This window comes from Blennius ocellaris (assembly GCF_963422515.1).
Source record: "Blennius ocellaris genome assembly, chromosome: 5".
NCBI lineage: Eukaryota > Metazoa > Chordata > Actinopteri > Blenniiformes > Blenniidae > Blennius > Blennius ocellaris.
Window position 1 is genome coordinate 14,979,890 of NC_137654.1, and position 110,087 is coordinate 15,089,976.

The window sequence follows — 110,087 nt, forward strand, 5'->3', positions numbered from 1 at the left end:
AGGCTCAACAAACAACAACTTTATGTAGATGTGTCAAAATCCAACATGGCTAATCAAAAAGAGCAGAATGCCATTTTTAACATAATGAAAGCAAAACTTGCCGATCTTGTTCTGTACATCTTATCCTGGTAGTGGGACACTACAGTCCATAAAGGATCGATGGGTCTGCACTCTTTACAGCCTCACAGCATCTTTTACTATCCGCTGTTTGTCTCACGAGCTTCAAACAAGAGCTCAGAGTTTCCATTTCAACTGGTTTCGAGTGCATCTCAGTACTTGTTTGAACTACTACACCAATAATATTTTCGAATGCTTGAGGGTAAAACCAATAAGATTTCTGGCGTAACGCGCTACCATTGAAATCTTATATTACACATTGCAATGTCTCTCAAACTAGGAGATGTAGCTAAATATATAGATTCAAGCCTAATTTGAGCCTAAGCTCAGCCTAAGCCTAAGCTTATGATTTATATATTTATATATTTGAGCAACAGCCCATATTTTGTTTTCCTTTTGTGAGTTAAACAGGCAGATATTATCTTTGGCAAACACCACACTTAATGCATTAAAACGTTTTTTTTTTTTATGTTGTTTTTCTTGACAGTGATTTGAAATCACCAGTAGCAAACTTAAAATGACTGTTAGACAGGGCCGTATGTTATACTGACACTTCAAAAGCACAGTTTGGTTTCGCCTGGAGCGCTTTTAACAGTTATTTATTTTTAACAGGAGTTTAAAATGTATCACTTTATCATTGTGCAGCACAGACACAGAGACTCAGATTCTCCAAAACTCACAGTCTCAACTGCGTTTCCATGATTTTACAAGGATCTTTCAACTAATTGGATTATATATGGAAATATGTATGTGCATATACTGTTCGATTTTATTCTAATTCAAACACAGAGGACAAACATGTATGTTTAAGTAGCCAATTAGCTTTTTTGCTAATTGGTTGAGCCATGGCTATACTAAAGGTGTAACATTTGTTTTTCCAACAAATTATCGGATATAATATATTATATCACATCCAGATGTGTTGGTGAATATCCCACTCGAGCTAAGGTCAAGTATCCTGAAGGGCCAGGGGGTCCAGAGTCTTCGTTTTAAAGATACATCCTGACATCTTTTTAATGAATCAGACCAATGCAAGTTGAATACAATTTTTTTTTTTAAATGGTAGAAAGCTAGAGAATGAGTGACATGTAAACCACCAAACATTTTATTTGGTCGACCTTGTCTATGGTGCTATTTCACTCTATTGCAAGTGCAACGAGAGCAACAGCACTGACACAAATAGATGGAAGACATACAAATGATTCTCTATGAGATGCAACATGCACCGCAAATAGATGCCGAAGAAACACAAAGGGAATGTAGCAAACTACAAATAAATGTGAAACTTCAGTGAAGGTACACAGAATAAAAAGACATTTTTACAGAGACAAAGACTGAAAGAAGATGATGTAAAATCAATGCAAACAGAAAAGAATGACACAAAAAGATGTGACGCAGCCACAAAGCACAGAAATGTCATCTGCAGTCGTTTCATGTTGGAGTGTCTTCTGGGATCAGTGGGGGGCCTTTTTTACAAGTCTGTGCCCGGGAGTCCGTTGTCTCGTAATCCGTCCTTGATTACAAACCGTGCAGACAGCTGCTTTGGTTCATTGGACCCTTTCTGCTTTTATTTTTTCCCACTCTTGGGCCTCGTACTGAATAGTTTCCATGAGCATCAGAGCAGCTCAGTGGTTACAATACTTCCCTCCGAGATAGAAAATCCTCGAGTTCAGTGTCTTTATCAGAATGGTTGTGAAGGAGTGACAGGATGAGGCCCATCCTCATAGTGCTTGAACCACTGAACCTCATTTTAAGTGAATTTTGTCCTAAATATTTGTATTTTAGTCCCACATTATGTTTTATTTGGGAAAAGCTAATCCCTTGAGTTCCTGCTGCATCCCCCAACTTGAACTTTTAGCACAAGTAAACTTTGTCCCCACACTTCCCTGCTCAGCTAATTTCCCTGATTAGATTCTCCCCCTCGACTAGCGCAGATTAGTTCTGTGGTGTGCAATGCAGGATAGGTGCGCCTGCTGCTTCTTCTTTTTTTCTTCCTTCTTTTTCGCCTTGAGTCACATGTATACTTCCTTCTGCTAAATTGAATCCTCACATAGAACATTTTTGCCATGTCTTGTTGTTCCCACTCACGACTTGACTCATCACATTTTATGCAAATGTATCAACTTAGCTCCTGGAGTACGATTACGAAACAATGTTTAATGCTACACGGGGGGCTCAAAGTGGCTCATTTGTTGCTGCGAACTGAATTATAGCTGAAGTTGCTGAGCTAAAAAAGGTCACAGAATGTAATCTAGAAACATGAAGGGTGAAAAGATTTTTTTTTTTTTTAAAGCTATTAGCACTGTTATCTAGGACTTGTTTAAACTGCTGAGAGACCAAAATACTACTTTATGAATTAGAGGCACTTGGAGACATTTTTAAATATAACAAATGCCTTTACAACTCCCATAAGGGTAGAGAGATTGGAGCTGCTCCACAAATGCGGTGGGTTTTTATTTCTGCCAAAGCATAAATTCAATTATATTTAACAGCTTGGTCACAATAGGTCAGAAGGACTTATACTCTTGAACCTTTTCTGAGTTCTGCCTAATCTGATGAAACAGAAATGAAGGATACAAATGCCATATTTCACTGTGTCTGCCTTCCCGCCGGAAAGCTTTCCAAAAATAACAGGCTGTCGTCTATTGAACAGTAGTTACAGTACAGGGCAGGGGGGGTCAACCTCATTTCAGCTGAGAGGGCTCAGCCCAGCTTAGACTCAGTTGAGGAAAACCAATAAGACATTAGTAATATAACATTTAAATACAGACAAATCCAAATAATTCATTTTTTGTATTAGTGCAATCAAGTGCTACTTCTTTTATGGACAAACTAAAATCCTCTTTGCCACAATGATTGTCTTCAAGTAAACCACTGCAGTCTTCAGTGTTTCTTCTTGTTTGGATTGAATGTGAATCAGGAAAAAGTGGACAATTTTCACTGCAGCATGTTGTTGCCATCAGATGTTAACTTCCAGGTCTCATTGCTGTGTCATGCCTGCTCATCTTACGAAAAAGGTGCACAAAATCAATTAGTTGTATTTGAAATTTTGGGACTTTAGTGAGCCTTAGCATATATGCTTCCATTTAAGAAGTTAATATTAACCTGTCCAGAATGTACATTTGTGTAAAATATATTGCACATAATTCCAATGCACAATATATTTAAAATATTGTTGTGAACATAAAAAAAACCTCTTTACTTTTAATTGTCTTTGTGCTCTGGTTGTTTTCCATTTCATGCACTCCACTTGTTGACACTGAATAAACATAAAGAATGCTTAAACAGCTACTCTACATAATTATTCATCTCTTTACCCGAAAGCAGGTCACAGGCTGGTGGCTGCAGATATGCTCACGTATAGAGATTTTCTGGCCCCTGAGATACTGTATGTTTTAACGGGCAATAGTGGAGATTTATTTATGTTTTAAAGCAGCATGAAAACACACGTCACTGTAAATGGATACTTCAAACAGAATGTAGGAGTGTGGACGAGATGTGAGCCTCTATGTTTTCCACCTCTGTAAAGGATGCTGCAGAGGCTACAATGAGGGAAGTGTGCCACCATGTGGCCGCTACACCATGAAGGCCTCACACACGTTTACATTCGCCATTTATTTAACACTCGCTTGAAAAAACTTTAGTGCAAATCATACAGAGAGGGGGGGGGGGGTCGATCAAAGACTGATAACATAATTTTTAAATTATTAATAAATATACATGACTAAATGTACACTTCAGAATGCTACAAGCACTTTTCACAGTTAAATAACAGTCTCGTAAATCATCCTGTACATCCAACGTGTTGTAGTCTGTCTGAGAGAAAGAGTTCCTACCAGCAAGAGTCTCAAAGGCAAATGTAAAATACAAGTGCTGAAGGACTTCTCTTTCTCTGAAACAGACCGTTGTCAAGTTTTCATTTAATCAAATTAACAAAACTCAATTCAAGCACTGTGTCAAATCTACCCTGTATAGCAGTGAATCTTTAAATTAGTAGCTTATAAAAATTTAAATCAAACAGTAGCAAATCATTACACTGTTTGAGGATCGTGACTTTTTTTTTTTTGCCACAAAACATTTTCAAACACCTCTACAAGTTTACAGCAAAACAAACAAACAAACAAAACTCTTAAATGTGCACATTTCCATTTTGTGATCTGTACATGTTGATTTTCATTAAACAAACATTGAACTGTTGACACACAGAGTATAGAGATGAAGTGCTTGTATGTTACAAATGGAAAAAAAAAAAAAAAAGACTTCCACTGTACTTCTACAGAGTAAATGGGGAAACACCACAAAACAACATTTTCCTTCAGAAGAGGTGCAAATAAAGAGCGAAACAGAACTGGACTATTGAAAATATATTAGGATTTTTAAAAAGAAATGCAGTGACAACCAAACACTGGAGCTGGCTCAGTCAACGCTGTTGAAACGTGAACCTACTATTGTTGAAGCAGCAAGAGATTAATTAAGTACTGTACTGTAAAAACGGTAAGGTTTCCCAGAAGCACAGAATTTATTTGACTTTACTCTCTCCTCTCTGGTTTTGTTTGAGTTATGTGCGGGTTTTATCTGGGTAATTCTGGTGTCCTCTGACCGTCCAAATCCTGTTTCCCATTAATGTGTGTGTGACCGTCTCCGTGTTTGCACTGCGACGGATTGGAAAAGTGTCCACAGTGAACCTGCCTGGGATCGCCTCTCATTTGAAAAGAGATGGAGGGATGGTGGTCTCAAAATTAAACACATCATTTAGCTGCAAATGATTCTGAGCATTTACAAGCAAAGGCGAAAAAGTTTATCGCAACCATTCATAAATAAATTCTTCATCTGGGAAACGAGCTGCATTTTACATTTCACCACTGTTATGCCACATTTAGCATCCGAATAAATGTGATGGCACACGAAAAGCATTATTTCTATAACTGTTATACTAACACATAAATTAGCAGCACATAAATTTGAAAACAGCCGTAGCAATAAATCAAATCGTTACATTCACTATGAGAAACCGCGTTTGCTCATAACGGCTAATGTTGCTGAGATCACTCATAGAAACTTTGACAGAAGTCTTGAGGCAAAACTTACATTGCACTACAGAGCAGGTTATTCTTGTTGGTAAGAAACTATCATCCACATTCACATTTACTTATATTTACCATGTCTTCATTTGTACTCAAATTTGTTAACGCCGGCAAAACTCCAGGATCATCATCAGGTTCAGTGTTTAAGGCCGAACTGCATCAACATAATTAAATGAATGTAGCTGTAATAGAAGTTCACAGACAGCATGCACTAAGAGTTTAAAACAAAAAGGCCACAGACAACAGGTAAGAAAAAGTGCAAATGCATGCTGACAATGATTGCCACCTGCCACCCTGGCTAAAATAACCCACCGAGTAGAAACTGAGGATAGCCTTCCCCCTCGGTTCCTCCTTCCCAATTTGTGACATGTAGCGGTACAGATTAACTTTCGAGTGCCAATCCAAGCCGCTGTTTGCAAAACAAAGGAGAAAACCGACAAAACTTCGAGCCACTACGAAAGCATTCAAACACTCTGTTATGCACGTCCACACTGCAGCATCCTGGACGATGTTCGTCTGTTCAGTCATTTCCAGTTACAGTGTGATGCAGCCTACAAGTCCGTTGGGTTTACAGTGTGGTTACGACTCTCCCACCTTTGGATCGCTGATGGAGATTCATAGAGCAGGGGCCTGAAAAACAGATTGGGGAAGACGATGCTTAGAATTTGTGTGACATTTTACCCTTGGTTAACGCTTTACTCTTCATACGTACCTGCTGCTCCCCGTTATGCAGTGGTGCTCTGCCCGGTGCTGCTGATAACCGTTCCGATTGCGTCATCTCGGCTGCGGGATGGATGGAAATCATCCTTCGGCCGTGCGTGTTGAGGTTTCACCACGGTGAATTTCATAGCCGCTCCTTTGCCACTGTGCTGCACTCTGCTATACTGTCGCATGGCGGGGTTGAAGGTGCGAACGACGGGAAGTTCATTCAGAGTGGCAGCTTCTTGCTTTGGCTGTGTGCTCTCTTTTATGATAATTTTACTTCTTTTGCTTGAGAAGAGGGTTTGCACGGGAAGGACAGCGGGTCTCTTTGCGGAGCCGGACGTCTGGAGTCTCGTCTTGTGAGGAGGAGACGATGACTGCCGCTTCTCCTCGACTCGGGAGACGCCTCTGTGCAGGTGTCTATGGTTTTCCTTCGTCACGGAGATCCCTCCGTCTTTCCTCTTCTTCACCTCTGATGGTTTCCGGGGACAGACGGCCATGTGTTTGGTTCTACTGCGACGCATGGTGAATTCTCTTTTGCAGTGGGGGCAGATGAATATTTCATTCTGCTCATCCAAATGTGCCGGTGACACTTTATTCGACGAAGAGATGGTTTTGTTCCTCTGCGGCATGACCCTTTGAACCAACTTTTTTTTCCTTTTGTTCAGCACCTTGAACTTCACCGTGGTTTCTTGGTTGGACTTGATTCTGTTCGACTGGCTGACTCTGTTTGAAGCGTTTATGCTGTTGGTAGAATTGGTTGTTGACAGCACTCCATTCTGAGTTTTGGCAAAGTGCCGTAAAGGGATCGGATTCTTTCTGGGTGTGTATCGCCTTTTATCACTGGCATTTGCACAAGCCAAGATGTGTTTATGCAGCTCTGGCATGTTATCAAAGCTTTTTCCACACTTGGTGCACCGGATAGCAGTACTAAAGGTTTGTGGGATGTTGTGGGTGGTGAAGTTGGTCGCTGAAGCCACCGAGCCCGCAGGTGACCGGTTGTGATAAGGAAAAGGAGGCGGCTTGAAGCTGGGATAATGTTGGTTAATGCCAAGGCGAACATCAGGCCCTTTGATTTTGCTTCCGTCGGAGGCCAGAATTTTAATTGTTGTAAACAGTTCTTCAGCAGCCACGTCGACGTCGCCCTCTTCCTTCTTCACCGCTTTTTTGGGTTCCTCTTGAGCGTCCGAACCAGAAGGCTCCGACTCTACCTTTGTGGGGTTGTTGTAGTTCTGAGGTCTTAGTTTTCCCTTTTCTTCCTCTGTGTGCGTACAATGCTGGCCAGGATGCAGCTCTTCCTGATGCTGTTTCAGATTGCACAGGTAGACAAATTCTTTTGTGCACGCACTGCAAACGTAAGTCTTTCCAACACCATGAAGGTTTGACCGATGGTCCAGCAGAGCGGCGGGTTTGCCAAAGAGCAGCAGGCAGAACTCACATTTGTAGGGCCATTCATCAGCATGGTCGCCCACATGATGGCTTAGTTCTTTCATTGAATGGAAAAGCTTATCACACACGTTGCAGATGAAATTCTTGGTGAAAGTCTGCTGTTCTACATCATCTGCTGTGTTATTTGGAGATTCCTCCTCTTCTGCCTCCTCGGGAGGGGGAGAGGTTTGTGATGAGATTTCAGATGTGGAACCCAAAGTGCCGGCCGCTTCATCGACTTTTATGGCTGGTGGCTCTGCATCAACAACAGTTTTAGGGTCGGGACTTGACTCAGCAACAGCGGGGCTATCAGATATCACAGCACTGGTAGTAGACAGAGATACTGACTCTTCGATAGATGACACAAGAATAGTGGGATCTGCAGTTTGCTGCTTGGGCACCGATACAATCTGCTGCTGTTCCACATGATTAACAAGCATTTGTCCTGGAGCTGGAGGCTCAGCTGTGTTTTCCTGTAAGGTAATCGCAGCAGGGATGACACTCCCCGGGGCCTCAAGAGCTATTGTACACTCGATCAACACCGTGTTGCTGGCAATGTTGTAAGAGTTGAGTAGGGAATCATTTAAAGTTACAGTGGGTGTGAATGGCACTTCTGACACAGAAGTGGATTCAATCATGGGTGGATTGAGAGCGATTGGATCAGCGAGGAACACGTGGCCGGGCAAATTGAGAGTCGGATTGAGGGGCTGGGAAAGAGTGACAAGACTGGCGGAATTTGTAGCAGCAAATGCCTTGGTTAAATCACACTCTGAAGAATTTAATGCATTATCTGCACAAATGACCAAGGGCTCAGATGATATGTTTGGGGCCAACACCTGGATAGGTTGGCCTAAAGAGTTGGAAATGGGTGGTTGAGGTGCCAGAAGCGTGATTAATGAAGGTGCAGAGGGAAGTACGGAATGCGAGGCCGGCGAAGCGAAAGCTATAGTGCACGGTGAAGCTGGCTGCAGGGCAACGGGGGTGAGGGAAGTGGACGATGGAGTCAGAGAATTAGGAGGCAGGGTCAGACTATAAACGAGCCCTTCTGCAAGCGACTCCACTGGAGTCACAATGTCTGAGCTTGTGACTATAGTGAAATCAGTGACCAAAGGAGCCTTGGGATTCACAAGACTTAAGTTTTGTTCCCCAATTTTTACTAATGCTTGCTCCAACATGCACAAAGAGTCCACATTTAAATCTCCCCGTGAAACCAATTTTAATGCTTCAAAGTCATCTTGGCTCTTTCTTTGCAAACTTAAATCCAGTGCTGCATCACCTGAAGCCACGTCGTCATTTCTTTTGACTGTATTAGAAAGATCCAGAGGTTGCTGGTTGCAGGAATTACCGCTGGTCACAGGGGTCCAGCTCTCTGTCAAAACAGGTTTCACTGTTGACTCTGATACAGAGGCCATCTCACTCACTATTTGGTGCACAGGTGAACTATGGCGAGTTTCCACCTGTCCTGGACTCGTTTCAAAGTCTCCCGTGTCTGCCATTGACGCATCTTCATTTGAGGTATTTTGCTGTGGAGATCCAGTTCTCCTTTTAAACCTTCCCGTTCCAGAGGGTAAGACGGAGAGGGAGACAGGGGAGCATGGCTTCTGGCTATCTGCGATGAGGGCGAGTGTGGGTTTAAGGCCGTCCTGTTTCTCGAGGAGTTGCTTTAGCTTTGGTGACAAAAACACTGTCCTTTCATTTTGCACAACTGTAGACTCTGTATTCTGGGGCAGTAAATTTTCTATCAAAGAAGATACAAGTGATGACGACGATGAAGACACAACCACCTCAGACTCCAGTTCTGTTTTAATCTGTGGCAGGAGAGGTGGCGTGGCTGTTCTCCTCTTGGCGAGTGGCTGGCCGGGCATTTCCTTGCCTGCGGCCGAATCTGTTGTCAGAACGTGGCTGATGTGGGCGGGGTCGAGAATCAGGGCGTCGAGTCCTACTAAGGCTGAAGACCCAGAGAGAAGTTCCACTGCGTCACAGTTACTGACTGTACTCGTTGACACTATCTTCCCATCAATGTAAAAGCTGAGATTCTCGGAAATATCGCTGGACACATCTAACATGTACTGTTCTGTACGTTCCAGCACATTCTCCAGGACAGTGACAGGTGTCGTGTAGTCACTGAGCTGCATTTGCAGTTGAGATGATTCACTGACTACTTTCTGAAGGTCCTCCTCATTAGACTTTGGGTTTTCGTCCACATGTGTGGGCTGCGGGTGGTTCTCGTGGGCCCTGCGTTCATGGCGCCGCTTGTTGGTATGCGTTGTGAATATCTTTTCGCAGTACTTGCAGGCATGATGCCCCTCGAAGAATCCTGGCTTCTGTGGGTGTGCAGCAAGATCTGTTGCTGACATAATAGAAGCATTAGGACTGCAGGGAGATAAAGAATGAAGTTGCATCACTGAGCCCTTGGAATCCGTGTTGTTTGTTTTTTCATGTTGTTGATGACCAAAAGAGGTGATGACCGTATTGCTTTTGTGTGTTTGCGTGCCATCATTTACTGAAGCGTGAGTGTGCATGTGTCGTTCCAAGCATTGTTTGCTGGTGAAACGCTGCCCACAGTGCTTGCAGAGGAAACAGTCCCAGTCTTCCTCAGTTTCTTGAGATGGTTGTGTGTGAGGGTGTGAGTTGTCGCTTTCCTCCTCATAAATGTCCTCCTCCTCCTCCTCCTCGTCAACGTCCTCACTGTCTCCACATTCAGAGATGTACAGCGGAGGAGAGTCCTCCATCCTCTGTCGTGATAATGTCCAGCTGGACGTCGGTCAGACAGCCGGTTTTCAGTCCTATTGAACAGATGATGATCTTGTTGTTAATGAAAGTTGAACACAACGTAAGAATTTCTTGATATGGCAATGGTAAGAAATAAAGTACAAACGTTTCATAATAGTATTTAAGTTTTGAGGTATCTAAAATTCACACATTTTTACACAAATAACTGAACATATTACTTTAGTTATAGTAACAGAGATTCTAACATTAAAGAGCAACTTCAATCTAAATGCTGGAGTCATGCGTTCACAAAAAAAGACAATCCTTTTATCTGAAAAATCACATCTCACGTACAACAAATAATCTACGGGAGCAGACATTAGAATTAGATCTGAAAGAAAAAAGGCACTTATTCAACACAAGAGAACCAAAAGACATCAACATAGTGGATTCACAGCATCAACAGATGATGCAGCATTCAACTAAACAATTGTACTGTAACAATATAGAAGACATTGTAAACATGGATGTATTATTACCTACTTCCTCTGTATAATATCAAAATGTAATTACAGGTCATGTATTATCCATAAGTGACCATTATAAATAAAGACAACATGAAGACATCTTACCATTTTACGAGTCAGTAAGGGGCATAAGCTTAATTTGCCAGGTCACTTTTCTTCCTGTTGGAAAAACAAATAATGAGGGAAAATTATTCATAATCAGTCCTGTACCATAAGCGATAAATTACTAAAACGCTACTGCACCCAACAGCAGTAAAGCCAGTGTGGGTCAGAGGAGCCCTCACCTGGCCGTGCAGGGGTCACAGTCATGCATAAATTCAACATCTCCGTGCTTCAACACATCTGACCCAATTTGGCATGAAAACACATTTACTTGAATGAGGTGTGCCTGGGCAGGTCGACAATTAAACTATACAGGAGTGCAGTTCTACGGGAGCCAGATCAGACACCTCTAAAGAAGATAAATGTTCTTTAAAAAATATCTCCTGGATGGATCATTATAGTAATATACCTCAAGGACATCAAGTTTACATAAAAAAACAACACTTACAATAGTGTTAATTCAATCACTACCAGTGACTAAAGTCTTAAAATATAGCTCAAGATAACCTTATTTACACTTGGTAATAGGTAAACCTGTTGAATTGATAAAAGACCCTCAGGGCTGGTGACAGCCACACATCCTGTGATTAATAATAAAGTTGTGCACAAACTGATTCATTTTGACATTCATCTTCTGCCTGATGGGACAAAATGGCAGGCCCACCATGGGCCAGATCAGGCGTGCACAGACAACAAAATGCACACCTAATAAGCAAACTAACAAGTCTAACTCAAATGTGACTTTAGTTATCATTTACCAAGTGACGACTGCTGTGTTTTATTTAACATGTAGAAGAAATGTAAATAAAGACTTTTGCTCAAGTGCGTCGTCGTGATATTTAAACATAATCCGACTGTGTAGTGCTGTTACAAGCATTTTAAAGATAAATTAAAAATATTAGCATTTTTATTTTGTGGTGTTTTTGTTTTTATGTTTCAGTATCATTCAAAGGCCTACAGACTATTTATATATTATTTATATTCAAGTTCTACTTCCACTTGTATGCTCCGTACATAGGCATATTTGCACGAATCAGCCTGCGACCTAATAAAAATTTCCCAACAGATTATTTTTCTTTCCGTTTACTTCGATGATAAATCGTGTCTGTTTTGGAGAGCTCGAGTCACACGCCTCTTCCCCCGGAGCGTGACGCTCCCCCGTCCGCTCGCGCACCATTGCTAACTGGCCAGTCAACACGTCGTCACACGGCGCTGCTAGCTCCTCCGCTGGAAGGTCAACGGAGCCGCCACTCGTCCATACTTTAAAACAGAGTCGTTTCGAAAACGAACACGCATCGACGCGTCAAGGCAAAGACGTCGTTCACAGGAGGGAGGAAAAAAAGGGAATCAGCTGTTATCGGCTATGAAAGTATTGACAAGTAGCATGCTAGCCGCAGTGCTATCGCGCGAGCCCCGGCTGCAGCTACCGCAGTGTTGACACCCCACCGCGACAAACATCGCCCCCGTTACATGCGACCGGTCCGGCATGTGTACGTACTGGTGTCTGCAGCAGCTTAAATCAACGCTGTGGAGGAGAAACGCAGGAAAGGTTTCCTGTGGTGCAGCTTGAAGACAGCTGTTTGTTTCTTACTCCATGGACCAGGGGCAGTGGAGCGCTCTGATTGGTCACAGGAGGTGGATGTCAGAAATGGACCAATCAGCGGCCGGCTTGTTAAAACGAAGGCAGTCAGTGTGAAGGAAGGGGTGCTTTCAGTTTATTGTGCTTTTCAGCAGTTTACCTACTTTAGATAATAAGTTTAATTATTAATGATGATTCTAGGCAGTGACGCCAAACATTAGAAATGACTGAGACGTGAACTCATTTTTATTTAAATGATTAATCGAAGCTGTACATTCTAGTCATTAAGCATTTTTGTGTAGGTGTTACAGTGAAGTACGTTAAACTGTAAGGTTTCCCAGAAGTAACTGCTTTTGCATCACATATAATACCCTTGGTTAAAGTCCAAGCCTGTGTGGAGTTTGCCTGTTTTCCATGTGTTTTCTTCACTAACCCAGTTTCATTTCAAAGACATGCATTTGAGGTTTACATCAGAGCTGGCACTCTCGCCACACAGCAAGAAGGCCATGGGTTCAAATACTTTTTGGAATGAGTTTGCATGTTTCCTCCCACAGTCACAAAACCATGCATGTGAGGTCAATTGTTGAACTCGAATAACCCCTAGGTGTGATTGTGAGTGTGTGGTTGTCTCTCTCTCTCTGTTTGTCCTGTGATAGAGTGGCAATCTGCCCACGTTGTACCTGCTTATGTCGAAGCAATGTTATCTCATTTTGTTATTGTTATACTAACCCAAGTTAGTTATTAAAAATATCTAAGAGTCTTGAAAGGAGATAGTCAGTCATCCAAGGATAAAGAATGTTACCAATAATCGCTGATATAAAATGACACTGAAATGGAACCATAAGGTGAAAATGTGTACTGTAATTACAAAAACAAAGACCACAACTTTCTACATCGGATGAGGAGGAGCGACTCTTTCATGTGGAGCCTTTTTCAAACAGCAAACCACCAAAGAGAGACTGAAATTGATTGCTGAACCTTTTCTCTCAGTTAGTCTAATCTTCATTTGTATTGGGTGGTAATTAAATTCATTGTTAAATAAATGATTGATGCTCACATCATTTAAAAGTCCGCACTTACACAGAATATGAATGATGAACATAATAATAATAATATATTTCATTTGCGGTGCATATACATTTAGAATAACAAAGTGTGAAAATGTGCCACGAAATAACCATAAAAGTAATAACAAAAGTTAATAAACAATAAAAATAAAATTCATGCTTTAGACTTTATTCTTTAAATTGATATGTAGTTTTGAACAATATCATGTACTTGTCACAAGATATATGAAGAGTGTGACAACATGCCCCATTCTTCTCTGCTCAAACAAAGCGTTCTTATCCACACTGCCCATCACTGGGCCAGATTGTTGAATAACTGCAACATTTTATTTGTTGCAGCTGCTTCTTTGCGTAATAAAAGGAGTCTCTTTCAAAAGAGATCAAATCAGTGGTGTTTTCATCTTTATTATTGTTTTTATTTTACAAATAAAGATAGTTAGGGATTGTGTGATAGAGCTTAAATATGATTTTACAAAACAAGCCTGCATTTTTCCCCACTTTTGTAGAATAGATTAATATAATGCTATTTGTTTCTATTGAACTGACCAATTGTCTTAATTTCAATCTGTCTTAGTTTGCAATTTCAAGAACAGGTCATGAATTTATCCACTTGCTTAAGAAGCCCTGGTGCCGGATGTAGCACATCACAAAAATCCATTTTTATTTAAACTGTATATACGGTATATTGCATATTCAAATAAACACAGATGACTTTATACATGTATCACCTGGGCTTGGAATAGCCTTGAAGGCTGCATAACAATTAAAAAAATTAATACATTGGATTTTATAAACATAAAGCTTTTGGTCTGATGTTAAAGCAATGTCAGATGAGAAGCTTTCCTCTTCCTATAAAGAACCACAGTCCCATAAAGATTTAATACAAACACCAACTCTGTTCTTTATTTCTGTTTTAATCTTTCTGCTTTTATTGTTGAAAGGTGCTATATCAATCAATTTTATTTACTTACTTACTTACTCACTAATGTCCTAATGAACAATACGTCACTTCAAAGAAAAGTGTTTTTTAAAGTGGCAATAAAACTGAGTAAACAGGTCAAATACCCTCGCAGTGTACTCATTAGCCCTCTAGAGGGCGCAACATAATAAATTCTCAATGTTAAGAGGTTCAGTGTACTTTTATGATTTGTACTGTAACGTCAGTTATGTATATAGTTTACGCAACGTGTAGCTTCTAGAATTAAAGTATATTAACAGTGATTATCAACATGTGGCAGAAAGAGACACAGCTCAGAAATACTTTCAACTTTATTTTTATCCACAGAACCAGCATAAGAATATAATCATCTCTTGAATTCTGGATTCCCCCACACACACAAAAAATGTAGATTAGGTAGCAACTACTTGGCAACTATTGCAAATATGATGTTACAGGTAGACAGAGGTCATATTCAAATCCGTTTAATTGCCAGTGTCCCCCTGATTCCCAGCTGTTTGGAAAACAGATGCCACATTGTGGCGACAAGCTGAGGATTGATGATGTGCGCCCGTCTGGGCTTTCCTCCCCATGACCACTTCTCTGTGTTTCCCAACAATCTGCAATTGAATCACGGGGCACGGGCCCATTTGAAGCTCACACCTACACTGGCCATCTGATGCCATCTGATTTCACATGACATTATTTGCACTACATCATAGGCGGTCTTTGAGACCATCCGTAGGAGTTCGCCATAACCCACGAGCACATAGTGCAGCACATGGGTGGTGTTCTCATGGCACATTCATGGTATGTCTCTTGTTGTGATGTTGTCTGTGTGGGCAGAGCAGTGTTTCACTATCAGACTACATGCCAGGCCTCTGCGAGCTATAATGAAAGATCATAAATAACAGTGACAATATCCTCCCTCTATGCAGGCCTCTCTCCCTCTCAACCTCTGAAACTTTGCACTGAGGTTACTGATACACTTTGGTGTGTTGACCTGACCAATCTGTTGAGGTGCAGCCTGCTTTCGCTGGTGCAGAGCTAATATTGTGGCAGGCTGACTGTGATCGTGTTTATTTATAGCGCCTCATAGTGAGTCACCGTGGATATGCTCTGGGCTCCAGCATGTCTTTCGCAGCTGAAGGCAATTGCAGCTGTGGAATTATAACGAGCAGCTCGAAGTTAGGTCCGCCGGACGGACGCATACGTCAAATCATCCTATGAAGCAGGTGCTGGGTGTCTGGAAGGCTTGTCCAACAACATGGTCAAACATGTAAGAATGAGGACTGCCAGAAATCGATAAAGCCCGTACAGTTTGTACCATCATTAAAGAGCAGTTCTGTTACCTCATCATGTCAGAATGGCAAACGTAGGTTTACAGATAGTGATTTCTGCACAAAGCATTAAGATTCATGTCTTTGCCTCATGAGGTTACGTGTGTTTGAATTCGCGAGGTGTCGCGTTCTCTCCTGAGACTTTTGAAAAGGGGGATCAGGGGACGAATAGCATCTGCCAGGGATCAAATGGGCAAGTTGCTCCACTGCCAAGTTGAAGTTCAACACGTGTACGATGAGATACTATATGTTTACGTAAACTTGAAAACAAAATTCCTCAGCACTGAATGAAAGAGAGAGAGAGAGAGAGAGAGAGAGAGAGAGAGAGAGAGAGAGAGCCAATAAAACGGTTACCTGTGGGACAGCTGAGGGACAAACACATGTACTTTCCTTCATTTCAGATTGTTTCAGGGCTTTTTGTGATTTTATTTTCACTACTATCAACTCCAATGCGTGCTTTAGATGCATATTATGTGACATTTCAATGAGAGCGTTTAATAGTCATCTCTGCAGGTAAGCTCTACATGCATGTACACCACGCTGTTATAACTCCCCCTCCTGAGCTCATAGACATTTAGTTAAAGATAAATGCACAATCACAGGGTCAAAGACATTTAGAGTTTGGTTATCTTGGCAAACATGAAAGCATGCACCCCAGAAGTTGGCAATTCATTCTTTTGAGTGGTAAATATGAAACAATGGGACAACTGTAGAGGGCTGAGCCATGGGTTTTACTCATCTCTGCCCAATGTGAAAACATCGCTTGGCAGCGTGTGACACAGTTTGGATGAAATCCTGCTCTACATCAGCCACGTCTTTGTATTTCTGTGCATGTTTTGACTGATGAGGGTGATTCAAATTTTAATCTTCCAACACAGCGAGAAGTGCGCCCATAATCATGACCGATTTACAGCGAAAAATTAATTTGCAGGTTTTTAATGTAACAGTTGCATTGCAGTGCATTGCTTTATGTTGAGTCATTTCAATTTGCTCTGTTGAAATCGCCAGTTTCTCTTCATGTTTGATCCATCCAATAGAGCTCAGCCGTGGAGTTCAGGTTCCTAAATGTGTGGATATCTTTCTGATTGTATTGGTATTTGTTCATGTTTTTGTGATTGCATTCTGACATCTGACATTTCCAGTCTTACTCCCTCTAAGTGTAAAACGTAAGTAAACTTCATGCTTCCATTAAAAACAACTTTGTGACAGATTTTTTTACATTTGTGTCAGAAACCGTTTTTTTTAAGAGCAAAAACAAAATAAAGTTCTTGAAATAATGAAAATAACTGTCGAAGTGTGTTTCCATTTGCGCTGCTTCATAGTTGGAGCTATTCTACAAATATCATTGAATATGTAAATTTTCTGTCCTTATAATTGTCTTGACTTGTGACCCTGAATTGGATGAAGTGGTTCGTGGGATGGCAGCTCCAAAATGTATTTGTATTTAAATGTTAAAAAAAAAAAAGTACTTGTATTTAAATGAGGGACCTGAATATGTTTTCTTCCACTAATTAAGAGCAAAGAGGAAGCAGAGTGATTAAGAAAGTCAACTGAAACAAAGTGTGTCCCAGATACTTGATGGCGTATCCTGTTGCAGTGGGCACCGCTTCGTGCCGATGACTCTGCGCACAATGAAACATTCACCGTCCACATGGACATATAGGACAAGAGAGACAAAGAAGGAAAGAGGGCGAGGTGGTCCACAACGTGTCTGTGTTACAGGCAGATCACAGAGCCAGACTTTGGTGTAAAACAATAAGGGCCTCTTATAGAAAATGTGTGCCACAGCACAGCACAAAGACTCGCCTGTGATGACACGACATGTCATTGCACTCAGCAGAAATAAAATTCTATTGCTTCTCGTTGTGGGACGCCAGATGTGCAAGGCCGAATATGTAAATGGGGACATGTAGGAACACAGGGACAAGCTGTACAGTGCAAAAACACGACGCTGAACATGCGTGAATGCAACTGTAGCTCACTGTGCGGCGAATTTATGGGCCGCGTGTCCACATGCACACACAAATCACATGCTAAGGATCCCTCAAAATCCAACGTAGCACACGTGCCCTCCAGGATCCCTGACTCCTCTCACTTTTGTGCACACATGTATCTGGCGATTAGGTTGACCCCCATAAAGCTGTACACCATACATACTTACACACTTACATAACACACACACACACACACACACACACACCCACCCACACACACACACACACACACACACACACACACACACACACACACACACACACACACACACACACACACACACACACACACATCAAGAATCCTTCTCCGCTTTCACTATCTCCCTGCTGCGACACACCAACACATTCATTTACCCCCCCAACGCATCCTCCATACTGTATCTGACCACACACAAACATGCCACCGATGCCTGTCACCCAACATGAAGCATGCCCCCCCCCCCCCCCCCTTCCTCTCACCCCTCTTCTGCCTCTCCCACCCACCCACCCTTGGGCCCAGCTGTCCGTGACACTCAAAGGGCCGATGGGCTGACATTTTCGCCGTGACATCACAAACCTCTGCACCTCACAGGCCTGACATGTGGCATTCGTCGCACGCAGGTGGACCGTCACTGCTGCACAGCTCCAGTCACAGTGGGGTGGTATTCATGTCAGCTCCGTGAGATCAATTCTGCAGGGTGAGACTGTAAATTAGCAGCACAGACGTGAACTCCCGCATGTCTCCAATCGCGACTACAACAATATTTAGACTTTTAGGTCAGTTTGGAACACCAGGACAGTTTGAATCGTCATGTTGGAACTGTTTCAGATATGTTAGATGTCGCAGCAAATCTGCAGTTTACAGGACAAATAGTATGTTGTTTTTTTTTGTAAGAAACTTCAAGTTGAATGATAATGAAAATGTTTGGCTGAAAGCTGGACGTAAATATGTTAGTGAGAATAAAAACGAGAATGGAATGTTTGAAACCAAGTTCAAGGCTTTTATTGTGAAAAGTGACATCTTTACATAAAGACCTGTTGCAATTGTGCTGAGTTGGCAAACAGGATTTTTCTTCATTACACTTTCACTATCCTCAGTTACATAGTCAAACGTCATCCTTTTTTCCCCTCCATATTTAACATGATTCAACTTTAAAATGGCAAAAAAAAAAAAATAGGACATCCTGGGAAAACCCCCACCCACATAGCTACCCCTCTGTTGAAATCGTCCCTCTCGGCTGTCCGATGGACTGGAAACTGCTAATAGGTGTGAATGTGTCAGTCCAACACAGAAGCCTCTCCGTAAGTGTGAGTGGAAATCCTAATTAAGATAAGTGAGTCTGAAAACAGATGGACGATTTTGAGGTGTCTTCTGAATTGAAGAAAGATCATGTTGATCAAATCCCAACGAAACTGTCGTCACTGTAAAATGAATTATAAAATATAGAGTGAGGTTCATTTGATCTAATTTGTAAAGTGCTTGGTCACAGCTTCATCTTAATGTAATCAGGTTGCAATTTTGATTTATGTATCTGTTGAGGATATATTTTTTTAAAGACTAGCCCAGAAAGGAAATGTATACAATTAATTAAATAGCATTTTTTGATGGCAAAACTATTCAATGGGGACCACATTATAACAGAAACAGCCACTAAACTAACCCAAAACATTTGTTCTCAGTTGAAAGAAAAAAAATGCAATTAACAATTTTCCAGTGATTTAAAGTTTACGTGCTTAAAAAATAAAAAGTTTCCAAAACTCTGTTGATGGTTGGAAAAACAAACAAGGAATAATTAAAGTAGCCTGGAATTTGGTTTCTTAAACACTTTTTTTTCTGGGTGGAGTATCTTTTTCTTTGGACTGAAACATTTACTTATTATGTTCATACCATGATTTATTTGATAGGTCTTTGTTATATTGTGGAGCTTGACTGTGGAAGCTTTTCTTTTTTCTGCTTGAAAACAATAACAAAAAAGAAAACATTAAAAATGTGTATTTATCTTAAACAGGCCCTTTCAGATTTATCCTCAACAGAAAAAAAAGCTATTTCTATCTGACTGAAGAACTTTGTTTCAACAGTACGTTGCATTACTCGTTGTCTGCGTGTAATTTGACCCCAGCATCACTGTCTTACCATCTGCTGCTGCTGCAGATGACCAAGTGGAATTTTCTTTCCCTCCATTTATGAAAGAAGAATACTTGCACCTCCTCTTTAGAGAAAGTCCCTGAAACCCATGATTAAACTGATCATTTTACACATTAGCCATGTATGATATCAACCACAAACTAGTCACATGTGAAAGCATGTGAGACCCCCTATGATTACTTAAAAAGTCTCCATAAACCCAGCGTGAGTACAACAAAACTCCCTCTCTGGGGTATGTACACACTAAAAGCTGAAAACAATGCTTATTTGTTCCATGCAGTTCCATCTTTTCTGCTTCTCATCATCAGTTCATCTGTTCAGTACGCACTGTAGTTTTTCAACCCCCGAGCCCACTTCTGTCTAAACCCACTTCCAGAAAAGCTTTGGTACAACAGCGCAGAGGATAGTGTGCTTTGTTTCTCACGGATGCATCACAGTGTGCTCGTAATTTGACACCAGCCTCAGCCCATAACCATCTGCTGCTACAAATGATCACGGGCAAAAAGTGAGCTGGAAAATTAACATTTATAGTAGATGGAGCTTTGCACTTTCTCCTCAAAGGATGCATGGGCCCACCTGTCATAAAATAAAGTATTTATTCAAAACATGATTGTTATCAGTCCGCGTGTGTTTTCAGAGTTCAATGCATCTCCAAGTTCATAAGAGATTAAGGGCTCTTGGCTCGGAGCCAAGTTGTCATATTAAAGAGAATTAGCCTGATGCCTGTTTGTTTATTCATAACTGTGCATTTAGAAATGGTCACTTCTTCATTGTTGAACAATCTGTTCTTTCTTTACACCGTTGGGATTAGTTGTGTTTTTTTTTGCTTTGCTACAAATAAAAAAGATGACCAATTTAGTCTGTCCAGGGTGTGCAAAACATCTCTCACAGACTGTGAGGGACAGTATTTCTGGTTGCCACTATACAGACACTCTTCTGTTAAACCCCCATACACCAGTCTGGTTTATGTTAGAGGAAAAATATTACTGTATCCATCTGTCTGTTCAGGCTGAGCGGTTTCTTCCTTCCTCTCAAACTGTTTTCAGTCTCACTGCAGAGTGCAGGAAAACGTTGTCTACTGTCTTTCACCAACACAACTAAGACTCATACAGGTTAGTGCGGAAATAGTGAAGATTTGAATTGAGATTGTGAAGGATGAAATGTGACCTATGTGTCTACCGTTGAAAGCATGTGTCATGGATGTGACTGAGACTCGCACTTTTATCGTGTATCTTTAATGGACGCCTTTGCCGAGACATTTTACTGCCCCGTGACAGTTATAATAGGTTTAACACGTGTTCATCTTCACAGAGTTATGATTCATGTCACTGCTGGAATACTACTTAGTGTGTGTGTGTGTGTGTGTGTGTGTGTGTGTGTGTGTGTGTGTGTGTGTGTGTGTGTGTGTGTGTGTGTGTGTGTGTGTGTGTGTGTGTGTGTGTGTGTGTGTGAAAGCACATGATCGATCCTGGGCCCACCCAGGAAATGACCCCGCCCTGCAGCGATGTACAGAATTCCCCCCCTTGGTGGAGCAGCCACGGCCCATAGCCTCTCCATTTGCTTCTCTCAAAAGACTCCATTGTTCCCAGAAGTCTGAGGCGAGAGAGAGAGTGAGCTAAAGAGAGTTATGAAGCTGGCCGTTGGGGCAGAGGCTGGGGTGGTGGGTGTTGGGTCGCTGCCTAAAACCACACGGAGGAGAGGGAGCCAGACAGAGCATCTCTGTGCAACTCGCAGCCCACTGTTGGAGCCTTGCCTCAGCTTAACAGCACAGTACGAAAAACTCCACAACACGACACAAAAAACACACCTAACTGTCAGCGGGCTCAACCGACCCAACGACTTGAGGCCATATGGTCCTCCATATTTGGTCCTGTTTGTCAGCGTGCTGAAAAAAAGTGGGTTGTCTTTTTGAAAATGTTAAGCCTTTCGTGAATGGGCCAATCAGAGCAGGCTGCTGGATGCTGCCCCTGTGGAAACTTGTTAAACTTGCTATGTGCATTTCATCCTCGTCATAAAGTGCAGATTGTACAGTTGGATATTCTTTAAAATTGCATGTTCCCATATTGGATGAGTTAAAAAAAACGCAAAAAACATATATAGATTGATGTCATGTCACAATTTTGTGAATACATGCGTTTTGTAATGAATATTAACTAATAATGTGTAAAGGTTTCAATTTCAAGCAGACAGAAAAGTTATCAGCCCTGATTTAGGATAAAATAAGAAGGCTTGCACACTAACCACTTTTATCGACACAACCAAGTTTGTTTGTTTTTTTTCCCAAAATGAAAAGGACAATTTAGTCAAAAGTCTGACAGAGTGTTTTCAGTTTTTTATTGAAACAGTATGGACAAAAACACTGCAATTAAATAAAAGGTTTGAATGAATCAGATGGCACAATTTAAAGACTTAGAAGTGATAATATGTGGCAAAGCAGAAGGGAGGAAACCAACAAGTATCGTTGCAAACATTTGCAGTGTCTAAAACCTATTCATTAAAACATTACACCACTCATTCAGTGCACATATTAAACAGGTCTGCAAAGCAAGCAGGGGTAAGCTGAGACTTCATTATTTGTACACCCATTTAGCACACTTACAATTGCGAAAATAACAAAAAGGGGCATAACTGCCTAACGCTGTGCACTAAAACTAAGTGCAACTATTAAATGTCATCATGTGCATGCGATCCGGGGTTAGCGCCATATAAAGACTGCGTGGCTGTTCTGGTAATCTAACTATTAACAGAAGTGTTGCGAATGCACCGTCGAGACAATGCGATCACTATGTGTGACAACTCGCTGGCGAGAGTGTAATCATTTTAAAAGAACAAGCCAGAAGTCGTCCCGAGTCAAACTTTGTTTTGGAATGGGTGGCAGTCAAAAAGTACAGTCAATTCACATTTAATAATGCGCTTCAAACGTTAAAATCCTCCGAGCTAGCGAGAGAATACCAGAGACAGTGGCACAAACCCTTCTGCTAAATTTCACAGATATGTATTAGGTTTTTATATGTCAGTGTTAAAGTGGGCAGAATGTCACGTTACTCTTGCAAATGAGGGTGCCTTTTTCTTTTTTCCATGCTCGCCCTCAGAGCTTACGAGTGTTATGTCAGAACAACCTCTGCACGCGGTGCTTCATACAGTTGGACGACGTGTCGGAGACCCTGGCTGCATGAGAACGTGCTTTAACTGGTGCTCGGGGGGGGTGTTTCTAGCCACAAAAATAGCCTAAGGCTGCCTGTACATACTGCGTATTCCATAATAGCAAATGCTAGCCTATGCAACTGCAACATATGAGAAAGTCATTAGCTGTATAATATGTAGTCCCCTTGCATTGTATATACATCCTGTGGAATTTCTAACAGTACTTCCTGCTTTCTTTACAGATCCCAGCCTCCTTGTGTGTTTGAGACATTTTCTTTTTTGTTTTGTCAGTATTTCCTATTTTCATGTTCTGCCGTGTTCTCTAACCTCAATCTAAGTCAGGCACTACATCACTTTAATGGAGGGGATGGTCCCTCCCCGATGCCAGATAATCTCCCTTCGCCGCTCTTTTTCTCTACAAAATGCACTTGAAAAGCCCTGAAAATCGTTGTGACATCCTGCCGTCACCTTGTTTTGTTCTCTCCGAGGGAGTAGGGGTAGACGGAGCCCTTTGTGTCAGCGGCTCCCGGGGATCAGGGAGGTAAGCAGGGGAGGTGAGGATGTTAAGCTCATGTACCCCACTCTCGCCTCACATACACGCAGTATATACATTAACACACTCAAACCTCCCTCCCCATCTTTGTTTGCTTTTTGTTTTTGTTTCTTTTTTTGGCTACAGTCCAGAGTCCTGGTTAGACGAGTTTAGTTCTGGTGTCGTGCTTGTTTTAATGATCAGTAATGACATCACAGTTCAGTAGTTCAGAATTTCCAGAACTTTGGGCGCTCCGGCTGCTTGGCTGCCTTTTTCCTCAGGGGCTGCGGGGAGAAAGAGGAAAATCAAGTCAGAGACGGAACAACGATTTATATCACTGAGATAATGTTAATCACGGTAGTCTTTAAGGTTAATTTAATTTCAAAGATAATTAACTGGTGTACTTGTTATGTGTTATTCATGATATTGCTGGACCATGAAGACAGAAAGATAGAGAAACAAACATGTAGTAGAAAAAAAAAAAGAGGCGAGTTTGTATATTGAGGTAAAGTTTCAGGACATGTTATGAAAAGGGGAAAAAAAATAAGTTGACATTGCCATATTTAGGAGAGGACAAGATTAACTTTTAGGGCACATTTGTCTGTTTTTGACTGTCGCTTGAATTAGCAAGTCTATATACTGTGAAAAACATTTATTACGTCAATAATCCCAGGAAATCTGATGATTAGTTATTGGGAGATTATTTGTGAACTCTGGCTTGCCACCACACTTCTTACAAACACAAGTCCTTTGTTTGTGGGAATGAAATTGAGCTGTGAATGAAATAATCACCGGTCCACCTGATCACCGGTGGTCATGTAGATAATCTCTGAGTCAATAAACAGCCTAATTTTAAGGCCTAAGAGGGCCACTCATTCCCATAAATGCCAGATTTTCTTCCACCCAAAGCAAAGAAAGGACTATGTGTCAGCAACAGGAGCAACAACTGTCAGACTTTGTCAGTATTTTTCTTTTTCTTTTTCTTTTGGTGGGTGGGGAAAAACACATCTGTAACATTAATAAATTAATACAATTTAAGAGGTTAGCTGAAAGAATCAAATAGAGACATTTACAGAAACCAAAATGCTGTCTTTTTTGGCAGGTTTTTTGTTCTTGGCAGACCTGTGACACAAAAAAACATGCATCATCATTACTGTTGTTATTAATTATTCACATCCTGTTCTCATGGGGAGGGTACAGTCCGTGGGAATTCTGCAACTTGGAAGAGAAGTCGTGTACGAGGAAACATTTGAGGTCAAAATAAATGCGCCACCTGGAGACCAATTACGGTTGAAGCGCTCCGCAGCTCGCGTTGGGCATTTGACGCCATCTTATCTCACAGAAACATTACATCACTGCCCGATGCTTTTTCATCCTCAGATGCGTCAGCGCTCAATCATTTTCACTCCATGTTTAGAGGAAGCCACAAGCAATGAATCAGTGCATAACATGCATTCAATCTCTCGGTGTGCGTATACAGGTGTCTCAGTGCAGTTGGATACTTACGAGTATTTGCCCATCCTCCTCACCACAGCGATTACCACAGCCATCACAATGATCACCGCCAGCAAGGCGCCGATCACAATGCCGACTACCTGCCCAGAGCTCAGGCCCTCTGTGGGACAAGAGGAAATACACGTTTTAGACTCTTTGAACAGCTTGCTTTTGATATGAACATTTTTGAACTCCTTGTTGTCGTGAGTCATTTCCTCGGTTTGATTGAGATATTTATATCTCTTACCGCCCACTGAAGTGACTTTTCCTTACGCCAGTCCAGCCTCTGTCGCTCAAAATTTCTCACCTTCTGTGCCATCCTCCACGAGGACGTCTTCTTCTACTCCAGCAGCCGCCGTCGGCTCGGCTGGGACCTCGGCCGCCTCAGTGGGTGCTTCACTCTCCACAGCGGGAGCTTCGGTGATGAGGGGCGCGGGTACTCCAGTAGTGGCAAGGACAGCCGTTTCAGTCTCCACAACAGCCTCTTCTGTGACCACGTCTTCAACGGGAGCAGGAGTTACGGTGAAAACCTCTGTAGCTACTTCTTCGGGCGCCGCCGCTGGTTCGGTCGCAGGGGGCCCGGTGACCAGGGTGTTGACCTCCTCTTTTGGAACCTCAGTAACCTCGAGAGCTTCTGTTACCGCTCCTTCCGTTGCTGCCACATCGGTCACAGCGTCCAGTTCCACAGGGATCTCTGTCGGGCCTGAAAGAGCGATCAGTTGAAAGATGACAAATTTCTCCAGGGCTCAGTTTCTTTCTTCTTCCATTTTTGTTTTTATTTCTCTCTCGCCCAAACTGGGTGATCTGATTCCCAACCAACTTATATTTTACATGCTATGCAGGAACAGAGAAATTTGCTCAGTGAGTTGGTTCAATTGTTTGTTTGTTTGTTTTTATCAACACAGACCTTTTTGATGTCCGACAGCTTTTGTGTGTTCCCAGTAGTATCACATTTAAATATCTAATGACACATGAAATGTGCAAGTCACAACGAACAAACACATTTCTCTAACACATAAAATGTTACTTTTCTTCAATTTCATTTTAAATGACTAGTTTCACTTTTGTTAAAGGTGGCAAATTCATAATCATGATTAGTTTGGGTCATATCTTGAGGTTCTAGCTCCTGACTTCTCAATGGTTCCTGCAGTGCTGCTGCTTACAGATGCTACAAGTTCATGCTTTCATACTTTTATATCAGGATCCATTGATCTAAAGGGGCAGAGAAAGCTATTATTGAGACTTTCGATATTGTTGTCAATTCACTATTGATAGGACAAACTATGTACTAGATATATTAAATCAAAGCAAAGCTGTGATGTACATTTTGCACAATTTATCTACTTTCATTTAATGTCAATTTGGATGTATCGAGATTCTTAAATTGACTTAAAATCCTGAAAGAAAATCACTTGAGTACACAGCAGTGTAACCAGCTGTTGGAGGGGATTTTTGAGTACTTCTGGTGCCGGTCCCAGAGCAAAGATGAATGGTGAGGCTGCATCAGGAAGAGCATCCGGCGCAAAATGACTTGTGCCAAATCAAACATGTGTATCACATGATCTGCTGAGGCAACCCCCAGAAGGGAGCAGCTGAAAGACTACAACTATAAAAGTAGAATCACTGACTATAGCAGCTGTTAGCAGCATGCTTAAACATCGTCCTGCCTCTCGGAGAGGCAGACACATTCACTAAAATGTTCAAAGTAAATGTTTGTGCTTCTCTGACAAAATGATGCATCCATGCAGACCTTTCCTCTTCCTCATGCTCCGCCTTGAGCGATTCTCCCAACATCGGCATATGGTTATGGCGCACGTACACCACACCCAGTGACCTCACAACACGTACATCCTCCTTCCATTCCTCCACCACTCCGCCTTCTCCTCCATCCTGTCTTTAAGGCTGCGTGTTTGCGCACTGGCATGCCACATCCTATGCCTCATTTCCTGTGGAGGGAGCTGCCGCTGCTGCGGCAGCCAATGTGTGAGGAGAGCGCGAGAAGGCTTCTTAACCCTGTGCCGTTGAATGCGTGCAGTCGGAGGAAGGTGGGACAGCAGGAGCACGGCCTACAAAGTGTCAGAATTAACAACTGAACAATCAGCGACCTTTTGGATGATTCCAGAAGAATTAAATCTGCTTCATCTTTGATGAGATGCTCGACTGACAGCATGAAGAAATGTCAGATGTACTGAAAGCACGACTTCTTAAAAGGTTTGGGTATCAATCAAATTTTGCTTGCAAAGGAATCAAAAGAGATGCTTTTATCCCTTTGTCTTTCATCGAGGACTGGACGATGAACTGGTCCGAGTTCATTTCTCTCCAATAACTTCTGCTTCATCTCCTCCCCGTTCATCATCCTAAGCCACAACTGAAAACTTAGCCTGGACAGCACTGCTACAAAATTAAGGAGGTAGATTTCAGTGTGGCATCGAAATTACAGTCTGGAGTTAACTTTCCACCAACAAGCTGTTGGCCTGAAAGGGCTTCTTTTCTTTGGAAAACTAAAAAGCCCTTTTAAATCTGCTTCTCCCTCAAAAATGCTCCTTCTGAGGAGAGCAGAAAAGAAACTGTGTGTCTGAGTGTGTGTGTTATCTAAACTTAGCATGTGACATCATGTTCTCTCCGTCCCCTTTTTGTCCGGTTCTTCTAAATACTTGAAATAATAGAGAATACTTTACAGGGGTAAAAATAACTCTGAATGGCTGGACTTGTCTCACAACTGGTGCAGACCCGCGTGTTCATTAGCAACAGGCGGGGTAAATATAACAAAACATTTGTTCCCACTGTGGCAGACTATTGAAGGGGGTTTTCAGATGGCGACTGTTTGTTTGGGACGTCTGTGAGCAATGATAAAATGGTCTGTGCTTCACAGAGTATGCCTGCACACTATGTGTAATCACCGCCTCAACCTCCACCAACAATTGTTTCATTATGTGTACAGTTCCCACAATTAGCTCAGAGTAGTATTTCCTCCCCACTGTGCTAAGCCCTCCAGGGTTAATACAGCTGCATTGGTCGCTCAGCGAGACTCTTGTGGCCTCGGTACACTTCTCTTTCTTTTCATCTACCTCTTGCCTATCTTCCTCGGCATGACCCTGCCACTCCCTGAGGAGAAGCTTGTTGGCGCTGAAACCTCTGAGCAGACCTAATCCCTGGAGAGAAAGAGCAAGAGAAAGCAAGAGGGTGGAGGAGAGCTCGGAGGGAATGGTTGGTTTCAAAGCTGAGGAGTCAGGAAGCAGCATCGTTTCTGCTAATTGATTTCACCAATGTATGGCGTTTGGTTTACAACAAGATGTGCGACTGTGTGTAGTGGCTGGTATGTAAAGTGACCGTGTTAATCCTCAGAAGGGCCTCTGAGCAGAGGGTCAGGCGCAGAACATTACCCCTGAAGCTGGAAAGGATTTCTACCAACACACCGGTCTCAGCCTGGGTCAAGAAGCCGAGGGACGCTGCCTCTGTATACAGTATACAGTATGTGACATTTGCATGGTTGTATAACTTGACATTGATGCTTCTCATGTATCGATATGATGACTGGACACTTTTGGAAAAATCCAGAAAAAGGCACTCTTATCCAAAACACGCTGCTCCAGTCCTACCATCTTCAGCGAAGGCCTTTACATATCTGTCTCTTGAATTTCAGTTGCGCAGTCAGGTCACTTTACCCACAAGTCTGACCACACACTCGCTCCTCTCGCATACATTTCCATGTCCAGCAAGCTTGAATCATCATCTAACAGCCAGAAATCATCCTGTCACTCCACGGAGGTCAGCAACTGCTGCCGAGTTCATAGTGCACGTGTGTGTGTGCATGTAAACCTGTGGGGTCATCGCTGGACTCCAACAAGCTTTTTCAAATAAGCTCCACAGAAAGCAGTTAAATTTATCGGGTTACAGAAAACACGTTGAAGGACAAATTCGACAAACAGAAATATGTCCCAGATGTATTTAAATATTAATGGACTATAATAACTCCTCACCGCAAAAGCTGGAGTGATACACCAGAACAGAAGGGAACCGTGAATATCACAGTGTAAAAGGCAAGTCGGCGGGCAAAGGGCTGAGGGGAAGTGGGAGAGCAACACAGCAAAAAGCTGTGAGAAAGAGGTAGAGGCACCCGTGTGGGGCTTCACTCTTGTCTCCCATAAATAAAAGCTCCACACTGAGGGAAAGAGTGAGAGAGGGACACAATATACAGTGTGAGACAGGAAAGGAGGGAGTAGCAGCTTCCATCCATTACAAGCACAATCAGCTGCCACTGAGGCCCCCTGCTTCGGTGTGTGTGTGTGTGTGTGCTACTAATTCACAGTACTGTGTGGGAGGGAGTGCGTCTGTGTAGACGATGTGAGGGAGTGCGAGTGTGTCCACCTTTGGCGTCCAGGAATGTTTTTGTGGCGCTGAGGGAGGAAAGTGAGAGAAGATATAGGCACCCAGCCCGTCTCGCAGTGCCAATATGAGATGCTGCACGGCGCACACTCCCCCGCTAAACCAGTGAGGAGTCATCGCTAATGATACCGGGGTGTGCCATGTAATGCACGCAGGGGATTTCAAGCAGGCGACGGGCCAGAGTGGAATATTCTCAGCCTGTCTTATCGCAGATGCAACACAAAGAGCGACTGCGCTGAGATGGGAGCTGCTGTTTTCCTCCTCCTCCTCAAACTTAGATGTGAGGACATGCAGCAGGTCCCATCTGGACTCCATCACCAGGGGCAGAAGCTGGCACCGGATCAAGTGGGCCTTTAATCTCCGGCCTTAAAGGTTTGATTACATTTCTAGGTCGTGATGAATCAGAGCAGAGATGACAGGAAATGCAGCTACTGCGGAAATGTCTAAATAAACAGGTTATGCTCTTCAAACACTCTTTTTTCCCCCCAGCTCATCTAACAACCAGAGACAAGATGAATACCTGTAAGCCTCAAGATTTCACCAAACTGGCCTCTTAATGTGTTTCTGATCCTTCTAACTTTCAAATCTGACTCCCACATCATTAAGCACCCGGTTGGGTAGGCCTCTCTCAGCACCTCTACAGTTTTCCTTCCCTTCTTGAACCATGTCTTACGTCACAGCACACGCAGGTGCTACTGATATGAGGCATTCGTGTCAGAGAAGATGCACAAGGAGAAAAAAAACAAAACTTTTCAGAGGAAGGTCTGAGCGACACATGGCTTTAGATGCTTCAGGAGCTGCCACTCTCATATGACGGGAGCTGCTTCAGTCTCTGTTTGTCAGGGTATGGGCTCAGCCTCCTTTCCATAAACAGATGTTTCTGTCTGCTTGCGGAAATTTTTAAAAGTATGACTGAGCGTTTTTGTGTGTGTGTGTGTGTGTGTGTGTGTGTGTGTGTGTGAGGTTTTTCCCCCCCAAAATAAGACTTGGTTGACGTGCGAAGCGCTCCTTCCTCAAGGTTTCTTTTTACTGGCCTGTGTCTCATATTTGGAGTATGAGCGCAACATTTGAGTCATTTCTAAGAGCTGGCATGGACAAAGGGCTCTGACCTCTCCCTTCAGCGGCCAGATGTGACGGGGATGTTATTGGCTTGGCGAGTCAGACAAAACTCATTAGGAAGGAGACTGAGGGTGGGTGGCTGAGGGGGGGGCGACAGGAGAGAGCGGGAGGAGATGGAAGGTTTTACAGGATTCATGGGGTTTCATAGCTGAATAAGATGGTGATAAAGGAGCCCATTCCTCATGCATGAGGCACATCTGAGAAATACAGTTTTTCCCTCACGTTTCCTTCTTTGTAAAACAGAGACGAGGGTATTAAGGGTTATTCCCAAAACTTTAAAGATTATAACCTCCATGGAAGTGAGCCAGCAGTGTCTGCTAGTAAAGGTTGTTGTTTAAAAATAGACCCATCCCCTCTCTGTTGCCCCCCTCGGTGTCCACACTAACTCTGTCCCCCAGGGTTAGACCCATCAAGCTGGAACAGAGGAAGGGGGCAGAGAGTTGGAGAAAGGTGGAGGGCCGTTAAGAGACCGGGTAGGGTGGGGGTGGGGGTTGAGGGTTAAAGTGGTAAAGCCTGATACCCCACCAAAGATGGGTAAATGCCAAGAGGTGGCGCGCCTGCCGGGACTAACAACATATGGGCACGGGAGGGTGGAGCAGCTCTTAAAGCTCATCACATCTCCTCTCTCATCCATATGACCCTCTTAAATATAGAGCTTCTATCTATTAATACACACACGCAAAACCAGCCCTGCCCGATAGTTCCCTCAGGCCTCGACCACACCCCCCTCTTGGTGCCTGCTTATTCCCCTGGGCAAACAGCGCTGGTCAAGGCAAAGGAAGGAAGCGGAGGCAAAGAAAGAATGGGGAAAAACGCATAAAGTAGGGAAGAAAGGCGGGAATGTGAAGAAGAGAGTCGGAGGAAAAAGAGTGAGGAAAGTCATTGCAGCCAGAGAGAAATGAGAGAATCAGGAGTAAAATGAGAGGAAGCAGCGGGTAGGCTTTCAAATAAATGTGTATGGTGTACGTTACAGTTTACAATCCTCTTCCCCCCACCTTCTCTCCCTCCCAGGGAATGAGCACTGTTTTGGGAGGTTTCCAAAGGATATTCCTTTCTTCTGTTTGGCAGTGCCAAGAATTTACAGACACGAGGCAGCAGAGCTCCCGCTATTACATCATTTTTTTCCCTCATGTCTGCAAATCAAACTTTTCCTTCCCCTCAGAGCTCAGAAGTGGGTAACGGTGCAAAAATGAGACCAAAACCTAACGGGCTGGAATGAGGTAATCTGTTAAAATAAGCACAGGATCTCTATTTGAGTCACTCCCCTATTTATTGAATCAACACAGTTATCTAAAAATTTGTTTTCACTTTAGGGATTTTTTTTTTTGATGAGCTTTCAAGTAAAGCCTTTATCAATCAGAATTTTTCTTTTTAGATTTAATTTTGAATTGTCAAAATTATTGAAGTCGGTTAAACATAAAAATTATCGTTTAATTTTTATTTTAAAAAAAATTTAAAGTTTGAACACCACTTTCTTCCTGTTTGAATCCGAAATCCAGAGTGACATCGTTTAATGAACGGGGATTAAAGCAGACAAAGACTGGTGTGGCGTGGGCACATGGAGGCAGAGGGAGTGAGGGGACACAGTGTGCTAACAGTAGGACACTGATGGTGGAGAGTTGACTTACTTGCACGTGTGAAGGCGCAGAAAGGGCCAACCAGGGCCAACAGCAGCAGCAGCTGAACCTTCATCATGTTGAAAACTCTTGTGCGATCTTCTCACCAGCCAAAACCTTTTAGGGGCTCCCTCAGGGCAAAGAGCACGACACCAGAGACCTCGCACACGCCAGACACACAACTGAACCGGCCTCTCCAGGGGGACCAAAAAAGGTCAAGAATGAAAATAAAGTCGTTTGGAGGAAGTTATGGAGAGCAGCAGCCCGAGATCCGGTTTTAAGGTGCGGAGGTGAAGATGGACGGGCCGAGGGTCGGCCTGGTCACTCTTGAGAGGGCGAGGGAAAAACAAAGAGTGGCAGAGGGATGTGGAGAGAGGACAGGAGAAAAAGAGTGGAGCTCTGGCCACTTTGAGGAAGTGCAAGGAGAGAGAGAGGGAATGGCACACAGCAGGAGAGAGAAAAGAGGGTGCGTGTGAGTGACTGAGTGGAGGAGGGGTGCTGGTACTGCCGGTGGTGGTGGGCTGGGCGGGCTGAGGAGCAAGGGGCAGGTTGGGTTTGGGAGGAGGGCGTCTGGATAAGGGGGTAAGGTGGTTTCAGCTCTTGTGGTCCGGCCCCGCGTAAGACGCGCTCTCCTCTTGGTACGCTGCCAGGACAGCCCTCCTGTCTGCACACAGCCTGCAATATCAGCAGCGTGCACACACACACTCTCTCCCACAAGCAAACGCACACTTCGAAATACAGATAAACAGACAGTTGGCTTATTTATCAAGACGCGACTGGAACCTCAAGCTGGTTTATGCAATTAAAAAGCTGAAGTAACAAGTTTTTTTTTAAATGCTTCCTGAATGAATGGAGGCAGATGTAAACAGAACTTTGAGCTGTCTCAAATAAACTTTAATCACAGAGTTTAGAGCCAAGTAAGTGTCTGCAGTAAAACAGAGCCTCACTGCATGTCGGCTGTCAAAATGTGTAACAGTTCTTCACTGATGAAAACGGCAAATACTGAATGAAACCAGATCTGCAATGAATCTGCACCTTTGCTCTGAGACAACAGTGAATGTCTTTTAGGAATATTAATGGATGACGTATGGCAGCGGGAGAGAGAGACGCATTTTACAAACAATTTGCCAATGAAAAGGAGCAGTAAATACAGTTAGAACACTGTGTGACTTTCACACCGGCAAGCATGGGTGGTCTGTCCAGTTTATATATGATAGAGGACAAACAAACGCTTGCTTGGCACTAGGCTGACACCTGTTGGACAGCAAGCCAAGAAGGGAGAAGACAGTAAAATCCCAACGTACGAAAAGGTATTTTAACAACCAAAACAGGACTGTTCGATACTTTGCAGAATTTTTTTTTTTCAATTAAAAAAAACAACAAACAATCAGTGGTAATACACAACCCAATTTGAGCCCATGTTAGTCAGACTAGATAAAATAAGAGCATGATAACTTATTCAGACAACGATGAAGTAGGAGTACATAGTTGAATTGTCTCCATTTAATTAAACATCACTTCATAAAGCTGTAGAGGTCAGTTTTGAAAGGGACATAAGTGCAATTTAAACATTCTGCTTTTTTATTTCTGAAAAGTACAGTGAAATATCAAAAAAATCACGTTTTCTATATGGAGCTCCTGTTTTGTCTTTTTGCTCCTATTTCCAACTTATGGATTTTACTGCACCCAAAAACAGCCCCCAAAAACTCTTTGATGTTTTATTTGACAAATTTGATGAGAGATCACATCAGAAATCATATCTAATGTGATACGTTTAGAACTTTTCGCAAAGTCATCTCAAGGGCCATGATTTAAAGGCTTTTTTTTTTAAAGGACTAATAAGTCAAACATGCAAACAGCGGAAGAAATAACGACAGCAGCTGCAGGGTTAGCGCAGTAAAAATGGTCAATGACATTTTAATAAACACTGAAACAGATTGTAACTGTTGAACTGTCATACACAGATTATCTATGACACACAAAATGCCAAGGCCAGTTTTTCCTCTCTCTGATTCTCTTTTTTTAAATCACTTATTTACAATATACTGAAGGTATGTACATTATGTGTCTCCTGAAGGACAAATAACAAAATACAGTCTCCATTTGCAGTTTAATTTTTTTTTTTTTTTATCAGTCCGTGTTTTTCATGGGCAAACAGAGGAGTAACATACTGATATTTACAAGGACAACAACACACAAAACATAGAAGATATATATGCTGGTCACTGTTATACAGCATTTAATGGTAATATTAAAGAGTATTTTTCTTTTTTCTTTTTTTTTTTTTGTTTCTACAATGAGACCTTGTTTTGACCACCTGAACAATTACTGAGACCTTTCGAACCAAATAGCACTTCAAGGTCCAACATTTCAATACGGGAAATATGAGACCTTCAAGTAATAATACAAAGAAATTCACTAGATTCTTATGCTATTTTTTCAAGCTGTATGAAGCTGTATGTTAAAGAAAATCAGAGAGGACTATACACACTTGTACACATAGACAAAAATAACATCACAGTGAAAAAACAAAGGTTAGAGCATTTTGTTGAAGTCTCTGTTCACCTTGCCATTCTTGTGGGGGGTTTTTTTGTGTTGTTTTATTGGAATACATAATTGAAAAAAAAAAAAGTGTCACGTTTTCTGTCATTCTTCCTATATTCACTAGATGCTATTGAGCTTGGCGCTGTGCAAAAACTGCTCCACCTCTTGAAGAAGAGGCGTCTTGAAAATTACGCCCAACCTTTTTTCTGCCTGGCTGTAAATGATATGCACTTTCCCCCAAATTACAGGACTTAGAGAAACAGTATTGTATATCGCAGAAAAGAACGTCTGAGTCTCGCCAGCGTCTTGTTTTCATTTTAATTAGTGGCTGCTCTATGAGCTACTGAAAGCTTATTCCACAGTATTTTGTATTAGCTTAGCTTATACAGCTGACAAATGAAGATTTGAAACCTTTTGACTACAGTCAGAGGGGAAGCTTGCCATTTAGCCAACGGGATTTGAATACTGACAGCACCATACAACACACAGTTATTCTCACATCTAGATATGTCTATGGCAGAAATGTATGGATGTATGTAAATATTACACCCTGAGAAATGGCGCAATGGACTAAAAAGAAAAAGAAGATCAGCCTTGGTTTCAGAGTGAAAGCAACAAGATCGGGAAGGAGCAGACTTTGATGCATAGATGTTTGTGACGTGACAGGAGCAGAAATATTGCCAGTTTTAAGCAGCAGGTGGTGCTGTGCTTCACTGGTGTTGATGCACCAACTCTTTCTTTCACCAAATGGTGCTTTAAACCGGTGAGACTCACAGAAAGAGTGAAAACAAATGTTTGAAGCAGCAAACGATAATAAATAAGAACATATTTCACGTGTGGTGTGTGAGAGAAAAACATGATTTACTGCATCAAGGTTGAAAATGTGTTGGTTTTTTTTTTTCTTCCCTATTTTAGTCACAAGTGTTAAAACCTGGGGACACAAGATGTAACGGGAAACAGGTTTAGAAAAAGAAAGGAAGCAAATCACAGACAATTTGACAACACTTTGGCGACTTGTAACCCTGTTGGCATTGAGTCGATGAGGATACAACATGAGAAAATTCGGAAAACCTTGGATGTCCTTTTGCTCTGCAAAGCATGGGTTCACATCTTGGCTTTGTCCAACTCAGTTCAATGATTGTCTTTAGACTCAACCACTGGGATCAGGAGAAAAAAAAAAAAAAAAAAAAAAGGCCTGCATGATTGGAGGAAAAAAAAAATGACTGTGTTTGTGTCGGATTGTCGTCTGTCCGCTCACACAGGTGAGAGGAGCAGGTTGTCCCATACCTCAGGTCACCGTCCTCCCACATTGTTTCTGTGTCTCCACCGCGGTTCCAGCCCTACCCTTCATCGTCTGCTTGGCCGACGACTCACTTCAGACTATGGAGTCCCAGTCAAAGTCATCCTGGATGTCGTCTGCAGTGAGCATGCGTCTCACCTGAAAGTGACCCGGTGGCAGTGCGTGTTGTTGCTGCTGCTGGCTCAGCTGGCTGTGATGACCTGAATGTGAAGAAAAGGACAGATACTCTATGCTTTAGCAGCAATCATCTGTTCCTGGAACTGAGTGATTTTTTTTTTCCTGCATCCTTTTCAAATACAACAGGAAACTCAACTTTGAGTAAAACATTTTGTGGTTGGCGGTTTTGTCAATTTTGATCACAAGTCAAATGTGTCATGACTCTTTTTGTGACATTATCATCGTAACAATAATACAACCTAAGGCTGTAACAACCACATCTTTACAAAAACTACCACATTCAGCTTATTACAGGGGAATTGAAGTTACATTTCAGTTTCGTGATTATACTGCAATCTCTGAAGCATTTCGCCAAAGTGTTATTCGATCAATTTTCTCAAGAAATGCTGAATCTACAATAATTCCACAATGTTATTACTCTAATTTTGCTGGAATTGGTGGCAAAAAAAAAATGAAAATCAAGAAAGAAATGGATGAAAGTGCAAGGACTGGAAGCTTTACTGTCATAATTAAACTGCTTATAATGACATTTAGGCCATTAAAAGCACATTTTCCAACAAAACCAGTCATTTCTAGCTGTTTTCTGAGGTAAGACTTCGGCTTGATGAGATGCAGAAGAGCCTTACAAACAAACTGAACTGTGTTTTTGTATTTTGTTGATGAAGCAAATTATGTTTAGAAAGGCTGTGATGCCTTCAGGAAAACTTCTGTGAATCTCATCTAGTTGCACACAACATTAACATACTGAATGGGCATCGAATTGTATTTGAAGATCATTAAAACATTTATGTATTGTCTTATGTGAGGTGGTCCTTTTGCAGGTTTAAGAAATGCATTTAAAAGAAATAACTTCATGTTTGAAACATGCAATTTGCTGTTTTTTGTTTTTTTAATTCTGAGAAACTAAAACGATGATTTGTTTCTTGTGAGTCTGTCAACTTAACGGAAGTGGAAAAACTAACTGTTGAAGAACATTTTTAACTGTCTTGATTCTCTTTAAAAAAGTTGAGGTGTTGTTTTTCTCAACCCAGAGAGTCAGATTAAACAAATTAAAATATGTGTTATCACCCAAACATATCTGCACATGAACTCTACACATCAGGAAGGCTGCTGACCTGTTAGCAGGGCGATGGAGGAGTCTCCCGTCATGGCGGGAGCCGTGTTGCTCATGAGAGGCAGGTGTGGATACCCTGGTGGTCCCATCAGAGAAGACATGTTCTGTCTCGAGTCCATGTACATGTTCCCTGCGGGAGGACGGACAAAAGGCCAGTGACTAACTGTCAGATTACTTTCCCGACTTTCACACACGCACACTTGTCTTTGCAGAACACGAGCTGTTATCATGCGCGCCACACAATTTCACTGCCATCTTATGCTAAGCCCAAGAAATCCCTCAGAATCTGCTGTCACTCAGTGGATTTCCCACTGGAGAAATATCCCCCCGTCTTCGTATCTCTACTTCAGTTGCCATGAAACTGACAACATCCATAATTCCCTTGTAAATATATAATGGGCCAACAATGGCACAGCGAGCAGGGAGACTGTAACTCAGCTTCAAGGCCTGAGCCGCAGCGTCCGTCACTGCGAGCGAGTGCAGAAATGTCCCTGAGCAAGTTTCAGAAGGCCGATTGTCAAAGGATGAAATTAGGCAAATAAGTAATGAGTTTCTTAAGTGTTTTATTTATCTTGTACATAGTTTTCTTTCCCAGAGCGTCAGGAGAAAATGAATGTCTGATGCATTCAAGTTACAGCTCAGTTTCATCGCCATACGCTCGTCCAGCTATCCATATTCTGTTTCCACTTTAAGGAAGAAACAGTCCAGAGCTCATCCCAGTTAACACACATCAAGACCTTTAATATGAAACTGATCTACGGATGGAGATACAACCGAGTTTCATGACAAGTAAAGCGCTTAACAGTGTATGACTTTTTCTTAATTTAAGTCAGCGAGTGTCTGTGAAGCAATTCAGAGTTTTGCTGTGAGACCTTCGTGTTAACATGCTATACAAGCCTGCTAGGAAAACCTATATAATGAAAAACATATATATATATATATATATATATATATATATATATATGGCTATTTTTGTCTTGATTTAAAATCAGAAATACCCTCACATGGATCTTAGTTTCTCGCAAAAAAAATACAGGCTGCGTTTCAATGGCACATAGTTATAATGTAAGTAGGAAGTGTGTGTGCGTGGACTGACCCGTGTTGATGTGTTGGTTGTGTTGCCCCTGCTGGTTGTGATGGCTGGGCTTCGGGTGCATGGCCCCGTGTGGCTGAGCCGGATGCTGCTGCGGCGCTTGCGGCGGTGTCGGGTGTTGGACCTGAGGTTGTGGGTGGTTGGCGCTCTGCGGGGGGATGACCCCCGTGGCAGTGAAGAACTGGTTGATGGAGGAACACAGGTCGGCCATCTGGGCGGGGTCCAGCGACCAGTTGTTGCGTTCGGCCTGCCGCATGCTCTCCTTCAGACCTGACAGACGGAGGGAGCAGACACAGACTGAGACGCGGAATAAATATATTATAGTTTAACTTTGAGGCTTGAAACACAAAATATGAAATCGGACTTTAGCGAGCAATATCAATGATAATTGTATTCTTACATTGTGACATTTTAAATGAGCATTTGATAATATCATGTTAATTATCTCGTTGAACATGTGTTCAGTTCTTTATTGGCCGGTATCTCTTCTTTTGTCTCCTTATGGGGGTCCACGGTGCCACACATACGTTTGCACATACACAAACACACGCACACAGCGTGAGTTAATGAGTGCGAGTCGCTGGCTGGCACGTCAGCTTGGCTCCCAGGTCACTGCTGCAGCCGCGTGTGGCAGAAGTGTTTGCACCAAACAGGTGGGCAATGACGGCGGCGCAGCACTGTAACCCTAAAAGAGTTTCCTCTCCTGTAATCTGAGTTTTCCAGGTTTTGTTAAATGGGCCAGAAGTTGACGACACACGAGTTTGCCAAGCAAAAGCATCCACCAAACCGGAAAAACAACAAACCTGTTTATACACCCCTTTTTCTCTATCTCTCTCTGAGGACTTATCTAACGTTAAAGGAATACTTGGTGAGTCACACCATCATACGTCGGTGAACAGATGGCTCCTCCAGCAACAACTAACCACTTAGCCTTCATTGATATCGAGCCTTGGTAGCTGAAGGGAGCCAACAGTGGCTGCAGACAGACAGACAGCGGCTGGGGAAAGTCTAGCGAGGTGGGGAGTGGTTATATTCCTGCCATATGACTCCCCACAATCGTTTCTTACTATCTGAAACAGCTCTGAGACGAGTGTGTGAATAATACAGTTTTGGGTCATTTAAAATTTCGTTTTTTTTGCACTGAGGTACAGTTTACATATATTGAATTAGGATTCAGTAATTATCAAGACTCATAATACTAGTCCCATAATACTTTGTGAGAGCCCTAATGTGAAATGTAGTGAATTACTACTCTCCAACTACATATAATGAAATGCATAATTTGAGACTGAAAGTCTGTATCATTTTAAGAATTGTAAGGACATACACTAGTCTGGCACAACTGTTTTACTTTGAAAACAGACGAAGATCATATAGTACGCATAAAATCAGAATATTTTTTTTGTGTATTAAGTGCTTTAATATCTGCAGATACCTTATTCGGCTTTTGTTGCATTAAAACAACACTTTTTTCCCCATTTAAGCAAATTTATTCAATACATAAATTAATTACAGCACAATAAAGTAGTTATCTTTGTAACCAGACAGCATTCTACAACCAAATAATGCAAACTGGAGTATATGACCTTTTTACACCCTTATTGTGGTAGATTATGTTATTCCCATGACATGCTTTGTTTCTCAGGACGTTAACTACTGTAATATAAACCAATGATCTGTGAAGAACAATGATGCCTGTCCTGAGGTTCAAGGTTATTGTTAAAGTGGTGGCAGTGTGAGGATATGAGCCAATTAAACACTCAGCTTGACTCACCTATTTGCACAAAAAAAGCATGCATGTAAAAACATGCCAATTTGCGTTTGGATCGGTGACAATTTTTATGAAAACTTAAACTTAAATTTATACGTAAAGTCTGAGATGTATTTCTTAACAACTTAAAAAAATACATTGTATTATACATCACTGTGAAGTGACGCTCAATTGCACAGTGGTTTACAGTCAACCTCAACCATAGCCACTCAGTATTGCTCTCCAGACAACATGCCCGCTCGCATTTAGTACGACCAGACGCTGAATCTAAAACAGCTATTTGTATTGACTTTATCCAAAAAGGACACACCCAAGCTTCTATTCATCAAACTGTCATCTGATATTTTCCCAAAATGAAATTCACAAGGCGCGCGCGTGTGTGTGTGTGTGTGTGTACGGCGGCGACAGAGACAAGAGGTTCGGCCCCGTCTCTTTGGAGGCGAGCCAGAGACAGTGGAGGATGGCATTACCAGCGGTGTGAGGGAGGTCAAGCGTTGCAGGCATAGAGAGGGAGAGAGAGAGAGACAGCAGCAGCCTGTGTGTTATAAGACCAGCCGTCGTCATCAATCGTGTGTGGATGTTGCCGGCTTTGTGCACTGACCGTGATAAGAGCCTGTTACTGAGCCGGGACCTAATTGGATTATTCACATCATACAATTGGGAGGGAGCGAGACAGCCTCTGTGTGTGTGTGTGCGTGTGTGTGTGTGTGTGTGTGTGTGTGTGTGTGTGTGTGTGTGTGTGTGTGTGTGTGTGTGTGTGTGTGTGTGTGTGTGTGTGTGTGACACTGAACATGGAGCTGCAACCTCTCAATGCAGGATAATGACTTTTATTAGGCCTGCACTATTATAATGCTGGATATTACAATATTGTGCCTCAAGGGCAAGTGGTATTTTGAAGCACAGAGAGAAATCACAATGGTTTAATCAAAGTAACTGATTGGCATCATAAGCATTTTGTCAATTTTTCCCCCCGATGTTTTGGTGGAGACACATGCTGTACACACAAGCTCTATCAATGTTCATTTCAGACGTCCACACTGATGGCGTCCCTGCTCTTAGTGTGTGTACTTAAGTGCATGTGCGTGTGCGTGTGTGCATGTGCGCGCGCTACCTTGAAATGGGGAGAGGTCCACGTCAGCCCAGTTGTAGCTCGTAGCAATGCGGCAGCTCTCTTTTAGCCAGTCCAGGTTGGGGTACCAGTCTGATGACATTCCTGGGATGTACACACACATGCACAGTCCTTAAAACAAACACTCAAATTTATTTCTAAAGGCTTTAATGGAACTCTGTAGATGAGCATCAGAGAATTTCCCCCCAAATTACACCTTTTCTCCAAAATCACAGAACCAGACACTGTTTCAAATCAATCAAAAATAATGACTGTGATGACATTGACATAAGGCACTATTTTCTTTGTTTCTTATAATTCAAAATATCAATTATGTATTAATAATAATATAAGTATTGCTGAGAATGCTCACTCAAGAGATGAGATGAGATTGTTGTTTTTTTTGTGCTGACAGTTGACTAAGTTGTAACCGGCTCTTTATAATTACAGTCAAAAATATTTCACGTTTGTTTGTAATGTTTAAGCAACTTCATTAAACGATATGACTGAGGGAGAAAATAAACATAGGTAAAATAAATTGTCGAAGATGATTTTGAGCAATACTGAACATTATTACATTTTCAAAGGCAGAATTTATAGCAGGAGTGTGTTACATGATCATATTACATTGGACGAGTGTATCTAATAAAGCTGCCAATGAGGGAATACGTTTTCATTTCATCAGTTTTGGGGGCTTTTTGGTTTTCCTCGTCATGCTTCTTTTTGCATTTCTTCTCCATCACACTGCTTAAATGACGCCTCTCATCTTGTTCTCCTTTCAATAAAAGGTTGAAAGTGCTTATCACTATGTTACCATGATTTGCTAGAAATTCAATATCTGCCGTCACCTTTGTATCTCCTTTAATGTTTACGTTGATAGAAAACACAGAAAAAGCATATACATCCTCTCATATAAATAACATTGTTTAACATATTTAAATGTTGATAGTAGATTAAACTGAAGTATTTTAAATGATTTCCAAGCAGTGAACTGATCGACGAAATGATGTGAAACTGTCTGTCTGTTCTGTAAACAACCACAAGGTGGTATGAGTTTACACAGAGAAAAATCAAGCCACGCTTTTGCTTCTGAGGGAGATGAAAAAAGGAGAAGATGCTTTTCACCACCTTCCCCATCACAAACTAAACACCAATACCTTCGCAGCCCGTGGATCAAAGACAGAGGAGCTGCTTTCATTCATCCTCGGCTCTGTGGAGGGGAATACTAACCTAGATAAATAATGTCTGAATAGTCTTTTTCACTGGCCTGAGAGACACAGAGGAGGGAGGGAAAAAAAAAAGAAGACGCAAAGACTGGGAATAAGAGCTGGAGAAAAAAAAATCTCAGAGAAGACTGTTTGTATCAGTGCAGCCTCATCATATCATCTGCTCTGGGACCTTATAGAGGGAAGAACATAATATAAATGCAACGAGTTCGTACACAGACAAGCCTATTTTGATGCACAGGGTGAATTCCATTTAGACCAATGTGGCTTTTGGAACCAAGAGGTGTAGTTGTGCTGCAGTGCTATGGGGATCTATACCAAGTACATTGAGAGTTCCTCTCACCAGAATAAGGGAAGAAAATATATATATGGCAGAGGGCAAAAATTATTATACTGGACATGGAGGTTTTGAAATAAGAATTTCCGAGTCACATAAGGTGAGTTTTGTTGTAATTGGTGAGTTATATCATATTACAATTTGTCAAAATGACATGAATATGAATAACTTTGAAGCTTGATGCCATGATATAGAGACAAGTATACCCTCTGATAGCTCAGTGGTGGGAACTATATAAATCTAAAGGCATTCTCATTGTGGTGTTCTAAATATTGGGCATATCTGCAGTATCTTATTCACTATAATAAATAGTTTAGAACAAATAAACCATTCATTCATTCATAATCAAAATAGTTTTATAATCTCAGGCAGAAACTACTTCAAAACCTGGGTGAAGGAGGACATGCATAGATGCTGAGAGTGATGACGTGAATCAAAATTCAACTTTAATGCTGCTTTGTCCAACTTGGAGGCGAGAGCCAACACGATCCGACAGTGGAGGTGAAAGGCAGAGTACACATTGGAGATGTGAACAGTCCATCACAGAACACACGCAGACAGATAACCACGCCTCAATTCAGAGAGCCCAATTGGCCTAATATACATGTCTTTGGACTGTGGAAGAAAACTGGAGCACCTCAAACAGGAGCAGGTTCAGAGGTAGTCAGCCTCCTTCCTCGGCCAGTTTGTGTGAGAGCAGAGCGGTGAGAGAGACGAACAGCACAGAGCAACAATAAACACCGGCCAGGTTTTTCGGTGGTGGTAGTGCCAGTAACCACAGCAGAAGTTCCTCACGTTTACTACTTGTGATAAACGAAGCAGACTGAGATGAGCGAGTTTCTGCTGTGTTTTTGCTGCTCGTATTTACACTCTGCACAACAGCAATAGTGAACAAGCATGCAAATGGGCAGTGTATAACAGCCACTCACGAACACCCAACTCTCAGAAACGGTATGATCTCTCATTAATGAGGCTGAATTACTGCAAACTGATGGCCATAATAATATCCTAGAGCAAGGTTTTCAAAGCCGAACACTGTGGGTCCCTCTGCCGACAACTCGCTCCGAGCTGCAAACATAAGATATGCTTTCTTGTGCCTGCATTTGTTTACATTTTTGGCAGACTGAAAATATCAAGTAAGTCAGTATTAGCTCTCAGCATTGGCTATTTACTGTGTACATATGTGTTTAGAACTTTAACTGGATATGGTAGAAAACTGGAATATCAGGAAATTGGTGTGCGTTTATGCTCATATGTATTAACATGTGTGTAGCAGTGAATTCTGAAACAAGTACACAAAGGATTTGCTGTTTGTTTAGCTGTTACCTTGAATACGTTAAAATAACTCAGGAGATTCACATTTTCCTGTGAATCTAACATTTAAATGGTAACGTCTTTGGTTTGTCTCAAATCTGACCCATAGCAACAAGAAAACTGCCATTCTCTGATCCAACAATATACTGTCCTCATACTTGATTTACTCGCACTCATGTCAGCACCGGTGTGTGTGTGTGTGTGTGTGTGTGTGTGTGTGTGTGTGTGTGTGTGTGTGTGTTGGTCCTAAAATGAGGTGTGGTCCTGAATATCATTGGCACATTGTTATCTTGAAGCAGCGGGGAGGCTGTGCAGCTGATTATCTACAACAAAGTCTTGAAAGCCCAAAGTTGTACTGTCAATTCAAGGACACATTATCAAGATAGCAGTGTTCAGTCAGTATAGTTTACTGTGTCGGGCATGTGCACAGCACTTGCTAAAAAAAACAAAATAAAAAAAAAAAGAGAGAAAGACTCAACAGAGCAAAAGTCAATCAACATAACAATTTGCCAAAGTGCGAGCACACTTTACCCTCAAAGGGAACGGAATGTGACACGACATATTATTTTCCTTCATCTCCGGCATTAAAAACAGTGTTGGAACAAGATGCTCTATTTGATCTTCCTCATCCCTCTCTAAACTAAAGATATGGCTCTTTCATGAACACCTTTGCACCAGATGAAGTTGGTTGAATGAAGGGCATGCTTTGCATTGCCTCTGTGCTCCGTCTAATTCCCACTGAACTCACACTCTGCCTCACGGCAGTGACACTTATCGTTATCTTCTGACTAGATCAAGGCGTGTGTTATATAATTTTTGATCACAGCATCTCCAGAAGGAAATTGTGGTACAAAACCCCCCCCAAAAAACAGTACAACCTCTCGAAACCAAATGTCTTAATTACTCAGGATCTCTAGAAAAAGCTTTGAACGTGTGTTGAGGTGTAAGTCCTGTTATACATGGGCAGGCTGTGAGTCCAACAAAGTGACTTATTCTTTAATAGAGTAGTTCCCGCTGAAACCCAACACCCACTGCAGAGACCCTGGGAATGGAAACCTGCGCAGACAGGCGTCATGCTCTTTCAGCCGCGTGCTGCTCACCTGTTGTGGGGCAGGTCTGTACGCTGTGGTGGGACAGAGACTGGTGCTGCTGGGAGTGTCCAGAGTGCTGACCGTGCGCTTGGTGCTGACTGTGAGTGGAGTGAGGCGAAAGGTGAGGGTGGTGAGGGTGGTGCGACGTCTGGCCGTGGTTGTGTTGGTGATGGTGGCCACCGCCTCCCCCGCTCCCTGCACCGGGGGAGTGCTGGTAGGAGCAGGCGGTCCGGGCCTGCTGACTGGAGTCGCCGGGCATGCTCATCAAACCTACCCAATAAAAAAAAACAAAAAAAAACAACAACTTTAAAATGGTTCATAACTGGCAGGACACAAATGGTAAATAATTAAGAAATACATGCACCAGACAAACATGAACTTTTGATAACTACATGAAGGAGGTGGAGGCTTGCTGAGAAGCAGCATGGTTCAGTTGGTCGTTTCTTCCCATCATGAAGTTGGTGGTTGGATCTCCGTTAATAGATGGAAAGTGTCAGCTCTGCTTAATTTAGATTTGAACCCAATTATTTGATATGCTTTGTCTGGTCTGGTGGTGAAGATACTTTAATCACAATGCAGAGGATATACATGTGCAGTAAAACTAATCAAGCAGTAGATGGAACACACACACCGAAGGAGGGGTGCGTTTCCTCCACAGTCATCAAAATCAAATTGCATGTCATACTGTATAAGTCCTTTTATCATTTACCTCTTGAGGAAGATGTGTTATGTGTAATTTAAGTTTCCCTGAAAAAATATATTAAAAACAAACGTGCGTGCACCAATAAATAAAGGAACAAGAAAACAAGAAAGGTTGAAGTTATTAACAACCTTATTATTTAATTTATGCACACAACGATGCTCCTATTTGTATCCAATTACAATGTAAAACGCAGTGGAGGCTTGTGGCGGTAGAAGAGCTCGGGTGTGCTTATCACCAAGTTCACACAGGAGTTCATGGGTGATATTACACATCCAAAGATTTCTGACAAACCAGCAAACGTGCTTTTATTGATGAAATAGGAGGTTTTAATCATATTTCAATAATACACCAAGCTTCTGTTCGCATAGAGCAAAGCAGCCACTTCACTTTCAGCTAATATCACAGCAGTCAGCATTTAGTTATCATTTCTTTCTAAATGGTATTCGTCACATTCTTTTATTTCCCCAGCCAGCACATATTTATTTCTAGGGGTGGTGCCAGGAGAAAAAATATGTCCCTGCGGAGCCCTGAGTGCCGTTCTTTATCATCACAACATTTTCTTCAACCACTTCTTTCTCTCCTTGCTCAGCTACCGTGCTAACTACCCTCCCAGTTGACACCAATTATCTGAGGGTTTCTGCAGATTGGAGCTGCGGCTAAATAGGTCAAATGTTTCCATGTAGCGTGTGCAAGTAACCATGGTGCAAGTAAAGCATTTTTAAATTCACTCTAATCTTTCAAGATTTGTTTACTGTGAATATCTATATCGCACTGACAATGATAGTCACATTAGCAAGGCAGTTTGTGTTTTATCCATTTGATAGTTTCTTATATTTTGTATGGAGGTGGTATTTTTTTTTGTAATTAACCCCCAAAAATGATAAAAAATAGTAATACATCAAGTAGCACAAATTTTCTCAAAGTTTTCAGTCATTCTTACTATTATTTTCGGCTTTTTACTTTTCCTAGATAAAATCGAAACATTGGGTGTAAACTGTAAAAGGGAAAAAAAAAAAAACAAGCTGCCCTAAACAAAATAATGAGTTCAGGCTGGTGGTTTTTCCTGCTGCTAGTTATGAAAATCTTCTTCTGATGCACAGACGCTCACACACCGTCTCCCTCATCAACTTATGGATTTTATAGCTTTTTTTTTCTCCCCCAGCGTAGCAGAGGATTCTTGTGAAATGCAGTTTCTTGCATGTATAGGTTACTCCACAAGGGTATCTTCTTCACTTTTCATCACTGATGCCGACAGCTGCAGAAACTTTCAGTTGCAGGCTACCTTGTTAAATTTTCAGACAATGTTGCATTGTCTTTCCTGCTGTATTGAGCCGGACCTCGGTGGTATAAGTATTATTCTCAAACTCTTTAGTACAAGTCGAGTTAAATGTGAATGTCTCTTACATAGGAGTTATAGTAGAGGCGAGACATTGCTCGAGTTTATCATTAAGTGGACCATCAGAGTGCAACTCCCTCAAACTTTTCACATTTCACTGTTAAATATCTCTCACATCAGGGTTTTATTAAAGTCTTCTGACCTTTTATTTCATCTACCGTGTCACTGCTTATCACTGAAAAGCTGAAACAACTTCGACGGTGATGTTAAGATCTCTCCAAAAAGATAATAATATGGAAGTGGATGAGTGTATCAAGTCTATTCAAGCCCACTGAGTGAATTCTTCTGCTGCCACCAGGGAGTCGTTACACTTTATCTGCTTGTAAAAGTGATTTAAAAAAAAAAAAGAGAGAGAGAGAAGGAAATTCTGTTCCTTTTTTCTCCCCCGGCTCCCTATCTAGTCACAGCTTTCTCAAAAGGCTTCTTAGTCATTGTTTTATCTGAATTTACACCTGACTGAAAGCCACAAATGCTTTTTGATTTAACACTGTAGCACATGTTTGTTCCCCTCTCAAATTATTGTGTGGGTATGATCAACTCTCCCTAGAATCAACAAAGTTACTCAGGATTGCATTGACATGGCACCATCTTCTTCAAGCACAGGGATTTTTATTAATGTGACACAGGGGAAGTTGGATTTCATAGCTTTTTTTCACGTGCCACTATGGAGAATTGGCTGCGTGACCTTGCCAGACGATGACAGACAATCAAGAAGGGCCTGTCCATTCTGGTGTACCGATGGTAAATTTTCTGAAGAGTGAGACCCTCACTGAGAGAACCGGAGTGATGGAAATAACTTGACATTCTCAAAGCCAGACAGTAAAATTAGAGAATCGTCTGCCCAGATCTGTAAGCTAACAAAGGATTGATTCAATATCTTTCAGCAAGTTTATTCTTTTGTATCAGGCTGCACTGTGGGATTGTCAGGAATTTGCATGTTCTCCTTATGCACGCGTGGGTTTTTGTACTCTGGTCTCCTCCTATAGTTCACAGATATGGCCGGTAAAGGGTGGCAACCTGTTCAGGGCGTGTTCTCCCTACGATTCTCAACAGGATGAAGTGGTACAAAATTAAATAGGATGGGTTTGTTCATTTGTCTGTTGCTAACCTGCAAATTGGGACACCACCTGAGTCCGTTACACTCCGACATGTGACCTGATAATCGCTGTGGTTTTTCAAAAGGAGACGACAAGCTGCCTATGTGACTCAAGTATGACTCAAACTCTCAAATACAATGACTAACGTCCTCAGCTAAGTCTCACACTTAAAGGACCCTTACCAGAATCCGCTAAACCCATTTTCTTCATTATTTTTCTTCGAGATCTTCATGTTGTGTGTGGAGATCAACAAAAACCCCCACCCACCCAACCCCCAATTTTTTATTCTCATTGTCTTATCTGTTTTTTTCTGTTCGCACTCCTGACCACAAATTGAAAGGGACCTTGTCAGAAGGTGAATCCAGACAGCAGTTGCAGAACTCAACAGAGCGCATCAGTCTCCACCGTTACAGAACATCCGAGCGTGTGTGTGTGTGTGTGTGTGTGTGTGTGTGTGTGTGTGTGTGTGTGTGTGTGTGTGTGTGTGTGTGTGTGTGTGTGTGTGTGTGTGCGTGTGTGTGTGTGTGTGATATGGCAAGAGAGAGAAGGCGATAGGAGGGTGGAACGATGGTGGGGGGTCCAAGAGGGAGGAGGCCTGGTGACCTGAAAGCTTCAGGAAGCAATTAGCGGGATGCTTCACAAACTTTAGAACCGATCTAATTAGCTGCTATCAAAGCTTCAGAAGCCTTTGCTCTGCTCGACTACAGATGTGTTTGTGAGCTTCTTTTTTTTCTCCTTCTGTTATATTCTTACACTTAATTGCCTTTACTCATTTGACTGAGCGAGCCATAAAATTCAGATATGCAGAACAACAGATTGTTTGTTTATTAAAATACAATAGAGTAGGAGTAATGTGTGGTGGAGGTTAATGCTGAAATGTCTGCTATGAAAGCAATGTTAAATTGTTTGAATTTGATGAGGCGCTTAAGCTCGCCAGTTAATTATTAGCACGCGGCCTGACAGAGAGTTTAGGAGACTTTCTTTTTCTCCTGCACTCGCACACATACACGCAGAACAATGCTCTACGTACAGACACGGATAAGACTGAGGGCTGAGACTCACCTTGCTGTGAGAAGGACTGCTCAAACACGCACTTGTAAAGGCTGCGGAAAGAAGCGCTGAGGTCTTCAAAGTCCGAGAAACAGAGCGACTTGTCCCGCGACTCGGGGACGGGTAAACCGTACTGGGGCTGCGGCGGAGGAGGCGGTGGTGGTGGCGGCTGGGTGGGCTGCTGGAGGCTCAGGGACTGGGACGAAGGCTCGGAGTGGCTGCTCACCTTCAAGACAGACAGGGAAGAAGTACAAAATCGGCTGAGGCCTGAATTTTACACGGCAGCTGAAACCCTGAGATCAACTGTGGTGACGTTACAAGAGAGTGAATGCCTTCATGACGGGATGGTTACAAGTACATAGTCTCCATGGATAATTGACTGTAAAAATATAATTAAAAGTACGTACTATATGTTCTGCTATAATTCAGTCATTTCAGCGCTGTGATAAAGCCGCGTCAATGTAATACTCAGGTTTCCACAAGCTTGACACAGAACCGTCCCTGAGCTCACAAATCCCACATCAGAGCCTCTGACACAATGTATCCTCCGTTTAAAACGCTCAAGAGGCGTCTGAACTCTAACGCCGGAGGAGACAAAGGAAGAAGGAGCATGTAGGTTAGTGTTTGTTCCATCTTTACGAACGGTCGTGAGGCAGACAAAGATGACAAGGACGCAGAAAACAAATTAAACAGGCAACGAGCCTTTTCTGTGTCTGGTTGAATGACAGCGAGCCTCAATTACTGAGCAAACAGTGTAATTTTACCTGTGCACAAACTGATGTTAATTGGCTTTTCAAAGCACCGTCCAGTGACTTTTGCCTGCAAAAATCATTCACTCTACATAAAGCTTCGATATCGACACATATAAAACCAACATTTTTTTTTTTTTTTTAAATTGGCTTTGTGTTAATGGTCTGATAGTTTGGGATTTGGCTTTGAGTCTAAGGAATAATATCGCCTATGGATAACAAGTTAGAAAAAGCCTATTTTGACAGCCTGGATTATACATTCAAGGAGATTGTAGAAGATGTAGCAATAAAATTCTACACCTGTCTTTAAGTTAGAGGAATTGTTTGTGTCATTTGTCAGAGAGACGGAAGAGTACAAATTATTTCTCTACTTTCTCCATTAATATACAAATATTATTATTAACATTTAACTAGCGTAATGGTGTACTGCAGAAACTGCCTTAAGAAAACAAAAGGGAAAAGTATAATTTTCTGGGAAAATACTGCATCCATGTTCTTTACCACATGAATGAGACCAAAATACACAGAGAAAAGCCATGCCCATACACTTTTCATTTTACAGTCAAGACAAATGCACCATGCCGTAATAAGTTCACATAATATTGAGAAACATGATATATTTTACTATGAAACTTCATCACAATGTAAACTGATAAGGCACTGCTTGAAAATACTGCATAATAGAGTTATCATAGTATAATATAAAACTGAGGCAGCTTACATAGTATTTACAGTTATTTTTAAACTTCACATTTTCTTGATGTCGATGATGATGCAACACTAAAAGTATCTCCACTCAGTATTTTACTAATTTTAATCTGTTAAAATGGAAGCCACCCCGCCACTTTTCGTTTCAGTGTCAATAAAAAGGGTAAATGAGGGGAAATATTTGGTTAACATGACCTTTGAATTAAGTTTCTATCATTTATCAGGTCAGGCAGGTCAGGGTGGGTAAAATTAGCAACCCTGTTGAGGCGGTGTTATCATGAAGCGCCAAATAATTCATGAATGTGAAGGCAAACCCCCTGTGTGAGGGGAAAATACAAGCCTTGTTGCCTGATTCGCTACAGGAGCTGCAGTCGAAAACAGATTTTTTTGAAAAGCAAAATTTAATAATAATCACTTTCTCTTTTAGAGAATCAAATTAATTTTCTGCTGTCTCCATTCAATTGGATTTTCACATTGACGATTGAAACAAATCACTTTTAAAATCCAATCACTCAATAAAATCACGATGATCGCACATTTAATGCCACATAAAATTAAAAGCAAAAGGTTTGCTGCCACTCATTTCTCCTCACATAATCACACAAAGGACAAAATATAGTGCTTGGAAATCTCTGCCTCGTATTGTGAATGCGGCCTGTCCTCCACCACCCTCAATCATCTCATCCCAGCTGTCATCTTCCTCACATCCACCCAGTGAACACAAGCAATTTGCGGCGATCAGTGTGCCTCCGCCAATGTAAGCCAACTTACCATGACACATCTCCCACACATCTACCTCCACCCAATAATGGCAGCCTTTCCGCAAACTTGGAGATGTCTGCCAGCGATGCCACCGGTAATCACCGTCAGTCAGCAGGGTATCACCTGCACCAGGTAATGAGTCAGAACTAACCCCGATCCCACCGGACCCCGCCAGAGACGAGCTCTGAGAGGACGGACGGGGAGGAGGAGGCAATGCAAGGAGGACGAAAACAAAAGATGGCCTCTGGAAATGAGAGGTTAACGAGATGAGATTGCGCTGACCTTTGCTAATGCAGGTGGGAGGTGAGCGGGGGAAAGTGATTGATGGTAAAAAGGTGAGCAGCTGTTACAAGGGAGAAATAATGAAGAGTTGGGATTTTCCAGCACTCCTGTAATTTCAGACCAAATGTTTCTGAACACAGGCTGGCCTTTAGAATTGCATTATATTTGGCTTAAAAGGAAAAACACTGCCGCATGCACTGTATTTGATGTATTTGTCACTCTCAAGTCATTCATTTAGATTTGACTGAGAGGAGTTTAAACAGGGCTGCACAACACTGGATGTTTTCCCAATATGCTGATATTTCCCACCTCCTTTAGCCGATACCGTTACACATACATATGTTTTACACCTAACCACGAGTTTGTTTTTACAGTAAATTAACATATTTCTATGCCTACTCATATTGCGATGGCCCACTGACAGTTGCAGACATAAATAACAGTGTTTTCAGACATTTACTGGGGAAAAAAGTAAAGTGCTGCAGCCTGATTCATGTAAAACCTGTCGTGTTTATTCAATCATTTGAAGCAACATTTTAATCTCATATAGAAATAGTGTTTATTAGTCAACACCAACATGATTTATTTAAACATTAAAACCTGCATCCCAACATTAAATGACTTCAATGGTCAGATAGTGAAGTGACAAGCAGAACAAAATAACGCTGATCACGTAGGAACATGAATAAGTAAATGATGATGTGAACCTATGAATGAATACATGAAGCTACATTTTTCACATACAAATCTTAGTTGCAGAAATGTAAGTTTGACCTCTGTGATGAAATGTCACAGTGTTTGTTTGCTGTCATTTCGCACATTGTGACTGAGACAAAGTCTCATAAGAGGTCAGGTGACTGCAGCTTCCGTCGCATCTTGTGTGTTGATGATCTTTTGATAACCTGTTTAATATTCATAACCAAGTCAACTGCTTCACAGGGGACCGTTTATCGTCTGACAGATGGGGCTGTCCAATCTAGTAGCTCCTTCGTAAAAAGGCAACTTATTATCACCTCACACTCACGCCACTTAAGTCTGATCAATTCAAATTGCCAGAAGACCTTGTGGTTGTTTTCCTTTTTTTCTTTTTTTAAATAAGGATGAGGAATCATTTAAAGATTGAGTGCAAACTCTGTCCACATACATACGAGATGTGTGTCAGGGGGCCTGCCAAGTTCGATATGTATGTGTACTTCACATGAGCCAAGACTGCAGGCCCTCGAACAGCAGACAACACGAGATGGCCTTGATTAAAATCAAGCCTCACAGTGGCGCCTGGGTGTGCATATGTGCATGTATCTGCAACTGTGGCCAACTGTCTTTGCAGGCGACTGGTTACCTCCTCTAAACTCGGGCCTCAGACATAAACAATAACATAGTTGCCAGGCTAGTTTATAGCCTGTCAAAAGCAGCCAATAAAATGTTGTTCGGCCGAGCACTGGAAATCAAAAACCCGAATCCTAATGACCACTCACAAAGCGGCAGTAACAAAATCTGGGGAGTAGTGTTGGTTACATATGGGGATAAGAGCAGGATTTTTATCCAAAATCTACTCCCAGGAAGGTGTTCAGATTGATGCGATTAGTAATAAAAAAAATAAAAGGGACTTTGAGGGAGGGGTATAGAGAGAGAGAGAGAGAGAGAGAGAGAGAGAGAGAGAGAGAGAGAGAGAGAGAGAGAGAGAGAGAGAGAGAGAGAGAGAGAGAGAGAGAGAGAGAGAGAGTCCTTGGCTCCTTCATCCTCACCTCCGCACAGCTGGCCAATCACAGCGTTAAGTGGGTGTGAATGTCGGACTGTTGTGTTGGAAAGTTACTGAAACAGTCAGACACAGACATCCCTCGTCTGAAGTAGGAACGGTAACGGAGGGGAGAGTTGAGGGGGGCTGCAGGTATCCAAAGCTATTCAACCATCCGACAACCGCTACAGACAGAATATTAAATCTTCTCCAGGAGCAGCTTTTCCCTTATAGGCTGCAAGGATGGCACAGTATCCCCTTCTAATTGTTGGCAAATGTAATCATCAGCCTTAATTCTATATAATTTTCCCCATTGTTTGAAATGTGTAAATACTGGAGCGTTCAGGCATCGCTTGAGTGCACCGGAGATGATAGCGATGAATTTGTTTCCTGGTGTTTTTATCTCTCACGTGACAGAAGAAAGCGTCTATCAAAGCACATCAGCTTTTCCCACAGGCTCAGAAATTATTTTGTGGCGTTTGACCCTGAGGGGTTTGAATGCTGCGAACAGTGTTGATAGTCTGCAAAACAAAATTCAATCCGCAAGCTAAATAATCAGTGCATATGAATGCAACGCTCAACAACAAGCGACTGAGCTTCTTCAATCAATCTGCACTTTCAATGGCATTTCTACACCTCTGAAAGGAAGAGATGATGAATCCAAGTCTCGCTAGATGGGGTCAATCTGACTTGCTTGTGGAGCCAAAATAAATTCTTCCTATAGGAAGCACTGACTGAATTGCTCTATTTGGCTGTTTATGCACAAAAAGCTAAACACCTTTTAATCGATGATTCATGTGTTGTTGGTTTTTTTTAAATGCGCAGGAAATGTGCACAATCAGAATTAATTACATAAAAGGTGCTTGTCCAACTCGTATACCATTAAAACACAATACATGTGCTCTTCTAAGGAACACTGAGAACATATTTAGCTGCAAAACTCAGAATATCTGGCAGGAAATGCGAGCGTGAGCAGTGTACTGCAGATCCAGTGTACATGTCGTTAGCTGGTTCCCACCTCCTCAGTCTGTTAAGGGTGCAGCAAACACCTTCTGTACCAAATGAGAGTCTGGACCGGTGACTGAATCATCCAGATTATGTCAGAATAGAGCGAGCACAGGACATGTAAAAATAATTTGAATGGTCGTTTCAATTTGTCGCTTGAAGATGAGAAAAAAAAAAGGGAAGCAGGAAGGAAGAGGAGGAGGAGGAGGAGGAGGAGAAAGTGTCGGTGGTCAGGTGTTGTCCCATCCTTGTGCACAAAGATTAAAAAAACAAACCCAAAAAAAAACCAACCACCCGCAAAAACAGTTTTGAAGAAGAAGAAGAGGTCTTACTGGTGTGTAGCCGTGTACGCTGCCGCTGACAGCCGTGTTCAGGTTGTTCAGGTTGACGGACGCCAAGCTCTGCTCCGAGAGGCTGTTGCTCAGGCTGCCACCCAAACTCCCAGGACTTTCACTGCCTTCTGCTTCGGGGTTGTATAGCGCTACCTGCACGCACACACATACACGCTCGGTGTTCACATGACAGTACAGACGGTTTCATCCGCGGTCAGCATTCGAAGCAATGCGGCGTGTGAACTTGTCCAAAGGCAGATGTACTTTATCTTCCCTCCTGCTTATGCTGTTGCTCTCTAATCCGTCCATTCATAGTGAGGAAGGTGCCTGTGCAGCATCTACCCATAAGCCAACTCGTGATGAATTATGTCTATGGGAATCAGAGAGTCTCAATAATTTGGGATGTTTATTCCTTGACTTGTTGATTCTGATTAAACGTCTCTACCGACAGAGCGCCCGCTAACTCAAAGAAAAAAAGGGGCTCAAGCGCCGGCGAAGTCTGGAGTCTCGCTCCGGAGGAGCGGCACTATTTATTGTCTTGTGGAAGGAAGATCACAAAGCATTTAAAAGCAATGCCTCAGGATTATGTTGAATCGTGTTTCGCTTGTTTTATTTGACTGTCAGGACTTGTGAAGTAGCGTGCCAGCGTTACCTCCAGGCAACATTTAATTGTATAGACAAATGTGAAAATATCGCCTTCGGGTGAGACAACAGCACAGGCTCTCTGGGGCAGTGCTCTGCCCCGTAGACATTTGTAGTAGGAACATTTTTTTTTAAGTATTTTTGAGTAGCAGGATGGAGTTAATCCTTTTGGTGGATCTGGTAACATCAACGGAACGGAACATTTTCATACTTCATGGTGGAACAGTGTAAGAACACAGTGCAAAAGAAAAGCCGCACCGATAATAATACATCATCCTATTTCTGATATATTACAATGCCCGAGTTTATTGTTGAGCGTAACGATCTTCCACAAGCTACTTAAGATCGTAAAGATGTGCTACTTTAATTTCCTGGAGAGAAATTATAGGGATATCTCTTTCAAAAGCAGCAACGTGTTCGGGTGCAAACAGAATATTAGTGAGCAAATGTGTTATAGAAGAGGCTGTGACGCACTGCTGTGCCTGCAGGACGCCACCTGTCTGGATGTGGGCGGATATCATTGACGTTGGCATGAGCATCCTTATCATCAAGGTCTTCCTCTTCCTGCTCTGAATCATTGTTTCAAAATGTGTGTGTGGACGTCTGAGCCGCGTCGAGCTTTAGTCTTTCCCGGAGTAGCGCGGGAAAAGTGAGCGCGAGCCGGTGTGTTTTCAGGTCGAATAGATCACCCCGTTTCCCGCGTTTCCACCGGCCAGGTGTGTTTTCCTTCCACTTACTTCATCTGATAGATTCAATGAATTCATTCCAGGAACGCGCGTCCGCCTGAACCCCGGATTGTTTCCAGCTGCTGCACCACCCCGACGCACACTTTAAAACCCACTGTTTTACACGGCCGTCCAATCATGTCAACGAAAGCAGGGTCGTACCCGTGATATCATCCCTTTTTGTATTATGGTACAAAATAGGATGATACCATGTCTGATTAATAGGAAATCAATGCAAGGTAAGTATATTGTTTAAATTGTGATTTCTTTAGAACCGATTGTGATTAAATTAGCCATAGTGCACAGCATAAACCTCAATGTCAGAGATCACTCCCGTGACTGACAGCATGATTAAAATGCAATTCATATGAATTAATTCTGGACAAATGAAAAAAAATTAATAAATACATTTCTCTGACCAGAATAAATCCTGAAATGTTTGGTCACTGGCACCTTCAGGCCAATATTTGGTTTGTGAACGTCCGGCAGTGAATGAATGTCTATAAACGTCTTTTATATCCATCGAGATGCCTCATGCAGGAGTCTTTTATGCAGGGGCAGATTTCAGCTCTCTCTAAAGATTGGATTGGGGTCAGGACTCATTGCTCGCCAGTATAAGAGCTGATCTCTTCCTTTTCAATCATTCCGGTTCTTTTGCATTAATTTGTGAACATTAAAAAAAAATACAAATATTGGGAGACAGCAATACTAACCAGCTCTAGTTTTAGATGCAAGTGAAAACACAGTCTGGTCTTTCTTTTTTTTTTTTTTTACAAATTTTTACTAAGCAAATTTGTCGTATTTTAGAAGACAAATCAGTTACTAAAACTTTGCGAGGAAATATAAACCTCCTTTTCTAATGTTTTGAAAAAAATAACTGAAAGCAGGATCCTAGACAGGGACACTCAAAATAAAACAGACTCACACTGACACCGACAGGCAATTTAGAGAAAACAATTAACTTCTGATGCACCGTGGGAGAAAACCATAGTAGCCAGAGAAATCCGTCGTACACGCAGGGAGAACATGCAAACTTCAAAACGCTGCCAAAGTTGCTGAATGTAAAACTATATTATGCTAACTTTTCTGTGCATTAACTGATTCGTACATCACTGGGAGCTACTAAGGTCCTATACAAATATGCTATATATTTATACATCACATAAAAGCTGGTGTAAAACCTACAGAAAATTGTCAGAACATGCAATGAAAAAAGTATTTTTTTCCGTTTTTTATTTTTTTTTATTTAACACACATTCAAGGGGTATCGTCTGGGACGATGTCAGAGGGTGAACATCCCCCCCCCCCCCGACAACTGTACTATGTTTTTAAACATGGACGACACTCACACCCAGTTCAGCCTTTTAAGAATGTGTGTTGTTGTGTTTATGTGGGGCAAAGGGACTTCTGTTCAGGCAGCTTTTAGTCAGAAACATCCCGCATCCAGTCAGCATTATTTATTGCTGTGACAAAGTTGAGCACATTTCTCTCCGCAGTGAGGACAAATGACTACATCTTTATGACTAATTTACTTGTCAAACACATCATCGCACTTCATTGAGAAATTAAAATTCATTCGGAATAAGAGTCCAAGCAGCATCAATTTGAAGTTTTCGTCATATTTAAAAGCAGTTTGTGCAATATTTCTGATCCCTGAAGGGTGATAAGACGAGCACGTGGGGAATAAACAGAAATCAACCACTCACTGCTCAAAAATCCCGCAAATTTACACATTAACAGTTATCGTGAAAAGTCCCTGATTGATTTAGTCTGGTCATTAGTCAGTTAGATAATATTACTGTAACAACCGTACCAGAGGCTCATGATCCCCCATGTCAGAGTGATCAACAGTGACAACAGGCTTTAACCACAATGATTTAACATGTCTACATGGCTGTATGTCATTTCTGGTTTATGCTGCAGTGTGTATGGCCTGTCCCCCACAGCCAGCCAGCTCCCTGTTTTGAATTTCTTTGATTTGCCAGTTGGGAGGAAAGCACAAAATTAAATCTGACCAGGAATTGGTGAACCAATTCTGCTTGTTCTCAACTCGCCTGAATTAAAAAACCTCCTCCGACTTCACTTGAACAACATTTATTTCACATTTCACTGCAGTGTTTATTTCTTTTCTCTTTTTCTTTTCCAAGCACAATGTTACTACATAAAAGGTCAGGTTCATCTGCTGCAAAGCCATTTTGGTTTTTCTCACCTCAGTAACTTAAATGCAAGCAGGTCTGGAATTACTTTCCCACCTCTGACCATTACTAAAATGAGTATTTAAAGAAAAAAAAAAAGATGAAGCTTAAAATATATGCCTGGAAAACGTTTGGGGACTCACTGGGTCCTGAACATAATATCACTACATATATGGACTTCTGATTAAAAAACAAAAAACACAACAATATAATTGAAATATATGAAATATATTCATTATATTTAGTGAGTCAAGTTAGGGGAGGGGTGCACTAAGTGGATGTTACAGAATTCAGAAATCTGTAGCTGGAAAGCCATTTACTGCATCACTACTTCAATCAGTTTCAAACTAGTAACATTACTGCCACATCCAACGACAGATAGCTGCACCTGCACCAAACACCATATGTTGAAAAAAACACACTCTTATTATTGTATTTCATCAAATTTGACTGGAACAAACTCGCAAAGCACACAGGTTAGGTCGCACTCATGGAGGTGGTGTCCCACCTTGTTGGTTACGGCATTGATGGCGAGTGTGGGAGACGCCCCTCCTGACATGATGCAGTCCATCCTCAAAGACTCCGACTCCAGGCTGTAAGGAGTTGATGCCTGCAAAGGGACGGCAATGGAGAGGTGGGAGAGTTTAGATCTTTGCAGACGAAAAGACCATGTTAATTTTTATTTTTATCATAACGCCAACTTCTCTTCTGAAGGAAATGGATTATTTGTGTCCGACTCCTTCGACCAATCGTTAACGGTTATATAAGCGCACTCAATAGCACCAAGTTTCTAAGTCATTATGCAAATGATTTTCATTATAACCTACTGGCAGGATATGATTCCTTTCTAAATTTACAGAGAGCAAAAAGTGGCTAATTTCGCTGAGGTTACCTTAAACACTCACGGTTTATGATATGTATATTCAGGAATGAAGCTTTTTTTTTTATAGTCCTGTTTAGGTGTTGTTCATTTCAAACCAATTCTTATATTCTCTTAAAGCCAATATCAGAAAATAAAATCCTAAATATGAGTATCATCATACACTCCTAAAGACAAGCCAAATGCATTTAAGTTTCTGTTCCATTCTACTATGCATTTCTGAAAACCATTCATGTATTCCCGCTTCAGATTTACAATATTATTTTTGTGTGATTCCATACATCCCATGTACTGGGAACTCTCTACCTTGGGGGGGGGGGGGGGGGGGGGGGGCATTGATGGTAGGTCTGTCAGGCAGTCTGGATGTTGATACAAGTGATGACAGCTGCATTAAATAACACAGAGCAGGAAGGTCTCCTTTGTCTCCGTATCCTCATCATTTTTTACATAGTCTGCACCTCGGCTCCACATCACCATGTGGTAAATAAGCAAGCCCGGTTCATTACCCCTCAGTTTGTTATTTTTTTTCAGGGACACTACTTTGATTTCCAAGTGCTTTATTATTTCTATAGCAACCACATGAGGGCTGTAAAATAGACATGCAGGGTGAGGACAGCAAAGAGATGAGATTGAATTTAAAGACACATCAAATCAAATCAAATGTAGTATGACCACTGTCCTGTAAGTCTGCCATTGGAAGTAAGACCCAGCGAAAACTATGTAAACGCAACACAGAAATGCCTTCAACTGGACTAAAACCAAGAATTTTGTGTGAGCTGAGAGCGCTAAAGTTGTAAACTTAAGCAAAAAAATATGTTTGCAGGTTTTACTCAGTGTAACTTCAGGAAATAATCTTGGTTGCACAATTTATCTGTTGTGCACCAAAGAGGAAATACCTTTTAGGAAAAAAAAAAATCCATCACAGTTTAGTGGAACCACAAATTTGCCCCCCAAAAAACCACTGTGTTCCTCCAGAGCAAAGAATGTTTTCCATTTCTATTTTAGCTCCTAAAGCCAGATATGTCTCATTATTGTTTGGTTCCTCCACCTCCATCTGTGGATACATTAAAGGAGTTTTTACATCAATATAACTGTAGCTGTGACAATATGCTCAAGACAATGATTTAAATTAGAAAATCGGGGGCAGATGGATAAAACTGACACAAAAACGGTTTGAAAAACCAATTACTTTTTCTGTAACATCTGAAAATTGAAAGAACAATAAGATCTTTGTGGAGCAGTTTTGTCATGAAGCTTGAGACAATTCATTCATATAGGTTTCTTTTGTGTAACACCTTTAAGACAATATCGTGATCATACTGGATATATAGACAAACAAACATTAACTCAAACATACAACTTTGCGAAGGTTGCAGGGGGTTACCAAGATAATACACCGTTGCAAAATACAGCTTCAAGGCAAAGGATAGTCACAAAACGTGGATTTTTTTTCAAATTAATTTTGATTCTACCTTTGTTCCTTTCACTTTGCATTTTGTTACCTGAGACAAACTTGACCTTCTCTTTTTGTTGCATTTTTTCCTACACACAAAATATTCAGGTCTTACAATAGTGTATGATTTGTTGTGAAAAATAATACTCTACCAAACACTAATTTTACTCCTTGTTGTGTAAATAAGCCAGGAGTAAAGAAATGTTGGGATCACATTGGTCAGTTCAGCTTTGAATGTGAAACTGCTCAGGTTTTGAGAGTGTGTGTGAATCGTTCTTAAATAATAACCGCAAAGTCTGGTCTCCTAATTTCTCAAACGCTCCCCACCAATGCAAATATCCTGAGAGCTTGGCAGTGAAAATGAGGAGGAAATGAAGTGTGGCAGAAGTTATGAGGAATATATGAGTGCTGTGAGTTCAAAATTCCTGGGTGAGCCTCCTGAATCGCCACATGCAACCTGAGCTCAAACTATGTGAACTCGTCATTTAACCGGCTGGACACTCAAACAGGCGGGGAAAGTGGACACCTCGCTCGCACTCGATGAGATAAATCAAGGCGCCCTCATGCATTATTCACACATGTGAAATTTATTCAGCAACAGTTCATCATTTTCTGCGGTCCTCAGAAAGATCTAAAGTACAGTTAACTGAGTGTGATGATATGGGGTAAATATTCAAAGATCGATGATGAGCTAAATTGACGCGCGCCAAATGGGAAGAAAAATAAATAAATAAATAAATAAATAATAAGAAAAAAAAATGAGGGAGATATTTTTTTCTCCTTGTCTGACTCCTTTCAGGGTTCAAGACAGCTTGCCTGCCTTCCCAAACTGCTTACAGTAAGAGGATTGGTTGGTAACAATGCAATCTTTAATTTATGATAAACTCCCAGCGAAACGGGTTGTCGGTTCCCTGGTGGAGGCACTTTAAAAAGAAGACAACGGCGAGGTGAAGAGAGGACTGGGGAAGGCTCGTGGAAGGAGAAGAGGAGGGAAGAATAGGTTGCTAGATAATTGAGCGGTGACAGAGAGACGGGCAGGCAGACAGACAGATGGGGAGGCATGCTGGAAATGAAAGCAAGCGATTATGCTAAGGGCACTGCAAGAAGCAGGTAGTAAACTAAATGTACACAGCCTGTCTACACATTTATACAACAATGCATTAACGGGGCTGACGTTCAGCCTCGCTGCCAACTTAAAGTCGTTTGACTGTGTAGCCGAGGTGCAACACAACCCCGATGAAAACAAGTAAGACACATTTAGCCCGCCTTTTTCTTTTTTTTTTTTTCCCAGGCGGTAATGCCGCCATAAATCTTAGCACTTAAAATCTCCCCATTTTTCCTTAGCCCATGTGACAGCCCGCAGTTTGTCTGCCAGCAGTGCAAGTGAGGCGTAAGAAAAGGGGTCGAAGGGCCCATCCATGTAAGACGAGATGACAAGGCTCTGAATTAATTAATGTTTGTAATAAAAAAAAATAAATAAAAAAAATCGTTGGTGAAGAAAATATGTCTAACGGCAGCCCCAGGGCCTTCTGTGGTAATTAACTGGAACACAAGCCTTGAATACTCGCCCTCCTCTCTCCTCTCCATCTCACTCCTCGTACTTCTTTCTCCCCCACCTCCTTGCAGCTTGACTTTTTCCTCCACGCGCTCCGTACCTTGATGTCTTCTTTTCATTCCTGCCTACTTTCTTTCCCACTTTTTCTATTCTCTCCCCTCCTCCTCCTCCAATACCCTCCAACCCTCTCTGTCTCTTTTACCTCAATTCTTCCTCCAATGAGTAACAGTGATTGTGCACTTTGCCGCTCCACGCCTGCCTGAGTTCCCCAGAGAGGAGAAGACTAAAGCAGCAATATGGGAGGAAGAGGGGGGGGGGGGGGATGGAGGAACTCGTGGCAGACAAACACAAAGATAATGATCAAGATACACACAGTGACAGAGACACTGGATGAGAAAGAAACAGAGATGACCAGGATAAAAAAAAGTGCAGGTTTTCTTTAATGCAACAACTTAGGAGGGGAACATTCAGGAGACTCTCACTTGGTCTGCTCCTCAAGGCAACAATATGCAATACAATTTTTTTTTTTTTTTTTTTAAAGGCGTCCGATTGTTGAGGTTAAAGCAACCAAATTACAATATTAGACACAAAATTAACTGAACAGAAAATGTATTAAAGTATTTAGATCAAGAATGTGAATTTCAGTGTAGTTCAGTAGCCTAACAGCAGCCGATGGGATCCGTGAATATATGACATAACGTATGAGTGACAACAGGTTCTAAAAATTTCTCCTTTGCAAAGAGGGGCATTCAAATTATGAAAAACTCAACATTCACTCAGGAACTTTTCACAAAATCAAAAAAAAAAAAAAAAGAAAGAAAAGAAAGGAAAATGGTCTTTGGTCCCTGGGTTGTGTTATCGCCGCTGCTCCTATTAAAACAGTGTGATGCCCAGAGAATAAATTAGACAGAGTAGTTACTTTGACTGAAAAAATAAAGTTAACATTTTATCTGTCAAGTTTACACACTACAAGGTCGTAGTGGTCCGGAAGGGACCCTCTGGTATGCCATATGTTTAGCGCTAGTGATTTAGATGATGATCTTTTTCGGGGGCCTGATTTTGTTTTGCACAAATAATCTAATTATTTCATGTGTGAATATTTGTTTATATTACAAGTTATTGTTCGTATTGTACTTGTGGTGAAGAAACAATGAGATGAGTCTGTATCCTCAGACTGTGAATGACAAAGATCAACATTTTTCAAGATTAAAAAAAAAGAAAATAGAGGACGAAAGCAACAAATCAATTAACCGAGAAGAAAATGATCAACGGAATAATCGATGATGGAGACAAGGAGTCTCACAATGTGCCATGAATGAGAAGATGTCAGGAATAGTGGCTCAAACCCAGCATACTAACTGATAAACCAGCTGACTGGTAGTTGCGAGTTTTATGATAATGTTCTGATCAGCCATAACATTATGTCTACTGACCAGTGATGTCAATGACAATGAGAAGGTGGGACATATTTAGGCAGCAAGTGTTGATGATTCCTTTAAAACTCATGTTGAGAGCAAGAAAAATGGCCCCCAAAAAATTAGCAATTTGTGTGACGATTGGGTCAGAATAGCAACAAAACAAGAGCTCCTTTGGGTCGTTCTTGGTCTGTGAGGGGATATAAAATGGACAAAACCAACAGAATTCGGAAAACCAGTGACAAGCTGACAGGCAGCCACTTTTTGATGAGTTTGGAGAGTTAACACTGCCCCACGTGGTCCAATCCAACCCAACTGGAGAAATATTGTGGTTCAAACTGCTGAAAAGTTAATACCGATTCTGACAGAAAGGAGTTAGAAAACAGTGTATCTCCGTGTGGAGCGGCAGATCTGTCAGGATGGCCATTCCATACCTCTTCTAATACCGACGAATGCTGCTACAATGGCAACATGGACATCAGCATTGGATCACAGCCTGATGCAATTGGGTGGCCATGTTTGTGTGTATCACACTTTTTGAATCTTTTAAAGGCTGTCCACATCAAAGGGGAGACTTATGCGGTATGATACAGGTAGTCTTAATGTTATGGCTGATCAGGGCGTATGTAGACACTTCAAGGTTTTATTACAAATATTTTTATTTTTTTTATTAATCTTTGTATGTTTTTTGTATTAATTCTTTTTATTTTATTTTTCATTTTTATTTATTCCTATTATCTATATTAAGCATTGTTCACAACATATTCAGTTTCATGAAGTGAAAATGTGAGGAAAGGAATCACTTCATTGGGATGCACACAGAATCAGAAAGAAAGTTTCACCATTAAACCGACACGAGATATATAGGTGCACTAATCAGCTGCTGAGGAAACCGGCTCCTAAAAGTATGACATCGTATAGTCGGAGACAGTTGGAGCCAAAACAACAGTGATGAAGGCAGACGGAGGTGATACAAGACCTGCAATACATCACGGAGCTCGCGCTGCTCTGCTTTTGTATTCAGATCCTCGGGTTAATGACTGAACACCAGCCGCATTCTGCCGAGCTGATGCAGGGTTACATATATTTATAGCCTCGGCTGCTGTCAATCAATTTCCCAAAACCAATTTTCATTCCTACTAGTGTGTTCTAACATCAATCCTGTAGCTTGTTCCCGCTGTTTCTGTGGCATCTTGAAAATTGCAAAAGCCGGAGCCTGTGGTTAACATGGATGACTATAAACTCATACCGGTGTTTAATTGTTACGATCTGCTTTGGTTTGTTGTGATAATGGCACACACGGTGCTGATTGGGAAATCACGTGGGATTGATTTCCCCCCCCAACTCCTAATTTGTCCCGTAGGAAAATTAGTTAATATTAGTCAAACAGAGCACAGCGAGGAGAAGTCTGACACTTTAACCTAGCTAGAGAGAAAAAATATGGACATTTGTTGTTCTTGTAGCTTAAAAGTGCAAAAACAACACAGAAAATGATGTGTTTCCAATATGGCGGACATTTAGTGCCCTCTGCTAAATAGCGACTCGTGCCGTGTTTCCTGTGTTGAAAAAGTGTTTGCACTGTGTATCCACAGCAGCCTCGACCCTTTGTGTGTCTATACACAAGACATTCAGGCACAGCACACAATCAGGGCAGTTATGACCTCGAACCGAGAAAATAAGATGTAAAAAAAAAACCCAACAAAAAAAACCCACTTCAGGCTGCTTCAGATGGTGCCGAAAAATGCGTCAGCAGTGCTTTTTGTGCAAAATTCATCAGAAGACAAAGTGATAAAATGATGAACTGCGCATTGGAGTTCATTCCTGTCCAAAGGTTGGTGGCGCCGACCACATGTTGAAATGCCTTTGGGAAAAAAACAATGAACCCCAGAATTTTCCTGTGGAGGTCTGTCACTCTGTCACCTCTAAAGCAGCCATTGTTCTTTCTGTGTGAATGGATGAATGTGACCAACAGTTTAAAGCAGTAAAAAAGGTGTGATACAGGTTTTTGTTTTTTTTTAACCCCAATAACTTGTGGAAAATATGAGCATTGTAAAAACTAATTGATTTAAAGAAAATAAATATTTCTCATTTAAATTTATTGGCTTATACAGTTATTATATGCATTATATTTCCCCACATTAAAACTAAATAAAATTATTTTTACAGGCTGATTGCAATTTCTATCTGGTTCAAGAATGGCATTTGTCATGCTGATAGTTCATAAAGTTTTGAATATTGTCCCAAAAACGTCATAATTTTGTGACTTTTCATGTGGCTGCATTACTTGCCCTTCAGATTTCCGACTAAATAAAAAGGTCTACGATGCTAAACAAGGAAATCCTCAGAGAGCCGTCAACACTGCTGACTGCTCAGTGTTAACATGCCAGTCTGCTCAGACGTTTCTGCACCATCGGAGATGTACTGACCAGCTTTTCCCGTTCTTTTGCTCAAGAGTCACCCGAGATGTTTTGAAACATCTCTAGGAGGGCAATCGCAATCTGTAATAACTCAGTGTCCCCTCATTCAGTGATATTTAACCTTGAATGATCTGTTAGAATTTATTCACTTTCTTGAGCTGATTTCTCTTCAGTCTATTCCTCATTTTGCACATTTATTAAAAAAAAAAAAAAAAAAAAAAAACCCGCGTTCTAGTATGTGCAGAGAAAACTCCAGATGAGGTACTCACTCGTTCTCCAGAGCGCGGCCTCTTCTTGGGCCTGCTGGGGACTGTGTCTTCTTTCGGATTGGTGTCTATGGCCCAGTAGGAACCCTGAAAGGTGAGCATAAAACACGCTTCAGTCCCGTTTGACAGACGCTGCACAGTTAATGCATTTCCCCACTGATTGTGATTGCACTGAGGGCGAGTAGAGTGGACCTTTAAATTATTTTAGTTGGCCATGCAGAAAGTCCACAAATCATTGTGTTAATTAAAAATAGAAACATCACAGCGGAGAAAACCGATAGCGTTTCATTGCCAGTAAACGTTTCTAAAAATGTTACCTATGAACACAAACCTTCACCACATGCATAAATAATGGGAGAAATGACAATCGTTCATACATAAATATGTAAAAACTAGTGTATTCATCTTGTTTTTTGGGGATTTTTTGTTGCAGGTGGTTTATGTGAAAGTTGTGAATTTTGTTGTTACTCCGTACTTCAGGAGCAATTATCTGGTATATTGAAACTTTCAATTAATTTCCTATCTTCTCTTATAACTGTAGCAAACTAGCATGCCTAGCAAATAAATCATAAAATGATCTTTATCGATCAATATAGAAAGAAACAGCAAGCCATAGGTGATGCAAATGAAAAAGGAAAACAGGGAACAAGTGAATAACACCCAAAACCCCATAAAGTTATTGATAAGCAACAACTGTATATTAAGGCTGCATATAAATACTACATGAAATCAGAGTAAGAACAGACTTTGTGAAGACAACATTGTTTACTTCAGAAATAATTAAAAGATCTCCTTACAATATTGTCAATTTAAATCCAAAATCGGACTTAATAAACTGCACTTCTGTAAAAACTGCCCACACAACAAATCCGGAACATTAAACTGCTCAAAGATTTCTCACCTCTAAACACTAAATGATCCTGTGAACCTTTGAGCTTTGCATCTCTGCAGCTCCACAACTAATAAAAAGGCAGAACAAGACCAGAACTAATGTCTGCTTGAACTTTTGTCCAAGAGTTGTCCTTGAAAGGCTGCTTGAGCAAAATCTGTTGACAAAGCTGAAATAAAATCACAAATGTGTTTGAGAAAATACCACACATTTCATTCATGTGTTTATTGGCAGACACCAAGCAAAAAGGTCCTAACCTCTGCCGCGAAACAAGAACGCTTTTACTGACTTTTAAACTCTGCTGAGAAGTTGAATACATTCCATTAGCTTTATATCTGAACAGCTACTGAAGTAAAAAAAATACATGTGTTTTCTATTTTATCCGCAGAACAGATCAGATGCTGTTGGTACCATTGTAACACATGTGGAGGATAAACTATCTCTTCTTATGAAATCTGCACTCGGCTCACATTCCGTATGAATGGTTGAACCATTCAACACGTCACGATTCCTTCTTTGATTTGCCTCAGAAAAAGACAAAACCTAAATACTGCTCATTGAATGACAACTAAACAAAATGACACAAATGAAATCAAATGCAAAACGAGTATACCATAATGAAGACCTTTCATAGATTAAAGTGAGCCAAGTCAAATATTCTGAATGGGCTTCAGAAAATATCTATAGACGTGCAATTTCCTCCATCGGGATATTTTCATGGTTCGTGGTGGAGATCTGAGTGCAGGTCACATCTGGCCGTGCATGTCTCGATTGATGTAAGTGTAAAGTTAAAAAATAGAGATACTTTGGGGAAAGTAAAAGCACTTATTCAACTTCCTTGCCGTTGGTATGCTGTTGTTTTAATGCGATTTTTCTCACCAGCTTAATTATAAGTATGATCAACTTGTATCACTGCCTTGAGTCACAAACTACATTATTTTCGTAATTAATAAAAGGTGGCAATAAAATCCTTTTCGGCAAATCTTGGCATTTAATCATTTTAGAAGAGACTTGATCAAATGTCCAGTCATCAACCTTCTGTGGCAATAATTGCTCCCATACTCATCCTCAATCTTCATTTGCACAAGAGAATATGAAGAGTACAGATAATTGCACACTAAAAGTAAAAAGTCAAGAAAAAAACAAAAACTAAAGTACAGTAATTAAGTAGAAATATTTTGCTTTGTGCCACGTCTGCCCTTCGATAATAAAAAAACATGTTCATGAAGAGGGAAGATGTGCAATAGCTGGAGCCGCTGCATCTGATAAAAACTAATGTTTCTGTTCCGTATCAAATCAGATTTCTCGAGGTTTAGTTTTCCTATGGTGAACGCTTCTGCTTCTGTTCCCCAGAAAATCCACTGAAATCCTTTTGATACACAGTGTTAAAACGCAGCGGTCTCCAAAATAAACACATACAATGAGAGAGGAGGAAATCAATTGCTTTTAGGTCCTTGATTTCCTCCCGGTCTGATTTTTTTTCCCCCCCCGTTGCTCCCAAGGAGGTCCAAAGCTGCAGACTGAATTGAAGAGGTTCATCTAGGCCACACATACACGGCGCTCATCTCTCAACATCGCGCTCCCCACCACCACCCGTATTCTTGCCTCCTCTCCTCCCCCTGTCTCTCAGTCCCACATCACTGAACAGTACACAGCCAATTAACGTTAGCACATGCATGATTTAGCTTCTCCACTCTCTCTGTGGCTTCAAACAGAGCATGTACATTCAACTTCTCCACACACAGATGACCTCCCCCCCACGCCGAGGTATCGACCACTTCGATCCGGGGTGTGAATTAAGGTGCAGGTCAGGTCCAAGTCAGGCTAATCAGGGGGGAGCCGCTCTCTCTTTGTGTCTTTTCAGACTATAGGCTTCCACTCAAGCCCAAGGATTTTGTTTGAATTATTTAAACCTTCTTCCCCCCCTAATTCATTTTTCAATGGCTCCAAAATCCCTGCAGCCTGGAGAACCCCCCCCCCCCCCCTTCCCTCCCTCCCTCCCTCCCTCCCTCCACCCCTTCCCCACCAAACAAAATGAGGGTTGGGGTTTTTTTTTTTTTGTTTTGTATTTTTTTAAGAGCTCAATGAAAAGTTTTGGCTTGTCAGTTTTTGTAAAAGTGGTGGACTCTCTCTCACGTTAACTCTGTGATGAGTTCAAATGCTGCCAGCCGAGCTTATATGGAAAGAAATTGCATAAGGACAAGCTCCACTGATCAACTCTCATTAAATCCGATTCCCGGATCCTTCGATTTGGCACAGACGGACGCAGACTTGGCAAATTGTTGTTACCAAACTGCTGAAGTGGACGTGGCAGCCATGCTTCCTGACAGCAGCAGTGAAACACATCTAAAGCTTCCTCCGATTCTGTCCGAGAGAGAAGGAGATACACACACACACACACACACACACACGCACACAGGGAAATGCGCCCTAATAAAGCACAACAGAAGCGTGAAAGGCCTTGCATCTGAAGGAGTGTACCTACATATACTTATTATTCATTACTCCCTGTACCACATTATTACTTGGCAGAATCAATATCGTTGGGAGCCACAGAAAACAAGAGAAAGCGGCATTAGGCATTCAGCACAGCCGGTTATGGAGTTACAAATTGCTTTTAAGTGCAGACACTCTCTGCATGTGTGTGTCTGTGTGAGACAAAGGAACCGTGTGCGTGCGTCTTCAGATGCACTTATGGAATTGTGTGCAAACATGTGGCACCGGCGCACCTGAACACGTGAAGAGTCAGCCTCGGCCCTGTTCAGCGAGCCCGCTGAAATAGTCTTACATTTTTCATTGTGCGTCGCACAGTAATTCAAGCTGAGCCTTTCACTTGTATTATATTCTTCGGGAAATACTTACTTTTCCAGGGTCGTCTTTGGAGCGAGGCACTTTGAGAAAACACTTGTTCAAGGACAGGTTGTGTCGTATAGAATTCTGCAGGGAGAGAAAGACAGAGATGGGAAGGGAAGGAAGAGGCAGGAGAAAAGAAGAAACAGGACAAAACAGTTAGAGAGTGAGAATTAACACTCCATCTACTTTTACAAGCAAATATATAGAAATAAATCACTTTAGAATCAAATCTACCCGTGTCGTTCCCAATCTTATGGCGTTAACTCCAACCGCAGGTCTTCGAAAGCCTCCTTTGCATATCTCGCAAAAAGTAAAAAGACTGGGAACAAACATAAACCCAATCGGTGACCTTGCCACATCGTGGATGCCCCCAGAGAAAGTTTATCTGTGCTCTCATGTGAACGACTCAAGACATAAAACACAAATCCACCAGTGATGAAGGGAGTTCAGAGTTGCTCCAGGAGCAAGAACGTGAAGTCAATTCTTAAAAATCGGAAAAATATTTCATTTCATGAAACATTTTGAAGGCTGTTAGTGATGATATTTAACAGCATAGCTTTTTATGTGCTACTCAAGACTTAGAGGTCAAACAGACAAAAAAAAATTAACTGTAGCTCAGTAACCCATGAGTTCCTACTCTTGGTGGACAGTACGGACTTGAAATATTATCAAAACTATTTATATATATTCAAAACATATATTGAGAATATAGGTTCAACAGATTTTGTTTTATTCTGCCATGAGTCTCATATATTTTATCAAGCATATTTCATATTTCTCCATGTTCTTACTGTGTTCCGTCAAAGTCATATATATATATATATATATATATATATATATATATATATATATATAAACACACACACACACACACACACACACACACACACACACACACACACACACACACACACACACACACACACACACACAGGACACTTGAAAATGTCCTTCAACACCTTCTGAAGAGAAGCACAGATGAAGCAATTGCTGCAGCTGGTGCCAAACATACTCTCAGCAAAAATGTTTGTCTGTATCTGGAGTGACATTGAGAAAGAAAAAGAAAAAAAAATGTATATCCTGACTTCATCCTCATTTTGGTAGTTTCAATAATATTTAAAGGAGCCATTTTCAGCCAAATATCACAATGCACATTGACATGGATGTTTAAACGATTTCTTATTGATATAGTGTTTTACTGAAAGGTCTTTAAAGACACAAAAAGTACCTTTACATCTTTACATTGAATTTATATACAATGAAATACCTCAACCATCTCACCAATTCTGTGTGTGTGTGTGTGCGTGTGCGTGTGTGTGTGTCCTGTCTTTACTCAGAACAATCCTATGTAAGAGATAGTGCCAAAATGGCAAAAATGGTTAAAACCACAACAAAATTTATAAAGGAACAACAGTTAAAACATTTTAAAATGATAAAGAAAATTATTTTTTAGGGTGTAGAAGGAAAAAAAACTACCTAAATAGTCAAAATTACTAAAGCAACTGAAATGGCTTAAAATTGTCAAAAAAAAGGGGGTCTCAAATAGCAAAAACAGTTACATTAGCTTACTAAAGAAATCCAAACTGTTAAAATGGTCAACAGTACTAAAATTGTTCAAAAGCGCTACAAAGACTAGTACAATGTTATAATAAACCACACACAGTTCTAAATTGAACTTATAAAACATAAAAACAACCTAAACTGTAGTTTCTGTGTGTAGGGCAGAACTTTACAATTTCAAGGTTAAATATGTTGTGGCTCCAGACAAATATTTCAATCAGGTGTAACGGAGTACGAACTTAGAGGAAGAGAAGCTTTTCTGAAGCACAGTGGAGAAAACAACTGAACTCCCTTTAATTAATAATAAAATCTACGACAAGAATACATGCATTGGAAAGAAGTGCAGAAGTTGCCAAATATGGTCACTTGTCTGATAAAGTAAATAGTTTTTATTGTACGACAAGTCAAATCGCATTGTTGTGAGCAACGGGAGCTGGCACAGCCTTACGCTGTGAGTGAAATGAAGCAGACGCAGACGGCTGTATTTATAAGTGCTGGAGTGCATCCGTTTTGACAGATGAACCTGAAATAAGAGGCCGAAATGCATTTACAGAGAGGTAAGCCAGAGAGATCCTGGCACTTCTGGGGTGTCCCAGTCTGAAGTGCTCAGGGTTTGTTTATTTTTTTTTTGCAATTTTTTAATATATACAAAAGCTACAACTAAAATTCTACATTTTGGATAATCAAATCTGCATATTTTAATCAGATGCCATTCAATTTGAGCTGCACGAAGCAGAAGCTTATATTCGTGCAATTTGTAACACCTATTGTTCGTGTGTGTGCTGTGAAAAAGTGGGGGGGGGGAGAAGAGAGAGAGAGAGAGAGAGAGAGAGAGAGAGAGAGAGAGAGAGAGAGAGAGAGAGAGAGAGAGAGAGAGAGAGAGAGAGAGAGAGAGAGAGAGAGAGAGAGAGAGAGAGAGAGAGAGAGCACGCTAACCTGACATGAACCTGCTCTCCCTTCAGGCTCCAGTTCTCCACTCATCTGCTGCTGCTAATTAATACCACTGGGGAGGAGGAGGGGAGAAGGCAGAGGGATGGGAGGAATTTCTCCTCTCCTTCTCCGGGGTTCTTATGCTCAAGCGCTTGCTTTGTTTCTCTTGCAGAAACTACCTTCTCTCTCTATCTCTCTCTCCCCCTTCCTTCTTGCACACTTTAACAGCCCAGTCCACCTCTGCCTCGGCCCGGCTCCTCCTGGAGAAATGCTCCAGCAGTCTCCAGCTGATCTCCTAAGCGGGTCACTGGCTGACGGCGGCCGTCCATCAAGGAAACATGTGGCAGTCGGGTGTTGAAAAAGCCAGAGAGGGACCGGCACCAGCTCGCCACACAACGGTAACCATCTGTTCCACAAACTTTCCCGTGGATCGTGGCGGTGGATCATTAACACAGAGTCCCTGTTACAGCAGCAGCCAGCCTCATCTAACTTTGCTACCCTTGCCCTTCTGTTTATTTATTTACGCACTACTTTTTAATCACCCAAGCAGTTTTTCGCACACCTGAGCGCTATTTGCAATGCCTGCACAACGCTGTGTATGTTTTTCAGACTTTGCACACTCTGGCAGTTTTCACTTTCAGGCAAATGTGTCCTCTTGAGGGGTCCAGAGGTGTGTGTCAAAAAGTTAGCTGACATTCAAATCTAGTATCCACCAAACTTTGTTCGAATGTTGAAGTTTGCAAGCAAATCATTTTCCCACGCGGATTCCCCGCAGCTCGCGTCACTCTCCAAAGTGATTCTAAATACGGACGATTTGCTTCGATGGCTTCTAAAGCCGTTCACTTCAGCCGCCGGAGCAGCTGCAACACCTTCTGAACTGTCCTCCATCGCCACCTCTCTCTCACCATTTTTGTTACAGACTGGATGGGGTGGAGTCACATCTCTCACGCAGTACAGCACATTGAAGGGACATGCTACACCTACACACACTCAAAACCAACGTTTCTTTTCTTCTTTTTTTTAAACAACAAATATACCGAAATGGGCAAAATGACGTCAGTAATTTTTGTACATTTCGGTATTGGTAAATTTTCGGTTTATAGCCCAGGCCTACACCACACCAAATCTGAGTTTTATGAATGAGGCAGAGTAAATCTACAAAAACAAAAGAAAAAAAAACGATATATCACATTACCTGAACACTGCATGTTTGTGTCTCTGTGATATTAAAAAAGTGACATGAAAGATTTTATGTTGACAGCAATTGCATTGGACTGCTGAATTCTTTCCACGCTGCAGGACTGAGTCTGAACACCCACGAACGAGTCGGTTGCCCAATGGTTAGCACTCTTAAGTCAGCGAGCATATCGCTGGATGGATTCTATGCTCTTTATGTGTCTGCGAGTGTAAGCTCCAGCCCCCGGTGACCCGAGTCGGGATAAAAAGGAATATAGGAGATGTGCTGGATGGTTCCCTCGGCATGAAATCAAAGACAAAGGTGTTTTTGCTTCAATGGCAACAATAATTTCTCCATAAATATTAAAGCTTTATTCTCCGACGTACATATGCCTGTCAATACTCCCAGCATAATCTTTGAAACAATCAGTGAAATCACAGAAACTGTTGGACACGTTGACCGTCATAAAAGCAATATTCATCTATAAATGTGGATATGGACATACAGTTGTACAAATCCTATTTGAATGATGAGCTGTTGTACATCACATAAATGGAATTCATCCATCTTCTATACCACTCCGGGGCATTATAAGCAGGTGAAAGCAGAATCAACCTTGGACGGGTCCATCAGAGAGACGGCCACACACAAGCCCACATTTGCAGGCAAACTGTAGCAACCGATTAACCTTATGAAGTATTCCTGAGCTCGTTTGGGGTGGAATGAAATCCACACACTCACAGGAGAACATGCAAACTCCACAAAGCTCCTCAATCTCAACAAGTGATTCAAACCCAGGACCTTCTCACTATGAAGTGATTATTTTCTCTATGCATTTTTTTTTTAGACACTGCTTCTTTTATAACACTCCATTATACATAAATAATAAATAATATTAAAAATATAATTAAGTTTAATAGAACTGCACAACTTATTCGTTTGAAAACGCAATGCAATACGCTTGTATTTACGAGGCAAACTTAAAACCTTGATAGCTTTAGAAGACATTAAGACTGAAATAGAAACTTTGCGGCGTGACAAATGAATTGCATCGGTTTGTGTCTTGATACGTAAATACAGCGTATTTCAAGGATTCTGTTCTCAATGATAAACCATGTGAACTGTTAGATGGGCCATACTTTTGAATTCACAGTGTGGTTTTTATTTACCACTAAATAATAGGACTGCTTCATTTACAAACTTTTGTACACCAGTACGAATACACATGCACACAGGTCAAGGGTAAACTAAACGTCACCAACAGAAATCAGGATACAAAGGAAAAAAACCAAAGAAAGGAATGATTTCTCTGCTCATCTAGTGACAAGGAAGTATAATAGTATAAGTGTGTGTGTGTGTGTGTGTGTGTGTGTGTGTGTGTGTGTGTGTGTGTGTGTGTGTGTGTGTGTGTGTGTGTGTGTGTGTGTGTGTGTGTGTGTGTGTGTGTGTGTGTGTGTGTGTGTGTGTGTGATGAACAGGACCACTAGTTGAGTCCTGACAACCTTGGCACGAACAAAGCCAAACCAAGGAACATATACAATTGAGTTAATTGGCGTTCAGCCTTGTGTTTGCTGAAATTGCTGCTTCAAGGTAAACAAGCAAACATGTTTTTCTTGTACTATATATTGTGCTGTGAGCATATTGTAATACATGACCCAAATTTACTGTGACTTCATTACAGAATTATTGATTATGGGGGGTAAATCAATGTATTTGTCATCACTGTGACTAAGTCATTTATTCTGTTTGATTGCATTTACCCAACCTCGACCATGATAAAATATAATAAGAAACACTTTTCTAACCTCTTGGCCGTCACTGCCTCCACAAACAATATGACAAAGTAGGAAAATAAAAATAAGCAGCATCCAGTTCTTGGGATAGCAAACATCAGCATGACAATGGATTTGTTTCCGGATGTCAGTTGTATCATAGAAAAAATATTTTTGAGATTACTTACCTACGACTGGGCCACATTGTGACCCGGCACATCCACCACAAGGATCTCCAGTTTCATCAACGTGAATGAACCTTTTAATATATTTTATCCTAAAATAAACTCTCGATAAGCATGGAGGTCATTTCAACTGATAATAGGTTTGGATGATCATGATTTTTAATTTTATGGAGGGATCACATCTGGCCCACAGAACACCAGTTGCCTATCCCTGGTCTCAGTAAAAACACGGTCCCTGGGTCGGCCATTGTTGTGATGTCATGCTTCTACTAAAAGTGATTGATTGGCTTGTTTGCAAAGGTACAGCTTTAAAAAAAAAAACTTTTCACCTAGATTGGCCTGAAGAAGGAAGAAAGAAAAGAAAGAACCCGGGATTTGACTCACTGTAGTGTTTGATATGACAAATTATTAAATGCTGTATCGTAGAAACGCCTCGGATCATGAATGCTACCTGGGAGATTGTCAAGTTATGATTGGGGCAACGGGCAATCAGCCTGAATTTGCATCCAGGTCTGAAGTCAGAACATTCATAGACTCCCCATGTAACTCCCACCTCCCATGGCTGGAACTGAGCCCTTCAATGTACCAAGGTTTCTTCTTGCTGCCATAATCTTTAGAAAAGTACTTCTGACAAAATACAACTCATGTATCTGAATAGAATTGAAAAAGACACACAAAAAACGTTTCTGGACTTTAAAATGTCACCATCCATAAGTGAATCTGATTACAGCTTAAATATGATTCTGACAGTTAATACGATTGCAAATCCCAAAAGTCATTCAACAATTTACAGAAGTGGTACAGTTGCTGTCATGACCCGTGATTTTTCCCTGGAGAAATGAAGTGAAGTTCTGTCACAGAAAAAAGGAGGCCAAACAACATTTTTTGCAAACATATCATCAGATACAGAAATAGTGGATATATGCACATAGTATACTGATGTAGTTACAACCCATATACGACAATATGAGTGAGTACTGCTGTCGAGTGTAGAAAGCAGCATGATGGCCCTGATGAGGTGAGTTATACAAGTAACAATGACTTCTTCACAAAATGCAATGTGATAGAATGTGAAGCGTGACCAAAAAGCCAGGCTTTTGGGGTGTACACCTCTTGCATACGAGAGAAAGTGGAATGTAATTTTGAATGAAAAGACGGTTGAAAAGGTTATGTGCAATGTGTGTATGATGTGTGTGAAAGCAGATACAGTAAGGTGTAGTTTAAGGCAGCCAAAGGCTTGAAACGCACATTCGTGCGTGCGTGTTTGTGTGTTCACATAAAGATCACATGGCAAACAGTGAGTGAAGTTACGTAAGTGGTAGTTTTGGAAGATTTGGGTCATGGCAACAGAGTTACAACAAAATACTAATAGTGACTCCATAAGATGGCATTTCTCCTAAACTGAAATCAACCATCTTGAAAAGTAATTTTTCCATCAACATGAAAACAAAACTTGCCGTCCTGTTTGCACTGAAGCGATTGGCTGATGAGTTTGGGTGCATGGCAAATGGGACTATTGCAAGATTGTAATTTTACAATTTTTTTTAATCCATCCATCTTTTAAACTGTTTTATCCTATTCCGGGGCAGAAAAGGCTGGAGCCAATCCCTCGCTGACTGCGAGTGAGGAAGACGTCAACCTGGAGAGGTGGTAAAACATGGAGAGACAGACAATCAGACTCCCGCGATGATGCCTACTGGTAATTTTAGTGTCACCAATTAACCTCAAACACATGTTTTGAACTGTTGCTGGAAAACCCACACAAGAAGACCCACCCCACCCCCCGCCCCCACGGGAATGAACCTAAAGTATTCTCTCGGTGAGGTGAGAGTTCAGCCCACTGCTCTCCCATGCTGCCCTGCAATTACTTCATGTTTTACAATGATTCAAGTATTCGCAGCATCTCCATTATTTGTCTTCAGAAACAATATAAGGATGTGCAGGTGGAGTGCTCCACTGCTTCAGCAGGAGTTCAACACCATTTTCAGTCTAACGGTTTGGAAACAAAATCTTTTTAATTAAGGTTTGAAGCCACCAAAAGTTTACAAATTGCTTTTCTGAAGAAAATCAAACTAAGTGGGCCTTTGGGTATTGGAGATGATTTATATTTGGAGATGGGAAAAAGGCAAGCTATGAATTTTCACATTTTTGTATAAATAAATATTCAGTACCATACCTTGTGAGTCTCTCCTCAACAGTGTAACAAATCAACACGAATGCAGGTCCCAGCGAAACCTCTCCTCAACCGCGTGTCTGCAGGGACACCGAGGTCAAAGGGCAAAAAGGTTTGCTACCCGGGGATTTAACTTATAGACCGCTATATGCACGCATAAATGCACACCCACACAGCAGCATTCTGGAGAGCCTTTCCCATGCCCTTCAGGATGAATGCATCGTGGTAGTCCTTGTGCGCCCACAGACGGAACAAGAGATGGAGCGACGGAGAGAAACAAGGGAGGGAAGAGGAAGGAAGATATAGCAGGAGGGGATATTTGTAGAGAAGAGTGACAGAGGAGATTTTATTAACTTTCAGCTGAACTCATATAGTGCATGAAAAGAGGGTAAAACGTGGTGAGGTTTGAAGCTGAGGCAGAGGAGACGGAGTTGGGAGGAGGAAGAGGGTGCAGGAGGCACAAAGAAATAAAGAGCCATAGCCGGCTGCAAGAGGGAGTGTGGGGGTACACGCGCATACGGACAGGTGTCTTAGATGTAAAAGTCTCCTGGGTTCTAAGCATCATTGAGACGCCTTATTATATCCTGATGGTGCCGGAGTGACAGACGCTCCGTGAGTATGCAGGGTTGAATACAAGTCACCACTTCAAACGCCATCTGATACATATTCATTTCATTTGATGGACCCTTCCCCCACCCTCTTCACTCCCTCGCTCGAGAAACTCCACACAAGTCATCTATACGATGAGGAGTGTGTGACTGAGCTCTGTGTTTACATGCTGGGCCCTGACTAGTGTGTGTGTGTGTGTGTGTGTGTGTAGTTTTTCCAGAGTTTTGTTAACCTGTGCATACACCGGCAGTCAGACGTGCACGCAAGCAGGTGTGCATGCACATGAGTCTGAGCAGTTAAGACGTATTTACCTGCATGCATGTTCTTAACATGTGTCTACCAGAACACAACTTTGTGTGTGTGTGTGTGTGTGTGTGTGTGTGTGTGTGTGCCGCGGCTGGTACTAAAACATCCGAGAGAAGGTGGGAGTGCAGGTGCTGCTGCCTCTTGGGATATTTATAGTCGCTCCAAAACAATAAAACATACCAAAATGCAGAGTTGTGCTCCTCTAAAAGTCGTTAAACAGTTTTGGTGCATCTCAGATATGGAGTCATCAAAACCCAGTTACATACTTAGTTCGTCCCAGCATTTCATTTCCACAGATTGAGGCGGCTTCAATCGTAGCACTGAGATGAGTTAAACACATTAACTCATGCATTCATGGATGAATGCGACCGGCTTGACAGAAACGCGTGTCTCTGACCGTGACTTGTCAAAAAGTCCTAGTGCTTCTGACCGGTTTGGAGCTCTGTTTCCTCTTGCTTTAAGCACACTGTAGTTTAGATGGGTGACTAAAACTATCCTTTCAATTGGGAAACCAGTAACCAAAATCCCCAAAAGCCAATATTAGAATTACAGATATAAATACTTGGTAGTCTGTTTCTATTCAAAGAGCATTCTTAGAAGCTTAATAGATTCAATTCAACTTTATCTATATAGCACCAAATACAGTCATTTCTCAGTGCACTGTACTGAATGACGTGAAACAGTCAAAAATATTTAAGGATTAAATGTCTTTGAGTGTAAAGTAACATTAGGGACTTATAAGAATAGACTAATCTAAAAGGGCTAAGCTCCAATTTATTAACCAATTATTACCTGCATTATTTAATATTTACATTAGCTTATACATTATACATATCATATAGTATAACTATGTAAATTGTTAAAATATCACTCGGGTTGAACTCATTAAAGAATATCTCTAAAGCATTTAATGCAGTATTTATCCATTATATTCCTCATTTCCTTTCTTTTTTTGGCTTGGTGCAGTTTCTGTCCTTATAGCCAGGAGGCTGTGCAAATGCCAAAAAGTCTTACTTTGACATGATGGATGGGAGATAAATCTGTGTTGACTTTCCCAAAATACTGTTTCAGAAGGGGATTTTTCATTTATTTTAATTTGGTTGTGATAGAGGAGATCCTGACGAGAGAATCACGAAATGACTTGCAGATAATTTGATAATAAACCTTTAGGCCACTTGGCCATAATTACTTGTTGCAGAGACTTTGAATGATCATGTTTAGTATATAGAATCAATGAAAAGACACTCGGGAAATGTCTCACATCTATGGCGCAGCTCCCCCGTCAGGACTGAAGGTGAAAAGCCTTCAAGCTTTATGTTGTAGATTTGGTCAATTTCTGCCAAACAGGAATTAATCTGTACGTGTGGGCCAAATGAGAAAAGGTCTGCTGCAAGGATCCAGCACTTCTGAAGCCTGGTGCATTCTGGATGAGGTTCTTGGTTCCTCTTGAATTAACACTGAACTCAATCTTCTATTGACCCAAAGCAGACCACCTACTCAAACGTCATTGTTTCCCAATGAGACGGACAAGCAGAAAATAAAACAATTGGCGAGACGCTTCTTTCTTTGTTCTGTTGTCTTTTTTTCTGTTGTCAGATGAGGAATTGCAGATCAGCAGCTATTTGCAGGGACACAAAACCGAGGATACTGAGCCACCTCGTTGCACCAAAAGTGTTTAGTTTAAAGGTACAATAAACACAATGAAACAGCTGTAAAGTTAACAAACAAAATTGATCAATTTGGAGCCAAAATGATGCATGCATTTTTTTTTATACTTACAGGCAGAATTTCATTCATACCTTTAGTTATAAGACAGTCATCAACAGAAATACTTTGCGGATGTGAAATAAACTATTTTACAATTTACTTATACATTGCTATAATAGTGCAATTGTTAATGGTGCATCAAGTAATGGAAAAAAGTTTTGGATTTCTCTCCAGAGATGAATGGTTTCTTCTCCAGCCATGTGTTGCTTAGCTCGAAATAAAAAAGCTTGTTGATTTGGGTTCCTGTTTCCTTGAATATTATCTGTGAGGAAAATAGCTGAGGAAGGCTTACAAGGTTTTTGTTTTTTATTGCAGCTGGTTTCATTTGCATTAGCTGTAAGATGAGGTTGATGTCAGATCTAAAAAAATAAATAAATAAAAGGAAGAAAAAAGCAATTTGGCCTGCACGAATTATACATGTGATTGTATTTTTCATTATAGTAGATCCTTAATTCAAAAAGAAAATCGCTAAATATCACTATGCTTGCAGCACTGTACAGCATATATTAAATCGTATCGCCTGCACTTGTACTTGGGCATGTATTGAATTATCAATATGCATTGTATTACATTTGTAAATACACAACTGTCATGCTCCCAGTTAGAGCAGCAGTTATCATCCAGGACTGTGCATCTGCATTTGGGCCATTTTATAGTGTTGCAAGCGGGATGAATCCGGTGCAAGTTTTCTGTGGAACATCCTCCCGTCCTTCCTGTGTCACATTAGCGGGATTACTAATCATACAACTTATTTAGAAAGACAAATCCTTTCAGCTGTAATTTTAATATAGTGTTTCAAAAATAACTGAGACCAAACTAGGTCACGGTGGCACACTTCCTGTTGCTGGTTGTGTCAAGCGGAGGGCTGTGGTGAAGTGACAGCTTCTGTCAGCGGCTTTCCGGCAGAGGAGGTGAGTGAGCAGGCGGGAGGAAGGAGAACGAGCAGGAAGAAGGGCACTGGTTATACTTTGCATCCCAAAAAATGTTTGACAGCCGCCTCTTTTTTTTTTCCTTCTCTCTCTCTCTCTCCTCACTCTTTCTTGAGGAAATGAAGGCCATGCTTGGACTGAATCATGAACTTATTAATTAGGTGAGCCGTCTTGTGCTGTTCTGGAGTGCATTCGGTTCATAACTACTGAGACGGCAGTGGATCGCCTGTGGGTATAGACAAAATCCACAGCATCCCTTCTAAATTAGAAGAAAGAAAACCACACATTTTCTCTCCACTTCCTCACAGCTGCTATCATTTCAAATATTCTGCCTTTTTTTTTTTTTTTCTCCTCCAAAAACTCTTAGCCTTTTCAGACACAGTTAAGAAGTTAAGACGCTTTATTTTTGGTCCCCTCTAACCTCTTTGTCTGATTCATATTTAATAACAGACAACCTTGTGATCATAAGGAAGTGATTGGCACCTCAGAACAGCAGCAAAAAGAGCTGTTACTGGCCTTGCTTTACAGTCACATTGCACAAAAGATTGACCTCAAAAACATCTCAGTGACTTCTACGCCCTCAACACTCGGGTACGACTTCACATTTGAAAGTTCAGTCTTTATTCTGCTACATTGTGCGCTAAAAGCTATGGATCTTCAGTGAGCTGTAAGAAACTGCATTAATATTCTGAATACAGACCTGAAGGGGATGTTGACTCAGGAAATTTCTTAGAAAAAAGAATGGAGTACAACAGAAAGACTGAACCAGACTGAATCTTGCACTGGCTTTAAATTATTAGCAGGTGCTTCATAAAAGACTGAAAGACAGAAGCCGAGCTGTAAGTAATAAAAGATGGACTGACAAGTCATGTCCTGTGACTATTTGTGTATTGCACAATGCGTCAAAACTGGAGACAAAACCATGTTTTCCTTATCTATTATACATCATTTTCCACAGACGCAATGCTCAATGAACAGAAACATAACAGGCTTAGAGTCTCTAGCATGATTTGCTCTAATGTAACCTTGAGTGAGCAGCACATTAGCGGAGCAAAGGCAGCCGCAGCAGCGACGCGTCTCAGTGTGTCCGTACAGGAGGCGTCCAGGGACAGGGTTAATCATAGGTCATCCACAATTTGGAAAGGCTAAAAAGCCCTTTTTGCACGAAAGCAAGTCATATACAGAATGTATAACTGAGGGAAACTCGATGGCAAACATTTTATCTTCCGCCTGCAGCTTGAGGCATGACAAACCTAAAACAATTTGATACCAACACTTACATTCACAGTCGAGCAATACCCCACATTTCACTGGGAAAACTATTCTGTACTCCTCCTATTATTTCTGCCCATTAGTCAAACAGGAGGCACAGACCACACAATGAATGAATTCTAGCCACTTGTTAGTTTTGACGATAACGCGAGCTGCTACATAACAATCTTGCAATGTTAGTAAACATGCAACACAACAAACCTGGATATCCATCCTATCCATGTGTTGTGTCAGTTGCTGTTCAGCTCCGTGAGTTTGCATGCAGCCAAGGTTGACATCCCTTTACGTCAGGGAACTTCATCAGTTTGGATTATGAGCCGGTATCTGTTCGCATCAGAGCTTAATTTCCACTTGTGACCACAGTGGACTGTTACTGCTGAGGAAACGTTGCTCTAACAGCTAAACTGCACGTGTTTGGCCATCGACCCTCCCTGGTTTTGTTCTTGCGTCGTCCAACTGGACAACAGCGTGCTTGAAGTCGGAAACATTTCATTGTTTTGACCTCAATTTTATCACTGGCAATGCCAGGTGAGTTATGAATTTATTTGCCGCATGTATATATAATGTTTCGCACACTTAATAATTGATAGGTATCGGGCATTTATTTGCACACCTTACGCTAACCATCTACCTGTTGTCTGAGAAAATGTTGTCACATCCCCTGCTGGCAGTGCTACACTACTTCACCTCTTTGCACATGACTTCTTCACAAAGATGCACAACACAGGCTTTAAAAGCAGGATCACTGTGCAGTTGAGAGAAACTGCCAACCCCAACACTGTTAAACCGACAAAAGAAAACATCTAGTTGCCTCGAATATTCTCTGCCATACCCTGATGTTATTTAAGGTCTGACAAAAGACAGGCTCCTGTCGGGCAGGATGCAAAACCCGTAACTAGCAAATAAGCTCATTCTGTGGTATAATTGTTGCATTCCTGAGTGTTCGGGAAACCAGCCTTAAGCCTATTATTAGCCATATGGAGAGTGCTACAGGCCTGGCTGGTTAGAGAGGGGAAACACAAAGTTGGAGGAGTGCCAAATGCTCGAGGAGATAGCAAAGAAATTCCACGCTTTTAATTAAGAATTTAATACTGAGACTGGTATTAGTGATTAGTATGTAATTAAAAGCTCTAGCAGTGTTTCGCATACAAGTATAATTAATAGCTGCATCAATGTGTGCCGCGTGTGTACGCACACACACACACACACACACACACACACACACACACACACACACACACACACACACACACACACACACACACACACACACACACACACACACACACACACACACACACACACACACACACACACACACACACACACACACACACACACACACACACACACACACACACACACACACACACAGACAGAAGGGAGTATGTGTGCAAAGTATGAAGAGAGTCAAAAAAGAATCACATAAATACTGATAATCTTAATTTAGTTTTCAATCAGTGGCTTTATATTAAAAAGAAAATAGGATGGGGGGGGGGTGCCTCTGTGCTTGGTCCTCATCAGGAATAACTGACTAACCAATTTTTTATTTCTATATAATTACATAAAACGTCACTCAGCATTGCTCGCTTAACAGGACCTTTAAAGAACAGGGTCTTCAGGTTCTGTGAAATAAAGCAGTGGCTCACACTCTTGACTCACTGAAGCAAAAAGCAGTTCATATCTGGTTGTGGAGTTTGCAAGTTCCCGTTATGCACGTGTGGATTTCCTTCCATAGTTCTAAAGCATGAGGTGAACTGGTGACTCTAAAATAGAAGGTTTGAATGTGACCTGTCCAGGGTTTATTCCGCCTGCAGTCCGCTGGGAATGGCTCCAGCACCCTGACAACATTTCAGCAGAAAAATAAAAAAAAAATTAATAAATTTGTACGAAGGAACAACCACTAATATTTTAACTTTGGCAGAAGCACTGTTGTCCTGTTGGATATTTAAAAAAAAAAAAAAAACAGATTGAGAAAATATGTTTCACAGCCTTTAAGGCTTGTCTCGTGTGAAGATATCGGTCCAATTATGAGAGTAGATGAGCCAGCTTGTTCTTAAATGTATTACCATGCAAGCTGTTGTGAAACATTTCTGGAACAATTCAGAATATTGTAGAGAAACATCCTGTGGACAACCTCATCGCATTGGACCACTCGATCATTCTGTGGTGCAGAAAAAAGCAGAAATTAGGCAGAATTTACTGCGACTTGTTTTTAATGTATCTAATCTGATGAATGAGTCATGGCTAATTTAGCCCGAATTACAATGACTTTATACTGTGCAGCAGCATTTTCACATACAAACTCAAGAGGCTTTGACCTTGAGACACACACACACACACACACACACACACACACACACACACACACACACACACACACACACACACACACACACACACACACACACACACACACACACACACACACACACACACACACACACACACACACACACACACACACACACACACACACACAAACACAAACAAAAACACATTTGAAAGACAGACTGATCCAACCAGCTCTGTGTGTTACCGAGTTTCGTATTGATGAACATAATGTCGGAGGTGAGATTCAAACAATACAGCTGTGGCATTTTCCCAGTCTCCTCTATCAGATTCTTTTGAAATGACTCTGCAACAAACAAGAGCATACGAACACACGTGTACAAAACAAGCAGCAGCAGACACACACCCTATACACGTAAAAAAGACATCCTCTTGCACACAGAGACACACAAATGCAGGATTACAGGCTGCACATGTACAGACCTTCAGACTGTTTCCAACCCGAATCACTACAAGCACAATGCAGCGGTGAAATTTGAGTTGTACTCATGAGACAAAAAAGATTCAAGAGCTTCAGTGCAGCTACAGCTACATAATGACTCCCAGCAGCCAATGACAACAGACTTCCTCCACATACATGAGTGCACTTGACACTGAGCGTCGACCTCTGCTGTGCTCAGTCGCAGAACTTCCACAGAGGAGGCAGGAAGGGATGGAAGCCAAAATAATGGCCTCGTGCTGATTCATATCAGGTGATTGTCTGTGACATGTAGTGTTCAGCCAAAGGCCAAAGGCCACTGAGGCAGTGCTGCCCTTTACAACGTCACATTAGGCCTCGCTAATTCGCAGGCAATTAGCCCGGCTGCATGGGAGGTGGCCTGAGGCCAGAGGGGTCGCAAGAGAGCAGGTTAGTCAGCACAGGCTGCAATGAGCCATTTGGTGAGAGTGCAGGTCTAGACGGCGGTTCTCAAGTGCTGAATAATGGTAAGACCTTCGCATTTCAACAACAACATAATGGCAAGAAGAGACGCTGAATAACATTTTCCATCATTACATTCAGCACGAATATATGAGGGGATAAAATCAAAACAGAGTACAGAAAACACCTTTTTTTTTTTTGTTCAACCATACTTTATAACAGTAGTGCATAATATGGAGAACAGACAGACTGATAATGAGAATAAAAGAACACATGGAAAGGACAAAAAAAAAAAAAAAAAGCCACGTCCGAGATGGCATCTTGTGTCCGAGTGCTGATTGTGCTTTCGAGGGACATAAACCATACAGAGGACCTGAGGTGCCCCAATCACACATGCAAGTCGCCACCATGGCACCATATACACCAAGACCAGAACCTGAATCCCAGTCCCCAAACCCAAGGCTGCCCACGCTCAAACACAACAAAAGCCCTTCTAGAGACAGACCAGTGACAAAACACCATCCCTCCAACAACAAACAGTCCAGATCTAATAAACTTGTTAAATGAAATAAAATGTACATTTATTGACTATTTACAATATCACCTCACAATTCTAAAGCGAAAAAAAACCCCACTATTTTCTACGAGGTAGAAAATAACATTTCAAGCATTTTCACACATTTTAAGTCAGAACAATTAAAACATGTACCAAAAAAAAAAGAGAAAGAAAGGAAAGCTAAAGAGGGGAAAAAAAAAACACCAGATGCTGAATGTGAAATATTATAGACTACATGCTCAAGGTCACTTTCTGGATTTGTAATTCTTGAGTGCATGGGGCAACCCTTGGCCAAGTGGTACCCTTAAAACAAAACTACCCAGTCCCCTCCAGATGCTGCAAGTTGTTGCCCTGCCCTCATTCATAATAGTTCCTCTTCATGTCTACTGAAAAACAAGAGAGAGCAAAATAATCGGAGAATTGACCAAATAAATACATAAATAAAAAAAATAAAAAAACACATTTACAAATGGACAAGTCCGAAACACAGAGCGAGAGAGGAACCCCGGTGTGGTCTGGTTGTCCTGCGGTGTGTTCATTTTGAGCCGTGGTGGACATGTGGGTGTGAAAAGGATGTGAGCGCGCTGCAGAGGGCATGAGAAAGTAAAGTGGTACACAGTGCAGGACACAAGGAGAACGAGAGAGGGAGAGGCTGGCAAAGATAACATAGAAGAGATAATGACGTTCCAGTGATACAAAATAAGGCTGGAATGACGCAGCCTGATGCAACGCGGTTTGCATTCCACTCCAGTTTAGCCCTGCGCTCTTAAAAACAAAACAACAACAAAAAAGAAAAGCAATGCATGCATGTTACACAAGCTGAATTCAGAGGCTTCAGCTCCATAAACAAATCGCTTATGCATGCATGTGCTATTAAATTTCTATTTCTTTTTTTTTTTTTTGGTTAGGGATTCTAAACCTCGTCCTCAGCTCCGGAGGAAGCTTCTCATCATTACTTCTCAGATGAAAAGAGATCTCCATATTCATTTTTTTTTTTTTTATTTTAGCAAAGGCACAAAAATTTCATGACCTTGGAAAGTTATATGGTTAGAAAAGCTAACGACACTGGCTTTCTGTGCACCTGAAAGTGCGTGAAGGTGCAACACATGCGGCTATCCTGCAGCGGACAGTCAGTGTGCACGTCCGTGTTCTGAAGTTGGCGAACATGTGTGTGTGTGTCTGTGCCTGTGTGTGTGTGTCTGTGTGGTTGTGTATGACTGTTTGTTGTCCTGGTTTCAACCCTGCCGTTCCTGCACTCTCACATTATCATACAGAGCAGACGGAGTGCGTGTGCTGGGTAGTAAAACTCTCCTCTGCTCTCTGACGGCCCCCTCCACCACCCCCACCACCCCGGCCCCCTCCACCCTCACATCTCATCTCCTGCTGAGCTCCCCGTGTGTAATCTGCAGACTGCACACGTACTCTGCCTACCTGAGTGGGAGTCTCTCTGCGGGTGCATGAGCCGGTATGTGTGTGCACGCATGTGAGGCAGAGGGTGAAGGAGACGGCAAACGCGGCACGCCACGTCTGAGGTATTCTCTGACATTGTTCGCCTTCAGCCGGCGCATTCAGGAAAAATTGCGCATCTCTGAGAGCGCGAGCCGGCAATGTCTGCCGAACGTGGCAGCAAGGCAACCTCTGCATCTGCATCCCACTGTGTACAGCTGACAGCAATCACCTGAACTGGAATGAACCGGACTTATGTAACTTTCCATGTGAAGGCCGCGGCTGGTATAAACCGAGCCCCACCATGTTCGGCTGGGTCATCCAGGAAGCAATCTTTGTTCAACTGAAATGGAACTTCCTTATGGAATCTTGTGTTACTCCACAGACTTTTGAAATATCAGCTCAAGGCAGGCCAATAGCTGTGGAATACCACCCCCCCCCCCCCCCCCCCAAAAAAAAAACCCTCCTAAACAATAAATGATCCAATACTTGTGACATTTTCGGAAGAAAAAAAAAAAAAACATAAACCTAGTAAGCTTATGATATGAACATGTTAGCGTTGCATCTTTCCAGTCCAAATGAAATGTTCAAACATTGCTATAATGACAAATGATTGAAGCAATATTACTGTGCATCTCACAACAAACTGCACTAGCGTCATGGACAAATGCCAGGACGTGTGAAAGGAACACCAGAACGCCATCAGCATAGCGCCATAATGACGCTACTAGAATGCACACACACGCACACGCACACACACACACACACACACACACACACACACACACACACACACACACACACACACACACACACACACACACACACACACACACACACACACACACACACACACACACAAATCAATGAATCTCGCAGTATAATTATGGGATACTAAAACATCCTGGCACTCAAATACAACCAGCAGGAAAATGCAGCCTTGAGCTGCAATGATAGAAAGCCCGAATGGTCTCAGTAACCCTTATCGCTTTCTCCGAACAGAAAAACTAATTGATTGAATCCTACATTGAAGTAAGGAGCTCTGCCAACACAACCTGGCTCGTATCATAACCTTTTTGTCTCAGTTTCTGGCATGCATCTTCGTTCAGGGAACGGTGTGTTGAAGATTATAGACGGGGAACAAACACAGGTTGGTGAGAGGGAAGGAGGAAAAGAAGAGAGGAGTGAGTGACTAAGAGAGTGAAGGAGAAGGGGGGGGGTTCAGTGGAGTGCAAGTGCTTGGGAGATGAAGATAGAAAGTGAAAGAGAGAAATAATGAGAGAAGAAGAAAAAAATATTCCTGCTCTCAGAGAGATGAATTGGTTGATAGTTTGCAGACAGCCTTTTTCAGAGTGTCAGTGGAAGGACTATATCCATCCCCTTCTTCACTAATAAGGCAGAAAATCCCCAAGACACAACCGCAGGGATCTATTCATTTGTCTCCAATAACACAGCCACCTTTCTGCTCATATTAGCCAGGATTTGCATAGCTACATTTGCATAAGGATTTAATAATGTCATCTGAATGAGACGAAATGCATCTGTCAATCATTCATGGTTCACTAAAAGGCTTCTGTGGTGTGCGCGGCAACTGCTGGATTGGGTTTGTGTATATCTGAGCATGAGCAATAAGAGCTCCATAGGATGTGATCAAATTTTTACCCAGCATCAAGTCTGCTTGGGGATTTATTTCAAACCTTCATTAAATTTAGGTTTAGTTTTAAAAATGGATACATAATAGACATACACAAAAAAAAAAACTCCAACTCCCTTGTGATTGGTATAGTAAATATACATGAATAAAACCAAAATATGTAGCAGACAAGGCCTTATCAAACACTGACCCATTCAAAACACAAGAAACTTGCATTTTCAGAGTCCACATAATATTCTCTAACTGCGTTATGTTTGGTATTATTATGTCACCAGATTAAACTGCCATTCGATATGCAAATGAAATTCTTAATGTATTGGCTTGTATTTCTACTTCAGCTTAGTTTAAATACAACAATATAATAAGCTATATACCCAGATGATCAGAGCTGGGATATGTCATGGCATATTTCAATCAACAAGAATACTAGACGTCGGTAGACAGACACCGCTCACACATGTTAAACAGTAACGTTTAAAACCAGTGAAAATTTAGTTTTTATTTTCCTCTTGGAAAGTTTCTTTTTTTTATTTTTAACTTTGCAGATACGAGCCTTCTTCTCCAGACTTTTTATGCGCTCACACCTCCTCCACAGAGTCATCTCATAATGCAGAAGGATGGAAGCGGCAGGACAACAAGGCCAACCACCAGACGAGACCGTGTTGTACTATACAGATGTAACGAGTTTAGGAAAACAACCTCCTGAGTGAGAACCACCCACTGCTGGAAAAGATTACCTGCTAAATTAAGAGAAGGTACTGAATACTTAACATTAAAACTTAAAGTTAATATGTAGTTTGAACAAAGGCAAACTTCTCATTGGCAGTGGCCTGATACTTTTAGTGGTTGCATAACTGTAGTGTCTAGTATTGTGAAAATTAGCTTCTTGGCTTGCTCAGTAGACATTTGCATTTAAAAGGAACAAAAACTCTTGTGGAATGTTTAATGGTAAGTGAACAAATGAATGAATAAACATCACTAGACAGAATGACCATCGGATCGGTCTGTTTAACCTGAGACTATTTTAAGTGATTCGAAACATTTCTGACAAAGAGACTGCAAAATCTTTCACAAGAAACCTTTGTTCTCAAAAAAGTTACTTGTCACACATCAAGGAATTCACATTTGATTAGTTTTCATCTCTCTTCTATAACAGAGTTGCGCTGCTCTGGAGCCAATCCCAGCCAACTAACGGCGATTTACGAATGCATTAACCAAAGGAAAGATAATCATGCAAACTCAAACCCGGAAGAATTTTTACACCTCAGACCTTTTCTTATGCAGATTAGCACCATGAAAGGAAACACTTCCAATTGTAATATTTTCAATAGTTTGACATTTTTTCTGCAATAATTTTATTACTGGAAATCCCAAGTGAGGTGGCCAATTATTGATGTCGCTTGCTCACTTGATGGATGACTCCGTCTTTCACACAGTGGCTCTCGCTGTCTCTTTGCATGCCAAAACAGCATTTAACAAATAATTACTTAAATAATTAAAGACTGAAGGTGAATCTCGCTTCTGCTGCTTCTGGGGTCCATTCAATGGATCATGCAATCTGTATGCACGATTTGGCACAGGTTTGAATGTGGATGCCCTTCATGAAGCAACCTGAGCACGAAGTAAAAATTTGCACTTTGCTCAGTCGTGCCTTGTTGGCAGAGGGATTGAAACCAGAAAACGGTTGGCGACCTGTTTGCTTCCCTCAAGTTGAGGCTCCCCACCTCTGCCCATTGAGTGTAAACTGAATTTCACATCATCATCGGTAAAAGACGCAAACAAGCTACTCGTTGTTTGCACAGTTCATCTTAAAGTGCAATACATACGCTTTGACACATCAAGTGTTATCCGTTCTTACCAATACTCAAGAAAATCCACCTTAAAGAAACAATCAGCTTGCAACCTCTATGCGTTTCTCTTTGTTGTTTTTCTACCAAACAAAGTCAGTTACAGTGAACAGATCAGCAATAGTCTGCATCGTGTGACAAGTGTTTCATGCCGGGCCTTACCTTCCAGCCACTGCCTGCCTCTCTGTAGTAGGGAAAGTTGTCACAGATCCACTGGTAGATCTCGCTGAGGGTCATCCGTTTCCGTGGTGAGCCATTGATGGCAAAGGTGATCAGGCTGGCGTAGCTGTAGGGAGGTTTACCGTCTCTGTGCTGTGCAGCTTCCTCCTGATCAAGTGTGGTTCCTGGTTCCAAGTGCATGATTTTCTTGCCAGGCCCGTGTCCGTGATGGTGCGTGTGTTGGTGGTGGTGGTGATGGTGGTGCCCGGGGTGGTGCCCGTGATGGTGGTGTCCCGCGTCAGCTTTTTGGATGGCTGTCCTCATGCTGAGCTGAGGAAGCCAGTCCATTGACGTGAGGCTGCTCTCCAGCTCAGAGGTCATAGTGCTTGTTTGGTTGTGAGGTCGAAAGGGAAGGTGCGAGGCTCGGCGACGTGGCGTGCGGAGGATCTCCTGTTGGCTCACTGAATGGGTTCTGTGCAGCAGTCTTGGCTCAAGCCTGGAAAAGCAGGAGGTTTGTTTACTATGCCTATTCATCTCCTTCAGCTGGAGCAGAAAGCAGACTTGGCGAAGACGCACAGATGTTATCTCGCACATCATTTTCCACATAAAGCGCATCTACGTTTAACGGAAAACTAAATATTTTGGCATGCTTGTCACTAGTTGTTAACACGAGAAATAAATACAACTTGTATTGTGAACAATGACGGATAAAAAAATAAAACTTTCCTCAAGGATTTTAATTCCATTAATGAAACATTGTGAAGCTAAGCGTAACGGGAGCAAAGCAAATGAAGTGTCTTACTCTTCTTATTCCTTTCCATCTTTCTTTGGGCCAGAACATCTGGGGAAGACACCGAGGTGAAAGGTAGAGTCCTTCCCTTGTGCATGTTCACAAGTTCTTCATTTAGCCACTGCAATGGCTGCTGCTGCAACATACAAACACAAAACCACACAAGACGGTGAGCTCGCTCTGCCAGACAGCCTTCATAAGATATTAATATCGCACAACCGTTCAACTGGCCTCGGCATCTGTCCAACCCGATTAAAACTCTTCTCTCTTTCTCTCTCTGTGCTCTGTCTATCTGGATTGCCTCGCACTCTCATTCCCTCCAAAGTGGAAATGGCAATTGGATCTGCGGAGTGACTAAAAGCTGGGGAATTGTTTTCACAAGTGCCTGCCAAATGGGGGGAACAGCTCGGGAGGAATTCCAACCCTCTAGAGGAGCTGAGAGGCTCGTCCCCCTTTCCCTCTCCGTCTACCCTGCCACGCGCACGCAGAGACGCACGCCGAGTTCTCACTCTCCCGACTCTCGACGTGCCTCACTCTCCTGTCAAGTACTTGCCCACCCTACTTCCACCTCTTCAGCATCTCAGATCGCTGTCATACAGACACAAACAATGGGGGGGGGGGGGGGGGGGGGGGGGGGGGGGGGGGGGGGGGAACTCCAGCAACATTTCATTTTGGGAGCTATTTTTAGAGCAGCACTGAACCTACAAATACATGTCCTGTGTTAAGTAGTGTAGGTACTCTTCTTTTTTCTTTTTCCTTCGGGTAGAGAGGACGTTGACAAACAGTTTTAGCATGATTCAGGACAAAACAATGGATTGGTACACGGAAGAGAAATTACTCACCAATTGTTCTGTACTTCAGTCAGTAACAGAACATTCGTAGATTTGTCACTACTGGACTGAGAATGTCATGTAACTGTTACTCATCACAGGAGTGAAGATGTTGCATTCAGACCACGTGCTGATTCAACAAAGAAAACCGTCTCGTTTGATGCTTGCTACTTTTGGAAAATAAATGCCCTACATTTTTTTTTTTTTTTTTTTTTTTTTAAACACAGGTACACAGCAGTAGAGATGGGTACAGAGCGGGCCAGTGTCAGTGAACAATAGTTGGACTGATTCAAACCCCCAAAGATATATAAATCCAGCACTGAACCTTTATCAGCATCCCATGCAATAACCTTCATATGTCCTTGAACAACAAAGAGCCAACAAGCCCACGCATTCTCCATTCATGCACGCTGTGTATCATCAAGGTGGAAGAACTTCAATGAGCAAGCCTACCAAGACGAACACAAACCCCTCCGTCTCTCCTTCCGCTGATCCCCCCAGAGAGGCCAATACAGAGGGATGAAAAAGAAGAAGGGAAATACCCCACTCCTGCAAAAACCTTGCTTAATTACAAGTAATGGGGGGGGGGGGTTCATGTTTAGCTGCAGACTCATCAAGCCAAACAAACTAAGTTGTGGGACAACAGGAGGGGAAGAGGAACAGAGAGAAGAGGTATGCCCGATGAAGCCTCGTGCACAACGCCACCCACATTCCCTGCTCAAGGCCCCTGTCACTGTGGGAGAATCCATAGCCAACCCCCCCCAACAACCTTTTTCCAAATCCCAGGAAGCCATCTTAATTAGTGCACCTTATTCTCCCCGCATTTTTCCTGCTGAAGGGAAGGTAGCATTGCTAGCTGTAGTGGTGGTGGGTAGGTGGAAAAGGGGGGTGGTGACACAGAAGACACACAACAAGTGCTTATTTTCCCCTCATTAAAAGGAGGCTGAAGCTGCAAATCAGCCTGCCACAAGCCCCGACCTGCTGCGCTGCCGTCGTTGTTGTTGTCGGGAAGTTTGGGAGCGTGGGCTGGCTGCGCGGCGGCACGGTGAAGCTTTGCACCGCTAGCCTGGCGAGGTGTTGGGATGATGAGTAATAGAGGAGAGCAGAGAGGGAAGAGGAGGAGCATGACTTGGCTGCTGGGGAGAGGGGCCCTGCTGGGTGGGTAGACGCAACCAATTACCTAGTCGACTCAGTCAACTGGTCCCACAGTGACGGAGCTAACCTCGGCACTGTGCCTTTTGTTTCTGATATCTGCTGTGTTTCACATCAGCCTCAGAGGACTGCCTGGTATCTGGAGGGGGAAAAAAAGATCACTGCGGAGAAGACAGCTTACAGTACATCTCTGCTTATCCCGGGGCTATACGTTTTCTATGGAAATACATTGTACTGTAAAGACTGCTGAGAGGCTAGTGACTCATAGTTCAACATAATGGTGACTTGTTCATGTTAGGTATGATTATCTGAATGCATTCTAAATATATGCAGAATAACCCTCAGTGAGAGAAATTAAGTAATCTCTCTAACAAACAAAAAATATCACATATAATTGTACTTTATTATACCTTCTCTATAAAAGATATAGTCATATATTGTTGCAGGAAAAGCTAGTTGATACTGGTAGTTACATATATATTCTGACATTATCAACCTTACAATATACTGTATTAGAAAATGAAGTTTGATAACCAACTATTAGTTTTTACAGTTATCAGGTTTTTAGTTTTTTTTCCAAAGCTGTTAATAGCCTTCAGCACACATTCATGAAATCATTGAACTGAATACAATTACATCTTAAAAGTCAATGCATAATAATGGACAATTCATTTACTTTAACTTTAGTGGAGCATTTAAAACAATTAAAACAGCATTTGTGATGTTTTGTTTTTTTTAATTGTTTATTAAACCAGACCCTAACAGCACACTACTCCACCAGTTCCTGGCGCGGGGTCCATGGTTCCCCAGGGGGCAGATCATGGCCTTGCTCAAGGTTTTTGCCAGCTCATGGGTTGTAAAATTAAATTTCCACGTCAGAGAAAATCATCACGAGACACGTTTAAGGATCTAAAGGTGACCTGAGAAGTTACCCTTTGTTTAGTTTTTGGTAGGTCGTTTTGTTGTTTTTTTTGGTGTGTCTGCAATGTTTTTTGATTTGCCAAAACATTGCAGTGAAGCCAAATATGGAAAATGATACAACCAGAATTTGTCAGAGGGGGTTTCAGGAAAATACAACTTGAACCTGCTGCTTCAATGCACCTCTTTAAGTAAGCTTTTACCTGACTGACAAGAATGGTTGAAACAATGAAACAATTTGAAGAAGCAGTTTTCTCTAACTGTAGCAAACAGCCTACATTTACATTAACCGATACATGATTATCTGCATACTTAGTAATAAAAATGGAAATACACATCCAATTATGTGGCAGCTCAGAAAACTATTCCTGAGGGAGAATTTCAGAAGAAAGATACTTGCCAATCATTGGCAGTAATGTGAGCAGCCAATTCCTGGCTGCACTAGTCAACAACCCAAAATCCAACTTTGTGTCACTGTTCAGGGAACATCTGAAACTTCAGAGATGAGGTACGTTTCAAAGGGCTGCAGCTGAATGAGGAATAAAGGTGATGAAAGATGGATATTCTGGCAGATGAACATACAGAAAAGCAGTGTTTGATTAAATAGTTTGAGTAGTTTTAGTTTGAAAGAGCGTAGGAACATACGTTTTCAGCGGTAGATGTTTTGGCTAATGTTGGAAGACATTCAAATTATAGCAGAGTTTATGATTTTGCTTGAGAGAGAGGGGGGGGAGCACATTAAATTGAACTTTCTGAACTTGACAGTTCTGAAATATTAGCTGGCACTTATAGAAGAGATTATAAATGTTAGGTTGGAAAAAAAAAAAAAAAAAAAAAAGGAAGGACACGATTTTGGAAGTTTGTGAGCAAGAAATCTTGTTCCTCCGCAGAATTTAAATACATCACTCTCTGCTCAGTGGATGGAGCTTTTATGACTGGGAACATTGTCCCTTTAAAAGAGTTGAGGGCATGTGTGTGATTGAATGTATTCACCCATTAGACTTTGTAGCTGTGATGCACTCACTCAGCTGTATGCATCACTAACAGCTAACAGTCCCCCGCTGCTAGCAGGCTTTTAGACGGAGAGAGGCTTTACAGTTCTGCATTTTAATAGAGAACTTTGAATGGAGTGACGGGGGATGGGTGAGAGGGGGGGGGGGGGGGGGGGGGGGGGCAAAGGAAAGAGGCATCAAAATATTTTCAGAGGAAAATGAAGTAATGACAAAATACCCACCCGGAGCGCACAGAGCAGAGGGGGTTTCTGGAAAGGACTGCCTTGGCAAGGGTAAGGCTAATGTGTCAAAAGAAAGTCTGTAGGCATACTGAGCGCTGTCATGTCTAGAAGTGTGGGCCATTCAAAAGGAGGAGGAAAAGGTCCAAAAAGCAGTATTGAATGTCTTAATTACTTTCAGCTTCAGTACAAAAAAAACATATCCCTGAAAAGGCTCAATTATAGGATATCAAGGCAAATCAGCTGCCCTCGTAGTGGCTGTTTGCTTGTCTCTCAATAGAGATGGGTTAAGCAATTATCGTTTGATACGTTTACTTATTTCTAAACAAGACCTTGACAGACACCATTTAAAAGTGAGATACATTGGTGGCCTTAAACAGAGTGGTCAGGCATAGTAATGTTTGAAAGAAAGGATGCCAAAGGGGGAAGAGGGAAGAAAAAAAAAAAAAATCACAGAGCACGATAATGTATCAATGACAGACCAAAGCTTTACATCACGATTTGTGGACACTGCTGCTTGGCTGGTGTCAAAGAAGTCAATCCAGGGGCACCGCGCCTGAAACACAGCGCACTGATTCACACCATTTTTCTCAAGTCTGAAAGAGAATCTGATTGAAAGAAAGCATGGAAATCAGTGGGTTCCACTGAATCCCTCAAGGCCTGGAGTAAAATATTTAAGTCGCTAAGCCCACACAGAACATAACACCTGAAAACATCTGCCGAGGTAGAGGGAGTTGGCAACCCAGAAGACTTACTACTACCAACGAGGAAAAAGCTATCAGAATTCGAGATTCTGACAACGGCGAAGTTAAAAAGGCATATTTTGTCATAAATAAAACATAGGAGTGCAGCATTTCGGCAAACTCCCTCAACGAAAGGTCCCAAGAGAGAGAAGGGATGCTGTTTGTGAACTCATGCTTTGCACAGTAAAGGGGGGGGGGGGGGGGGGGGGCTATAGCACTGCGTCACCGCGACTCAAACTACATTCCCATATCCAGCCCTATTCAGCGAGGACTAGTCCTCTTTAAAAATTCATTAATTTACAGCAAAAATAGATTAAAGGGCCCAACTGCACCAACCTAAAAAGTTTGGCTTGTGAATAGCATTAATAATGGAAGTGAGCATCCAAAACCTAGAGGCCCTGGCTCGCAGGCATGGCTTAGGTTTTGTTGCGCTTTATAATGGAGAGTAATTTACATTTTTTAGAAGTATTACAGCTTTTTGATGCTTGTTTATAATTGCATTGTTTTACATGCAAATTGGCCAACAATTGTTATTCATTAAAACATAACCAGCACAGTATGGCACGATGAGCTGGTGTAAGACACGAGCTCCACGCCTGGTTCACAGAGGAAGCTTTGCTCTAAACTCGTGTCGCTGGCAGCGCAGCTGTTGAGTTCAATCCAAATGACAGCCCTTTAAAAGTGATCATCCCCTATCTTATCTTTTACATCTTCCTTTTTTTCGAATCACAGCAATGCTTTACTAACAGAATCAAAGGGGATTTTGACAAGATAAAAGGATTTGCTGCATTTGAATTCAAATTACATGTACTTTCCTGGGGACAGGACAAAAAAAAATAAAAAATCACAGTGACTGGGAGCACTCAGAGAACTTAAAGCTACTTAAAAAGAGGGAAAGTCTGCTGTAATGTGTTGTCAAATTCATTGCATCCCCACCCCGATTACAGTGCGGTCCACAGTGGCACAGTATATAGAAAAATCAATGCCTGATCTCATGCTGTCTGTGTATAAATTAGCATGATCAAACCCGCTCACGTACAGGTCTTTAGGTCTAATACGTGCGCATTTCAATAATCGCAACTGATTATTGATCTGACCCAAGGTAATTAAAAAGACCTTCATGACCCTGTAACAGTGATATGACCTGATAATTGCAGAGACAGATTAGGGGCTGTCCAGGTGAAGCGATTGAGACCAAGCAAGGCAGTTAACCAACGACTCCTCCACCAATATTCATGATTAAAGGTATAAGACAGCTTCCAGGCATGCATCTGCTCAAAAGAAAAGTGTGGGTGTCTGCTTGCTAAAAGCATATTGTTATTTATTAAGTTTTTCATTAAGCAAATACATCTTCCCAAGGTTACACACTGCCATGGCTCTCCATAATGGCAGCAGTATAAAAAAAAGGTGCATGTTTATTGTTTACAGGCACCAATGCTGCAGTTAAGACAGACAAAGCATCTACTGCTCAGCATGTCAAAGAGATTGGATTTTACTCACGAGCTGCAAAAGAAAAATAAAGACTTCTGAATGATACATGTTAACGGTGATCACGCTGAGATTTTCAATAAACCAGGCTCGGTGTGAACGCAGCACCAGCCAGCGGGATGTTGGGATTGTGTTTCAATCCCATATGTACTTTGACACCATTTTTCTTAAAATTAAAACACACACACACACACACACACACACACACACACACACACACACACATACACACACACACACACTGTCACACTAATGCGCGATTTCTTTACAAACATCAGCTTCCCAACAAAACACATTTTCACCACAAATTGTGGGAACTTCAGTGTGTCAACTTCATCGGGTTTTAATTGCGCTGCAAGTCACTCTTGGCAGGCACTGAGAAGAAAGACTGGCTGCCCAACGTTACTTGTGAAGTCACGCAAAAAAGAATATATTACAGGCCATAATCAATATGCAGAGAGACAACATGAGATTTTGACAGCCATGACTGATTCAAAAACTGGCATGAGTTCATCTTTATCAAAGCAGCTGAAAATGCATGGAGTGTATCCACAAATAACCCTTAATTCAACTTTCAAAAAGTCATTACCACACTCGTTGCTTTAGCGTTGCATTTGCTGACATTGACGATAATTACAACGACCTTTCCGATGATAAAACACGAATCAGTAAAACATTATGAGGGTTCCTTCTCTTCACGTTTCATAAGATTCTGCATAACGTTTTAATGAGGCATTTAGGGGTCTATGAGTGATCTACTGAGAAAGTCTACAATGGCAATCAGCAGTGAGTGTGGCAGCTGTTCAGCAATTAAAAAGCCAAATTACCCTCAATCAACACCATTTACAAGCACAAGTAAATCTCAGAGCAAATAATGATGAGAGAAATCTGTTCAGACAGCTCTCATCTTGATAGGAATTAGAGACGCATCCAAATCAGGAGCAGGGTGTTCTCTCAAACGCTTTCTCAGTCTGTCGCACAAAAAAAAAAAAAAAAAAAAACAGCACACAGGCATACACACCTCGCCTTGTCTATGTACTTTTGGTGGGATGAAGGATTGGCCGGCTGTCCACGCTGCAGTATGATGAAAAGATAACGACTCCTTACAGCGGAAGACTTTCACCTTTCATGGTCAGGTCTTCAGGAAAGGAGGCCACGCTGATCCACTCGGGGCAGCCTGTGGAAAAGAAATGCACAGTGGATGAGCACAAAAGCAGCATCGCATCCAAGTCAGGCTTGCAAACAAAAAAGAAAATGAGAGTGACATGCACGCTCCGTCAACAAACCGTCAAGAAACAATATGTATCGTTACGCTGTGCGTCAACGAGACTGTTGAACAAGAGACTTTAATAAGCTTTAAAGTAGTGATACCGACACTGGATGTGGAAAACGGGTAATATCAACTCTAAAGACACGCTTCACACTGAACAGCAGTGGAAATAAATGTCTGTATTTGGCCCGATTCTGAAAGTTTACTACTGTTTAATCCTTCCACGGGACTAAAACTTGACATATTTAAATGGTGAGTGCAGGCCGAAGCAGAATGCATGTAAACACAGCATATACCTGTGCAGGGTACATGGAGGACAATTGCAAAAAATAATAATAATAATAATAATTAAAATAAAATAAAACCACATGTCACCAAGCAAAACTTCATTGAACGTTCCAAATTTCTGATTCCTGAATATTCTTCCATCTGTTTTTTTTTTTTTACTTTCCTTTCCAAAGTGACAACAATCAACCCATCTGCAATGACAACGTCTTGTAAAATGTGCACAACTTTAGAAGAAAATTGTTTACCTTTAAACGACTAAATCGCCTTAAAAGTGGCTCATCTCGTGTATACGCTCGTTGTGTCCGCGGTATACGTTTGCCTCCGGTACAATTTAGCACTTGGATAATTGTTTTATTCAGCGGTACTAATGCTGGCAGCATGTCACCTCTTCGTCCCGCTGCGTAAAAGGCTGTGGAACGGTAAACTTACAGACTTTATAGAGGCAGAGCAGACAAATGACTACAGTGTCTGCATGCATGCATATTGTGACAGACAGCGAACTTGTCATGGATTGCCATTTGGGGAAGGGGGGTTGGGAAGGAAAACCTTTTAAACAGCATAAATAATCTCAAACCCAATGCATTGACATTACTACTCACCGTCGTGAATATGAGCCGGCTCAGGTTTTTTTTTTTTTTTTGTACTCTTGCTTCAGAAGCTCCAGACGTCTGTTGGAAAAAAAGAGAAAAATTCCCCCCTCGAAGACAAAAGCTCCGGCGGTGTGTGTTGCGCTGCGAGCCCGGCGAGTGCACGGAGCTGTGCGGGCGTCACGCTGACCGCTGCCGTGGTCACTCCACTGTCATGACGGGGAGGGGGGCGGAGGACTCACTAGACCCGCTATCCACGTCCGCCGCACGGAGATCCCGGCTCCTCTGCGCTCCGCTCCGCTCCGCTCGGCTCTGGCTGGCTGCTGCTGCTGCCGCCGAACCACCGGAACTACTTCCAACGCCAGCCGGAGCACGTTGAAGATGAATTCATGCACCACAATGGGGGAAAAAATGAAATCACATCCCATTTAACTAGTTCCCGGTTTGAGTGTTCACGAGAGTCTGCAGCAGCGCGCCTATCGTCACAATTATGATTGCAATGAATGTCAAAATAAAAATTGAATTATTATTATTGTTGTTATTATTATTGTTGTTGTTGTTGTTATCATAATTGTTGTTGTTGTTGTTGTTACTTACCGTGGTGTCAGAAAATTCCAGGTACTGAAAGACAAGGCACCATGCTTCAGTACTAATATGTACACATTGTTCCACAAAGTGCTATATAGTTGTTGGTTGTTGGGTTTTTTTTTAATGCCACCAACCAAACTGCGTACCTGTTGTTTTATTTGGGGAAATTGAAGGTATATATCCTATCTCTCATAATGAAGGTTGACCTGTCTGATGAAACGCTCATGTGAAGGCACAGCGCACCCACCTGGAGCTGATTTCACTCACTGTGCAATGATTGCGAAGTGTGTTTTGGAGCTGATATGCATAATTGTAAGAATCGTTACTTCTTACGTTACTTTTGCTTGTGAATTGAATGTTTTGTTTGTAAATATTGAACGTTGACGAATATTTTGAGGGACACACATGTCCTTCCTCAGCTCTGCTACAGATGACATAATAGATATTAACCATCAAAGTTCTCTGTGTGGCCAGTAGGGGATGTTGCCTATTTCTGCCACATGTAAATAATTAGACTTTTCTGCTTGTATGCTAATCTGCTTCCACGACCTTTATCACTGTGGATTACAATCTAACGACAGAAAGTCACACAGTAAGTTTCACGTAGGAATTTTTAATAACAAATTAGAGAATGAAATAGGTTTATAGTAGGTGTGTGAATGATTATCGATCACTATGATTGACATTAATGAAGGGCCCCAAATATCATGTTTTGCTTACGGACCCTTGAAGGCTTGGGTCGGCCCTGCATCACATACTACATGTGCAATTAAATCTGATTGAAGATAACAACATGTTGGAGGCTGTAGATGCCACAGTACATGTGAAGCGTTATCTCTCGCTAACAGTGAAGGGATTTTTAATGGTGTGACAGTCAGTTAGACAGAAGACCTAGAGGGAGGGAGACAATCAAAACTTAAACCCATACTAACACAGAGGCCACTTTAAATGTTTTACTTAGCGAGTGTACAAGTCCCCTGCTCCATAGTGCCTCACTGAGGCCTCAGCATGCTGGATGGTGATAACCTCATCACAGAGCATAAGTCTGTGCAGGACCGTCTGTAAGCCATAGGCAGTGCTCTTAGACGTCACCTTACTGCCGTGAGTGAAGTCGAGTTAAATCAGAATGAAAAGAATATGATGAACACAATACAACTGGCTTGCTTTTTTTGTGTGTGAAGGTGTCAGCTTTTTTCAGTCAGTGTACATTATCCGCAGCTGTCGATGGGCTTTTACCCATCTTCGTTGTGTTGAATAGCAAATCTAAAACTCATTAGAACACATAAATAACAGCGTAAAAAGGTAACATCAATACAAAGTGGATAATAAACCACTTAAATGATTACACTTCTAATGATCAATTCCAGACAAAAACTTGCAGAGACATTTGAGAATCTGAACAAGACATTTGCAGAGCGTGAACACTATAGCTTAACCTTGCAGTGCTGTGCTTTACTGATAGTGATTCATTAATTTAAAAGAAATATTCAGTACAACTTGTGGCACGATTCGCCACAGCAGTCCTTGTTTTCCACGTCGAGCCTCAAGAAAATGAGAAAATGAATTGCCGACTCCTGATAGAGCATGTCATTTGTAAACAAAATTCATGTCTAATATACTGTAAACAACTTTCAAATGATTCCATGAGAAAAATAACTCCCAATGAATTAAATAGTCACTAAAAATTGAATAAAAGAAATGGATTCCAGAAGTCATGGAGGAGTCTGGTTCTGGCCAACTTGTCTGTTCCAAAACATTTTGAGGGTAACATTAATCTCCACCATGATAGTTAGGAAAACATGTTTTACTTTTTGTTATATCACTTGCGACAGGTTTGTCTGCACTCAGAACTCAAGAACAGGATTTATTCTGACATTGAACTCGGTGATGAGCGATCACTGCTGTTGGCTCGTGGTTCCAAACTTGCAGGCTGACTGAGCCTTTCTGTATGAAGTTTGTATGTTCTTCATGCGCTTGTGTGGCTTTTCTCAGGATACTTTGATTCCCCCAAAGAGATACTTGTCATGTACAATGATTACTTCAAACTGCCTGTCTGTGATTGTCCATCTGCGTAGTTTAGTATTTATTTCAAGCATTTTCACCAAACAAAACAATACATTTACACAGCTGAAATAAAAAAGAGGGAAAAATGCAAAAAAACTTAATTGTTACTTGAATGAAAATACTTACGTTTTCTGGCTCTTTCTATGTTATAAAAGGTTTGAAGGACAAGGTGGAAGAAAATGTTTTATATGTGACTATTGGGTGTCTAATCGTATATCACCCATATTTATATTGCATAAGAACATATAAAGTTATTAATCGTTTCATGTATGTGGTCTCTATATATTATATTATATTATATTATATTATATTATATTATATTATATTATATTATATTATATTATATTGTATTGTATTGTATTGTATTGTATTGTATTGTATTGTATTGTATTATATTATATTATGTTATATTATACATATCCATTGTATAATATAATGTACACACTCCTGTAATACCTTACATATAAAATATTGCTACACATATAATGTAACTGCAACCAAAAGAGATCAACAGAGGTGGAATAGAAGTTAGAGATGTGGGTTTAGGATGGTTTCCATGCATTAATAATAATGTATACTTTCAGACAAAGACATCTGACGACTGATGCTATTCTAGTTCATCCAACTTCTTTATGTTGAAACTGTTAGTTTATGCATGGTGAGAATTAAAACTGGATATGTGCAGGTTTTGTATGTGTCCCCCCTTCCTTCCACGTCAAGTTAAGTGAGGATGAGGGAAGAGTACAATGTGTCGCAATGTTTTACCAAGTATGTATTCAATCTTATCCCATGTTACAACTGATAGTGATACTTTCACCTATATATGATGTATTTGTTGCGTTTAACTTAGCGTAATTTCTGTTACTATTCCAAGGAATTTGACATCAGATAGTTTTTGGAGTTCTACTTATTATAGTTTTCTGTTTGATTTACTTGAACATTGTGCAGCTGGGTATTTGTGCACTCTGTGTTTGCAACCTGCCCAGAGTGCCGCCTGCTTGTTGTCATGTCTGAGTTGGGATGGTCACCTGGCCAATAAGATAAATAAATTGTTGACTATATGAATATTATACATGCAATAATGTCTGAAAACTGCCAAATCATGAAGACTGAGTAGTCTGATATGTTGTGCCAATACGGTTGTGACTGGGAATCCTGATATCTGTTAATGACGGTAAAACTTTCACAAAATGACGTCCTCTGCTGAGGAGTTTAACCTTCAATGTGCATGAGAAATCAATTTGGGATGACGAAGATTGATGTGATTTCAGGATTTTAATAAGATATCTGAACTTATTTTTGGAAAAGAAAAAAAAAGTCATTTATTTGGGGGCTTAAATGTTCATCTCTCTAAAATACCAATATCCTGATCTAAAAATGATAATGTGGAACTTCACGTTTGATAATTGCTTTAAAATATAATATATTGGCAAAAGTATTAGCACGCCTGCTTTCACATGTGAACTTGAACATTCTTAAACCATAGGATTGAATACGATGTTGGGTCAACCTTTGCAGCTTTAGCAGCTTCAACTCTTCTAGGAAGGCGACACTGTTATCATTGTCTGATGATGTGGGACGAGGTTGGAGTTCCAGACTCTGCAGACCTTTCAGAGTTCCTTTCACAAACTCTCGAATGACAACCCCACACCATAACCCCTTCTCCACAAAATGTTACACTTGGTACAACACAGCCAGACAAGTACCGTTCCCCTGTCAAGCACCAAGCCCAGGCTCGTCAATCATCAGATTGGCAGACGGAGACGCCTGATTTGTCAATCTGGAGAACATGTCTCCCCTGTTCTGGAGTCCAGTGGCGGTGTGCTTTACACCACTGCATGCAAAGCTTTGCAGTGCAACTTGGTGATGTAAGGCTTGGATGAGCTGCTCGGCCACGGACACACTTCATGAAACTCTCTGCGCACTGTTCTTCTGCTAGTCTGAAGATCACTTGAAGTTTGGAGGTCTGTAGTTATTGACTCAGAAGAAAGTTGGTATACTATGTGCCTCAGCATGCGTTCACCCCGTTCTCATTTTATATATATATATATTTATTTATTTATTTTTATTTGTATTTATTTTTTTGTATTTATTAAAAAAAAAAAAGTATTAATTAATTAATTAATGTATTTATTTTTGTGGCCTACCACTTCATGGCTGAGTTGCTGTTGCTCCCAATCTCTTCCGCTGAGTTTCAGTACAGTTGATTGTGGAATATTTAGTAGGAAGGAAATGTCATGGCTGAACTTATTACACAGGTGGTATCCTATCCCTGTGCTAGACTGGAATTCACTGAGCCCCTGAGAGAGCAACCCATTCTTTCACAAACATTTGTAGAGATAGTCTCCATGCCAAGGTGCTTGATTTCATACACCTGAAGCCATTGGAGAGCTGAGCAAATAGATTTGGCAATGTAGCGTATATTCTCTTTAATTAATCCAGCACGAATAATATAATTCCTATCTGACCTTCAAGCGACATGTCCAACTTGAAACTATGCCTTTCTATGTGCGAGCTTGACGATGTGACGTTCAGGAGCGGTTTTTAAACAACTCAGTGCTGCACTCCTCTGGACGGTGGGGTTGATTGCATGGGCTCATGAAACATGTCATGGAACTCGAGGCTTGTGAACAGAAGCACATTTACATATATATGAATTTAAAATGTTGCCCTCAGGTAGACAGCACATATCACCAGTGGCAAGAATACAAATTCAGAAGAAATGCCTACTTTCGAGTCCTGTAAAGGCAACCAACGTATGGTCTCATGGATGGTTTATCCGAGTGATGCTTCAGCCTGTGCTGCAACAAACTGATGTGGAATTTATTTTCTCAATTATGTTTTTTTTTCTTTGTTTTATTTTTTTGTGTGTGTGTGTGTGTGTGTATTTTATTTCCCCTTGCATGTGTATTGAAAACTACAAATGATACATTTGTTTGAAGAAAGAAAAACAGACAGATAGACAGATAGACAGATAGACAGATAGACAGACAGACAAGACAGTTAATGAATAAAAACATGAAGACAAGGTAGGTTGGATGTCTTTTCTGGACAAACTGGTGTAGTCTGTTAGCTCAACACCAGAGGTCTCTCTTGTCCACGAGAATGTGTGTTACCATGGGTGATGGATGACTTTTCTTTTTTCTTTTTTTTACATTTCATTGTATGTGGCAATTTCAGACTATTTTTCTGCAAACTGAAGTTCCTGTTTAATCTAACCCTGACTACGTAGTTTTCCATCGTAATTTTATATTGCAATAGACAACAAAACATTATTTGTTAGCCTAATCAAGACAAATACAAAACTCAATAGTATATCTTTAGTGTATGGCTGATTGTTTACTTTGAAATTGTTTATAATTATTGAACTTGTCTGTTTATGTGATGCTACTTATACAAAAACTCACATTTCATGGCTAATGTACAATTTCCTACACAATCCTTCCAGTTCTGGAACCACGTGTGTCTCGATTGTGCAACCGCGTTTTGTCGCGAGGCGTGGAACACTTTGCGTTTCTTCAAGGAACCTAACCAGAGTCGTCGCGACTTCACACAGGATTGTGCTGATTTCCATACCCGACATGATAAATGAGCTGGGAGGTCGGTGTTGCAGCAGAAAACCCACGTCTGCTGTGTACTGCACGGCGCGCGTCGTGCGTAAAGAGGAATGTGTCTGCTCCAGCGCCTCCCGCCCACTTTGTAATGATCGGGCACCACTGCTGGCTCTACCCGGTTTGATCCTGTTGGCTCTCCGACGTTGCAGTGCGTTATGCTCAGGGAATGCTAAAAGAAGCAGACAAGAAAACAGAACCCACCGTATTCCCTTTTAGGGAGGAACATTGTTTTTCAATCGCACGATGAGCTGAGACGAATTTCTTTATATTTTGGTTCATTTTACCCATCGAGCAATATATGTATATATATATATATATATATATAACTCATATATACATGAGCAGAATAATGAGACAAGTGCAAATTAACACATAATTTAATCTCTGTGTGCTAAAACTTCACTCATGGCATTAGTTATTAACGCGTTCATTTTGTGTTTGGCACAAAATGGGCATATCGAGTAGCAGTGGGCTGATGCAACAACTCCACAATGATCATCATGCCACTTCTTTTCTGAGTTAAAGGGAGGTACGCGTCATTTACTGCTGGCTCTCTGAGAATCACGTTTTATCTCGAGATAAGAGGCGCTTGCGCAACAGATGAGCGCAGCGTTTAACATCCCTGCAGTTTCCAATGCTGCCCAGACACTGCATCAAAATATTTGGCTTTATACTCACATCGGTACATAAATTGTATTGGATAATATTTTGTTTCACTGATATTTCCAACTAAATATTGTTATTTTTTTGTTTTGGTTTTTTTTTAGATATTGGGCTAATAACATCACAGAAAATGAAAGGGACATTATGACTCATTGATAAGCTGTTTTCAAGTCAAGTAGAAGCAAACCAGTGTGATGTTTCCTTGACGTAGTCACAAGGATGGCTGAAAAACTTAAACAGATGCATCTGTTTATATTAGAATTATAGTGTAATCAATATACATCTGCATATAGATTACAATTATGAATTGATTCAGGACGTGATTAAAAGTATGTCGACCAAAATGGTTAATGACATTAAAATAAAAAGAGGTATATTTTAATATGCCTAGAAAATTTGGTGAAAACAGCACCGAGAACCCATCAACAATTTATCAGACCAAAGTTTATTATAAGTCCTTTAAATATGATATGTAACTTTAATTCAACACAGCAGCTCAGTGGAATTACATAGTTTACATATTCAGTTTTGGACAAGAATATACGATGAGTTGCTAAGAATTGAACAAAAGTTAATTTAATAGTGAGAATGGGTGAAAATGATAGGTTATAGCTACTTTTTTTTTTAAACATCTATTTATTGATCAATACAAAACATTTTGACTGTTGGTCATGCACGGAAGTCTGTCATACTTGAAAGTATCACAGAAAATGTTCTCGACTTGTCAAATTTTTGCTGTTTGTTTCTTCTGAACTCTCTGTATCGTGTCTCAACAATGACTCACATATCCTAAGCCTAACTTCTTAAATGAGTATTTAGTTAATAATGAGTGGATTACTTTGCCTTATTTAATGATGAACGTCCAATCTAACCTGCTTCATAGCATTTTTTAAATGTCACACTTAATCACACTTAACTTCAATGACCAGGGGTTGACTTCAAACCCCTGCAACCCCAAATTAGATAAAACAATAAGATGGATGGTTAATGTTTTGATTGTTATGAAAAATTGGTTCTAAATTCAAAACATTTTATAAACAACAACATTTGCAGGCCAATGTCGAGTAAATCAATTTCATACATAACATATCTGGTATTGTTTCTGTTAGCTATTATTACCCAGTCAATGCAGTGCTACAACAATAGCAATCCAATGCAAAACATTTCCATTTAAAAACAAATACATGCTCTAGGGCCATTTGAAATGAATTATTTTATTCAACAGTGAAACAGACATCTAAGATGTTGGATAATATATTTAGTAATGAACAATATTTAAAATGAGGAACATTAATATGTAATCATGCAAAATGTTCCCCATCAATTTCACTCTTTAATCTTAATAAAGATTAAGGAGTATTTTTTTTATTATTATTATATTGTATTAAATCGGGGGGCGCAGTTATGAATTCAAAGCCTACAGTTCCCACAATGCTTTGAGGGGTGTAAACAGGAAGTGTGTCGTTGCCGTGACAGTAACTGTGGGTTAATTCCAGATTTACAGTTGAATAAATGAGCAATTACCCCCAAATAAAACAAAAATTCGTATTTTTTTTCATAAACTCAATATATAAATGTATTGTTATAATCGTAGTATAGCAAAACATTTAACCCGAGGCGATTTACGCAGATTCAAAAGCATATTTTCTAAGAGGCTTAATGGATTTTATTCGGTTGAATGTCCCACATTTTGTTCTCCAAATATCCGTAGTGTGTGTTTTTGCTGAGACGCGTGACCAACCACACCCCCGGTGATCGCCGCACGGTCCGTTATTCACGCAGACGTAGAGGGAGAGAGAAGTGGGTCACACGCCGAGGTGTTTCCCCTCCACTCAACAAAAGACAGCGTCTAAACACGAGACACTTGTACAGAAAACGCCTCTTAAAGTCTTTTAGAACCCGACGCAGAATGGTGGATAAGAGAAGACGATGGCAGCGGGTTTGATTTGTCGTGACCTTGTTTCATTTCCTGTCACTTGGACACGGAGACAAGCGTCGTCGGTATCCGCCAAACCTCTCGCCGTCTGGTCTGAACCGGTTCGGAAAGCGCGCGGACCGTGCGTGCGTGCGCGCGCGCTGCTGCAGCCTCCTCTCCTTGCACCGTTTCACAGAGGCACGC

The 110,087-nt window shown here is 41.4% G+C and overlaps 3 protein-coding genes across 4 annotated transcripts; all 3 read right to left on the reverse strand.

Moving 5' to 3' along the window:
• Positions 1–3,790: 3,790 nt before the first annotated feature.
• On the reverse strand, positions 3,791–12,258 carry prdm2a (PR domain containing 2, with ZNF domain a). The gene is made up of 4 exons (XM_080495993.1): positions 12,171–12,258; positions 10,676–10,729; positions 5,914–10,117; positions 3,791–5,831 (listed from the first exon to the last, which is right to left on the reverse strand). The coding sequence occupies exon 3, from the start codon at positions 10,061–10,063 to the stop codon at positions 5,927–5,929; it is 4,137 nt and encodes a 1,378-aa protein (XP_080352119.1). The 5' UTR covers positions 10,064–10,117; positions 10,676–10,729; positions 12,171–12,258; the 3' UTR covers positions 3,791–5,831; positions 5,914–5,926.
• Positions 12,259–22,024: 9,766 nt separating this feature from the next.
• Positions 22,025–32,480, reverse strand: pdpn (podoplanin; the record flags this gene model as incomplete). 2 transcript variants are annotated; one of them, XM_080496716.1, is made up of 4 exons in its annotated part: positions 32,018–32,478; positions 25,192–25,587; positions 24,897–25,005; positions 22,025–23,674 (listed from the first exon to the last, which is right to left on the reverse strand). In XM_080496716.1, exons 1-4 carry the CDS (start codon positions 32,082–32,084, stop codon positions 23,668–23,670), a joined length of 579 nt encoding a protein of 192 aa, XP_080352842.1. In that variant the 5' UTR covers positions 32,085–32,478. The 2 variants fall into 2 exon arrangements, with proteins under 2 accessions (XP_080352842.1, XP_080352843.1); XM_080496717.1 differs by lacking the exon at positions 22,025–23,674 and having other exon boundaries at positions 24,893–25,005; positions 32,018–32,480.
• A 3,444-nt stretch (positions 32,481–35,924) lies between these two features.
• LOC308130004 (forkhead box protein J3-like) lies at positions 35,925–101,312 on the reverse strand (the record flags this gene model as incomplete). The annotated part of the gene is made up of 14 exons (XM_080496172.1): positions 101,052–101,312; positions 99,916–100,071; positions 92,545–92,668; positions 91,746–92,238; positions 70,199–70,273; positions 66,451–66,534; positions 58,970–59,071; positions 54,900–55,052; positions 49,339–49,552; positions 45,090–45,350; positions 41,116–41,217; positions 38,237–38,503; positions 37,142–37,270; positions 35,925–36,049 (listed from the first exon to the last, which is right to left on the reverse strand). Exons 4-14 carry the CDS (start codon positions 92,121–92,123, stop codon positions 35,925–35,927), a joined length of 1,890 nt encoding a protein of 629 aa, XP_080352298.1. The 5' UTR covers positions 92,124–92,238; positions 92,545–92,668; positions 99,916–100,071; positions 101,052–101,312.
• Positions 101,313–110,087: the final 8,775 nt, after the last annotated feature.

Coding starts and splice junctions, on each gene's coding strand:
- prdm2a (XM_080495993.1), bottom strand. CDS start 10,063: ATGGAGGACTCTCCTCCGCTGTACATCTCTGAATGTGGAGACAGTGAG.